This window comes from Schistocerca americana, chromosome 5, assembly GCF_021461395.2.
Source record: "Schistocerca americana isolate TAMUIC-IGC-003095 chromosome 5, iqSchAmer2.1, whole genome shotgun sequence".
In the NCBI taxonomy this organism is placed as follows: Eukaryota; Metazoa; Arthropoda; class Insecta; order Orthoptera; family Acrididae; genus Schistocerca; species Schistocerca americana.
Genome location: NC_060123.1, coordinates 401,161,926 through 401,306,104, shown reverse-complemented (window position 1 = coordinate 401,306,104; position 144,179 = coordinate 401,161,926). Strand labels below are relative to the sequence as shown.

The following is a 144,179-nucleotide window of genomic DNA, read 5'->3' as shown; positions in this document are numbered from 1 at the left end:
CTCTAAATAAATGCCAATCAAAAGACAGCTTGCTTCAAGATACTGCATCTAAGCTTCACGAAGATCTTGAGACAATAAGTATACTAGTATTTGAGTGCTCACTTTATAAGTGTCTGAAAAATACAAACCAAACAATAATGCAAGTTGCTATAATCATGCTTAATGATAATGTAATACATACTCTTACATGCTATCTCGTACAGCATATTTCTACAACATAAAGGTTATTTGTGAACTCGTGCTATCTATAAAAAACATCAAGAGAGTTAACCAAGTAATATCTAATATTCTGTAATGTTTGACTGGAAGACATATATTATTCCAGAGACTCGTGGTACTAACTAATGGAAAAATTGTATTGTTGTGGTGGTCTTTAGTCCAAAGACCAGTTTGATGCAACTCTGCAGCTAGTCTATCCTGTGTCAGTCTCTTCATTTCTGCATAATTACTGCAACCTAGATCCATTTAAATCTGCTTACTGTCATGTCGTAGTCTCCCTCTACAAATCTTATACCTCACCAAACTGATGATTCCTTAATGCCTTAGAACATGTCATATCAACAAACCCCTTCTTTCAGTCAAGTTTGTGCCATAATTATTTTTTTTTCCCACCAGTTCTGTTCAGTATCGTCTTATCAGTTATTTGATCTACCCATCTAATGTTCAGCCTTCTTCTGTAGCACCACATTTCAGCAACTTCTATTCTCCACTTGTATGAACCTTTTGCTTTTATACAAGGCTTCACTCCAGACAGATACCTTCAGAAAAACACAATTGTGCTTCAGAAAAGACTTCATGACACTTAAATTTGTATTTGACATTAACAAATTTCTGTTTTCAGAAGCACATCCCTTTCTACTGACAGCTTTTATGTGACATCATCTCTGCTTTGATCATCATCAGTTTTTTCCTGCCAAAATAACAAAAGTAATCTATTACTTCTAGTGGTTTATTTCCTAACTTAACTCATTCAGTAACACCTGATTTAATCCAGACGTATTCTGTTGTTCTTCTTTTACCTTAATTGGTATTCTTGTTATAACCTCTTTTCATGACACTACCCATGCTCCTCAACTGCTCTACCACATCCTTTACCATCTGACAGTATTTACATATCCATCCGCACATACACAGACACAAGCAGACATGTCAGGATGAAGCTGGCTAAGGTAATGAGGAAAGAGGTTTTAGGTAGGGTGGTAGGTGATCGGCATGAAAGGAAGTGCTCCATCGCAGCGAGGCCCTGGACATGTGGAATATTTGTGTATAAAGAACTGGCATCAATGGTTACAAGGACGGTTTCTGAGGGTAACAGACTGGGTAAGAAATGTCTGCTTGTGTCTGTGTATGTGCGGATGGATATGTGTGTGTGTGTGTGTGCGAGTGTATACCTGTCTTTTTTTTCCCCCTAAGGTAAGTCTTTCCGCTCCCGGGATTGGAATGACTCCTTACCCTCTCCCTTAAAACCCACATCCTTTCATCTTTCCCTCTCCTTCCCTCTTTCCTGACGAAGCAACCATTGGTTGCGAAAGCTAGAATTTTGTGTGTATGTATGTGTCTGTTTGTGTTTCTATCGACCTGCCAGCGCTTTCGTATGGTAAGTCACATCATCTTATTTTTTTTTTCTCCTTGGTTTCCTTCACAGATTTCTCAATAAAAAGACTGAATAACATCTGTCATAGGCTATAATCTGGTCTCACTCCCTTCTCAACAACTGCTTCCCTCTCATGTGTTTCAAATCTAACTGCTGTCTAGTTTCTGTACAAGTTGTTGATAATCTTTAGCTCATTTTATTTTATCCCTGATACCTCCAAAATTCAGAGTGTAGTCCATTCAACATTGCCAAAGTTGTCTTTGAACCTACAAATATTATAAATGTAGGCTTGCCTTTCTGTAACCTATGCTCTAAAGGTAAGCCACAGGGTCAGCAATACCTCAAGTATTCCTGCACATGGGATAGGCAAAATAATGTGAACACCTGTACTTATCTAAGAATGGTTTATTAATATGGGGTTGGACACCCATTTGCCCATAATACAGCTTGATTCTTCTTGGAATACTGGCATATAATGATTGTAGAGTCTCCAGTGTAATGTTATGCCTCTCTTCAAACATAACCTCTTTTAACTCCTGTAGTAACAAGGGAGGCATAAATCTGCTCTGGAGTCTGCACTCCAGTACCACCCACACGAGTTCGATAACGTTCAGGTCCAGGGACTGTGCTGGCCAGGGAAGATGCTGCAGTTCAGTTGCTTGCTCCTCATATCACAGTTGTCCTGTGTGGGTGTGTGAATTTGTGCATTATCGTTTTGAAATATGGCATCGGCATCACCGTTGGGGAACATTTGAATCATTGGGTGCATCTGATTACCTAAAATGTTCACATAATCGCTGGCTGTAACACGGCCTTTGAGAGTAATGATGGGATCAGCAGAATGCCATAATATGGCTGCCCACACCTTCACACTTCCACCTCCAGTTTAACCATTGTGGGCTCCTTTTGGTGTTCTCCAGGCATAAACCCGAACCGATGTTGAAAATAATGAAAACATTGACTTGTCGGACCATAGGGTGTGTTTCCACTGATCAACTGATCAGGATTTATGCTCCTGACACCATGTTTTACACTTCTTTGCATTGGTTGTCATCACTAATGGTTTTGGTTTAGCAGCTCGTCCATGAATATTCGCTTTATGGAGTTCTTGGTGGACAGTGTTGATACATTCGGAGTCTTGAAGATAGCTATTGAGCTCTGCAGTCACTTTAGCTGCCACAGTTGTGAGTTGTTTTGACACAATTCATGTTAGCATATGACGATCTCTGTCATTTAGTTTTCATTTTGCCCACTATTACATTTACATTATAATGTCTTTCCATGTTTTGTGTAGGCTGTCATGACTGTTGAAACATTTGCTCTTAAAACATTCAATTAGTTGGCGTTCTTGGTAACTGATGCTCCAGCTAATTGGGCCCCTACAATCTGTCCTCTTTGGAACACTGTTAGGTTTTTCATTGCACATTGACCTTGGCCTCTGAATGCAAATACGAAGTGTGCACCATTCGCAAAAAACCTCCACTGATGCCTAGTCCATACTGAACATGCAGAGTCCAGCGCCACATGTGCCTTACTTGTTATTGGCCATCAGACACAACCATACCATTACTCACATTATTTTGCCTATCCCCTGTACATTTTTCCAGAACTAAAACTTCCCTGAATTCAGCCTCTACCGGGCTTTCCATTCTTCTATAAATAATTCCTGTCAGTATTTTGCAACCATGACTTATTAAACTTATTGCGCAGTAATATTCAGACCTGTCAGCACCTGCCTTCTTCAGAACTAATTATTATATTCTTCTTGAAGTCTGAGAGTATTTCTCTCTCTTCCCCCCCCCCCCCCCTTCCATCTCATATCTTGTGCACCAGGTCTTCACTTGGGTCTTCCACTGCACTATCAGATTATATTTCTCATCTACTACTTCCTCCTCCCTGTCCAAGATACTGTATTCAAATTCATTTCCTTTGTTACGCCCTTCTACATTTCAGCCGTCTCATTTTTGCTTGGTACTGGCTTGCCACATGAGTTCTTACTATTAATGCAGTTGCTTCTCTTTTCTCCAAAGGTTTCTCTAATTTTCTTGCTGGAGGTATCTATCTTTCCCAAAGTCATGCATGCTTCAACAGCTTTGCATTCCTCCTTTACACATCACTGCTTTGCCATTCTGCTTTTCCTGTTGATCTCACTGTCTCACTTTTATATTAAATTCAATATTTCATGTGACATCCATAGATTTCAGCTAGGTCCTGTCATTTTGATCCTCTTCAGCCTTGTCTATTTTAACTCTTAAAGCTACCCATTTTTCTTCAATTGAATTCTTTTGCTCAGTTTCAGGTAATTGTTGCCTAATGCTTTCTTTTGAAACTCTCCATAACTAGAGTGTTTTTAATTTATCCAGGTCACATCTCTTATCTTCCCGCAATTTCTTCGGGTTAAATCTGCAGTTCATAATCAATAATAACTAGAACCTGCATCTGCACCTGTAAATGTTTTGTAGTTTAATATCTGGCTTTGAAATCTCTGTCTTTCCATAGTATAAGCTGAAGTCTACTGGTGTCTTCAGGTCTGTATCACATACTGTATAAACACCTTCTTGCACAATTCATAAACCAAATGTCAGCAACAATTAAACTATGGACTGTGCAGAATTCCAAAGTGGCTTCCTTCTCTTTCCTTTCCTCAGTCTATATTATTCTGCTATCAAATTTGTTTACCACATTGTCTTTTCCTTTAATGATGTGAATAATTTATTTTATCACCTCATATATTTTATCAGTCCCATCATTTGCACACCTAGTTATGCAAATAACTATGTACTATGGGTATTGATTCTGTTCTTATCTTGGCCGTGATAATGCATTTACTATGTTGTTCAAGTATATCAAGATACTGCATAACACTGTAATTTCCAGGAAATGAAAATTGTGTGTAGAGATCACATAGAGTAAATATTGAAGAAACATGTTTGCTCTACGTATTGGAGAGGCCCGTCTCTCTAATGACAGCTATAAAATCTGCCTAGACATTGCTGATCAGAGATGTATTACTTCTGTTTATACAATATAGTATCTCTGTTTCCAAGCAATGTAGACAAAGGGAGAATACTTCACTATGAGGCTCACATGAGTTTGTGTGTAAAGTCATTTACATAAAAGAGTTTGAGTGGGTGAGCCTCTACAATTTACCTGTCAATAGTATCACCATACATTTGTATCAAAATGTCTTTCTGGTAGCAAGAAGAGAGGACATCTGATAAATTGTTTCCATATTGTATTCCACCATTATTTTTACAAGCAGCAACACAAGACTTAAAATATCCAAAAGGATTTTGTATTGGCATCTTCCTAGGAGAACCTTCAATGTTTCAGTATACCAGATTTGTAAAAAGACTTGATATTCAGTCCGTGGGCATAACTTAACTGCAGAAGGAATCATATGAAGACAATGTTACAGAGGTGAGCAATATTAAAAGTGTGACTGTATTATTGGATAAAAAAGATGCGTTTATAACAACATTTCATACAGCACCTGTGTTTGAGCCATTAAGGCAGCCTCCCCCTAGTACTGGTCCCACTCAGTAAAGGAAACCACTCTTGCTCACATATAAAACATTCTCGGACTTCTTGCCACTTCAGTTCAGGGTGAAACCTTGAGCTTTTGACAGTTACCTCCATTGTCTTCGTAAGGAGCAATTGGTTGTCAAAGCTTCTGCTGTAGTGGCCTTATACAGCACATAGATGGCTTCTGATTGGTCGGTAATTACGAGGTGCTGTTGCAGAGGGTGTCAATGTCTGCACTGGTGGTGCCACTGCTCACGGTGTTGCACAAATATTGCAAAAAATATTTCTTTCCCATGCTACACTCACACAGAACCCCTTGAGTGTGAGGTCACAAAAGGCCAATGATGTTTATAGCATTTGACACTCCATATATTGTCTGCCATGCAACCACAGTATTGGCTGCTAATGGCAATAGGGAGTAGGACTGGAGCTATCCAGTAATGAGCACGGCATGGGGCTATGGAGCTTGGTTGAACTGCTTAGTTGACGAGAAACTCCAACAGTGCTAGTAGTGTTGATACAAAACAGGGCAATGGCAATGGCAATGGCAACGATAAACAAAGTAAATGTTGTATTACATCTATAACTACAGTTGCCGAAATTGATATTTTGTCAGAAAGGAACCAAAGGAATTTTGCAGTGTGCGAAAGAAGTGGCAGATGAAATATTAGTGTTTCTGCAAGATGAGTCAGTGGAATACGTGATGTCATATATGCTCAACTGTGTGGACAATGTACATGAAGAGTACAATGATGACAATACATGCTTAGCAAGTGAAAGGGATATTGTAACAGGGGTCGAGCCATGTAGTTCATCTTCCTTGTCAGGCAGAGAGCAGCAAATCCCATCTCCAATGAAATGTAGTGAAGGACAATCACTGTCCAAGGAGCGGGTACTAAACACGATTATATACATGGAAGATCATTCACAGCATAGAAAAGAAAATTATGAACAGATTTTGAATAAGTCAGCAGCAATACGTCTGTGTAGTGCATAAGAAAAACTATGGATGGTCAGGAAAGGACAAGGCACACTTGTTACAAAAACTGATGTTTATGCATTTCAAGGATGCTCAATACAATTTACAGGACGTGCATGAGAGTGACCTGCTATGTTATGCACATCAAATTGTGCACGACAGATTAAAGTGATTCAAAGGAAAGCAGTGGATGGTTGCATAACTTCAAACTGTGCTGCAGAATTGGAAGACGTAAAATAACCAAATTTCAAACAAAGTGTCAACTTGACAATGCACAGCAAACTGCGGAATCAGCCCAAAAATTTGTTGATGAGATAAACACTCTTATTCCATTGTTCAGTAAGGAATTTGTTTTCAACTCCAACCAATTGGGATTTGAAGAGAAAATGCATATGAAAGGAACCCTGGAAATTATAGGTACAACGAGAATTGTAGAAAGATCAACTAATATCATTGCCTTAATGCTTTCATATACAATTATGCTGACTGTTAATCTGGATGGTAAAATTGCTGGAAAGTTATTTACTGTGCTCCAAGAAGTTGGAGATGCTCTGCTCCCTACGATTCTTCCTTGTGTGTGCGATCTTGCAAAGGCAGTAGGGAATATTTATGTCACAGCAAGCAATAGTGGGAAAATGGGCATAAGAGAAGTACAACTATGGTATGGGTATCGCTTCTGGTCAATAGACTCTTGCTTTTGCTTAATTCCTGGTCTGCATGTAAAAATCATACTCACAAACTATCCCTCTTGAAAAGTGTGTGACATTGCAATTCACACCACCTAGAACCACTGGACAAATTCAGCCTCTGGATGTTTGTTTTTTTCGTGCCTATAAAAAATTATTGCAATATCTGAAGCTATGTCTTAAAGCATAGCCAATTTCACAATAGGCTTCATGACAGATTGTTTGGCATTTCGTTGCAAGTCATCATATTCCATTAGTTCTCATCTCCCCATTGCACCAATATGATTCTACATGCATTCTGTAAGAGTAGATACCCAGCTGAACGTCCTGCACAGTTTTTGACTCCCAAGGAGTTGACTTTGATCTTGATGGTATGAACCTTTTTGATCACTGGTGTGCCATTTTTCATTCAGTGTGGATGGTGCAAGTTAATGGTTTATTTTTAACATTTCTTGAATGTCGATGATGTCCATTTTGTGAAGTGTAATACATATATCCCAAAGAAGTTTGACCTCTGCATCTCACAGATATTCATTTTCTGTCGCCCTCCTAATGCACATGGTAAGTCTTTAGCAACTAATACTTCTTCCTGTCATAATTGTATAATTGTTGACACAACACTTTCAGATGAGTCTTCTTCAAAATTGAATTTGCAACCTCGCACTCAAGGCGTCCCTTGTAAGATTATATCTGCTGTCATGGTTGGTGTTCTTCTTGCACATTATTTCCACAGCCTTTTTAATTACAGAGTCCCACTACTTAGGAGCCTGGGATAAAACTTTTGTTTCATCAAACAATGCTTTATGTTTGTTTATGAGGATGTGCTCAGCAATTGCAGATTTCTCCAATTCTCGATTTTTAATGTACCATTGATATTCTGCACAGCTGTTGGAAACAGTACAGATGGACTGACATATGTAATTTTTTCAGCACTCACAAGGGATGTTACAAATCCCAGGGATCCTGAGGCCGAGACTGTCTGTAACAGGGCATAGCATCTCCTTTATCTTCTTGGGAGGTCGGAAAATAGATCTTATACTTCATCTTCCCAGGACTCTACCTATTTTGCTGGATGTAGTGGTGCAGAAAGGAAGGCATGCAATTGGTGGCTCATCAAATGAATGTTCAATATTTTGACATTCCCTTTTGTTGGCGAATGCAGTCTTCATATCACATGACCCACAGCCATTCTTTCAGAATTTTTTCCCTGGAATTTATGACATCCTTTGTGAGTGTAGAAACAATTACATATGTCAGTCCATCCACACCATTTCTGACTGCTATGCAGAAAGTCAATGGCATACTAAAAATCGAGAACTGGAGAAATCTGCAGTTGCTGATCACAGCCTCACCAACAAACAGAAAATATTATTTGACAAAACAAAAGTTTTGTCTCAGGCTCCAACATACTGGGATTCTGTAATTAAAGAGGCTGTAGAAATAAGAATGCAAGAAAAGAACCATGACTGCAGATATAATCTCAGTGGTACATGGAAGCAACCTCTCGATGCCAGAGATATTCGTCAAAATGTTAATGCTATGATGGGAGTGGTGGCACTATCAGCACAGAATTCCGACACCATCTGCAATGGCGCTGCATAATTACCAACCAATCAGAAGCTGTCTAAGGGCTATATAAGGCCACCATAGCAGCAGTTTTGACAGTTAGGTGCTCCTGATGAAGTTGGAAGCAATCATCAAAAGCATGAGATTTTTACCCTGAACTGATGTGGCAAGATGTCTATGAATGTTTTATGCAACAGAGCCATCGCAAAAGCTTCATTCTCACAGCACTAGCATCATTCATAAAACACCCTGTCCATTTATTATTATATGTGTGGCAATTGCATTTTGAATTCTGCAGCTGCCTTTTATTCTGTATTGTTTAGCTCCTCGTTTTAGATTATGTACACACTGCATACACTATATACACACCAGTGTACCAGTACAGTGCAGTACATGCCCATTGCTGACTTTTAACTGTGTAAATGCTGATAAAAAATCCTTGGAGCAGTGACTGAAATCAGTTTGATCATGGAAGGTCTCCATTTTCTTCCCGTCTATCACATGCACCTCGCACGTCAATGGTTCTTAAATCACAGTGTAAGACAATCCTATAGGTGGGTGGGAATGGTCTGGGATATACCAGAAATTTAAAATGGTTTATAATGCTGAATTCACAGTCTTCAGGATTGCTAAGCTGATTGGTGAATGTATAGATGATTTTTTATCCCTGAGGTTCGGGTAGACAGCAATGAAAAGTTGATGACATATAATATTAATCGAAAATAACTGTCTTAACTAGAAAGACAGAGCATGAATTTTACTAGATAACATTTATTGGCAATCATAACAGAAGGTTAGATTGCTATTCACCAAACAGCAGAGACATTGAGTTGCTGACAGGAACAAACAAACAAAACGTGCGTATGCACAAGCACACACATTACCACCCTCTGGCTTCAGTCTTGCACCTAACCACTCAGCTATGGAAATATCTCATTTTCTAAATTAATCCCCCCCCCCCCCCCCCCCCCTGCATCATCTGTTCTAATTCAACTAAATTCCACTGTCCTTGTTTTACATCTCATTCTGTTCATCTTACAATCTTTTTTCAAGACACTACCCATTCTGACTCATGAACAACACCAGCCATTCTTATCCTGTACCATTACTGGTGATGAGAAATGGTGCCTTTATGCTAACACCAGAAAAAGACAGGAATAGATGGGCCCAAACAAAGCAGCAATTCCCTGTACAAAGACATGCATGCAAATTCAGAAAACAATGTTATGCATCTGGTGGAACAGCAATGGTGTGGTGAACTAAGAATTGCTTTCCTGAGGTATAACAGTCACTGTTGTCAACAACTGAGATGTCTTGCAGACTCAGTTCAAGAATTAATGACCAGGAAGCCTGCATGAAGTGATGGTATTCCACGATAATGCTTGCCCGCATTCTGCTAAACTGACAAAAAAAAAAAACACTATACAAGAGTTGCGTTGGGAAGTCATTTCTCATCCACGTAATTCACTTTATTTTGTGTCGTCAGATTTTCAACTTTTCTATTCTCTATTGGGAAACCTTCGAGGATCTTCGTTACCAAATGAAAATGTGCTCCGCACATTGCTTGACAAGTTCTTCACATCAAAACCATGTGGTTTCCACAGTCGTAAAATTGAAAAGTTATTGCGCTGTTGGCAGACTGTTGTAAATAGTAAAGGAGAATATATTATTCATGACTAAAGTCTCTGTTATGTGTATCGGTTTTGTTTATCTAACTTGTGGAAAAACGCTACAAACTTATGCACCAATCCAATATCTTGCACACCAGGCGGAATAGTTTTACCCTAATTGGTTTTGTTTTTTTGGTTTTAGGGTGCAAAAGAACTCAAAAGTGACTACACGTGAGACCCAATCGGTGGAAGGAAAGCAAGCTAAGAACAAGGACTTACTCATGTAGAAAGGTCTACAAAATATGCTGTAGAGACAGTGGAGATCCTGAACCAAAAGATTAAATGTCCTTCACCATGTTGCTGCAATGGATAAAAAGTAGGACGACACTGACAGCATATGTGTTGTTCACTAAAACAACCATTAACTCAGGCAGAAAACATATATGAGAAATAAGTGGTTAAAAAAAAAGGAGTTTGGTCATGAAATGGTGAACCGTCCAAGATAGATGACAGTGAGCACAAAGTAGGGGGGGGGGGGGACCACCACTTAAATGGCAATGGCTAAAACAACAATACCCAATATGTAACCTTAGTAAAATGATCAGCCTCACGGCAAGAGGGCCGAGATGAGTTTGGGCGAGCTGCTGGGAGATGTTTAATTTCCCAGAGCTCATTCCCATGAAGAGAAGACCAGTGGCGATGCCAAAGTGACAAACTACCGACAGACGGCAACACGGAGATCTGAAGGGGTGGAAGAGCTAGTGGACTGAGGTAGGGCTGCAGCCCTGGCAGCAGCCTCATGTCCTGTCAGACTGACGTGGCCTCGAATCCACATGAACATAACAGTGGCTCCCTCAACAGCGAGCAAATGGAAGCTTTCTTGGATTCGTTGCACTAAGGGATGGACTGTGTATAGTGCACAGACGCTCTGAAGGGCACAGAGAGAACCAGAGCATACCTGTATGACACAGTTAAAATGCCTGTGTCACTCGATGTATTGGCCGGGCTGATAAGAGGGCAAAGAGCTTGCCTGTAAATACTGAACAGTGTTCTGTAAGCCAATACCAAAAATGTCAGTGCCAGTGATGAAGGCACACCCAACACCATGTTCAGTCTTAGAACCGTAAGTGTACATGTAAGTCCTCTCACTAAATTGTGTGCAAAAGTCGAGAAACTTACCGCGATAATTCAAATCTGGAATAGTTTCCTTAGCAAGTGAATGAACGTCAAGACAAACACAGACCACTGCACAAAGCCAAGTGACGGAGGGATCACACCCGTCAGGAACGTGGCAGGTAGCATGAAGTTAAGCTGCTGGAGTAGGAGCCAGAAGTGAACTCTAGGAGGTAACAGAGAAAAGGGACACGGCCCATACTGCCGGTCAAGGGAGTCATCGAAAAAGGATGCCTAGGATGGGTGGCTAGGCATAGCATACAAATGGCCTGCGTATCTGCTGAGGAGAACATCATGCTGGTACGACGGAAATAGTGCACCAGCTTATGCGTAGACACATTAACAGGGCTAGTGTAAAAGGTGCCAGTGGCCAAGTGGATTCCACGATGGTGGATTCTATTAAGATGGTGTAAAATGGATGGATGTGGAAATTGATAAATAGAACATCCATAGTCTAGGTTTGAACGGACAGGGGATTGGCACAAAAGGAGGAGGGTGGTCCGATCTACTCCCCAGGAAATACCGCTTAGAACACAAAGAACATTGAGAGACTGGGCACAGCATGCAGCCAGGTAAGACACTTGCTAGGGCCAAGAAAATCTTCTATCAACCATGAGTCCCAGTAATTTCATAGTTTCAGCAAATGGAAGATCAACAGGCCCAAGATGTAAATATGGTAGAAGAAACTGATTGCACTGTCAGAAATTCATAAAAATGCTTTTGTCAGTGGAAGAGCAAAGCCCAATATCGACACAAGCAAAGACGATCGAGACATTGCTGAAGAAGCTGCTCAAGGAGACAAGTGTGTGGAGAACTGCAGTAGATCGCAAAGTTATTGACGAAAGGGGAGATGGAGATGCTGGCAATAGACAGGAGATAATAGAGTTAATGGCTATAGCAAAGAGCATGACATCAGGACGGAGCTCTGAGGCACCCTGTCATCCTGGATGAAGATATCCCATAAGGCCAAACCCACACATACCTTGAAAATTTGGTCTTTTAAAAATTCCTGAAGGAAACAGGGCATGTTGCCCTGGTAGCCCCACATGTAGAGAGTATGGAGGATACTCATCCTCCAGCAGCTGTCCAAATTGGAAAACATGGCCACAGTCTGGAATTTCTGCAGGAAACCTTTCATGACATGGGTTGACAAGGTGATGAGTTCATGAACTGCAGAATGGTGCACTTGAAATCCACATTGCGAGATTCATGCCATCATACCAACCAGCCATGAATCATGCGTTCAATCACCTTGCAAACACAGCTGGTGAGAGAACTGGGGTGGTAGCTTTAAGGAAGGTGTTTGTCCTTACCAGGCTTAGGTATGGGCATGACAGTGGCTTCATGCCAGCATCTGGAAAACATGCCAACTGCCTAAATGTGATTGTTATATGAAGGAGAAAGTGCTTGGCCGTGTGAGAAAGGTGCTGCGACATCTGAATGTGACCATTGTCAGGCCGTGGGGCTGAAGGTCGGGATGAAGTGACGGCATGATCTAGTTCCCTCACTGCAAAGGTGGCATTGGCGCATTCATGATTCTGAGAGGAGAAGGGTACCACCTGATCCTCCTCTCCACTTGTTTTGCTTGAGCTTCCTCCATGCTCTTCTGAGGGAGGAAGGTGGGGTGATAATAGGCAGAGCTCAAAATCTCCACAACATGGCGGCCCAGGGTGCTGGAGATAGCTACAGGGTATGCAAGGATATCATCTGCTACAGTCAGGGCAGAAATCAGGGAATGGACCTTGGTCCAGAGAGCTGACTGAGGTTGCCCCACATGATGGAAGAGAGAGTGGAACTGCTCACAGAAGCAATAACGAAATCCATATAGCTAGTTTACTATCACAAAGAATGTGATAACACTGCACATGCAACTGTTTATAATGAATACAGTTTGCCATCGTATCATGATGGTTAAAAAGAAAGAGAGGAAATCTCTGCATGCAAATTGCATTGCAACGTGCCTCAATCTACTAGGGGACCAGGACACGACGTGGAACTTTTTGCAGCAGTAAGTATAACATTCAAGAGGTACTCTACCTGGTCATCACAACTGGGGAAAAGTTGTTTGTCAAAGGTTGCCATAGACGAATTTAGCCTCCAGTTGGTCTTGGAAAACTGCTAATTGGCTTTACATGTAGATGTGGTAGGAGTCAACAGACAGATACCACAACAGAAATGGTCACTTGATTACATATGAGAGAGAACAGACCACCGATAGGACAGGCAAGTGGGCAGTGCAGAATGAGAGGTCCAAATGGGAATAGTTGTGCATGGAGTCTGAAAGGAACATACGTGCTCCAGTGTTAAGACAAACGAGGTTGAGTTGATTGAGAAGGTCAGCCAAGAGGGCACTTCTCTGACAGGTTCTGGAAGAGCCCCCGAGGGGATGGTGTGCATTGAAGTCATCGAGCAGTGGAAAGTAGTGAGAGAGTTGACCAATAAGCTAGAGGAAGTCTGCCCTGGCAACACTGAATGATGGACGGTTGTAGACATTGCAAAGATGAAAGGTGAAGCAAGGAAGGATAATGCAGGCTGGAACAGCTTGCAACCAAGTGTTCACTGAGATGTCTTCACTTAAAACTTCCGGGTTGATAGGTCATGGTCAAAGCATAAAACTCTCCCAACATTTCGTCTCCGAGTGCGGGAGACATCCTCCGAGGTAAAGCGGCACACTGCAAAGAGAACTCGAGCAAGCGCTGATTATATAGGCAGTACTGAGGGCGCCACTGTCAGTCATTTGGCATCGGCTACAAGACTGTCTCTGGTAATGTCAACATTCTCGACTGAAAGTAATAGATCGTCACGCTTCTGGTGCAATGCTGACATCCAAATTTTATACAGTTTATCTTCCTCTTTTGTGTTAAAATTATTATGGTGTTTATCAATCTCGATAGCCTACCTACACTTGCATGCATAATAGTGCGAGGTTTTAGATATGACACTAATCTTGTTGAATTTTATTTCATGATTACTTTCCTGGTAAACATGTTCTGCTAAGGCCGATTTATCCGTGTGACCCAGGTGGCAATTACTCTTACATTCATCAAGATGGATGTTAACACTTCTCTTTGTGGTACCGATGTGAACCTGTGCACAACTACAAGAAATTTTATATACACCTGATGTAGCCAAAGGATGTCGTGCATCTTTTGCTGATCTTAAATATTCTTATATTTCCTGGTGGGTCTGAAAATAGTTTCCACTCCATACTTGCTTAACACATTCCCAATGCGATCTGTATCCTTACTAATCAGTGGAAGAAAAATCTTGCCGTTGAGGCTGTTGTTCATCGTTGCTCCTGATTCTCTGCCTAGATCAAAGTGCTCAATCGGTCTCCTTGCTAGAATAGCCATTCTTCACGAAAGTCGACCATAGATGTTCAGTCTCATCTTTTAAATGAACAGGTTCACAAATTTCATATGCCCAGTCTACCAAAGTTTTTGTTACACCTCTTTTGTCTAGGGTGGTGGTTAGAACTTTTACGCAGATAATGATCAGAATGTGTGGCCTTTCTATACACCTTATAGCCCAACATTCTATCCTGTCGTTTAGTCACAAACACATCCAGAAAATTCAGTTGCCCATTACTCTCTGTCTCCATAGTAAATTGGATTTTTGGATCAATGCTGTTTAGATGTATCAGGAAGGCATCCAACTCCTCTGTTCCACGTGTCCATATTACGAAAGTGTCATCAACATAGCAATACCATCTGGCTGGCCTCTTACTGTCAGTCTGCAATGCCCGTTGTTCAAAAGTCTCCATAAACAAGTTAGCCCCTGCAGGACTAAGAGGACTGTCCACAGCCACTCTGTCCATCTATTCATAAAAATCACTATTGTATTGAAAGTAGGTTGTGGTGAGGCAGTGTCAGAATATTGCCACAATATCAGTAGGAAAAATATCCTTTATGTACAAGATAGCCTTGTTTACTGGAATCATGGTATATAGCATCAAAACTAATGAGGATATCATCTGGGCCCACGCTCTTTCCTACCAACGTAAGGTTGCAGCAGTGAGGTAATGTGTCTAACTCATAGGTGGGACCACCTACAGTGCTGACAATTGACCTCAAAGGAACGTCAGGTTTATGCACTTTGTGTAATCCATAGAGTCTAGGTGGGTACGCTTCTGTTTTACAAAGCAGCTTCTTATCGTCAGAGAAGAATGAAGACACTCTCACCAGTAGATTCGTCATTTTTAAAATCTTCATAGTCTGATCCTTCTGAAGTACATAAAATTCCTTGTAGTCATGGACAGGTTTATATCGGCAACGTAAAGAGAAGTGTTCAACACCCATCTTGTTGGGTCACGCAGATAAATTGGCCATAGCAGAACATGTTTACCAGGAAGATAATCACGAAATAAAATTCAGTGAGACGAGCATCATATCTAAAACCTCGCATTATTATGCACGCATGTATAGAGAGGCTACGGAGATTGATAAACAGCATAATAATTTTAAGGTGAAAGGTGTTAAACTAGATAAAATTTGGATGTCTCCGTTGCACCGGAAGCATGGCAATCGATTACTTTTAATCGAGAACGATGGCACTACCAGAGAGAGTCTCTAGGCAACGTCACGCGATGGACAGTGGCGCCCTCTGTACTGCCTATATAATCAGCGCTTCCTTGAGTTCTCTTTACAGTTCGCTGCTTTACCTAGGAGGATGTCTTCTACAGTCAGAGACGACACATCAGGGGAGAGTTTTATACATTTACCACGGCCTATCAGCCTGGAAGTTTTAAATGAAGACAATACCAGTCATGAAAGCCTACATTGTGTGTTCATCGAGATGGTTTGCTTATGAATGTCATCTCAGATGAGTGGTGCGAGTCCCCCACAAGATGCAATGTCGTCCTTTGTGGAGGAAATATCAAAGCAGACTGGAAGGAAATGCGAGAGGTCGAAGTGGTTGCAAGAAGCCAATTTTGTTTCTTGGAGGCAGAAAACAAGTCGACACTGTGATTCCAAGAGCAGCCATAATTCCTCCATGTTAGATCTAAATGCTGCAAAGGAACATTCCAATGTAGGAGAGATGTAACTGGGAAAGGGGACAAATGAAAGGTTGTCATCTTGGTGGCTGCCGAGTGCTAGCCTTCAGACTCAGTTCTATAGGGTATGGAGGCTGGAAGATCCTGTTCCATGAGATCTACAGTCATTAGCATTCTCACTGGCTTGGCCTGCGGGTTCCACAGCAGATAAACAGTAGGTGGTATGCACTGGTGAAATGGAGGTCGGCCAGGTAAGGCTATAACACTGCGACTCTGTTGAAGAGAATCTCTTGAGTCGCGGAAGGCAAAAACCATTTGCCTTTAATTTCTTAAAGCCTTGGAAGTTGGCAGATGAAGACTCAGATGTTTATTGGCTGGATGAATGTAAAGTTTTCACAGGAGCATTCTTTTTGGCCTCTCTGGCCTGTCAGTTGTGTAGCAGGTGATTTTGCCACTGGAGGCTAAGATTTGATGGCTTGTTGCACAGCTGGAGGGGAAGGAGACAGGGATGCCACTGTTATACTCAGCGATTTTACAGCTGCAGTGCTAAATCTGAGGTCAAAAGTCTGCATGGTCATGACCTCCATGGAGCAAAGTGTAGAAAGAATGGTACTTTAAGTGCTAGACAGGAAAACGCAGGGCTTTTGACTAGCCAACAACTTGTGAGTGACAGGGTAAAGTACTTTTTCCTTCACCCAGATCTCCTGGACAGCTCGCTCATTGAAATACACAGGACATTCTCGGGATGAGGGTGCATTTTGCCATTGCAACTGATACGGGAAGGAGGCGGGCAATCGCCCTCTTGAGTATTCCTACCACAAGTAACTCATTTGCCCTTGTTTTGACAGGACATGGAAGTATGGTGGTAATGCTGACACTGGCAGCAAAGCAACGGGTATGGTCGGACCGTGATGACTTCATAGCCTGCTTCCATCTCCGATGGAAGGACTACTCTTCAAATGAGAGAAGAGAGTGCATGTAGGTACTAAGGCTCTATCAACCTTTTCAACTATCTGATGGACTGCAGTGATGACCTGATCAGAGAGCTAAGTTTGGATTTCTCCCTCTATTAGAACATCGAGCAACCTAGCGTAAATAATACCACATGAAGAATTCAGCGATAGATGGGCCTCAACGTGAAGAAGATAGCGGGCTTGAAAATCACAATTGGTCTCCAAAAGCGAAGTTCCATTATGTAAATAAGGGGAAGATTTCACAGGGCCTGCAACTGCATCAGCATCTTTCTGAATAATAAATGGATTAACCATAGTGAAGTACTAACCGCCTACAGTAATTGATACCATGAGGAACTGAGGTGCAGTTGGGAGATTCTTTGAATCTTTAGCCTCATTTTGTTTACATTTAGTAGACATAGACTGAGGTGGTGATTGGCTCAATGTGAGAAAATCCTCCACGATTGCCAGCATCTCTGATGGCACATCCTTCCAACTGTGGGGCTCCCTCATGCGGGAGGGGCACTCACGTGCTTTATTGTTCACACCTCCTGAACTCCTGACAGAGGGAACAATTGGCTCTGGCAATCACCCCTCCCTGGGTCTGGCCTGTACCAGAGGGTATGTGCGAACCCCATGTGTCAACCTGGGGCTGGGAATTACGCATAACCGTCACCTGTTGTGCATCAAATGCATGGGCCATCCTTCATGAGCACATAGGGGGGAGGAGGAGGAGGAGGAGGAGGAGGAGGAGGAGGAGGAAGAAAGAAAGAGGAGCCTCAAACATCAACAGAGGAAGGGTAGGAGATGGGGAATGAAGAAAGTAAGAAATAAAAAACAGTTGAGGGACTGTTCTGTAAGGCTATTAAAACTTCGGAACACATTCTCAAAAATATCCCAAGAATGTTCCCCAAAGGTGGGGAGAAAGAATAGCAGGAGTATAGGCACACAGCACAGAAAGGGAAAAGGTGCTGCAAAGGCTGGGTCCACTGTGCTAGCCAAGCATGAACTCGTGAGAAAGTGGTGAGTCCCCTGGGAGGGGGTCCCAATTGGCTCTACCGATTCTGAAAGAATGTCATCTACTCCAAGGGCTTTGTTTTGACTTAGGCCTTTCAGTGCTGTCAAATTCTTCTCACAATTTATCTCCCATCTCATCTAGTCTCTCTTCCCTTTCTATAATATAGCCCCCCAAGTTCATTTCCCTCCCATAGACCTTTCCCTTGTTTGCTTAATATTGGCTTGCCATATGGGCTCTTAAATATTCACACAGCTGCTTTTCTTTTTACTCCAATGGTTTCTTTAATTTTCTTGTAGGTAGTATCTACATTCACAAAGTCATGCATGGTTCAACAGCTTTCCACTTTTCCTCTAGCTATTCCTGCCAACCGTTTGGCACTTTGTCAGTCTCATTTTTCCTGCTTCACATGATGTACTGGGTGTTTCAAAAAGGACTTTACAACTTTGAAAATTCATAAAAATTAATTCATAGTACCTATAGAGTTAATTGTAGTCAATCTGTAGGGAAATACATCAAGTTTTGTCTCGCATAGTTCGCCAGTGCCAAATCGCACCATAAGGAGCACTAGTGGCAGTTGCATAAAAGATGACTGCCTTCACTGGACCCAAGTGTGCTAGCTGTGCATTTTGGTTTGAAGAATCTAAGTCAGCAACAGCAGTTCAGCATAATTTCTGTACCAAGTATGCTGAAGCTCCTCCTAGTAGGCGTACAGTTTATGAGTGGCATAAATGTTTTGTAGAAACAAGATGCTCGGTAAGACATGGGAAATCATCAGGTCATCCAAGCACATTTGATGACATTGTTGAGCAAATAAGACAATGCTTTGTCGACAGCCCTACTAAATCGACCCGGTGTGCATTTCGAAAACTGCAAATGCCACGTACGTCTGTTTGGCATGTGTTGATAAATTGTTTGCATTTGAAATTGTACACATTGATGATCATACAAGCAATAAAAGACACTGATAAAACTGCTCGCAAGAACTTCTGTGTAGATGTGTTAAATCAATGACATGAGGATGAACATTTCTTGGACAAAATCATCTTTTTTGACAAGTCCATTTTTCATTTAAGTGGCAAGGTTAACACACCAACTGCAGGATTCGGGGCAGTGAAAATGCACATCAAACATTGGAACATGTTCGTGATAGCCCTAAACTGAAATTTTTTGTGCATTGAGAGAGAGCAAAGTGTACAGTCTCTTTTTCTTCCATGAGAGAACCATCAACGGGATAGTGAACCTGGATATGTTACAACAATTTTTGACACCACAGCTCAATGAGGATGACCAAGAATGAAATGTTTACTTCATGCTAGATGGTGCACCAATCCCCAGACCTGACACCACTTTTAAGGGTAAATCAAAGATACTGTTCTTGTACCTCCTGTGCTGGCTTCTCTACCTGGACTTACAGCAAGAATTTATCAAAGCAACCCATTCCTCTTATTGCATTTCTGTCCCCAGGTTGTTTGTTTCTTTTAATGCATCCAGATTCCATCTCAATTTCTGAACTTTCTGCAATTTATTCAGTTTTAATCTAGTCCACGAACAATATATTACATTGAAAGATGGTATCTACTCCTGGAAATGTCTTACAGTTTACACCGCTTTTGAAACACTATTACCATCATGTAAGATATTTGAAACCTTCTGGTGCCTGCAGTTCTCTTCCACCTATACAATGTTCCTACATGACCCCTAATGCAATGGTTTAATTATGATGTGTGCAAGTTCTACCACACACTTCTTTCATTCCTTTCTGCCATTCCACATTCACTGTGTTTTCTTCTCTTGCTGCTGAATTACAGTCCATCACGGATTTTCACCTCTCGACTATCCAAAGAATTGCTTTCATCTCAATATATTCTTTCAATTTCTTCATCGGTGGAGCTAGTTGGCATATAATATTGCACTACTGTGGTGAGTGTTGTCTGAGCGATGATAACATTCCTATTTTCTTACTCATTAAACCTGTTCTTGCATTACCTCTACCTGATTTTGTATTTGTAACTTACCCACCTAACCAGAAATCCAGTTCTTCCTGCCATTGTACTTACCTAATTCCCACTACACCAAATTTCAAACTATCAATCTTCCTTTTCAAAATCTCTAGCTTAAGTACACAATTAAGGGCTCTAACATTTGACACTGATATGTAGTACTATTTTTCCCAATGACTTCCTGCATAATCTCTCCCACCCAGATATTAAAATGGGGGAATATTTTTCCCATATGCCCTCCCAAAATATAAACACTTGTAGTTTCCCATTGCATGGGAAGGCAATGTTGGTAAATGCAGTCAATTATCCAGCCTGTTGCTCCAGCAGCTACAGAAAATGTCTTGATGCCCATTGTCAGAGACCACAGGTCAGTCTGGCATCTCCACAGATAGCCCCTGTGCTATGGCTACCTGTGTCATTAAGAAATGCAAGCTACCACCTCCACAAAGTCCATGGTTGGAACTTTTTGGTATTGGCATAATACTTATCTTCTTGGGTATTTCATTACATACGGGTAAAAATCTCATGCTGAAAAGTAGTTTTCTTTTTTTCACTTGGAGGATAAGAAGCATATTGGCTATCATATTTACATGGGCATTCATTATGATACATGAAATACATACGCAGTTGCAAATATATATATAACCATCAGCTGTATAACAGACTGACAATGAAAATTTTGCTGGACCGGGATTCGAACCAGGCTTTCCCACTCTATGCGGATTGTTGCCTTAACTGGTTGTGAGTCGTGCTTGGGTAGCTCAGATGGTAGAGCACTTGCCTGCGAAAGACAAAGATCCCAAGTTCGAGTCTCGGTTCGGCACACAGTTTTAATCTGCCAGGAAGTTTCACTGGCACAATGCTTTTAATATGATCCAAGTGTGACACTTTTCTGTTTAATCAGCTTTCAGTACTGCATTACTAATATCAGGATTTTGCTCAGTACTATTTCAGCTTTTAGCACATGCACACTAAGTTTCCAGCTCAACTGCTTGGCTCATGGTGATACAATCAGTGAATGTGTTATGTATATATTGAGTCTAGGTATGTAATGAATAAACGTGTGCTGGTAACATTATGACAAAAGGGACAGGGTGAAACCAGATGCCAGCACACAACCTTCTCCTCTCTAACAGCATCATTGCTGTCCCCATTTGATGGATGACTCACTATCAAAAGTGCCACATGCTATCATTACATGCAACACTGGACAGGTTTGGAATTTATACAGGAGCACCACACCATCTCTCCTGCCATTTAAGTCAGAAAAGCTAATATAGTTTCCTATATTATTTGTATTTACTCGTAGCACTTAGAATTTTGTCCCCTGAAGGCAAACTGGAAGACACTGTCAATCTTTTCCTCATTCCGTGGGTAAGTACTACACTATAAATGTGCCTCATCATTATCCCAAGTTAATATTGGATTATAAATCATCTCTCTAAGGGCAACAATCAAGAAGTTCTAAACACTTATCAGCAGATCTTTCACTGCCAGGCCTCTGCATCAGGCATGTGGTTCTGCTGTAGCTTGTAGGGGCCTCTTGGCAGTCAGAAGTGTTAATCTAGTCTAGTAGATTAATTTCAGAATTTACAATGGTAGAAAATTTGACAGGAATGGAATCCGCCCCCCCCCCCCCCCCTCCTCCCCCGAATCATTTTTCAGTGATGCCAATCATTTGCCTACAGGAGTGCATTTGATTATACAGTTTTCTTTTTAACTTTTCAGTCAAGAAACTACACTCAAAACAAATGACATGCATTTTTGTGCAATGATGCAGCACACAGCTTTCACCAATTTACTCAACCATACTGTGAATAGAAAGCCAAGCATGAATAAAGCACTGCACTTGCTGCACCATAGAGCACAAAATTCATACTTCTTAGTCTTTGTGTAGCACACAAAGATGACTTAAGGAGCTTTCTTATCTTCTTAGAGATTCTCGAAAGAACTTTAAAAAGACATGTTCCAGCTTCACAACAAGCATGCATTCCAAACAGTACCATAGCACTAGAAAGAATTCAAGTGATTACAATGCCACTTTCCCATAGACAGTTGCATTTAAAGCTTAACACTAGAAAGGTAGATTTATGATTAATTAGGATTTATGAAGTATTTCTTTTCTTTGGTAATTTATTTGATACACCTAAGAACTGTTGAAGGAGTCAACTTTACAAAGCTGTAATCTCTCTTTTGAAAAATTGTAAGCAATTCAACAATGAAGTGGCAATGATCGGCTATTTTGCAGAGTTGTTGCATCTTGGCACTTGCACATTCCAATCTGCTATAGTATGTACGAAGGTAATCCCAAAAGTAAGGTCTCCTGCCTTTTTTTTCTATGTTATATATGGAAGTACAGAACTCTGTGTGGCAGTTGGTCACACTGTTATGAAGAGTGCTTCACACACTGTGTGTAAACATGCACACATCGCACTGAGGCACTGTCTTGACAGCTGTCCAGAATGGGGCTCCTGTTGGATGTTACCGCCAAGTGTGAATTGCACGCAGTTATTCGGTTTTTGAACACAAAGTGCGCTGCACCAATTGAAATCCATCACCAATTGACGGAAGTGTGTGACGAGTCCTGCATGGATGTCAAAAATGTTCGTAAGTGGTGTAGAGTGTTTGCAGCTGGTTGGACAGAAATTCACGACGAACAAAGGAGCAGGCGACCATCAGTTTCTGAGAAGACAGTGTTTAAGGTTGAGCAAAGCACGCGGGGAGATCGGCGGATCACCCTGGATGATCTCTGCACGTTGGTTCCTGAGGTTTCCCGAAGCACTGCTCACAGAATTTTAACGGAAACATTAAACACTGAACTACAGGAAGGTGTGCACAAGATGTGTGCCACACATGCTGACTCAGGACCACATGCGGCAACGAGTTGATGCTTCCCGCACATTTCACCACCACCTTGCAGCTGAACAGGACAACTTTCTGGACTCAATTGTCACGGGTAACGAAACCTGGGCATACCACTTTAAACATGAGACCAAGCAACAACCACGCCAGTGGCGGCATCCTCCTTCACCAAAGCCGCAGAAATTCAAAACAAACACATTGTGCCAGTAAAGTCAAGACAACCATTTTTTGGGATCAGAAAGGGGTATTGTTGACGACTATGCCCTCTGGGTATGCTGATAGGTACCGTGAGACTGAAAAAACTCAAACGGGCAATTCAGAACTGGAGAAGAGGAATGTTCAGCAAGGGCATATGATTTCTCCATGGCAACGCTTGCCCATACATCGCTCGGCAAACCGTTGCTCTCCAGCGACAGTTTCAGTGGAACATTATCACCCACCCACCCTATAGTCCTGACTTGGCACCCAGTGACTATCACCTGTTCCCTAAGTTAAAACAACATTTGGCCGGATAGCGATTCAGCTCCCATGACGAGGTGAAAGAAGAGGTTCATAACTTTCAAAACAGCATGGTGGCGAGCTGGTATGACATGAGAATACAAAAACTGCCACAGCATCTACAAAAATGCACCGACAGAAATGGAAGTTATGTCGAAAAATATCTAAATGTTCAAGCTATAAACTGATGTAAACCATTGTAGAAATAAACAGGTGTATGTACTTACAAGAAAATAGAATACCTTACTTTCGGGAATACCCTCGTACAGTGTAATTCAGGCAATATTGCCAGCAGGAAATTTTCACTCTGCTGTGGCACGTGCACTGATATGAAACAGTGTGCCAGACCAAAACAGTGTGCCAGACCAAAACTAATTTGGGACCTTTGCCTTTCAGAGGAAGTGGAACATAGGAGATGAGGTACTGGCAAAAGTAAAGCTGGGAGAACAGGTCGTGAATCCTCATTGGGTAGCTCTGTTGGTGCAGCACTTACGCACAAAAGGCAAAGGTCCCAAATTCGAGTCTTCGTTCAGCACGCACTTTTCACTTTTAATCTGCAAGATAATTGTGTGTGTGTGTGTGTGTGTGTGTGTGTGTGTGTGTGTGTGTGTGTGTGTGTTTTTAAGACTTCGAACATGTCTCGTCAACTTGGACTTTTTAATTATGTACCAGAGACAGTGGAAGATTTTATGACCAAGAAGGAATTAGTGAAGGATGATTCAGATGCTAATCTAAGTCAACCAAAAATTAATCTGAGCTGAACACCTGCCAGCCAACAACTGTCTCTTGACTCTAAAATTTGGAGAAGTTTATGGTATTTGTTCTTACTGGCCTGGAGAAAATATAACTGTAGACAAGTAAATATTACCATGTGAAACAAGATGATTCATTCAATTTATGCCCAGCAAGATTGACAAGTATTGACTCAAATACTGGATTTCTGCCAATGTGGTGACAAAGTAAACATGTGAGGCTTTCCCATACCTCAAAAAAGCACGCACACACAAACAAAGAGATGCAATCACCTAGTGCGTTGTTCTGCATCTTGTGGAGCATTTTCAAATCAAGGAAGAAATGTGAAGACCGACAACTATTTCACATCTCAACCTGCTAAGAAGCTCGAAGAACTTCTCTCCCAATGTCCCAGGAAAGGTAGAACTGACACCTAGGCACTATGCAGCGTGATGCATATGAGCCCAACAATATGCTGAATGGACTAGTCAGACTTGGCAGCAAGTTGTATTAACAGATGAGACCTGCATATGCCTTCAACCAGACAATCATCGAAGACATCTGTGGAGGCAGTTTAGTCAGCCTGAACGTCTTTAGTAGACACACTGTCCAGCATGGTCATGGTTCCTGATGTTTTGGGGTGGTATTATGTGGGGTAAACATGTCACTGGTGATCACTGAAAACAATCAAATGGCTATATGATACAGGGATGACATCATCCTACGTGTAGTGCAACCATATGGGCAGCATTTTCTAGAGGGATATGTCTTAATGCATGACAATTCGAGTGCACATTTTGTGAATATGTTCCTTCATGATAACTAAATCACTAGACTAAAATGGCCAGCATGTTCTCCACCCATGAACCCTGTCAAACATGCCTGGGGCTACTCATGAGATATCTACAACACACTGCCACTGATTGGGACAATCTGGACCAACAGTGCTTTTATGATCTAGGGACAGTATTCCACGATGAATACAAGCATTCATCAATGCAAGATGACATTTTATTGGGTACTGGAGGTACATGTGTATGCTGCAATCTGGAATACACTAAAAGTCTAGATTTATTATTGTACAACTTGCAATTTTTTGTTTTCATGAGCAATAAAGGGAGCTAGAGAGAGAGAGAGAGAGAGAGAGAGAGAGAGAGAGAGAGAGAGAGAGAGAGAGAGAGAGAGAGAGAGAGAGCACTATTCCTGCAAGGGCAACTTGTCCAAAAGCTTACACATTTACGATTCATTTTTCACTGTGCCTGTCTGACTCAACACCACACACTGTGGCAACCTACAATCTATATTCTTCATATTGTGATTACACTGTTCAATGTATGGCTGATGCACATCTATATGATCTTTTACATGGTGACAATAAATTTGTCTTATCTACAAAATAGCAATGAACAAGAAATGGAAAAGTTCATACATCAACTGGTGAAAGAACTCATGGGAACGGAAGAGTAGGAAGAACAGATGAAAGAGGATACAGGACAAAACTCATCTAAGCTGAAGTAGTGCCAAATCAGTTTTACAAAGGCAATAAAACCAGTGAGGAAAATGCCTGATGAACTGCAGAAGTAGTTCTTACAAATAAATAATATTTGATATTTTATTCCCTCAATTACTATGGATGTATAAACCCAATGCCATTTGTAATTACATACATCTTTTCCAGGGCTCAAACAGTTCCAGTTCCAACTGTAACAAGAGAGATTATGGTTTAATGTCACATCAATGGTGAGGTCATTAAACACAGTTGGTGCTGAGAATGAAACTGGCTGTCTTTTTCGAAGGAATGACATTTGCCTTTAGCACTGCACGGAAAATTGTCCTTCCAAGTAAGTCTGGTGACTTAACCACTACACCACCTCATTGAGCACAGTTGAGAACATTTTTCCAACCATTTAACTAAAACCATGTTAGATGTCTGTTAGACTTTTTTTTGGATAAAAGGGCAAGGACACTATAAACCTTTTTGCAACATCTGTAATAAAAAATTCAATAAATATTCTTAATGGCACCTTACATTATAGCACATTTTTGTACCAATCACATCAGGCTTTGTTATTTTCATGAATTCCAGTTTATTTCTTCAGTTTAATAACTAGTATGCAGATGCTTTAAAGTTTAATAAACAATTTCAATTTTAAGGCTTATGTCATATGAAAGCTTAAGAGGATCTAAATTGCCTCTAAACTTCAAGTGCACTTAGTAGTTTCATTGCTGAGTATAATGTTTGCTGACTTTATAATTTTAGTCCCACAACCACAACAAAGCTGGGCTCTGCCAGCATGATATTGACACCAGCTGTATATTTGCTGTGAAGTAAATCAACAACAACTTGCACACATATACCCAAGCATACACAAATTTACATGATCATGTTTTTAAGTAACCAGTTTATTTGTGTAACAATAGCATACAATATAAGTTAATAAATCTCCGATGTGGAATCTTCTGCATCTGAAAGGATTCACACAGCTTTAACAAAATGAGGTACAAGGGCACAAGCTGACCTTCCAACTGAGGAATCCAATAAGAAAGTGGATTACCAAATTCAGTAACCAACTTCTATCAACAACTATGAATCACACGAGCATAAAAGTTCTTTAAACACAAACAAAATCCCACAACAGTTTGAGGCTTGTTACCTGACCCCACACATATTGATAGCCCTTTATTTTGTAACAAAATAAAGTATCTTGACATTCACAAGAAATAAACACTTTTATAACACAATTTCACACTGTAGCTATATTAGTATCAATACTGTTCACCTATCCATGTATCATCACTTTAGATGTCATAGTTCATAATTTAGCTACCTGGAGATGCTTTAAAAAGCAAGCGAGTTTGTGAAATATGGTCCTCCTAAAATTTATATTATGTAATAAAGCTGGGAGTGTTCTAGTGTCAAGATCTACACTTACATGACCAATTTATTATATTCAAGTTTTAAGCAAAGGCAATGAGATGTCACTTTCCTTACTTCAGTTTCTCACTAACATTACAAAGATTTCTATAAGAAACCTAGCAATTCTACCAGAACTGCAATTTTTAAAATTTTCACACATCAGAATTTGGTTCAATAAAAACTTGCACACTTTAACAATGTTAGCAAATGCTCACTCTCCATGGGTACACCAGTCAGAATAGAAATTACTTCACTGTATAACCTATTGCTTTTAAATTCAGATCCCATCACATCTACAAAAAGCATGTACTATAATAAGATGAGACTGCTACATGAGGCACTAGGACAATGACAAGTAACTTGCCAAAATATCCTTCCTCCGATATTACGTGAACCTGAAATTTTAAGCAGTACCACTTGTAGGTGGCCAATATTATATGATCTCCAGGATTTATTACAGGAACTGCACCAAGTTCGCAGACTGACGTTCACAGCAATTATCACATTCCTGGTGAGATTAAAATATTTTATATCACATTATAACAAAAAATATTTACATATCATTAGGCTACATTAAATTGTGATTTGTATGACTATGGTTCCCAGTAATGAAACTGTTGAAGATGACTATATGTAAATATATATAAATAGCAGCAAACACTGCATTAATGACATCATAAAAAGTATTAACTAGTTAATTTAACTGTCTTTGTTCCACTCATCAATGAATATTTACAATATGTCCAGTCAAATATGGCAGTTAAACATGAGACCAACAAGGACAGTGCCACTTAAACAAGTGAAAGGCACAAATAAATTATGTACTGCATAGAAATATATATAATATATTTATATATATCAGCTTTCCTCATTCAGGAGGCCACAGCACATATGGGCACATATTTCAACAACTACATACAAACTGTTTCTTAAAATGCCATGTTATAAACTTTGTTGCTATCTACATTTGTTACTTAATGGAAGTATTCTTGTTGGCATCTTTTTGTAACCAATTTGAATGTGCATTGTATGGAGTCAACTGTAGCAGATTGCAGATATAAATGTCTGTATCAACATTTCTTACTTGAACAATCAGTAAACTACTTTACAGTTCCTGATTGTCCATAACAATAACCCATTACATAAAATATTAAAGAGTATAAAAGTGCAACACTGGAATTAAGTACAAACAATGTTGTGTTTTATGGTATATTATTTTGTGAATTTTTATGACTCAAATGAATGTTCTCTTTCTGAGTTCTATTCTTCAAACGGAGAACACACACTCAGGTCACCAAAACATTAATACATTGTTAAAAACTTTATTAAGAACAACAAAAAGGTAACAGTTATGCCTTCTGGCATTGTTCACTTTCTATGCCTGATTGAATCCTTCCCATGGTCAGGTGTGTTTTTCCTGCAACAAATGGAGAGAAATCAATATTGCATTTACCATGAATGAAACTATTTAGACACAAATATAAGTACCTTTTGATGAGAAGCAAACAGAGGAATTGATCTTCAACAGAACAACATATTTAAAGAGTTTTTCTAGCTACAAAAGTTGAATAACTTCCAGTCGAGAATAGTGAGCTCCAAATATGGTGCTTCCTTTTGTAATCTCCAGTGTAAGACATTACTACGAAACTTTTACATGGATATTAACTAGATCATTCAAGAAACTTTATGTAAAAATTACTGAACTTTCAACTCTACAGCAATAGCAATACTAGCAGTTTTGCAGTTTTAAATATAAGGTCAATTATTGTTTGTTTATGAACCAAGTAACAGTATCATCTTTTAAGCAACACCGACAAGCTTTTTGGGATCCCAAAGGAAGTCCTTTGTACATTGTGGATAGTATCCTACCTGTTCAAAGGAACCAAAAGACATGGCTTCACAGACCTACAGAGGCAAGTGCTGGGACCAAAGGCAAGGAATTTGTCAGTGGCTGCAGGTGGGCACAAAAGCCTGCCAGGTCCATGTCCTCTACTAACTATCCCACTATCAGCCTACAGTGTTCTTGACAAATTTGTAATGAGAGACCCAAAACCACAATGTAAGAACCACTGTCTTACATGATAAGACTAATTTAAGTTGTTTCTACAGATTCAACACACAATCCAATAACCCCATCGGCACACCATCTGCCCGTTCAAAATCCATTTCGTTTGGTGACAATCTGGTCAATCAATCTATGCACAAACTACTGGACTCAAAAAGATTGAATAAGATGCCTTTACATTATTTTGGAAATATGCCACAGAATAAATTTTTCAAACAGCATTTTTACTTACTGCTCTGGACTGTTATCTGTGTCACTTTCTTCAAGTTCCGCCTTGTTGCGCTTCTTCTCATAGATCAAGATAATGGCACACAGTACAAACACTTCAGCACATATGCCGAGGAATGGCCATAAAGCAGCAAGTTTGTCTAGAAACAGAAGCACTGTTTATTAGCACTATCACAATAGGAACATAACTTATTATTATAAAAATAATAAATAATGGAAAATCCAGGGCAGAATGTAACTGTCTGGCTTCACGTGTGTGTGTGTGTGTGTGTGTGTGTGTGTGTGTGTGTAAAACTAGTATTGCATTAAATTATACAAAATCCACACGACACTTCTGGTTTTAAATTTGGACTTTATACAGATATTTACAGTTGGGCACTTCTATGCTGATGGCACAGCCTATTCAATATGGTTCACATGGTGGTTCTGGAATTTGAACACCAGAAATTAAGTCTGGTAATACAATAATTATTCTTAAGACATAACTATGAATATATGCTGGTATCACTAACATTTTCCTTGTATCAACCAGAATTTTCTTCAATCACCCTTCAACTTCTGAAACAACTGTCAAATTCTACGAAATTTTCGAATTACCCAAGGTTCCAATCTCTTAAAACATTGTTGCTATACAATTTCTCATGCAACCACAAATTGCCAACTATTCCAGCCACAGCATCCAATTATAAATACATGTGCTTGTACCGGGAGTACACTACGTGAGGCATTTGAGCGTTAAGTAAAGATTGAAGGAAACTGAAAAGACGGCGGTACTGAGAAAAGGCGTGCCTATATGTGGTTTCCAATTGAAGCAGATGGTCGATATGAGACCTTCCCTCCTGAAAGCCATCCTGATAAGGAGATAAAAGGTCCCAAGATTTGGGGACCCAATAGAGCCAATTTAGTAACTTGAAGTGGACACTGGCCAGACTGACTGGCCAGTAGCTATCAAGAGATGACAGCATCAAACTTTAGGTCAGGCATCGCTATACTGCTAAACACCCGGAGGAGATATTGTCGTTGTGGAGGACTGAGGTGCTGAAGCAACTCATTACGAATGGAATCGGGACCTAGGGCTAAATCTTAAGAAGATAGAATCAGAATTAATTCTCATCCAGTAAAAGTTTTATTGTTGGATTCCACCTGACAAGGGGTAAAACAGGAGGAAAGCTTCAGCCCACTGTCTCTGGAGGAGGAAGGCAACTGGTTAGGAGGCTCACTGCTGCTGTTGCTGAATGAGTCACGATGTGTTCTGCAAGACCTGATGGATTGGTACAGATGCCACCTGGAAGAGCAAGGCCCGGCATGGATTGGTTTGTTTGTGGTATAAAGGAACCAAACTGCAAGGTCATCAGTCACTTTTTCCTGACAAGCAAGGCTCAAGGTACAAAAACACCCAACACCACACCTAAAAAGAAAACTAATGGAACAAACAAAAAATGGGGAAAACATACACCACAAAGAAAAGTAGAAGAACGTATTAAAACCAAAGAGCATGTGGTCTGGGCTGGCTGATGACAATAATAAAAGAAGATGAGCCAGACACACTGCAACACTAAAATGTCCACCCCAAAAAAGACATGGCGCGTTGAACATGTAGGGAAAAGATGACCATCAAGACAAACAAATGCAAAGAAAGTGTGAGACTTAAAATGCAGGGAGGGTGGCAACCTCAGAGAGAAGGCAAAAAGCCCACCCTTAGATGGTACGATAAAAAGCACCCTCACGGATAAAATTTAAAACTAAATCTGCTGTTGAGGCATTGTCGACCAACACCGAAAATAGGGTGCTGAGAAGGTTAAAAGTCCGCCACAGAGCGGCTGAAAGTGGGCAGTCCAGCAAGAGGTCGATGACCGTCACTCTGAGCCACAGCGACACAGAAGCGAGTCCTCACGACGGAGGAGGTAAATATGCGTTAGCCATGTATGGCCAATGTGGAGCCAGCAGAAGACAACTTACTCCCTGCGATAAGCTCGCATGGAAGACTTCCACACATTTGTAGTCTCCTTCATGAGAGACAGTTCGTTGCCATTCCATCTCCCAAAGCCAAAAAACCTTGCGGCATAAGACAGAACGCAGGTCAGGTTGAGAGAAGCCTATCTCCATAAGCAATATCCGTGCAGCCTGTCAGCAAGTTTGTTACCTGGGATTCCGACATGACCTGGAGTTCAGACAAACACCACTGAACAACTGGACAATTCCAGGTCATAGATGGACTCCCACACGGTCACTACCAAACGATGACGAGTGTAGCACTGGTTGATAGCTTGAAGGCTTCTCAAGGAGTCAGTACACAGGAGAAATGGCTCGCCTGGGCATGAACAGATGTGCTCAAGAACATGAGATATAGCCACCAGCTCGGCAGTGAAAACACTGCTGCCATTGGGCAAGGAATGCTGTTCAATACGTCCTCCATGGACAAACGCGAAGCCGACATTACCATCAGCCTTTGAGCCGTCGGTGTAAACCACTTCATAGCCTCGGTACATGTCAAGAATTGACAAGTAGGGGCAGCTGTGAACTGTGGGGTTAACTGAGTCCTTAGGGCCATGTGATAGGTCCAGGTGAAGCTACACACCATGTAGGTACACGCGAATGGACCTCAAGTATAGGTGGTAAAGGCCACGGAATCTAGTTCGGATAGAAGGGATGGAACGCTAACTGCAACTGTAAACCCTGACCTGGGCCACTGATGTGGGAGTGGAACTGCCGTGGGTGGGAAAAGGAGATGGTAATTTGGATGTGCAAGGGAACTACAAATGTGTGCAACGTACCTGGTGAGCCTAACCTTCAATGGAGGGACTCCAGCCTCCACCAGGACACAGGTCACTAGACTCGTCCTAAAAGCTCCCATCACTAGTCTAACACCACACTGGTGCACTGGGTGAAGTAACCGCAACGCAACGCTAAGGGTGCCACTGAATTATAAACTACACTCCCATAGTCAAGGCGGGATTGAAGGACGACTCTGTAGAGCAGCAGCAGCAGCAGCAGCAGCATAGAGTGATCTGCACCCCAAGTGGTGTTGCTCAGGCAGTGGAGAGTATTGAGGTGCTGCCAGCACTTCCACTTAAGCTGACAAAGGCGAGGAAGCCAAGTCAATCGGGTGTCAAAAGCCAGTCCTAAGAATCGATATGTCTCCACTAAAGAGAGTGGATCGTCATTAAGGTAAAGTTTGGTTCTGGATGAATGGTACTAGGCCAACAGAAGTGCATAACCCAAGACTTTACGGCTGAAAACGGGAAACCGTGGGCTGGAGCCCATGACTGTGCCTTGTGGATAGCTCCTTGTAGGCACTACTCAGCAACACCAGTACTGGTGGAGCAGTACGAAATTCTGAAGTCGTCTGCATACAGAGAAAGTGAGACCGATGGCCCTACAGCTGCTGCTGGACCATTAATGGCCACTAAAAATAGACATACACACAATACAGAGCCCTGCAGGATCCCATTCTTCTGAATATGGGGGGAACTATAGGAGGCACCAACTTGGACACAGAAAGTACGGAGCAACAGGAAGTTTTGGATCAAAATTGAGTGCGGGTCTCTGACACCCCACTTGTATAATGTGGCAACAATATGATGTTGCATGGTGGTGTCATAAGCTTCTCGTAAATTCTAGCAGCTCGCAAAGAACATTGATGAGGCTGATAGGCCGATAGCTATCCACATCAAGCAGGTTTTTGCCAGGTCTGAGCACTGGTATGATAGTGCTCTCCCACCACTGTTATGGAAAGACCCCATTGCACCAGATCCGGTTGAAGGTGACAAGGAAAAGTAACTTTTAGTCAGACGAGAGATGTTTAAGCATCTGACTATGGATCCAATCAGGCCCAAGAGCTGTGTTGGAGCAATGTGCAAGGCTACTGAGGAGCTCCAACTCTGTAAATGGGGGGTCATAGGGGTCACTGTGTCGTGTAGTGAATGAGAGGACTCTCTTCCATCCGCCTTTCGATAATGCGAAAGGCTGGCGGGGTAGTTCTCCGACGCAGATACTCTAGCATAGTCCTCAGCAAAGTGCTCGGCAATTGCATTTGCGTCGGTAGATAACAAGCCATCAACGATAATTCCAGGGACACCTGTTGGGGTCTGGTACCCAAAGTCTGATCATTCAGATATGGGAAGGTGACATATGGCACGCAATGGTTGAGACATTCCTCTCGCACCACTAATGATTCCATCTTCTGATAAGCTGGCAAACACAGGCACGGAGCCGTTTAAAGGCTATTAGGTGCTCTGCCATCCGTTACGAAAAGCTTATGACAGCACCTTGCAACATCATATTCTGCACTTATGTCGTGGTAGAGCTCGCCGACTGCTCTTTAATTGCCTCAGCGACTTCCAGCGACCACCTAGGTACAGACTTTCGCTGGGGCACCCCAAAGAATGATGGTTGGCATTTTCTGCTGCAGAAATTATTGTTGTAGTGACCTGCTCAATCACAACCTCGATGGCACCACGTGGGGAGATTCAACGGACACCGTGGCAGTGACAGGAAGATGGGGGAAGTGGTCACTACCGCACAGGTAGTCATGTGCTCTCCAGTGGATAGTTGGGGAAGTCCTGGGCTGCAAATTGATAAATCAATGGCAGAGTAACTACCATGAGCCACATTCAAATGTGTGGTGGCCCCAGTATTTAAGAGGCAGAGGTAGAGGTAGAGTTGGGACAGTAAATTTGCGAAATCTCTGCCACAGCCAGTAAGCATGGTGCTACCCCACAAGGGGTTATGGGCGTTAAAATCTCCCCAAAGTAGTAAAGGTTTAGGAAGTTGATCAATCAGTGCAGCCAATATGTTCAGGGGAAATGCACCATCTGGAGGGAGATATGCACAGCAGACAGTTATCTCCTGTGTCGTCTGTATCCTGACAGCCACAGCTTTAAAGAGGAGTTTGAAGGGGCACAGGTTCACTACATACCGAGTTCAGGACAAACGCAAACACCACCTGACACTACTATAGTTGCTACAGTTCTTGTAATATCCCACGTAGCCACGATGAGCAGGGGTCCACATTGCCGGGAACCAGGTTTCCTTGAGTGCAATGCAGAAAGCAGGTGTAAAGCTTAACAATTGCTGAAGCTCAGCCAGGTGGCGGAAAAAACCGCCGCCATTCCCCTGGAGAATGATGTGATCATGAGATGGCAAAGGCATGTAACACTCAATGAGGCAGTCTATGGCTCAAGGTCACCTGCTGCCCCCGGCATTGCCGAAACAGGCTATATCCATTGTGTCTGAGTGTCTGGCGAGATCTAGGTCCTCAGTGGATCGAGGAATCTCCACCCCATCCTCAGACGTAGAGCTTGTAGGTTTTGGGTGTTGTTTTTAGGGCATGAACCATCTAAGGTCATAAGCGCTCAGTAAAGACCCAGATAGTGCTGGGGCTGTGAAGGCAAATAATCGTTACAAGGTCCAACACAAAAGGGAAGAAAAAACAAATCTAAAACATCAAGACATCATCATGGAAGAGTATCTAAAAGACGTCAACAAGACATGGAGTCACCACGTAGAAATTAAATCTCTCTCGTCATATTACTGCTTTTAAAAAAACACAAAACGTGAGCCAGAGCTCGCATGTAATCTGCTAAAATGCCCGGCAAATCAGGTGGCAGCCCGACCCCGAGACGAAAGTGGCTAAAATAGGGGCAGAGGGTCAGGAAATGTCTGACTTAATGGCTGGCTTTAGAAAAGACAGCTGGGTGCAAAGTCGCCACTCAACAAGTGGCGGTGACTAAAGCAGCAGTTCCCTATTCGCAACCGAGCTAACATTACTTCCTCATGGCGAGACAGCCAGGAGGAAGTCTATCAACCTGTTGGGAGAGGTTTCACTTCTCTGAGTTTGTTCCCATGAAGGGAGCACCAATGGTCACATCAAAGTAACGTGATACACTGAGGGATAAAAGTACAAATATCTTATCAGAGAACAGAGTAAGAGGCAGGCCGACAGATGGACGGCGGCCTTGGCTGCAGCATCAGCAGCATCATTCCCAGGCAAACTAACATGGCCAGGAACCCATATGAACATCACTTGGGCTCCCCCATCTGGGAACAAATGGAGGCAGTCCTGGATCAAGATCATTTAGACTCTGAAGGACACTGAGTGAGTCAGAGCAGATCACACAGAGAGCGACCTGGTGCCTATGGATGTAGTGAGCAACCTGATAAGAGGGCAACAAGTTCTGCTATAAAAACTGTGCACTGGTCGAGAATCCAGTATTGAAACTTATCAGCCCCGACGACAAAAGTACAGTCAATGCCATGGGCGGACTTTGAAGCATCAGTGTAGAAGAGTATGCTATTGGCAATTTGTGAGCGAAGTTCGAGAAATATGTCAGCTCGGGAGTCAAATCCTTCGGGAATGACCTGAGGTCAAAACGAACACAAACCTGTGTACGAAGGCACGGTGGTAAGGGATCTCCCTCATTCGGAAAGTGGCAGGAAGTGTGAACTGCAGCTGCTGATGGAAGCGAACGCAAGGAGGCCGCAGAGAAGAAATTTACATCTAGTACTGATGGTCAAGAATGTAATCAAAAAAAGTGTCAAAGGTTGGGTGGCCTGGCATGGAAGGAAGCCGACACGCATACCTACTGAGCAGGATGACGCGGCCGTATAGAACTTCGTTGCATCCACGATCGGGAGAGCATTTTGGCCCGGGTGCAAGGACAGTGGAAGAAATGCCTTGTGCTGCCAGAAGTTGACACAAACGGATTTGGTAGCAGAAACCATTTGTGACACTCCCACAACACTCCCACAACACTCAATACAGAGCCCTGAGGCATCCCATTCTCCCGTGAAAAGGTGTGGTGTGAATAAGGAGGAACTCCACACGTACCCGGAAAACTCGTTCCGTTAAAAATTCCCAGATGAAAGTGGGAAGTCTACCGCGGAGGCCCTATGTGTGCATAGTATGTAGAATGCCTGTTCGCCAACATGGCTCCTAGGCTTTCTCCAAATCAAAGAAAATGGCCACTGTTTGTCAGTTCTGCAGAAAATTATTCATTATGAATGTCGGCAGGGTGCCGAGATGATCAACCGAGGAGCGGTGCTTTCGGATGCCACATTGATCATTAGTGAGAAGATGGTGCGACTCCAGCCACCACACTAATCTACCATTGGTCATGCGTTCCATCACCTTACAAATGCTGCTGGTAAGGAAAATTGGATGATAGCTGGAGGGAAGAGATTTATCTTTATCAGGCTTAGATAGGGGAACAATGGTAGCCTCACACCAAAGTGTGGGAAATACACCGTCAGTCCAAATACGATTTTAGGTGTCGAGGAGAAAGTGTTTTCCCACAGGAGGAAGATTCTGCAGCATGAGGAGAGAGCACACTCGAGCTCCCTCACAGTTAAAAAACAAAAAAAAAAAAACAGTATTGTAGCATTCTCGAATCAAGGAGAGAAAAGAAATTGCATGAGCCTCCTCCACCTGTTTCCGAGGAAGGAAGGAAGGAAGGAAGGCAGGATGGTAGTGGCTGGAGCTTGAAACCCTCTGCAAAGTACCAACCCAAAGGGTTGGAAGTATTGACAGTGTCGACTATGATGTTTCCCGCCACAGTCAATCCAAAAATCGGGGAGTGTGTGGTAGTTCCGGAACGCCGGTACAAGCCACCCCAAACGAGAGAGGACGAAATAAATCTGTTGAACGAGCTGGTGAAGGAAACCCAGCACGGGAGAGGAGGTGCGGGAGGGGACGGGTGACACCACCCACTCCGACACCACCCACTCCGACACCACCCACTCCGACACCACCCACTCCGACACCACCCACTCCGACACCACCCACTCCGACACCACCCACTCCGACACCACCCACTCCGACACCACCCACTCCGACACCACCCACTCCGACACCACCCACTCCGACACCACCCACTCCGACACCACCCACTCCGACACCACCCACTCCGACACCACCCACTCCGACACCACCCACTCCGACACCACCCACTCCGACACCACCCACTCCGACACCACCCACTCCGACACCACCCACTCCGACACCACCCACTCCGACACCACCCACTCCGACACCACCCACTCCGACACCACCCACTCCGACACCACCCACTCCGACACCACCCACTCCGACACCACCCACTCCGACACCACCCACTCCGACACCACCCACTCCGACACCACCCACTCCGACACCACCCACTCCGACACCACCCACTCCGACACCACCCACTCCGACACCACCCACTCCGACACCACCCACTCCGACACCACCCACTCCGACACCACCCACTCCGACACCACCCACTCCGACACCACCCACTCCGACACCACCCACTCCGACACCACCCACTCCGACACCACCCACTCCGACACCACCCACTCCGACACCACCCACTCCGACACCACCCACTCCGACACCACCCACTCCGACACCACCCACTCCGACACCACCCACTCCGACACCACCCACTCCGACACCACCCACTCCGACACCACCCACTCCGACACCACCCACTCCGACACCACCCACTCCGACACCACCCACTCCGACACCACCCACTCCGACACCACCCACTCCGACACCACCCACTCCGACATCACCCACTCCGACATCACCCACTCCGACATCACCCACTCCGACATCACCCACTCCGACATCACCCACTCCGACATCACCCACTCCGACATCACCCACTCCGACATCACCCACTCTGATTAGGGGCCCTCCCCACAGGTGCCACCCAGTCTCATCTAGGGCCACCTGGCGGGGTGGCCATTGCCAGGCGTCCCAATGCCCCTGGGAGATGGGTATCTACTCCATGGCATATGTAGGGAGTTTACGGCGCAGACATCAGCAGAGTGACCCCTGTGCATTCAGGAGGCTACAACCAACAGGGTACATGGCAGCCCCACCTCAATGGACTGGCTGATGTGCTGGATATGAGGTGCAAAGAATTCCATGGTCATCGATGGCGCACAAAATGACACTGCATAGCAGGTGGAGGAAAACGCACCAAGAAAGGTGTCCTCACTCAAGAGATGGACAATGAGCAGGACTGCAATGCCAAGACGAGAAAATGGGCTAAAGATTTCAATGCACGATGAACATGATGCACCACGTAAGGCACCCTTCCCCAATTGGCTCGTTCTTCGGGAAAATTTAGAAAAATGGAGGTCAAACCATACAGGGGACCATAACATAAAGGCCTAAAGGTGCGTGACTGCTTAGTCGCCTCTTACAACAGACAGGAATACTTCGGGCCTATTCTAATCCCCGGACCCGCAGGGGGAGCCCGGCATGTAAGACTCCTGCTGATGAACTTGGAGGGTGCTGAGTGTAGCCCTCGGCCATGACAAAGGGACAGAAGAACGTGGGAAGGGGAGGAAGCATTCTCAACATACCCATTTGCTCTGTTAAGTATTGGGCCTTGGTGCAAAGATGTTTAGGAGTAATAAGATGGGTGCTGCTTAAGATTAAATGGGAAGTAGTCTGTCACAGAAGAAGTAGTGTTGTGATCTGTGTAAGGAAGGAAGGAAGAAGGATAGGGGAGTAAGCAAAAAGATCAATGGCAGAGAAAGTGCCATAGGCAGCAGTAAAATGACACAGGAAACCATTGCTAAGAAGACACAGGTCTTGGTCCACAAGAAGTTGGTCACTAACGAGCCTCCAACTAGGCGAGGAAGCACTGCTGGATGGATGGATGGGCATGTGATCAATCGGAATACTGCACAAGTATTGTGTTGGTCACTAATTAACAAGCCACCAGCTGATAAGACAAGTGACTGATGCATTGTCTCAACTTCATTGTTGTCACGTATATAAAGACTGTACATTACAAAGCGGTCAGAGCAGTGTTGACTTTTACATACTCCTTTACATACCTGATCAAAATGTTCATGACACTAAGGACAGATTCTACTCTAAATGCGTAAAATAAATTCACTGGTTTAACAGCTGGTGGCTTCTTATTTAGTGGTCGATACACCAATCATGTAGTACTATTGATTAGCAACATAGTCACATTCTTCCTGCACGACTAAGCACATTCACAAATTTAACAACAAAGAGTGGTAGTCCTAAAGCTAGTATAGTCTACATCTACATGGAGAGGGTTCATCGAACCACCTTCACAATTCTCTATTATTCCAATCTCATACAGCTTGCAGAAAGAATGATCACCTATATCTTTCCGTACGACATCCGATTTCCCTTATTTTATCATAGTGATTGTTCCTCCCTATGTAGGTCAGTGTCAACAAAATATTTTCTCATTCGGAGGAGAAAGTTGGTGATTGCAATTTCGTGAGAAGATTCTGTCGCAAGGAGAAACGCTTCTTTTCATGATTCCCAGCTCAAATTCTGTATCATTTCTGTGACACTCTCTCCCTTATTTCGCGATAATACAAAACGAGCTGCTTTTCTTTGAACTTTTTCGATGTACTCCATCAGTCCTATCTGGTAAGGATTCCACACAGTGCAGCAGCATTCTAAAAGGATGGACAAGTGTAGTGTAGGCAGTCTCCTTAGTAGGTCTGTTACATTTTCTAAGTGTCCTGCAAATAAAATGCAGTCTTTGGTTCACCTTCCCCACAATATTTTCTGTGTTCCTTCCAATTTAAATTGTTCATAATTGTAATACTTAGTAATTTAGTTGAATTTACAGATTTTAGATTAGACTGATTTATCATTAACCAAAGTTTAACAACTTCCTTTTAGCACTAATGTGGGTGACCACACTTTTCATTATTTAGGGTCAACTGGCACTTTTGCATCATTCAGATATCTTTTCTAAATCGTTTTTCAGTTTGTTTTGATCTTCTGATGAGTTTATTAGTCGATAAACAACAGTGTCATTTGCAAACAACCGGAGAAGGCTGCTCAGATTGTCTCCAAACTCGTTTAATAGATAAGGAACAGCAAAGGGCCTATAACACCACCTTGGGGAACGACAAAAATCACTTCTGTTTTACTCTATGACTTTCCGTCAATTACTACGAACTGTGACCCCTCTTAACAGGAAATCGCAAATCCAGTCACATAACTGAGATGATATTCCATAAGCACGCCATTTTTACTATGAGCCGCTTGTGTGGTACAGTGTCAAAAGCCTTCTGGAAATCCAGGAATACAGAATATATCTGAAATCCTTTGTCAGTAGCACTCAGCACTTCATGTGAATAAAGAGCTAGTTGTGTTTCACAGGAACGATGTTTTCTAAACCCATGTTGACTGAGCGTCAATAGACCGTTTCCTTCAAGGTAATTCATAATGTTCGAACACAATATACGTTCTAAAATCCTGCTGCATATCAACATTAACGATATGGGCCTGTAATTTAGTGGATTACTCCTACCACCTTCCTTGAATATTTGTGTGACCTGTGCAACTTTCCCGTCTTTGGGTATGGATCTTTCGTCGAGTGAACGGTTGTATATGATTGTTAAAGATGGAGCTAATGCATCAGCATACTCCGAAAGGCACCTAATTGGTATACAGTCTGGAACAGAAGCCTTGCTTTTATTAAGTGATTTAAGTTGCTTCACTACATTACTCATGTTGGCAGCTGTTCTCGATTTGAATTCTGGAATATTTACTTCATCTTCTTTTGTGAAGGCATTGATAGTTTCTTGCTGCTAACATACTTCACATATGACCAGAATCTCTTTTCTTTGGATTTTTTGCCACGTTTCGAGACAAAATTTCATTGTGGAAACTGTTATAGGCATTTCATCTTTAAGTCCATGCTAAATTTCGAGCTTCTGTAAAATATCGCCCGTCTTTGGGATTTTGCAGCTGTTTAAATTTGGTATGTTTGTTTCATCGTTTCTGCAACAGTGTTCTAACCCGTTCTGTGTACCAAGGAGAGTCAGCTCCAGTATTTCGTATAAATCTCTCAATTTCTGCCAATACTATTTCTTTGAATTTAAGCCACATCTGGTCTACACTTATTAATTTGGAATGAGTGGAGATTGTCTCTTAGGAAGACGTCAAGTGAATTTTTATCTGCTTGTTTGAATAGGTATATTTTTCACTTATTTTGGACGATTTGGGGATTACAATATTCAATCTCGCTACAACTCTGTGTTCGCTAATCCCCGAATCAGTTTTGACGCTCGTTATTAACTCAGGATTATTTGTTGCTAAGTGGTCAAGTGTGTTTTCAAAATCTTTTACTATATGTGTGGGCTCATAAACTAACTGCTCGAATTAATTTTCACAGAATGCGTTTAGCACAAGTTCGGATGATATTTTATGCCTACCTCCGGAATTAAACATGTATTTTTACCAACATATCAAGGGTAAAAAAAGTCAACCTATTATAGTACAAGATGGGTACGTGTTTGAAATCAAACTCAAGTTTTCTTTGAACCTTTCAGCAACTATCATCTGATTTGGGAGGTCGGTAAAAGGATCCAATTATTTTATTCCGGTTGCCAACAATGACCACTGCCCATACCAACTCACAGGAAGTATCTACTTCAATTTCGTGACAAGATAAACTACTTCTGACAACAACAAACAGCCACCGCCAACGTTGTTTAGCCTATCCTTTCGGAACACCGTTAGGTCTTCGCAAAAATTTCGGCTGAGGTTATACCCGGCTTTAGCCTGCTTTCAGTGCCTATAACGATTTGAGCATCAGTGCTTTCTATTAGCACTTGGGCTCTGGTACTTTCCCAACACAGCTATGACAATTTACAACTGTTATACCAATGGTTCCTGCATCAGTGTTCTTCCTGTGTTCAGCCTGCACCCTTTGTGACTCAAGCCCTTCTTGTGTTTTCCTGATACCCTTTAACCCCCCCCCCCCCCCCAAAAAAAAGGGGCCAAGTCCACGCCACACAGCCCCTGCTACCCGTGTAGCCGCCTCCTGCGTATAGTGGACACCTGTCCTAATCAGCAGAACCCGAAACACAATCACCCTCTGGCACAAGTCGAGAAATCTGCTATCTACCAGTTCATTTTTATATACTATGCATCAAATACTTTCATACATGATTAGTATGTCACAAGCATTACTAATAACTGAATGACTGATCCAGTCAATTTCACATAACCTCCTTATCCTATACTATCTAATAATACTTCACAGATTTTACAGCTTTCAACAAAAATCTGACTTTAACAACTGCTCTTTTAGGAAGCTCTTCTCCCCTTTCTTGGTATCCTGTGTATTTTTAAAATGCCATTTCACAAAAATATAATATTACATTTACCTCTAGCATTTATGTGACAAGCTTGGTTTGGTTTTGGCCTTGTTTAGCTGTAGGGCACAAAAAAAAAAAAGTCACACATACACAAGTCGAAACTACAGAACATGAAGCCAGAGGCGTTGAAAAAACAATTATATGTCAGAAGACAGCTAAAAACAGGCATGTGGAAAAAGGGCTAAAAACAACACCATATACTGATACGAAGGCCCAAAACTAAAAATTAAATTGCTTTCGTAGATAAAAAGTAAAGCGCAGTCGACAGCCTGTGCGCCATTTGCTAAAACAGCCAATAACTCATATGGCAAACCCGAGCGGGACTTTTAAAAAATGGACATTCCATAAGAAAGTGGTGGACAGTAAAAACGTGGGTACAATGTGTACAAAGTGGTGGGGTAGCATCACTTAGCAAATGATGATGACTAAACAGGCAGTCCCCAATATGCAGCCTAGTTAAAATGACCACCTCTTGGCGGGAGGGCGAAGAGGTGGTCATCCAAGCCGCTGGGAGAGGCTTCACAATCCTGGCCTCATTCCCGTGAAGGGAGGACCATGGGTGATATCACACTGGCTCCAGCAAGAGTGAGCAAGTGACAGTTTTCCTGAACCTGCTGCACGAAGGGGTGGGCGGTGTACAGCGCACACAGACTTTGAATGGTGCTTAGTGCGTCTGAATGAGGACAATTGAAAAGGCTGTGTCGCCTGATATACTCCGTGGTACGATACAGGATGAAGAGCTCTGCTCTAAACACTGAGCAGTTTGCCAGTAGCTGAAATCTAAAGACACGACTGCCAATGACTAAGGCACACCCGACCCCACAATCAGTCAGAGCCATCAGTTTACACAAAGGTACTATCGTGAAGTTCCATGCGAAGGTCATGAAACTGAAGGCAATAGATCGAGGCTGGAGTAGTGTCCTCAGGAAGAGAATGAAGGCCGAGGTTAACATTGGCCGCTTCACGAAGCCAAGGTGGTGAAGGGTTCACACAGACCACAAAACCTGCAGGTAATGTGAAGTTAAGCTGCCGTAGCATGTGCCGAAAGCAAACTACAGGAGCTAACAGAGAAGAGGGACACACCCCATACACGCGATCAAAGGAATCATTGAAGGAGGCATAGGATGGGTGGCCATGCATGGCAGACGAACAGCACGCATACCTGCTGAGGAGACAGTCACGGTGGTAGGACAGTGGTAGTTCAGCAGCTTCAGCATACAGACACAACATACAAGGCACGCGTGGCCCAACAGATGCCACGATGCTGGCTAGTGTTGAGACGATGTAAGAGGGATGGACGTGCAGGAACACGAACAAAGCACCCGTAGTCAACTATTGAACATACAGGGGACCAGTACAAACAGGACAGTGGTTCAATAAGCACCCCAGGGAGTACCATTCAGGACACAGAGGACACTGGAACAGAGTACAGCAGGCGGCCTGGTAAGACACATGGGAGGTCCAAGAGTATTTCCTATGAAACAAGCCCCAGGAATTCTGTAGTTTCAACGAATGGTAGGGCAACAGGCCCAAAATGTAAAGATGGGAGAAGAAACCAATTGCACTGCCAGAAATTCACACGAACAGTTTTGTCAGTCCATAAAAAGAAAGCCATTGTCTATGTTCCATGAGTAAAGACAATTGAGACATCACTGAAGACGTCGCTCAATGAGACAGGTCCATGAGGAACTGCAATAGATGGCAAAATCTTCAATAAAAAGAGCCAGATATGCCCGGCGGGAGAAAGGCCATTATAGGATCAATGGCGATAGCTAAGAGGACGATACTCAGAACGTAACCCTGAGGGCACACTGTCTTCTTCGATAAAGGTGTGACAAGGCAGAACCCACAGACACCTTAAAAACACCTGAAGGAAAACAGGGCAAGTGGCCACTGAAGCCCCCACGTGTAAAGAGTACAGATGATTCCAGTTCTCTAACAGGTGTCTTAGGCCTTCTCCAAATCTAAATGCCCGGCCACAGCCTGGGATTTCAGCGGAAAACCATTCATGAAATGGGTGGGCAAAGTAATGAGATTGTCAACTGCAGAATGCCGCACTCTAAATCCACAATGTGCATTCGTCAGTAAATTGCGAGACTCTAGTGACCATATCAGCTGGGCATGAATCATATGTTTCATCACCTTGCAAACACAGCTGGTAAGAGAAATGGGGTGGTAGCTAGAAAGAAGGTTTTTGACCTTACCGGAATTGGTAAGGTATGATGGTGGCTTCATGCCAGTGTCTGGGAAATGTGCCTCTGCCTAGATGCGGCTGTACATGTTAAGCAGAAAGTGCTTGCCCGCAAGAGAAAGGTGCTGCAACATTAGAATGTGCATGGCATCTGGCCCTGGGGCGGAGTATCGAGATGAAATGAAAGCATGATCTAGCTCCTCATAGTAAAGGCAGTATTGTAGCACTCATGATTCAGAAGAGGGTATCGCCCAAGCCAGTTCCGCTCGTTTCCGATTGAGGAGGGCAGGGCGATAGTGGGAAGAGCTCTGAACTTGCGCAAAATGGCCACCTAAGGTTTTGGCAATAGCTGTAGGGTCCACGATAACCTCGTCTGCCTCTGTCAGGCCAGAAATTGGGGAATGGATCTTTGTCCCAGAGAGCCGTCCGAGGTTGGCCCACATGACTGAGAAAGGGGTGGAACTGTTAAAAGAACCAGTTAGTAAAATCCAGCTAGCTCGTTTGCTATCTCTAAGAACGTGACGACACTTTGCAACCAACTGTTTATAATGAATGCAATTTGCCATCATAGGATGGCAGTTAAAACTGTGGAGAGCACGTCTCCGTGCGGGAATTGTGTCGCAGCATGCCTCAGTCCACCAAGGGACTGGGACACGACATGATAAAAAGACAGTGGGGGGAATGGAACGTTCTGAAGCAGTAAGAATAATGTTTGCGAGATATTTCGCCTGGTCATCACAACTGTGGAAATCATCTTCAAAGACCGCCATGGAGGAGTAAAGCCACCAGTCGGCCTTAGTAAGCTGCCATTTGGGTGTGCACGCAGGTGGAGTAGGAGTCAGGAAAGGGATAGCACATGGGAAATTGTTGCTCTAGGTAGGTGTCGGAAAGAATGGACCACTCAAGACGAGGGGCAAGCTGGGCAGTGCACAAGGATAGGTCCAAATGGGAGTAGGTGTGCGAGGCGTCTGAAAGGAAAGTGGGTGCTCTGGTGTTAAGGCAGAAGAGGTTAAGTTGATTAAGAAGTATAATATTTTGAGGAATCAGCCCCAGTTGTTCAAATTTTCTGGTTTTTACCAGGTTTCGGCTAAATTAATCTAGCCTTCTTCATAAGCATAAAATTACTATAACATTCCAGAGTAAGGCACAGTCATCATTAAAATTAAAACCTATAGTACCGTGATACCATGCCGCTGACAACCGACCCCACGTGGTGAAGAGATGCCAGGGCTGGACTTAAGCTAAGTAGTTTTATTCAACATGGTACCACAGTACAATAGGTTTTTATTTTAATGTTGACTGTGCCTTACTCTGGCACGTTATAGTAATTTTATGCTTCTAAAGAAGGCTAGATTAATTTAGCTGAAACATGGTAAAGACCAGAGAATTTGTGCAACTGAGGCTGATTCCTCAAACTATTAGTCTATCACAGTTGCTGAAGGGGCTGCAATAGCCTAAAAATTCTTGATTAAGAAGGTTAGCCAGGAGGGCACCTTTGACATGTCCTGGGAGAACCCCAAAGGGGATGATGCGCATTGAAGTCACCGAGCAGCAAAAATGGCAGAGGTAGCTGCCCAATAAGCTGAAGGAAGTCTGCCCAGGTGACTGAATGACAGAGGTACATTAATGGTACAGAGGAAAAAAGTCAGGTGAGGAAGGAAAAGGCGAACTGCAACAGCTTAAAGATGGGTAGTGAGGGAGATGGGGTGACTATGAATGTTGTCCCGAATGAGGAGCAAGACACCCCCATTAGATGGAATTCCAACCTCAGGAGGAAGGTTGAAACGAATCGTTAAGAAATGTGAAAGCGCAAAGTGATTGTGAGGGTGCAATTTCGTTTCCTGAAGGCAGAGTACAAGGGGACACTGCGATGCTAAAAGGAGCTGTAAATCCTCTTTGTGGGACCGTCATGAGAGTCGTGATGAAGAGATGTAGGGGTGTCACCTTGGTGGCTGTCAGAGTGACAGCCAGGGAAGAGTCACTACTACAGGGCACAGAAGCAGGATGATCCTGCTCCATGGGGTCCACTGAAACATCAGCATGCTTGTGCAGTCGGTCTGTGGAGCCCAACGCCGAAAAATGGTTGCTGGTACACTCTGGTGACACGAAGGCCGGCTGGGCTACGGTATCACGTGGCAACACCGTTGATGAGGATCTTCGAGTTGGCTAAGGAGAAGACCATATGACTTTGGTTGACTTCTTCGAGCCTTTCCGGTTAGAGGACAATTTGGGGAGTTTGGCTGGAAGGATGTAGGATGTCTTCACGGGAGTACTCTTTCTGTCCTTTCCAGCCTACTGGTTGTGTAGCTGGCGGCTTGCCACCTTGAAGTGAGGGTTTGATGGCTTGTTGGACAGCTGGATGGGGGATAGTGATGCTAACTCGAAAATCGGCGATTTCACAACCTCAGATGTAATGGAGTTCGCATGTCTGTATGGCCATGTCCTTCCCCGAGTAAGGGGTAACAAAAACAGAACTATAGGTACCAGACGGGAGTTTGAACCAGGGTTTGCGACTAGCTGGTAACTTGCGAGCGACTGGGTAAGGCAGTTTTTCTTTTACCTAGATCTCTTTCACATCCTGCTCATCAAGATACATGGGGACCACCTCGAGAGGTGACGGCATGGCCACCATTGCAGTTGATACAGTGGGGAGACGGGTGTGGACCATCGCCCTCATGTGCATCCATACCACAGGTGACACATTTAGCAAGGTGTCGACAAGACGTTCTAGTGTGGTTGGAATGATGACACTGGTAGCAGTGCATTGGGTTCGGAATATACACCCGGAATGCGATTATTTTATAGCCTAGTTTGAGCTCTGACAGAAGCACCACTGTATCAAAGGTGAGAAAGAGTGAGTGGGCACTAAGGAGGAATCTACTTTTTTCATCACACGATGGATGGCAATGAGGCAGGATTCAGAGAGGCAGGATTGGAATTCGGTCTCAGACTGTCGAGCAGCTTGGTGTAATTATACCACAGGAAGAATTCAAAGTTCTATGGGCCTCAACACAAACAGGGTAACCGTGGAGAAGCAAAGCAGCAAACAGTAGTTGTGCTTGAGAATTAGAAGTGGTCTCCAAAAGCGAAGTGCCATTCTGTAGACGTGAGCAGGATTTCACAGGGCCGGCAACTGCAACAACACCTTTCTGAATAATAAAGGGATTTACTGTGGCAAAGGACTGACCGTCTGCAGTATGTGAGACCATGAGATACCGTGGTGCAGTGGGAAGGGTCTTTAAATCATTAGCCTCATTACGTTTACCTTTTGTAGATGTTGAGTGGGAAGATGCACTGTGAGGAAATCCCCATGATTGCCAGCGTCTCCAACAGCACACTCCTTCACAAGAGGGCACACCTGCCTTAAGTGATTGTTCACACCTCACAAACACCTGACAGAGGGACCAATCTGCAATTTAGGAAGGTTGCAGCTCAGGCAATCACCCCTCCCTGGGCCGGGCATTACCCAGTCACCTGTTGTGTATCAGACATATGGTTCGGCCTTCAGGAGCGCACAAGGAGGAAGAAGACAAAGAACTCAAAGGCCGAAGTGGAGGCACGAGAGAAGAGAAACAAAGTTATAAGGGAGCAAAAAACAAAGGTGACACTGTTCTTACGTCAGCAACAGAATGCAGAACATCCTAATAACACCCCAGACATCCTCCCAAAGGAGAGGAAAAAGAATAGCAAGAGGATAGACATGCAGCATGGAAGGGGAAAAAATGCAGAGTTCAGCACCCCGTTGTAGCCAAGCACGAACCCGCCAAAGTGTGGCAAGCTGTCTTGGGGGAGCGGGGGAGGCAGAAGGCTATGTGCTCACAGAATATCTAACTTCATGGACCTTAGTCTAATACCAGACAGTACCTGCACTTGGTAAGAGTACTCTCCTGTTGCACTACACAATAGAGATGTTGTAATGAAGTCAATCCTAATGGAAATTCTAAAATAATCCACTCTTTACATTGCTAAGTGGTAGTAAGAGTATCTCAATTTACACTCATAGATTAGCACCATGTATATTTAATGTACCTTTCTCAATTTCTCTATTACACAATGGACAGCTTCACGTGTGCCTGTTGCTCCCTAAGGGCACCCTGGATCCATCCTTTCAAGCTTGATTCCTACCTCAACCACTGCTCACAATTTACAGAATTCTTTGTTGTTGCCTTTTATTTTAATGCCTCAACCACCCTATCTATTTTGCCCACAGTGCCAAAATGTTACTGTTTTAATTGTGCTTTTACCTTTTTTATTCTCTCGTGTATTTTCTTATTCCATTTTAACCTCTATCCTATATCATTATTCAGTTTTTCCTTTCTTCTACCTATTAATCATCCTACTTATGAGATTTGTTGATTTGTCTCCCTAACACCTGTCTTGTGAAATACTGTTGCAACTTTAAATTTGAATTGTGTTCCAGCTTCATATAAATTTCTGTATGTGCATCCCAGATATTACTTTAAGCTTATTAAAACTCAAGAGGTAGGCACAAGAAAATGCTATCCCAACTTAGTGAGGCTTGTAGAAATGACATTTGTATGTCCTATAGCTACATACCATGCATCTTCCTTTGCATAACAAAGAATAATATTTATAAATAATGTATTCTGACAGTGCATGCAGCACATGTTATTAAGAATGTTGTACTGGGAAACTGTCCAACCAAAACCAGGCACACAACTAAAAATAATTTGTGCTGGTGCTTCACATGTTACAATAGGTCACGTCTATAATTTATTGAAGCTGTGGAACAAATCAACAAATACTACTAGCTCGGATCAGTTTCATCACACACTTGTGTTTCCGAATGCATTGCAAGCTTGTAGCAAGTAATTTCATTTTCACCGCTTGGAAGTTCTGTTGGTTATTTAAGTTGTTCTGCTACATTGTATTACTGTTCTTGTCTTTGGTTTATCCAGCATAAAATGCACTAACTCAAAATGATCCCTGGAAAAACATTTTCTTACAGCAGCCCAATTCACCACTGTTTGTACCTCTTCCCAGAGTCTTGTTAATGCACAGGGTGTATCAAAAAGAATCATCCGATTTGGCACATCTATATTTCTGAAACTAACACCAGTCCATCTTACAGTAATTCTTTGATTTAAAAAATGCCTGCACTTACAGATGTTACTGTGCCAGTGCCCCAATAAAGTCCTTCGAATCAGTCTTCAACTGTGAGAAAAGGAAGTTCAAGCATATTGAGATATGTGCTTCACGTAGTGTTCTCAGCAAAGAAAACTGGTTCATACACCTTTTCCAATGAAATTGCACAAAACCATTAAATTTTGGAGAGTCCCTCCCATGTTTTACACATTCACGTGGTTGTTCCGTACCCCATATTTTCACATAACGACTGTTCACCTTTCCATTTAAATGGAATGTTGTCTCTTCACTAAACAAGAAGCGTGGAAAAAAACAGTCATCCATCACCATGAACGAAATTACAGAGCTCCACACATTGTTGTTTGTCACCTTCAAGAAGAGCTTGCATTAGCAGAATTTCGTATGGTTTCATGTGTAAACATCAACTCGACACACGTCAGACGGACATCGGGCATGTTGAGCTGTAAAGCGAACGGCTTTCTGCGGACTGTGTGAAACTAAGGCAGCTGCTTTCAACATCTGTGTGTGTCAGCCACGCGGGGACTGGCCGTCAATTTGCCTTTACACAAACAACCTGTTTCTTGGAATTTTTCATGCCATAATCTAATGCTTTGTGCTGTAGTATGATCCACACCCTACCTAGTACGAAAGTCACACTGAACAGTTATTACTGACCCACATTGTGCAAAAAGTAGACCACAAAATGCTTTCTGTTTTCCTGACACCATTTTTACTAGAACTGAAGAGGGCACACGGCTGCTACCTAATGAGAACCATGTAAAACTTTGAGGTTTGCTCTTTCCAACAGTACGTTGTTCACACATGTATCTCAAATAACTTTTCACTTTTTTTAATACTGATGATTCTTTTTGATACATCCCATATTTAAAAATCAAGACCTATGGAGATTACACGTAATGAAAAAATTATTCTTTGAGCTTAAAACTTAATTACACAAGAAATTTTTGGAGGTTGTGAAATTTAATTCTGTACATATGAAGAACTTTAGTAAATACACAGCATAATTATTAACAGCATAGCAGTATAGTTAGTGAACTTAAAGGAGACAATTCACTTTCCACTTATCAAATATTCTACTAGAAATTAAATTGTTGTACAATAACTACAGTGCATTCATACTAACAGTAAGCTCACCAGGCTGTTTTAACAGTGAAGCAATAACAATGGAAGCTCCAGGTAGAAATATTAACATTGTACGAATAAGGACTGCTACTTACCATAAAGACACTAAGTTGCAGAAAGGCACATTTCAACAACACGTAAATAGAGCTTTCGGCCACAGCCTTCATCAGTAAAGATAGAGGCATCCACACATGACTGCCACTTCTAACATCTCTGGCATTCCGTCCTATGATGCTGGAGTTGGCCATCATGTATGCATGAGGAGGGGGTGTGTGTGTGTGTGTGTGTGTGTGTGTGTGTGTGTGTGTGTGTGTGTGTGTGTGTGTGGGGGGGGGGGGGGGTGTTTACTGATGAAGGCTGTGGCCAAAAGCTGTGTGTCTGCAACTTAATGTGTCTTCTTTATGACAAGTAGCAATCTGTCTTTTCCTATATTGTCAACGAAGCAGTAATTTATTGCTTACCTAAATTTAAAATAACTCCAAGAATTATGTAAATATACCGTTTCTATGTGCAATGTCTTATCTTAGCCATCCAAGCACTCTTCACACTAACTCAGAGCTTCAATGACGTCCAAGTGGAAACTAAGAAGTTACTGCAAAACTTAGCTTTGAGTCCAGTAGATGAGGCTTTGAGGCTCGATTCAGTGGCTCAGACAGATGGCAGTAATATTTGAAATGCAAAAATCTTTGCGCAAGTAACTGTCCTATAGGTGTTGGGAAACCTACCTTGTAAAGAAGTATAATAGAAATTTAATTGTACCTTTGGTAAAAGGTATGAACTACAGGTTCAAACATTAATTTAGTGGCAATTACATTAGCTATTACCAAGGGCAAAGCAGGCACTACTACTAGTAATCCCCATACACGATGATAAATTATTTTTTTCAAATGTGACTGTACACAGAACTAACCTTTTACGCGCACCATTGATTTTGCTGTCCCAGCCGTCGTCATATTATTATAATTTCCAATATTGGAAGCAATGCAATAGTAATTATTTCTATCGTCCATTGTAACTTCTTTTATGTACAGAATTGCATCAGCAATGTCACCTTTTGCTTTCAGCGTGATACGATCTGTACTTCCATTTAAAATTTCATTGCCTGAAATGAAGATTTTTACACATATGATTTTAAGGAAATCAAGAAACTTGAGAAGCACACTACATGTTTATCTTTAAAACTTGTGTTGTCCTTTTCTAAAAAGGATGTATTTTTTACACTTGCCTATTTTCCATTTAATTGTTGGAGTAGGGACACCACCAGTCTGGCATTCTAATGTCAAACTCTCACCCTCTATTACTATTGTGTTGTCAGGTAGGCGCGCAAATGGACGAGCTGTAAGAAAAACATTATATAGCAGATACAGTAATTATGAGTTATGCTTAAATATCACAACTGTTAAATACAACACTTAATTTTAATAAGTAATAAAGTATCTCAATACACTACAGCCAAATTTAGAACAGTATCAAATCACACACAACTTCTGTACTACTGCAATCTTTTTATTCACTTGTAATTGAGGTTCTTTACTGATTAACAAATAAAAAAATATTGGAGATAATTTACTATATTTTCAACAAAACAGTTTCCACTTTGAACAAACCAAGATTAGGATTAATATTTGAGTATACACAAATCAATCTTCCCCCACCAATTTATCCCTTTTAGTCATTTTTCATATTTATTCGAAGCACTGCAGCGGAGGTGTATATATCTCTAAAAACAAAGATGATGTGACTTACCAAACAAAAGCGCTGGCAGGTCGATAGACACACTAACACAAATATACACACAAAATTCTAGCTTTCGCAACCAACGGCTGCTTCGTCAGGAAATAGAGAAGGAGAGGGAAAGACGAAAGACTAAGGTAAGTCTTTCCGCCCCCGGGATTGGAATGACTCCTTACCGTCTCCCTTAAAACCCACATCCTTTCGTCTTTCCCTTTGCCACGAAGAAAAATGATCCTAATCCTACTCCTAATGATCCAACTCTCCAGGACACTATCCAAATTGAACCCTGCCTGGAACAGTTCCGTCCTCCGTCGCAGCGGGACCCACCTCCTCTTCCTCAAAATCACCCTCTCCAAACCTTCCAGGAATTTCTGACTTCCAGCCTTGCATCTCAATCCTTCTTAAAAAGCCTTAATCCTACTCACAACATCACCACTGCTGAAGCCCAGGCTATCCGTGATCTGAAGGCTGACCGATCCATCGTCATTCTTCCGGCGGACAAGGGTTCCACGACAGTGGTACTTGATCGTCGGGAGTATGTGGCTGAGGGACTGCGTCAGCTTTCAGACAACACCACATACAAAGTTTGCCAAGGTAATCCCATTCCCGATGTCCAGGCGGAGCTTCAAGGAATCCTCAGAACCTTAGGCCCCTTGCAAAACCTTTCACCTGACTCCATCAACCTCCTGACCCCACCGACACCCCGCACCCCTACCTTCTACCGTCTTCCTAAAATTCACAAACCCAATCATCCCGGTCGCCCCATTTTAGCTGGTTACCAAGCCCCCACAGAACGTATCTCTGCCTACGTAGATCAACACCTTCAACCCATTACATGCAGTCTCCCATCCTTCATCAAAGACACCAACCACTTTCTCAAACACCTGGAATCCTTACCCAATCTACCCCCGGAAACCATCCTTGTAACCATTGATGCCACTTCCTTATACACAAATATTCCGCACGTCCAGGGCCTCGCTGCGATGGAGCATTTCCTTTCACGCCGATCACCTGCCACCATACCTAAAACCTCTTTCCTCATTACCTTAGCCAGCTTCATCCTGACCCACAACTTCTTCACTTTTGAAGGCCAGACATGTTGTTGTTGTTGTGGTCTTCAGTCCTGAGACTGGTTTGATGCAGCTCTCCATGCTACTCTATCCTGTGCAAGCTTCTTCATCTCCCAGTACCTACTGCAACCTACATCCTTCTGAATCTGCTTAGTGTATTCATCCCTTGGTCTCCCTCTACGATTTTTACCCTCCACGCTGCCCTCCAATACTAAATTGGTGATCCCTTGATGCCTCAGAACATGTCCTACCAACCGATCCCTTCTTCTGGTCAAGTTGTGCCACAAACTTCTCTTCTCCCCAATCCTATTCAATACTTCCTCATTAGTTATGTGATCTACCCATCTAATCTTCAGCATTCTTCTGTAGCACCACATTTCGAAAGCTTCTATTCTCTTCTTGTCCAAACTATTTATCGTCCATGTTTCACTTCCATACATGGCTACACTCCATACGAATACTTTCAGAAATGACTTCCTGACACTTAAATCAATACTGGATGTTAACAAATTTCTCTTCTTCAGAAACGCTTTCCTTGCCATTGCCAGCCTACATTTTATATCCTCTCTACTTCGACCATCATCAGTTATTTTGCTCCCCAAATAGCAAAACTCCTTTACTACTTTAAGTGCCTCATTTCCTAATCTAATTCCCTCAGCATCACCCGACTTAATTAGACTACATTCCATTATCCTTGTTTTGCTTTTGTTGATGTTCATCTTATATCCTCCTTTCAAGACACTGTCCATTCCATTCAACTGCTCTTCCAAGTCCTTTGCTGTCTCTGACAGAATTACAATGTCATCGGCGAACCTCAAAGTTTTTATTTCTTCTCCATGAATTTTAATACCTACTCCGAATTTTTCTTTTGTTTCCTTTACTGCTTGCTCAATATACAGATTGAACAACATCGGGGAGAGGCTACAACCCTGTCTTACTCCCTTCCCAACCACTGCTTCCCTTTCATGTCCCTCGACTCTTATAACTGCCATCTGGTTTCTGTACAAATTGTAAATAGCCTTTCGCTCCCTGTATTTTACCCCTGCCACCTTTAGAATTTGAAAGAGAGTATTCCAGTCAACATTGTCAAAAGCTTTCTCTAAGTCTACAAATGCTAGAAACGTAGGTTTGCCTTTCCTTAATCTTTCTTCTAAGATAAGTCGTAAGGTCAGTATTGCCTCACGTGTTCCAGTGTTTCTGCAGAATCCAAACTGATCTTCCCCCAGGTTGCCTTCTACTAGTTTTTCCATTCGTCTGTAAAGAATTCGTGTTAGTATTTTGCAGCTGTGACTTATTAAGCTGATAGTTCGGTAATTTTCACATCTGTCAACACCTGCTTTCTTTGGGATTGGAATTATTATATTCTTCTTGAAGTCTGAGGGTATTTCGCCTGTTTCATACATCTTACTCACCAGATGGTAGAGTTTTGTCAGGACTGGCTCTCCCACGGCCGTCAGTAGTTCCAATGGAATATTGTCTACTCCAGGGGCCTTGTTTCGACTCAGGTCTTTCAGTGCTCTGTCAAACTCTTCACGCAGTATCATATCTCCCATTTCATCTTCATCTACATCCTCTTCCATTTCCATAATATTGTCCTCAAGTACATCGCCCTTGTATAGACCCTCTATATACTCCTTCCACCTTTCTGCTTTCCCTTCTTTGCTTAGAATTGGGTTTCCATCTGAGCTCTTGATATTCATACAAGGCGTTCTCTTATCTCCAAAGGTCTCTTTAATTTTCCTGTAGGCGGTATCTATCTTACCCCTAGTGAGATAGGCCTCTACATCCTTACATTTGTCCTCTAGCCATCCCTGCTTAGCCATTTTGCACTTCCTGTCGATCTCATTTTTGAGACGTTTGTATTCCTTTTTGCCTGTTTCACTTACTGCATTTTTATATTTTCTCCTTTCATCAATTAAATTCAATATTTCTTCTGTTACCCAAGGATTTCTACTAGCCCTCGTCTTTTTACCTACTTGATCCTCTGCTGCCTTCACTACTTCATCCCTCAAAGCTACCCATTCTTCTTCTACTGTATTTATTTCCCCCATTCCTGTCAATTGCTCCCTTATGCTCTCCCTGAATCTCTGTACAACCTCTGGTTCTTTTAGTTTATCCAGGTCCCATCTCCTTAAATTCCCACCTTTTTGCAGTTTCTTCAGTTTTAATCTACAGGTCATAACCAATAGATTGTGGTCAGAGTCCACATCTGCCCCTGGAAATGTCTTACAATTTAAAACCTGGTTCCTAAATCTCTGTCTTACCATTATATAATCTATCTGATACCTTTTAGTATCTCCAGGGTTCTTCCATGTATACAACCTTCTTTCATGATTCTTAAACCAAGTGTTAGTTATGATTATGTTGTGCTCCGTGCAAAATTCGACCAGGCGGCTTCCTCTTTCATTTCTGTCCCCCAATCCATATTCACCTACTATGTTTCCTTCTCTCCCTTTTCCTACACTCGAATTCCAGTCACCCATCACTATTAAATTTTCGTCTCCCTTCACTATCTGAATAATTTCTTTTATTTCATCATACATTTCTTCAATTTCTTCGTCATCTGCAGAGCTAGTTGGCATGTAAACTTGTACTACTGTAGTAGGCGTGGGCTTCGTATCTATCTTGGCCACAATAATGCGTTCACTATGCTGTTTGTAGTAGCTTACCCGCACTCCTATTTTCCTATTCATTATTAAACCTACTCCTGCATTACCCCTATTTGATTTTGTGTTTATAACCCTGTAGTCACCTGACCAGAAGTCTTGTTCCTCCTGCCACCGAACTTCACTAATTCCCACTATATCTAACTTCAACCTATCCATTTCCCTTTTTAAATTTTCTAACCTACCTGCCCGATTAAGGGATCTGACATTCCACGCTCCGATCCGTAGAATGCCAGTTTTCTTTCTCTTGATAACGACATCCTCTTGAGTAGTCCCCGCCCGGAGATCCGAATGGGGGACTATTTTACCTCCGGAATATTTTACCCAAGAGGACGCCATCATCATGTAATCATACAGTAAAGCTGCATGCCCTCGGGAAAAATTACGGCTGTAGTTTCCCCTTGCTTTCAGCCGTTCGCAGTACCAGCACAGCAAGGCCGTTTTGGTTATTGTTACAAGGCCAGATCAGTCAATCATCCAGACTGTTGCCCTTGCAACTACTGAAAAGGCTGCTGCCCCTCTTCAGGAACCACACGTTTGTCTGGCCTCTCAACAGATACCCCTCCGTTGTGGTTGCACCTACGGTACGGCTATCTGTATCGCTGAGGCACGCAAGCCTCCCCACCAACAGCAAGGTCCATGGTTCATGGGGGGGGAAGGCCAGACATACCAACAATTAAAGGGAACAGCCATGGGTATCAGGATGGCCCCCCTCGTACACCAACCTATTCATGGGTCGCCTAGAGGAAGCCTTCTTGGTTACCCAGGCCTGCCAACCCAAAGTTTGGTACAGATTTATTGATGACATCTTCATGATCTGGACTCACAGAGAAGAAGAACTCCAGAATTTCCTCTCCAGCCTCAACTCCTTTGGTTTCATCAGATTCACCTGGTCCTACTCCAAATCCCACGCCACTTTCCTTGACGTTGACCTCCATCTGTCCAATGGCCAGCTTCACACGTCCGTCCATATCAAACCCACCAACAAGCAACAGTACCTCCATTATGACAGCTGCCACCCATTCCACATCAAACAGTCCCTTCCCTACAGCCTAGGTCTTCGTGGCAAACGAATCTGCTCCAGTCCGGAATCCCTGAACCATTACACCAACAACCTGACAACAGCTTTCGCATCCCGTAACTACCCTCCCGACCTGGTACAGAAGCAAATAACCAGAGCCACTTCCTCATCCCCTCAAACCCACAACCTCCCACAGAAGAACCACAAAAGTGCCCCATTTGTGACATGATACTTTCCGGGACTGGACCAGACTCTGAATGTGGCTCTCCAGCAGGGATACGACTTCCTCAAATCGTGCCCTGAAACGAGATCCATCCTTCATGAAATCCTCCCCACTCCACCAAGAGTCTTTCCGCCGTCCACCTAACCTTCGTAACCTGTTAGTTTATCCCTATGAAAACCCCAAACCACCTTCCCTACCCTCTGGCTCCTATCCTTGTAACCGCCCCCGGTGTAAAACCTGTTCCATACACCCTCCCACCACCACCTACTCCAGTCCTGTAACCCAGAAGGTGTACACGATCAAAGGCAGAGCCACGTGTGAAAGCACCCACGTGATTTACCAACTGACCTGCCTACACTGTGATGCATTCTATGTGGGAATAACTAGCAACAAACTGTCCATTCGCATGAACGGACACAGGCAGACAGTGTTTGTTGGTAATGAGGATCACCCTGTGGCTAAACATGCCTTGGTGCACGGCCAGCACATCATGGCACAGTGATACACCGTCCGGGTTATCTGGATACTTCCCACCAACACCAACCTATCCGAACTCCGGAGATGGGAACTTGCTCTTCAATATATCCTCTCTTCCGGTTACCCACCAGGCCTCAATCTCCGCTAATTTCAAGTTGCCGCCACTCATACCTCACCTGTCATTCAACAACGTCTTTGCCTCTGCACTTCCACCTCGACTGACATCTCTGCCCAAACTGTCTTTAAATACGTCTGCTTGTGTCTGTATATGTATGGATGGATGTGTGTGTGCGCGCGCGAGTGTATACCCGTCCTTTTTCCCGCCTAAGGTAAGTCTTTCCATTCCCGGGATTGGAATGACTCCTTACCCTCTCCCTTAAAACCCACATCCTTTCGTCTTTCCCTCTCCTTCCCTCTTTCCTGATGAGGCAACAGTTTGTTGCGAAAGCTTGAATTTCGTGTGTATGTTTGTGTGTCTATCGACCTGCCAGCACTTTCGTTCGGTAAGTCACATATATGTGTGTCCAAACCATCTCTCCACAAAAAGGCTGGAAATGTAGGTAGTAGCAGTAACAGATGGAACAATGGCGTAAAATGTTTATGGCATTGACAGAAGTTAACTTTTGACTGATAATAAAGCAATGAACCACACTGACCATTTGGTCTAATATTTGTGGAGGGCATGTTTCACAGTAAAAAATATGAGTGCAAGAGTGAGTGGTCAGTACTTGCTTTTTTTGGGAGGGGGAGGGGGGGGGGGTGTGTATAATTTTTAATACTACTTGTATACATACAGGAAAGGACAAGAAACAATACTAGCTTTCAGAACTACTAGTTCCTGTCTCAGAGGCAAGAGGGATAGGTTGGGGAGGATTGCCAAAGACAGAAGGGTAAGTAATTCAGACTCCAGGATGAAAGAGACCCATCTCCTCTCAGGTTATAGGAAGGTTTGATAATGTAATAATACAATTTGTCTCCATACATTAAAGCAGAATGACCACTTCTTAAACCACTGATCAACTAACATTCTACACCAGCACATGATCTGCGATTTACAGGTTTATCAGGCGTAATAACAAAAATGCAAAGACATTACTGGCATGTTCATACCTGATCTCTTTCCAACAAAAAGTACTGATTCAAAATTTTACAATAGGAAATTTCATGTAACAAAAATATTTTTAGTTTCCTAGTTAGAAGTCAAAATATAAAAATTGACTTTCTGTAATTTTTTTACAGTGTACAATGAAACTTACAGATAACAATGAATGGAACACTTGCATTTGAAGCAAGATCAGTACAAGTGTAATTTCCAGTCTCATCGTCTGTTGGTTTCTCTATCACCAGAGAAGTTGGTTCAAGTTTGTATTTTTCACTTTCTTTGATTACTGTGTCTCCTTTGCGCCTGAAAACAAATTCAGTTCAGCATAGAGTGTACACATCTTTACATAAATTTCAGAGGTATAAAACTGAATTACACAGTGATAGTTAAGATAAACTACAATAAACTGCAACAAACTATCACCTACAACTGATATGCACATTTATTGTTGGAACATGTGTCTTATCCTAATAAATCCCCGTTACATATTTTCAAAACTATGACCAACTGAAATTTTCAGAAACACAAGAACTTCCTAAGTAGTATCAAGTCGCTTACCTGCTACCTTACAACAAATAAATAACTAAGCTCCACTGCACAGGTTTCATAAAATGTTACTATACAGTCTGTCTACACTGAAGAGTGAATCACTTGTGGTGAGGAAGTGGCACTTACCAAATAAGCACCTTACCTCCTCCACAGGATGAGTAAGAATTAAGTTTCCCATCTAGCAGTGGTGTGGCAGCATGCAGTGACTTACACACATTTTGTTGACATACATTAACAACATTATTATCAAAAGGATGGATTGCTACTCACCACTGTGGACTCTGCAGTCAGGCCACAGTGGCAATTCTGCACACACGGGCACCAAAAGGTGAAATGTTTAATAGCCTTTCCAGTCTGCAACTCAGCATCTCTATGTGGTAACAAATATTGCTGTTCCATTACTTTCCAATGTTTGGTACATATATATTAGCTATAAGCTACTAATTTGTTTATTCCATATACTGTTAATGCGTTTAGTAGACAAAACACACCCGAGTGAGGACTCATTGCAACTCATTTAAAAAAAGCACACTATGGTTGGTACACAGCCTGTAGGTGCTCCTTGTGATGTAGTTGGGATAGTGAATGGAAACTTCTCTGCTTGCTATTCAGTTTACTGACAGACTATAGTAACAGAACACACCTACACTGGAAAGTTAAGACAAACAAGTTTGCTTAATGTGACACACTTAACAACCAATCTCCCTCCCTAACACAACTGTTTACATCATAGAGACTGACAATGTATTGTTTTTCAAGAGATAGAGCTACAGTTCAGAATTTCATTCTTAAAAGTTTGAGAAATTAAGGTTTCCAGCAAGCTTACTGGAATTCAGTGTTAATCACGAAGCTCATGGCTACACACACAATTCCATCAGTAATTAAGATGAACTACAACAAAAGGCTGCGCTGCTTGCCCACGATGAACACTAAGGCCACCCATGATTCTTGCAAACATGTTCACAATTTTTTGAAAAATTGTATCTCGTGTGATTATTAATAAAATATATTCTGGTTTGGTTATTATTGCCACACAAAAGAAATTTTTCACACATTGCGCAGAAAACAAACATTGTTTAAATGCAACAAAAATTTATGGCAAGGGTATTCATGTACATGCAACACCTCATATCTATCGTGGACAGAAGCTGCAAATTAATTTGTAGTGTATCATGCAAATTATCTTAATTTATCTTTAAAGTCACTCACCGATATAAATTACTTACCACTCCAGTTTTGCAGTCGTACTGTTAGTACATTTCAGAACCAGTTTAAGCTGCCTCCATTCCATTACCTTGTAATTCTCAAAATCATACACAGGTTGAAGTTGTGGACCTGAAAAAATAATGCGTATTTTCAAGGAATTTGTGAGTAACTTTATCAGCACTTTATTGTGGGCAACTGGAAATTATACAGTCCTTAGCAACTACACTAATAGTTGCTTTCAACACATGAATATCCAATAAGAGAAGGAAGAAAAGAATTTTTTTATTATGAGCTACATATGAATACATAATTCCCCAATTTAAACTGTACCACATAAGTCAGCCTTTAAAAATTGTCCATTTCCATAGACAAGGTCACAAGTATATCAGAATAATGTAAAATGCCAATGTGTTGGTGTCGCAAGCAATCTTTTGTGTGAAAAAAGAGGGAAGTTTCATTACTATGATCACAAACTAGTAACAACAGTCCTTTGGTAAGTGCAAATACTCTCACAAATGATGTCTGTGATTTAGCATGGATGTTAATCCTTACACTTTCCCAGGCCTAAAACTTTACAGCACTCTAAGTGAACCCATCTCAACAATTCACAAATAACTTTAGTATACAATGAAATGAGAGTTCTCCGAGATTCTCAAATTTATGTTAGATTTTGCAATTGGGCACTACTTCGCACTAATGTATAACTGAAACACTCCCTCAAACTCATGGTTACCACTTGACCATGCACATGCAAGAAACCTTGTACAAAATACTCTAAGGCACCTAATGATTTCTTCACACAGTTTACAGTAAATAAAGAATTGTTCTTATGTATTTTGGAATAGTTTTAACACTTCATTTGTAGTGTAAATTTAGGACACGTCTAGTGAAAGTAGTCATGAACGCACGCACACGTGAGAGAGTGTGTGTGTGTGTGTGTGTGTGTGTGTGTGTGTGTGTGTGTGTGTGTGTGTGTGTGTGTGAGAGAGAGAGAGAGAGAGAGAGAGAGAGAGAGAGAGAGAGAGAGGGGGGGGGCAGCAAGTTTCAGTCAGGCCAACCCAGAGTGAAGGGGAATATACATTTTTTTTAATGAAGAAAGGAACAGCACATTTTAAAAATTACAACAGTATGCACCCATTACTCTAACAATTTAAGAATACAAAAGATATGTGATTCTTGTGGCTGATGTTGAAGGTAACTAGTTACTTCACATATCTGTTGCTATTTTAGCAGCACTTAACAACAGATTCACACTTTCTTCCATAATATAACAAATTTTGTGAAGTTGTATAGGAAGTAGTTTGCATATTTTTGTGTTACACTAATCATACTTCGATATTAATTCTCAAAAATTTACTTTAATAAAATGATCAGAATTTGCACTACACTACCAACATCTTAAATTACATTAGTTATTACAGCTGCAGAAATGTGATTAGTGATTAATATTACTGTCTTAACTGCTACAAACCAGATCATAACGGTTTTGTTATTCAACAGTAGTGTCCTGTTTTCCTCTCAACTGCACAAAGAACTCAGCAAAAACTGTCTAGAAACATGTTAAGTTGTGGAACAGCACTAAGGAAAAAATAGATTGTATAAACAGAAGGACCTAGAAATACCAGATGATTTCAGACCGATTATACAGGGTGGTCAGCGTCTGACGAGCTTGTAAGGGTGTTACAGGGTAGACTGTACTGAGAAGTAATTGTTAAGAAAAGTGTCTGTCAGCACTGACATTAGGATCTAACTGGCTAACTTAATCTGAAGTGGATCAATGTATGAAGTTTCTTTTGGACTTTTTTGGACTGTTTCTGATGATCCTGTATAATAAGGTATCAAAACCAGATTTTAACCCACAAAACATTTCCATGGACAGATGTGTACATAGACCATAATTTGTTGGTTATGAATTGCACATTAAAATTTTTGGCATTGCAAGAAAGGACATGGAGATTGGTTCTGGGTAAATTTAAAGCACCACTTAAATTCTCAAAGGGCCAAAAGCTAACAACAACCTGGAAAAAAGGGAGGGGGGGGGGGGAGGGGGGGGATCAGTTGATAAGAGACACTGAGGCATCAAGGAATTTTAATTTGTTAATGGGAGGAGTGCAGGCTGGGGCTGGGGGTATGGGTATACTGAGGAAAGGGGGAGGGTTAAATTGTCATTAGAGGGAAGGCTTGCACAGGGGTTAGTGTGGAGAGCTGCATCAACTCAATCTTCCAACTGAAGACCATCAGAAAACTTGTTATTTTGCTTGCTTCCTTAACACTGTTCATTTTGTGGGGGAGGGGGTGCTCTGGACATTCCCTCATTCTTCCCTAGTCCATTAGTGACAGCAGCTAGAAATTCAATCTAATTGTGATACTATGTAGGTGTGGTAAAAATCACAGCACCGAAAGCCATATTTATATCAGAGATGAAAAATCTAATTAGTAAAAAATATTCACAGGGCCAAAAAAGGCAGAGTTCATATTTTTCACAAGCTACATAGCTCATTCTCTTTCCATGCACTTTGAGTCCTAGGGTTCAAAGGTGCTCAGAGAAAAACCTATAGAGGTGACAACTGATGTAATGGTGGTGACAGTTCATATCTGTTATTAGTTTTAACATTTTTGGTTCACTGACAATTGCGCATTTCAAATGTTGTAACACACATCCTACAACCAAACAAGGCCACAATGGAATAAAGACTGCTTCCAATAATTCAGAAACATATTTATTATCTCTGTTACCCATTTCCTGTTTATGTACATATTTGTGACAGTTCTCTATAGTTTTTGATTTGTCATGATGCTGCAGTGATGGATTATTAAATTCCTGAGGCAATGATCTGACTACCAAATTTATTATTGTGAAGAATGAAAAGTTGATACTAAACATGACATACAACAGGGAACTGAACGAAATGCTTACTAGTCAATACCATCAATTTCTTCCATGAACTTTCTGACATTTTCCTTGAACTGACAGTATACTCTTGATATTGAGTCTTCTGAGCCCACCAGTTACAAAAGGGCTCAACCAGATTTAATCCCACTGACAAAGGCCAAAGCAGTTGCCTCCACTAAAAAGCTCCAAAAAACATTAAATCACTTCACAGGAGTGGATTCTCTTGGTTGAAGAGAAAGAATTCTATGACAATGAAAGAACATCTACAAGAAAGGAAGAATACTGGAGGAACTCTTTAGTATTGGGCCATCCAATTTCTCATATTTATTGGAAAATTTCTTTTTGAAAGCTAGTGCAAACTGACTGAAAAATTTCAAGAGAAATACCAAATATGACAAGCTATTAAATGCACTGGCAAAAACCAAAGAAGCAGAATTTGAGCCTGAAAGCAGTAGAAGGTGCAATTGCAAACTGACATTTTATAATTACAAACAGCAATTGTGATTACATACATTTTCTGGCATAATGAATGTGTGTGCACTTCACAGGTATGAAGCTGGATTCAATCATTCGGACGACAACATTTCGACAATCCAACTGGCCACCATCTTCAGGTAAGATTGCAGGTGTGCAATCACGCCGAAAGCAAGCAATGGCCAACATTAATTTTCTGATATGAACACATTTTCCTTAAACTGACAGTATAGTACTGAAGATCCCGTTGATGAAAAAGGTTTACCGAAAAATTTGTGGCTATCATTGACTAGTTCTGGCTTGACTGCACCTGCAATCTCACCTGAAAATGGCAGTCAGTTGGGCCATCCAAATACTGCGTCATCAGGACAAAGCCCAGCTGCATACCAATGAAGACTTAAATTTATTACTGTAAGTGACAAATGGGATGTATTTTTGATGCTAGGTAAGCTCACCAGATGTTCCAAGTCACATGTTCCAAGCAGGAAAAATTAATGGACCTGGCTAAAGAAAATTGCAGCACATGTTATGTGTCAACTTCGTTACTGGTTGACTCATGGAGCCATGTCTGATGAGATTTTTTGTAACAACTTTAGAACAGCTACATGCACAATCATCATACTCCAATGTTTAAATCTTGGTGATGTATATGCCCTTTGATGGGTCAAAAACTAATTGGCAGTGCACCTTGACCAAAGAAGTGAGCAATTTTTAAATGGAAGGATGCAATTAAAATTAGCCAACTGTTCATAGGTTTTAAGCATACCTATGTTTCATGGCACAATATGATTCAAAATTAACATAAAGGGGATTACAAATTATAGCACCAACAATGTGTCTCTTAGTCCTTTAGTGATGGCAAAAGGAGATGACAGGTTACCTTAGGGTCATCAGATTTCCAAAATCATAATATGGGACACAAATTACAAGTTGAAATGAATGGACATTTTATAGAAACTTTTGTTAATATGCCTACCTTATCTAGCAGATATGTTGCTTTATGCTACAATTGCATTTTTTGAATTACAACATACACAAAAATACTTTCCGTTAATAATCAAGTAATATTTCAATGCTGCGACATGCAAAAACAGTATATGACTTTCGTGTAACGAAGTCTTTAACTAGGGTAGTAAATGATTATTATTTACGTAGGGTACTAATTTTCCACTCTCAATTGAGCGCGCGAGTTTAACCGTGGTTACTTTCTGAAAAATGTTTTCGATATATTTTGCGTAAGTTGGATATTTTGAAACGGAACGTTAGAAAAATTATGTTAAGTATTCAGAAAAATCAATCTTGGTTATAAGCACTTCCTCAACGGTCTGCACGCTAAACCACCTCTTTTCAGCAGTTCATAAATCATTTGTCATCGAGAATACCCATTCTGCAGTAACATTAGTGCCAGGTATAGTATCACGAATGCAGAAAGAGAGCTACAATTTTTTTCTCATCTGTTCTCTTGAGATGAAGGAAGCTGAAAATGGTAGACAGTTCCGGTTGGTTTAGTCAAATAGTGTTATATTTATTCTTTGGGTATGACCACTTTTTTCTCCATCTGGTTATGCAACACATTATAGACAGGCTGTTGCAAAATACACGGGAAGGATAATGGAAAACGCGGACAATACACGGTCCTATTTATTTTGTCGGGGCAACGGGAAACAATAAGGGACGATCACGAAAAATACGGAACGTCGGGTCACCCTAGTTTAACTTCCTTTTGGGAAGTACAATTTCTGAACATTTGTTAACTACGCTTAAGAAGAAAAGAAAAAAAAACTGTCAGCTGTGAGCTAACAAGGTTCACTACCTACGCGAAGCACTAATGGCTGTAGAATTGCAAGATCAGAATCAAATAGAAGGCATGTAGGAACCAGATTAGTACAGATCGTCAACTTATTAGTCTGCTTTAAGTGACGCATAACCGAGCTTACGTGCGGCAAGAGATTACATCACTGTTAGTCTAGTAAACATGCGCCTTTGCGATAATTGCTGACGTTAACCTTATCAGTAAGCACACAGCAATTAATTACATTCTTAATTACCGCTACCTGAATGCCGTGGCATTGTCAGCAGATACCAGGTTCCACGAAAAAATCAATTCCTTCTATTACATGAACGAAGTGATGCTGTGGGAAAGTAGCCATTAATCTACACACCCCAGATAACAAGACTCGGCGCGGTAATAATGCTTTGCAGAACACCAGGCGCCATTTTAAAAAGGATGCATTATAATTCACAGTGACTCAAAATTGTTATACGAATGATCGACATTCACCTATCATACATCGATATTTAGTGGGGAAACATCAATATTTATATTTAACTTTTTGATCTAATAAAACTGTCCAGTACACTCTTTTGCACTTAACAGTCATTTTATCATTAATTTGCTTATTATATTATTTCTTGTTTCTTTTTTAAGTTATGATGTGAGGAAACTGCTTGAATCGCTTAAGAGTAAATACTCTTGTTTTGCGTCACAGCAAGGGCTTGTTTTCGGTGTACACGGCTTTCGATGCAGGTGAATTTAATGCTAAACGCCTTTTGTATTGCACGGTTATGAAATATTGCCTAAAACAGTTAATTTGTTTTATGCGGTGGTAAATAACTGTAGCGAATAATTTTTAATTTATTAGCTTTTAAAGATGCCATCGAAAAGTCGGGACTACTGAAGAACGGGATACAACCCGTCTGCTTTGCCCAATGACGTCAGAATTTGTTAGATGATTTATTACACAAATTTAACAGCAAAGACGTGTGTTCGTAAACAAAGGAACCCAGGAGAGAGAAAGATGGTAGACATACTTCACGTGCATTAAGATTTCGAACATAACGTTAAGGATATCGCTTGTTCGAGTCCTAGTTCTCGTGCAAAAAAGAAAAAACCGATTGAAGTAACGTTAGCATGGAATACCTACGTCAATATATGAGCTGTATCCTTAACTTCCGTCGATCTGTATGGATTAACTGCAGTACGGGATACAAATTTAACGCCTATCAATTGCAGTGCTGGCACTGCAAATTGTGCGTCATGCTTTACACGAAAGCAGACAAAAGGCTTGAAAGTAAAACTCGCCTTAAATGTTGTTCGTAAACGAAACTGAAATCGTCATGTACATTAAAATCTATAAATATAAAAATGAATGTATGTATGTTTGTCTACCATGCGCTCACAAACCATTCATCGGATAATTTTGCGTGCATCGCTACGTAATACTGGTTTCCATCTAACCGTAGGCATACCGGTAGGTGTTGTTGGCGACTCCCGAGATGGGCCAGCAACTGCCTCTTCGCTCATTTTGAAAATGTTTAGCACAACAGCACATAAAAACACGCAGAACAGCGCAAAACAATAACGAAGCAGACGACAATGGCTACCTTGTACAACACAGTCAACTACGTAATGTTGGCAGCAGTCTAAACTGCGTGCCTACCGAAGCCTCACGACGTTTACGAACTTCTACCGATTCAGGACTAGGGAGACGTCTACCATCTAAAAGTTTACACACTGTAGTCAATCCTTGCTCTACACATCCATATGAATAAATCTTGAGTACGACGAGCAGATACACTCATCAGGCGCATATGTTCGCCGCACTCACGATATCGTACGCAATCAGCAAGAAGACCAGACATTTGCAAAAATCGAATGGTTGCCATCATGTCCACGCCCAAAGCCTGCTTTAAGTCTTACATATTCATGGGAATAGATTAATCCATACCTACAAAAGAAAATAGACTAAAAATACTTCTAAATGAACTATTCTTCCAAATTATCTTCGAACTCACAAAGAATGTAATTAAGTACAGAATGAATTGGAAAGAACCAGTTATTTAAATCAATCCAAAAGAAAAAATCTTACGCAATGTCTAACTGAAGATCCGAATCGGCGAGTGATTTGTGATTGGGAAAGAAGGGATACACGCAGTGCCAGAAACCATTCTCTAACTCAACCCCACGCCCTAGTTGTCGAAACACGTCCGAATACGCTGATATGGGGTCACAAAGGATTCGGATGACTAACAGTATTTTGCACATGATTTGTAAGGTCTTACAACAATTTCAAATGTTAGAAAACGAAGGTTTTCTGAATTTAATTATAGTCGCTTGCCCATTACCCAAGATACCTTTACGATATACTAATGAACGAATGTTACAAAACAAGTGTGATACTGCAGAACACTATAAAGAAAAACTTCAGAAAATTAGTTTGACTATCATCAGACACTGGACGGACACGCGTTTGAGGGTGACTTGTTTTCTAATAAGGAACAAATGGCTCTGAGCACTATGGACTTAACTTCTAAGGTCATTAGTCCCCTAGAGCTTAGAACTAGTTAAACCTAACTAACCTAAGGACATTACACACATCCATGCCCGAGGCAGGATTCGAACCTGCGACCGTAGCGGCCTCGCGGTTCCAGACTGCAGCGCCTAATAAGGAACAATTAAAGTCTATAACGTTAGAGTTTATGATTTAACAATACCATACTGCCACTGCTACGCCCCAAGCTGAATTTGGCGGCACGAAAATCAGTTTAAAAAACGCGTAATTTTCCTGAATGAATAGCAGTAGTTAAAAGAATAGCAACGTGTTTCAAAACAATGTGTTGTCTCTAGTGACCAGTTAAAGCAAAACTCCGCTGCTAAGTTGATTCACGATGTTTCCACTTGTTGAAATGGAACATTTTAATATGACACAAAGATTTTTGTTAAAACCTACGCCTTGCAATCAATAAACTGCCACATCAGTACACCAGCAGAAACGTTCAATGCAAAACAAATACCTGATTTAACAAAAGTGTGAGATATTACATCAACTGAGATAATTACTCGCGAAGCTTGTGGTGAGAAGTTTGTAACCTATAACCACAGAAATTAAAAAAAGAATGCTACATGCTGAAAAAGTTAATCTCTTTGCTGTAGCCACTCTTGGATACTCTATTCAGGATCATAGATCTTTCAAGAGGCACTAACCTGTTCAAGAGCCATTAAGAATGTCACGGAGTTTATTTAGGAATTGAGGTGCACGAATGAAGCGAAAATTACATATTGTCTACGAATTCCACAACATAAGAAGCCACAATAGTCTGGAGTGAGCAATATAAACATATTAAGAAGAATGCAAGTTATTTAAAAAGTCCTAGGATCCATCTGTCCGCAGCTGAAGAAAGTATCTATCAAACACTTGTGCCGCACAGCTACTGACAGATTTTGAAAGACTTTCAAACGCTGGTCAACATCTGTATCAACGACTTGCAGGAAAACTTTGGTCAATGTCACTTTATTGCAGAGTGTACCGAAACTAGAGTTTTCCTCTTTCTCGCCTGTGTTGTACGTAACGAACATACACGTTGAACAATGAAACGACTGACAATGAAGTCTACTGGCAATGCAATATTTTTCCGACAGCCTGTAGCCAGGCCACAGACAGTTTGCAGACGGCCTTCTGCAGGGTTACTTCATACTAAATACCACGGGAACAACCCGAAACAACTGATTTCGCCACGCAGATCGATTTACTCGTATAGATCTGCGTAGCCGTTGTTTAACCTATTAGCATCCAGCGTTAACGGTACAGGCGACAAGATTAGGTATTTCCTGAATGTTGAACAATGAGCTCAATCTTGTAATGCATACTTAAGGAGTGTTAAACACTTGTTCTTTGGTTCCTCTGTTCGTTGCTGCGAGAAGCAGTCTTACTAGAGACAATTGGAAATTGAATTTATACGTGTTCCTACGGCTTTAATATCCTGAGTCATGACACCATGAATATAGAGGAGGTATAACAAATTTTTTTCGCAATTCAGGTTTAAGAACTGTAAATAGCTCCTTAATACAACAATCATATGCCGTTTATTTAAATTTACGCAACACTTGTACCACAGGGACACACTACAGTTTCAGCGTCACGTAAAAGTAATGCTAAGCACTAAAGACAGCACTTAATTTTTACGCCGGATTCTAGTATATCTATTGCTTTTTAATTTGCTGTCATTCTGGTGAACTGGAGCTGTGAGACAGTAGTTTCATCCAAAATTGCCCCTATCTGAACGTGGCAGAAGGTTGGAAGAGGTACTAATTTTGCCACACAAAAAGAAAATTATCTTTGTGTAAATGGTGAAATAATCTCAGTTCTTTCTGCATCATCAAAACTGGTTAGAATCTAGTGACTAATGTTGAATGATAGCCTCAGCAGTCAAGAAGACATGCTTAACTTTCCTGGACGCTTCATCCCTTTATTACAACAAGCACATGAATGGAACTTATCGAATGGCTATACATGTGAATCAGTACAGGATAAATATCTGTAACAGGCAAAGGTAATGGCCTCTTTCTAGCTGGTTATTAGACTAACTTTATACAATGCCTGGCTGCAACACCGCATAAATTTAAATTTTCGAAGAGAAATTATGCCGATTACCTGAGACCCCCCCCCCCCCCCCCGCGCGCACACACACACACACACACACACACACACACACCAGTCCATTGTACCAGATGAGCTCCACTTTCATGGAATGAAGCACCTAATTGTAAACTACAGGAACTCAAAAGAAGACATGGTATAAACTGTAAAACATCAAACACCCACTCCGTAATATGGGACTAAGTGTTAATTCCTCGCTGCTTAAACCAAATTATTTTGTATTTTTAGTCATGTTTCTTTCGGTAAAATATGTGTAACCTTTTCGAATAAATGTATTTCCCCCCCCCCCCCCCCCCCCTCAACGGTGCTTGGCGTTACATATATGGTACAGTCGATTACAACGAAACTAGAAAACTGGTTTTTCCCTTTACGTTTATTAGCTTCTCATTGATTACGTTGGAAAAACATTTAAAGATCAACAAAAAGTAACTGGGCACTATCCCGAAAATGCACTGTTACTGCAAGATAAGTTATGAAATTAGGTTCAGCGAGCCAGCTTTTTTACAGTGGTTTTTCTCCGAAGAGCGCTTATCTGGCACTCATTTCCGTTCCGCTCCCCTCCCCACTCCGGGAATACGGTGTACACAGTTTCTATTCATTGCAGAATCCTCATGCACTGATCACTCCCGTGATCCTGCTAAACCTCTCTTTTAGCAAATAGTGGCATTACGTCGCTGGTTGCAAGGAGTCAATATTACGGCGTCTCGCAACTCATTTATAAAGAAAACAATTCTTTTATTTCCCCTCCTGTAAAAATTTTTGCGGACACCATAGCCACGATCGTTACTCGATTCCATCATCCACACAAAGTTACAACAGTTCAGACGTAATACACTCCTGGAAATTGAAATAAGAACACCGTGAATTCATTGTCCCAGGAAGTGTAAACTTTATGGACACATTCCTGGGGTCAGATACATCACATGATCACACTGACAGAACCACAGATACATAGACACAGGCAACAGAGCATGCACAATGTCGGCACTAGTACAGTGTATATCCACCTTTCGCAGCAATGCAGGCTGCTATTCTCCCATGGAGACGATCGTAGAGATGCTGGATGTAGTCCTGTGGAACGGCTTGCCATGCCATTTCCACCTGGCGCCTCAGTTGGACCAGCGTTCGTGCTGGACGTGCAGACCACGTGAGACGACGCTTCATCCAGTCCCAAACATGCTCAATGGGGGACAGATCCGGAGATCTTGCTGGCCACGGTAGTTGACTTACACCTTCTAGAGCACGTTGGGTGGCACGGGATACATGCGGACGTGCATTGTCCTGTTGGAACAGCAAGTTCCCTTGCCGGTCTAGGAATGGTAGAACGATGGGTTCGATGACGGTTTGGATGTACCGTGCACTATTCAGTGTCCCCTCGACGATCACCAGTGGTGTACGGCCAGTGTAGGAGATCGCTCCCCACACCATGATGCCGGATGTTGGCCCTGTGTGCCTCGGTCGTATGCAGTCCTGATTGTGGCGCTCACCTGCACGGCGCCAAACACGCATACAACCATCATTGGCACCAAGGCAGAAGCGACTCTCATCGCTGAAGACGACACGTCCCCATTCGTCCCTCCATTCACGCCTGTCGCGACACCACTGGAGGCGGGCTGCACGATGTTGGGGCGTGAGCGGAAGATGGCCTAACGGTGTGTGGGACCGTAGCCCAGCTTCATGGAGGCGGTTGCGAATGGTCCTCGCCGATACCCCAGGAGCAACAGTGTCCCTAATTTGCTGGGAAGTGGCGGTGCGGTCCCCTACGGCACTGCGTAGGATCCTACGGTCTTGGCGTGCATCCGTGCGTCGCTGCGGTCCGGTCCCAGGTCGACGGGCACGTGCACCTTCCGCCGACCACTGGCGACAACATCGATGTACTGTGGAGACCTCACGCTCCACGTGTTGAGCAATTCGACGGTACGTCCACCCGGCCCCCGGTACGTCCACCCGGCCTCCCGCATGCCCACTGTACGCCCTCGCTCAAAGTCCGTCAACTGCACATACGGTTCACGTCCACGCTGTCGCGGCATGCTACCAGTGTTAAAGACTGCGATGGAGCTCCGTATGCCACGGCAAACTGGCTGACACTGACGGCGGCGGTGCACAAATGCTGCGCAGCTAGCGCCATTCGACGGCCAACACCGCGGTTCCTGGTGTGTCCGCTGTGCCGTGCGCGTGATCATTGCTTGTACAGCCCTCTCGCAGTGTCCGGAGCAAGTATGGTGGGTCTGACACACCGGTGTCAATGTGTTCTTTTTTCCATTTCCAGGAGTGTATATCAGATAAGCAGTCATTAGCACGGATATCATTTCATTTCTATGCGATTGTTGGTTGGTTTGTTTTGGGGTTTTGTGGGGGGGCTAAACATCGAGGTCATTAGTCCCCTGTTCCAAACAGACATACTTGTAAAAGGCCTATATAGTAAAAGCAAAACCTCTGCAACCAGAGGGAGGGAACACCAAGGGGTACAGAGCTAAAATGAACACCGCAATAACACAAAATAGAGGACACTTAAAAGGAGCAGAGCAAATAGTTCACTAGAGTGAAACAGACTACAGTGGTTGATGTATCAGGTAAAAGGTCAACCACTCAACTACAAACGAAGAACCTCCAGCTGGAAAGCGTTGATAGAGGTACCAACACAACTTGTTACCACAAGACACTATTTTGGTATCCACGTCACAATTAAAAGTCGCTGGAGTGGGTGTACCCAGAGAAATCATGCGAGAGCGCCCACACTAGAGCGAGTGATAAAACCCAGCTGCACGGATAAAACGTAAAACTGAGTCAGCTATAGAGGCATCGCCACCTAGAATTAAAGGAAGTGCAGCTGGCAAATTAAAGGACTGCCGCAAGGGGGCTAAAAGAGGGCAGTCCATCAGAAGATGGACCACTGTCAGCCCTGTATCACAGCGACACTTGGGCGGGTTCTCATGGCGAAGGAGATAGTAGTAGTTCTCTGCCGTCTCCGAATTGGACACACGCGGTTCACCCACAGCTGAGTCCCTACGCGTGCTTCCCAAGGACGAGTTCCATACGGCCGTGGACGACTTTACCATGCGGAGCTTATTTGGCGTGTTCAAGACCGACCATTCAGAGCTCCAGACATCGCGGACCTTGCGATGTAGGGCTGACCGGAGGTCTCTTCCCAGGAGACCAAGCTCCAGGGGTGGCGCAGAGGTGGCCTGCTTGGCCAACCGATCGACACGCTCGTTTCCTGGAATGCCGATGTGGCTCGGGGTCCATACAAACGTCGCTGAACGACCACATTCGGCGAGAGCAAAAACAGCATCTTGAATACCGCGCACCAAAGGGTCCCGAGAAAAACACTGGTCGAGTGCTTGCAATCCACTCGGAGTCACTGCATATGACAAATGACTCCCCAGGGCAGGAGGAGAGGTGAGCTAGTGCACGATAAAGAGCAACCAGCTCTGCAGTGAAAACACTGCTCCCACAATGCAAGGAATGCTGCTCAACGCAGTCGCCGTGGATGAAAGCAAACCCAGTGCGTCCATCGACCACAGAACCATCGGTGTATACTATACCTGCATCGCGAAACGAGGCAAGAAGAGCTATGAATTGTTGAAGACTGGCAGGTGGAACGGAGGACTTTAGAGTCGCAGGACAAATCCAAACAAAGCCGCAAGCGAGGGATGGTTGGTTGGTTGGTTGTTTGAGGTTAAAGGGACCAAACAGCAAGGTCATCAGTCCCTTGTTTCAAATAGACTCCATTCTGCTAACGGGACATCTCAGTATAGTCAGAAAAAATAAAACGGATAAAGGGGAAACGTAAAAGGGCAGTCACGTTGTCATTAGTAAAAACAAATGAGGGAAGTTGGCAAGAGAACGAACCCAACACTATGCTGAAACAGCATAGGCAAGACCACCTGTGACTTAAAAGGTACAACTGCTATAATGCAGAAAGTACGTATGGGAATAGAAAAACTAACCAAGCCTTAAAAAGAAGGGGTAAAAACAGAGTAAAAGGGAAAGAAAAGAGGATTCCGGTCAGGGAGGTGAATCGGGAATCTCTGAACACTGCCTACAGTGGGAGACACCCAAACACTCACCGCCCTGCCCCAACACCAGAGGGAGATTAAAAACTTTAAAACTGAGAATAAAAACCACTCTCCCGGAGGAAACCTAGAACCAGAGAGACCATCCGGGAATCGTCAGCCAACATCAAAGGTAAAGTGTGCAAGCGAGGGAGGGACCAAGGAGGGGTAGAAGAAGAGGGCCGGAAGGATGGAGGAAGGGGAAAGGACTCTAGTGACGAGAGAAGGGAACGAACGCGGACCGCGGTCGGGAGACCCGACCTAGGCCGACGTCGTGGGGAGGGGAGTGCAGATGATGTTTTAAGGAGCCTGCGGTTTGGGTGGTCGGGCGAGGCATGGAAGCGGGCGATGTATGACGTAAGCAACTGTTTTCTTCTATGCGATGGGCATGGAGAAACTGGGCAACGTTTAAATTTTTCGTGCATTCCGCTCTGAATAAATGTGCGTTCCGGAAGCAACACAGCTACTGCGAAGAATTTCGTGCCTAGAAAACCAGCCATTTATGCCATTATTTAAAACGTTACTCGCAAGTTGCTGTAGCTTCAAGAGTAATACATACTACAAAAGACCAAGCTTCAAGATTACAGTTCTCTGACGGATTACAAATTTTAAAATAACGCCATGTTGTAATAATTATCCTTCCGAAAAAAATCGAGGTAAATTACTAAGCAATTTATTCCTCTTGAGCTTCCAAAATTTCTTGATCAGTCAACAAACGACAAGTATTTGTAGCGAAACTACGGCAAACTGCGAAACCTATTGAGTACACACACGAAATTACGCCAACGCAATCACACATTCAAGAGTAGCTTCACATATCTGTAAAAATGAAGTACTAACAAAATGTCAGTTTGGTTTCCAGAAAGGTTTTTCAACAGAAAATGCCATATATGCTTTCACCAGTCAAATTTTGAATGATCTGAATAACCGAACACCACCCATTGGGATTTTTTGTGATCTCTCAAAGGCTTTTGATTGTGTAAATCATGAAATTCTGCTAGACAAGCTCAAGTATTGTGGCATGAGTGGGACAGTGCACAAATGGTTTAATTCGTACCTAACTGGAAGAGTGCAGAAAGTTGAAATAAGTAGTTCTCGTAACATGCAAAGATCAGCACATTCCTCAAACTGGGGAACTATCAAGAATAGGGTTCCACAAGGGTCAGTCTTGGGTCCTTTGTTGTTCTTATTGTATATTAATGACTTGCCATTCTATATTCATGAAGAGGCAAAGTTAGTTCTCTTCGCTGATGATACAAGTATAGTAATCACACCTGAGAAACAAGAATTAACTGATGAAATTGTCAATACTGTCTTTCAGAAAATTACTAAGTGGTTCCTTGTAAACGGACTCTCACTGAATTTTGATAAGACACAGTACATACAGTTCCGTACAGTGAATGGTATGACGCCATTAATAAATATAGACCTTAATCAGAAGCATATAGCTAAGGTAGAATATTCCAAATTTTTAGGTATGTCCATTGATGAGAGATTAAATTGGAAGAAACACATTGATGATCTGCTGAAACGTTTGAGTTCAGCTACTTATGCAATAAGGGTCATTGCAAATTTTGGTGATAAACATCTTAGTAAATTAGCTTACTACGCCTATTTTCACTCATTGCTTTCATATGGCATCATATTTTGGGGTAATTCATCACTGAGGAATAAAGTATTTATTGCACAGAAGCGTGTAATCAGAATAATACCCCTGGAGTCCACCCAAGATCATCCTGCAGACATTTATTTAAGGATCTAGGGATATTCACAGTAGCTTCTCAGTATATATACTCTCTTATGAAATTTGTTATTAACAACCAAACCCAATTCAAAAGTAATAGCAGTGTGCATAACTACAATACTAGGAGAAAGGACGATCTTCACTATTCAAGATTAAATCTAACTTTGGCACAGAAAGGGGTGAATTATACTGGCACTAAAGTCTTTGGTCACTTACCAAATAGTATCAAAAGTCTGACAGATAACCAACAAGTATTTAAGAAGAAATTAAAAGAATTTCTGAATGACAACTCCTCCTACTCCATAGAGGAATTTTTAGATAAAAATTAAGAAAAAAAAGAAAAAAAAAACAAAAATGTTAAATAAAAATAAAAAAAATAAAATAAAATAAAAAAAATAAAAATAAAAAATAAAGAAAAAAACACAAAAAAATAAAGTTGTTATATTAACTTAAGTATGTTGTTAAATTTACCTAATTATGTCATGTATTGGAAAATTCGACTCGTTCCACATCATTACGAAATATCGTATTCATGATCCATGGAACCAGTATTAATCTAATCTAATCTAATCTAATCTAATCTAACATGGGCTGAGCCATTCGTAAAAGCTGCTGTTACGTGCTCTAATGATTTCTTCGAAATACTTCTGGAAATTTAAACAGAAGGCAGAACCTGTTAAACGACAGGTACCAAGACGTCCGTACATTCTCATGCGAAATAAGTTCAGTTTTCGAGCGGTAAGGTGGCTCGCGCATCGATGGATGGGGCCAGTGGTTTGCGCGACAACAAGGTCTTTAGCCCGGACAAGAGTAGACACGAGTTGCACCAAAATACACAAAGTACAGCACAGCAACAGAAATTAAAAGTAACAAAATCGTGCCAAACCTTGTGTGCACCCACACAATCACCAAAAGAAGGTATCATGTCAAGATTAAAAGAAATAGGAGAAAGTAGGAGAAATTAAACCAACATTGCAGATCGCCGGAGGCCGATCACAGGAAGAGCAAGGATGAGCCAGCCAATCTGCCAGACAACATGTCTAGACTGAGTCTAGACATCACAACACTTTAAAACATGGGGCACACCTAATCAGCTAAAATAGAGGGGAGATTTCCACCGAAATTCACTTCAAATATGGTGTACAGCGATTTGCAAGACACTTGCATCACAGAATGGGTCATCCTCGCACCAGAGTAAGAAGCTACGTATAAAGCTCTGTATAAAGGGACAGTGCCCGATTCAGAGGCGTGTAAGGGAGCACGTGGGTGGGGTAGGATTCAGCAATCTGATAGCACACGGTAAATGATCGCTTGTGTACATGTCAGAACGGACCACTCGAGATGATGGGCAAGTTGGGCAGTGCAGAAGGATAGGTTCAAATGGGAACAGGTGTGAGCAGAGTCTGAAAGGAACGTGGGTGCTCCTGTGTTAAGGGAGACGAGATTACAGTGATTGAGAAGGTCAGCCAAGAGGGCATCTCTGGCAGGTTCTGGGAGAATCCCAAAGGGGATGATGTGCGTTGACGTCATGAAGCAGCAGAAACAGGTGAGGGAGTTGCCCAATAAGGTGGAACAACTCTCTACCATTTACATCCTTCCATTTTATGCCACAAGCGCAAAGGGAAAATGCAGTGTGGAAGGAAAATGCGGACAGGAACAGCTTGAAGCTGGGTAGTCAGGGAGATGGCTTAACTCATGATGAGTAGTAAGACTTCCTCATGAGATGGATTGGCGACATCAGGGGAAGAAATGCAAGGGCTCGAAGCTGTTATTAGGACGCAATTTTGTTCCCTGGGGCAGAGAACAAGCTGATAGAGCAATTCTAAGAGAAGCCGTAAGACCTCTTTGTTGGATCAAAGGCTAGGAAAGCTCCACTGGAGGAGAGTCGTGACGAGAAAAGGGGAGGAGGGAAAAAATGAAGGGGTGTCCACTTGGCAGCTGCCGAATGCCAGCCTTCGAAGACTAGACTCACTGTTACACAGTGCAGAGATTGGAGGATCCTGCTCCAAGAGGTCTACAGAAGCATGAGCATTCTGCTCCTATCAGTCTGCAGAGTCAAGGGCAGAAAAGCAGTTGGCAGTGCCCAACAGTTACATGGAGGTCGGCCGCGTGAGAGTATCACATGGCGACAAAGTCGAAGAGTATCTCCAAGTCGGCAAAGGAGAAGACTGTTTGTCTTCTCTGAGCCTTTCCAGTTGGTGGAGGAAGACTCATTTGTTGGCTGGAGAGATGTTGGCAGACTTCCTGGAGTACTCCTGTCCATTCCGGCCTGCCAGTTGTGTAAAATATGACTGGCCCAAGAGGCGAAAATTTGGTGGCTTGTTGCACAGCTGGAGGAGGAGACAGGAATGCTACCATGACCCCAGGTGACTTCACAACCATGGTACTGAATTTGAGGCCACATGTATGCATGGCCATGTCCCTCATGGAGCAAGGTGCAGCACGAATAATACTGTATCAGATGGTAGAACTCAGAGTTTCCTAGTATCCAACAACTTGTGAGCCACTGGGTAAGGCACTTTCTCCTTCACCCATATATCCTGCAAAGCCTGCTCATCGAGATACACAGGACACTCAGAAGGTGGCAGCATGGTCACTATTTTAGTAGACACAGCAGGGAGACTTAGGTGGTTGGTTGGGTTGGGGGATTAAAGGGACCAGACTGCCATGGTCATCGGTCCCTTTTTCCAAAGACAAAGAACACCCACAGAGAATAAAAACAAGGAACAGAAGAGATCACAGACGATACAGAACAAGAGATACTGAGACAAAGACAAGACAAAACAAACTAAAACCACACAGAGTGTGACGGTGGTTGGCCGACCATAGACATAAAAAAGGAAAGGCCAACCACGTAGAAACACATTAAAAAATCAGCGTAAAACCATAGACCAAAGGCCAGAATCAATACAAAACAATAAAATAAAACATAAACACTCAGAGTAAATGATAAATTCCCCCTGCCCGAAGAAAACGTAAAACTAAGTCAGCCATAGTGGAGTCGTCTGTTAAAAGGGCAGGGAGCGTAGCAGGCAGCGCAAATGTCTGCCTGACCACAGCTAAAAGGGGGCAGGCCAGTAAAATGTGGGCCACTGTCAAAGCTGCCCCACAGCGACATAGAGGAGGGTCTTCCCGGCGCAGTAAATAACTGTGTGTTAGCCGGGAGTGCCCAATGCGGAGCCGACAAAGGACGACGGAGTCCCTGCGGTTGGCTCGCATGGATGACCGCCACACAGCCATCGTCTCCTTGACAGCACGGAGTTTATTGGACATTGTCAGTTCGCGCCATTCATCGTCCCATAGCGCCAAGATTTTGCGGCGGAAGACTGCCCGCAAATCAGTCTCTGGGAGGCCAAGGTCCAGAGATGGCTTGCTGGTGGCCTCTTTCGCCAGGCGGTCAACATGTTCGTTACCCGGGATACCGACATGACCGGGGGTCCACACAAAGACCACAGAGCGGCCGCAACAGGCAAGAGTATGCAGAGACTCGTGGATAGCCATCACCAGACGAGAGCGAGGGAAACACTGGTCGAGAGCTCGTAAACCGCTCAGGGAACCGCTACAGATAACGAAGGACTCACCTGAGCAGGAGCGGATATACTCTAGGGCACGAAAGATGGCGACCAATTCAGCAGTGTAAACGCTGCAGCCATCCTGCAAGGAACGTTGTTCGGAACGGTCCCCTAGAGTGAGCGCATACCCGACACGACCAGCAACCATCGAACCGTCAGTGTAGACAATACCAGAGCCCTGATACGTGGCCAGGATAGAATAAAAGCGGCGGCGGAAGGCCTCTGGAGGGACTGAGTCCTTCAGGCCCTGTGCCAGGTCCAGCCGAAGGCAAGGGCGACGAACACACCATGGGGGTGTATGCAAAGTAGCCCGGAAAGTAGGTGGAACAGTGAAAACCTGAAGCCCAGAGAGAAGCTCTTTGACGCGGACCGCTATTGTACAACCAGACCGGGGCCGACGATCTGGCAGATGGACGACCGATCGCGGGAACAGGAGACGATAATTTGGATGCCCGGGCGAGCTGAGAACATGGGCAGCATAAGCGGCCAGCAAACGTTGGCGTCGGAACCGCAGGGGAGGGACACCTGCCTCCACGAGTAAGCTGTCCACAGGGCTGGTGCGGAAAGCACCAGTGGCAAGGCGTATCCCGCTGTGGAGAATTGGGTCCAGCACCCGCAACGCAGACGGGGATGCTGAGCCATATGCCAGGCACCCATAATCCAGACGGGACTGGATTAACGCCTGGTAGAGCCGCAACAGTGTAGAGCGGTCGGCGCCCCAGTGGGTGTTGCTCAAGCATCGCGGAGCGTTTAGATGCCGCCAACACGTCTGTTTCAGCTGCCGGATATGAGGCAGCCAAGTCAACCGGGCATCGAAAACCACCCCCAAAAACCTGTGGGTCTCCACCACAGCAAGGAGTTCGTCGGCAAGATAAAGCCGCGGCTCAGGATGGACTGTTCGGCACCGGCAGAAATGCATAACGCAGGTCTTGGCTGCTGAAAACAAACCCATGCGCTACAGCCCAAGACTGCGCCTTACGGATAGCGCCCTGTAGCTGACGTTCAACAGCTGCAATGCCAGTAGAGCTGTAATAAAGGCAGAAGTCGTCAGCATACAGGGAAGCGGAGACAGAACTTCCCACGGCCGCAGCAAGCCCGTTAATGGCTATTAAAAACAGACAGACACTTAAAACAGAGCCCTGTGGCACACCGTTCTCCTGGACGTGGGAGGAACTATACGAGGCCGCGACTTGCACGCGGAAGGTACGACACGACAGAAAATTGCGGATAAAAATCGGCAGAGGACCCCGAAGACCCCATCCATGGAGCGTAGAAAGAATGTGATGACGCCACGTCGTATCGTACGCCTTCCGCATGTCGAAAAAGACAGCGACCAGGTGCTGACGGCGGGAAAAGGCAGTACGGATGGCCGACTCCAGGCTCACCAGATTGTCGGTGGCGGAGCGGCCTTTACGGAACCCACCCTGAGACGGAGCCAGAAGGCCCCGAGACTCCAGTACCCAATGCAAGCGCCGGCTCACCATCCGTTCAAGCAACTTGCAAAGAACGTTGGTGAGGCTAATGGGACGGTAGCTGTCCACCTCCAGAGGGTTCTTTCCAGGTTTCAAAACGGGGATGACAATGCCTTCCCGCCATTGCGACGGAAACTCCCCCTCGACCCAAAGACGGTTGTAAAGATCGAGAAGGCGCCGCTGGCAGTCCACTGAAAGGTGTTTCAGCATCTGACAGTGGATGCCATCTGGCCCAGGAGCGGTATCAGGGCAAGCAGCGAGGGCACTGCGAAATTCCCACTCACTAAATGGAGCATTGTAAGATTCTGGGTGGTTGGTGCGAAACGAAAGGCTCCGACGTTCCATCCGCTCTTTAATGGAGCGGAAGGCCTGGGGGTAATTCGCAGAAGCGGAACTCATAGCAAAATGCTCTGCTAAGCGATTTGCAATGACGTCGGAGTCAGTACAAACCGCTCCATTCAGTGAGAGCGCAGGGACGCTGACAGGTGGCCGATAGCCGTAGACGCGTCGAATCTTGGCCCAGACCTGCGAGGGAGTGACATGGAGGCCAATGGTGGACACATACCGCTCCCAGCACTCCTTCTTGCCTTGGCGGATAAGGAGGCGGGCCCGCGCACGCAGCCGTTTGAAGGCGATAAGGTGGTCGAGGGAGGGGTGTCGCTTGTGACGCTGGAGCGCCCGCCGGCGATCTTTAATCGCTTCAGCGATCTCCGGCGACCACCAAGGCACAGCCTTCCGCCGAGGGGACCCACAGGAATGGGGAATGGCAGATTCGGCGGCAGTAACGATGCCGGTGGTGACCGATTGAACCACCGCATCAATGTCATCGGTAGAGAGAGGCTCAAAAGCGGCAGTGGAGGAGAACAAGTCCCAGTCAGCCTTATTCATAGCCCATCTGCTAGGGCGCCCAGAAGAGTGGCGCTGTGGTAGTGACAAAAAGATCGGAAAATGGTCACTACCACACAGGTCGTCATGCACACTCCATTGGACAGACGGTAAGAGGCTATGGCTACAGATTGAAAGGTCAATGGCGGAGTAGGTGCCATGCGCCACACTGAAGTGTGTGAAGGCACCATCATTTAACAGCGAGAGATCGAGCTGCGACAATAAATGCTCAATGATGGCCCCTCGACCTGTTGCCACTGACCCACCCCACAGAGGGTTATGAGCGTTGAAGTCGCCCAATAGCAAGAAAGGTGGCGGCAATTGGGCGACCAGTGCACCCAGGACAGGCTGCGAGACATCACCATCCAGTGGAATGTAAAGACTGCAGACGGTAACAGCCTGTGGCGTCCACACGCGTACAGCGACAGCCTCTAAAGGCGTCTGGAGAGGGACAGACTCGCTGTGCAGAGTGTGAAGGACATAAATGCAGACGCCACCAGACACCCTTTCATAAGCTGCTCGGTTCTTGTAATAACCCCGATAGCCACGGAGGGCGGGGGTTCGCATCGCCGGAAACCAAGTTTCCTGGAGAGCAATGCAGAAGAAAGGGCGAAGGCTGAGAAGTTGGCGGAGCTCAGCTAAATGGTGGAAAAAACCGCCGCAGTTCCACTGGAGGATGGTATTGTCCATGGCTGAGAAAGGCGTGAAAGGACTGGGAAGGCAATTTACGCCGCTTGTTCACTCACTGCCACCGATTCAGTACCCGGACGAGAGGCATCCATGGCGTCTGAGGGACCAGCGAGATCAAGGTCCTCAGCGGACGCTAGAATCTCTACTTCATCCTCAGACGTAGAGCGCGAAAGGTGCGGTGGGGTTGGTGCCACCGCAAGTTCTTTAGCCTTAGAGGTCTTTCTCTTGGACTTCTCTCGCTGAACCTTGGGTTTCACCGGCTGGGAACGCTTCACCGATTCAGTCTCCGGGACAGAGGAGGATCGTGAAGCCCTACGCCCGGCTGCTGGTGAGGACTTATGCCACTGGTGGCCGTCATCCTTCCCGCTGGGGGAACCCTGGGAAGGGAGCATCCCAAGGGAACTCTTACGGGCGAGAGTAGCCGAAGAAGTTAGGCGCTTCTCCGGCTGAGAAGCGGGGACGGACGTCCCCGACGGGTGGGAGGAGGTTGCTCCTGAGGTAGGAGGTGCAGGAGCAACCGGTTGGGGAGAGCCCCCCACGGGCAAGGGGGCAGAAGGAGTCGTACTGCTTATCGAGCTGGCTGGAAGTCTCGCAACTGATGGAGCTAGCACAGTTGTTGTAGCAGCTGCATACGAAGATGTCATTCTCACAGGATGGAGTCTGTCATATTTCCGTTTGGCCTCAGTATAGGTCAGCCGGTCCAGGGTCTTATATTCCATGATTTTGCGCTCTTTCTGAAAGACTGTGCAGTCAGGCGAGCAAGGTGAATGGTGCTCCCCGCAGTTGACGCAGATGGGAGGCGGGGCACATGGAGTATCGGGATGAGACGGGCGTCCGCAATCTCGACATGTGAGGCTGGAAGTGCAGCGGGAAGACATATGGCCGAACTTCCAGCACTTGAAGCACCGCATCGGGGGAGGGATATAGGGCTTGACGTCACATTGGTAGACCATCACCTTGACCTTTTCCGGTAACGTATCACCCTCGAAGGCCAAGATGAAGGCACCGGTAGCAACCTGATTGTCCCTCGGACCCCGATGAACGCGCCGGACGAAATGAACACCTCTACGTTCTAAGTTGGCGCGCAGCTCGTCATCAGACTGCAAAAGGAGATCCCTATGGAAAATAACACCCTGGACCATATTTAAACTCTTATGTGGCGTAATAGAAACGTTAACATCCCCCAACTTGTCACAAGCAAGTAACCTGCGGGACTGGGCGGAGGATGCCGTTTGTATCAGTACTGACCCAGAGCGCATTTTAGACAAGCCCTCCACCTCCCCAAACTTGTCCTCTAAATGCTCTACAAAGAACTGAGGCTTCACGGACATAAAAGATTCCCCGTCAGCTCTGGTACAGACGAGATACCGGGGCGAGTATCTTTCGCTCTCATTCATAGCCCTTCGTTCCTCCCATGGTGTGGCCAGGGAGGGGAACGATTTGGGGTCATACACATTAGCCTTGAATTGAGCCTTGGAACGCTTAGAGACTGCTGACGGCTGGCCGCCAGCAAGAGATGATGTACCACGCTTCATTGCGGGTCATCCGCCCTGATGCCACCTACTCCGACCAAGGGCCCTCCCCACGGGCGCCACCCAGCCACAGCAAAGGCCACCTGGCAGGATGGCCATTGCCGGGAGTCCCGATGCCCCAGGGAGATGGGCATCTACTCCTTGGCATACGTGGGGAGTGAACGGCGCAGGCATCAGTAGAGCGATCCCTGTGTTGTCAGGGGGCTACAACCAAGAGGGTACATGGCGACCCCACCACAACGGACTGGCTACCGTGCTGGATCTTAGGTGCAAAAATGGCCAAGGTCGTCGTCACAGTTAAAAGAAACACTGCAGAGTGCAGCGTGGTAATCGCCCATGAGATCGAAAACGAGCGGGACACCATCGCAACGACGAGAAAGACGGCAATAGGTCTAATTGCACGAAGGATACAGTGCACCATGTAAGGTGCCCTTCCCCAATTGGCTCGCTCTTCGGAATAATTTGGATAGATGGAGGTCAAACCCGAGAGGGGACCATCACATAAGGCCGAAACGTTTGAGACTCCTTTTAGTCGCCTCTTACGACAGGCAGGAATACCGCGGGCCTATTCTAACCCCCGAACCCGCAGGGGGAGGAGACTTAGGTGGACAATCGCCTTTGTGAGCATCCCTACCACAGGTTACACATTCGGCCAGGTGGCAACAAGACATTCGAGTGTGGTAATAATGAAACTGGTAGCAGCACATCAGGTTCAGAATGTATGGTCGGACTTTGATAAGTTCATACCTCGCTTTGATCTTTGACGGAAGCACCACTATCAGAAGTGACAAGAAGAGTGTGTGGGGACACTAAGGATGCAACTACCTTTTTCATCGCCCAATGGACCGGAGTGACAGTGATCAGCGAGGTATGTTTGGATGTCTGCCTCAGTCAGACCATCAACCAGCCTAGTGTAAATATCACCGTGAAAAGAATACAGTGTTTGATGAGCCTCAACACGAACAGGATAGCCGTGGAGGAGCAAAGCTGCAAGCAGTAGTTTGCTTTTTGAGACTACTACTGATTCTCAAGCACAAGTACCATTCTGTAAAAGAGCAGAACTTCACAGGGGCAGCAGTTGCTACAACACCTTTCTCAATAATAAACAGATTTACCATAGCAAAGATCTGACCACCTTCAGTACATGAAACCATGAGGAACCATGGTACAGCTGGGAGGGTCTTAATCGTTAGCCTCATTCCCTTTACGTTTCGTAGATGTTGACTGAAGATAATTGGGTCATTGCGAGAAAATCCCTCATGAATGCCAGCACCCTTGATAGCATGTTCCTTCCAACTGTGGGCCACCCCTCAGAAGGAGTACACACCTTAAGTGTTTGTCCACCCTCTAGTCAAACATCCCGAACACATGACCGAGGGACCAATCCGCAATTTGGGAAGGTAGCAGCTCAGGCAATCACTCCTCCCTGGGCCTGGCCTGTACCTGGGAGTGTGTGTGAATGCTACCTGTCACTTGTTATGTGTCAGACATGTGGGCTGGCCCACAAGAAGAGCACACGGGGAGGAAGAAGAGAGACACCTCGAACGCCAAAGTGGAGGCGGACAGGAGAAGGAAGAAAGGGACAAAAAACTGTGGAGGTTGTTCTGATATTGGCTACTGAATATTCAGAACATTTCCAAAAACATCCCAGACATATTCCCGAGGGAGGGTAAAAATAGTAAGAGGATAGACATGCAGCACAGAAGGGAAAAGATCCTGCAAAGGCTGGTGCCCTGTGGCAGCCATGCAGAAAACCGCCAACGAGCAGAGAAACCCCCCCCCCCCCCCCCCCTGGACGCAATCATCCCGATGTTCACCCATACATGGTCTTTGTGGAATGGGTAATGTTTGTCAGGAATTGTTACCACTCTTTTTGCTCTCTCTCTAGTAACTTGGCGACATTTAGCCCCTGACACACTCAAGGCAGTGAGGTTCTCCGCATCGGCTGGCACTTTAACCTACACAGAGCCATCTGCCTAATACTGATTGCACAGCAGCAGTAGACACTCCAAGGGACAGGCAGCTTTTCACTTGTCCAGAAAACTGCAGAATGATCCACCCCGACAGTTACATGATGTTCAAACTCAGAATGGCTACTGTCAAGTAGTCTTCTGTTTGGAACCACAATAGATGAAAGGTGAATCCAGATGTGAAAATTATCACCACCATGCAAATCATCATCAACTACTTCCAACTGAAAAGTGTGGGCAAGAGCTGGACAGCAAAGTGGCAGACTGATAGCAAAGAACAACCCTGTTGCAGTGCAGAAGTGCTTACCTGGCATATTTAAAATTTAGCAAATATGCACATAAAGACAAGTGCAGTCTCACAATGGTTCTACTGCTTGGACAGGTAGTTGCAGGTCCCCAAACCATTAAAATTAGGCATGGGGGAGCTGAGTAAGAAGGCGACACAGCCATTTCGTAAAATGCGTTGTGGGTGCAGGTGGAGGGAACATAGTGTCAACTGATTACACATGTGCACAGACACTGCTTCTGTGGGGACAGGGAAGTGTGGTAGGCGATGTTGACGAAAATCTCTACTCCTTTAGCTCACTCTAACATCGTCCTTTTTGTGGGTAACAGGCACATAGCACAGAGGCATCTGAAGATTTGAAATGAGTCTCCTGAGGACATGAGGTACGTGAGAAAAATAATGAGACTGACAACACTGTTGTAAGAGTTTCAGCTCCATACAGCCGCCACATGTATGTAACGGCAACATTAGTAAAGTTGTATTTTTGTTGTGCATTACAAAAATGGAGTAGCATGATTTAAAACACTATGCCATAAAGTTCAGAGCTGAACTTGGGGAATCCACATGTGTCACCTTTGAAAGTTGAAAACACCTATGGGGACACTCCTTATCAAGAGCAAAGTTTTTCATGGGAACAAATCATTTTTGGAAGGCTGAGAACATCTTTAAGATGATCACTCAGGGATGCCTTCTACTTCAAAAACCAATGAAAATGGCGAAAGTATGTGTGTTGTTGTGAGATCAGACTGATGTTTAACAATAAGGATGATGGGAGACTAGTTTAACATACTCACTGTAGAACAAATATTGACTGAAGATGTTTATGTTGCAGGTAAGTGGATGCTGTATCCTGACACCCAATGTCACACAGCCAGTTTCATCAGGGAATTTTTTTTACCTCAAAAGGCACTCCCATTGTTCCACAGCACCCCTATTCATCTTATCTGAGTCAGATTTTTGTATTGCCAAAGCTGAAAAATGTCTTCAAAAGACATTTCAGACTCTTGAATGCAGTCAAAAGAATTTGACCAACATGTTAAAGGCCCTACCAGTTGAAGCCTTTCACTACCATTACCAATACGGAACAACAACACTGGTGTATAGCTGCTTAAGGGAACTTCTTCAAATGTTACAATACTGTTGCTAAAAGAATTTGGCAGATTAAAAAATCTGTGTCATTACTTTTGTGTGTGTGTTTGAGGTTTACGGTCGCTAAACAGCGTGGTCATCAGCGCCCAGTCATCACTTTTCTCAGACCTCGTATACACATTGGTTCACCCTGAGCCAGCAGATGTAGTTCCTCTAAAGGCATCTTGAACCCGTATTAAGTTCCAATGAAGTACAGAAGCAGCATTACGATGGTGACGTATGCTCAAGCCATTCCTCCATTACACCCCCAAGGTAAGGAAATTGCAGAAGGGGGTTGGGTGGTTCACTTTAGGGACTCACTGGTTCCCTGAGGCAAACACTAACATACATACTGTCAATGTTATGGTCGTCTGATCCACTGGACAGGAACAAGGTTGCATGGTCCAATTTTCTTTAGTGAAGATAGCACAGTCCCTGCTCCAAACTGGATGGGCCCGGAAGCAATTAAAACACATGGGCAATCAGGATGTTGAAAACGCATTTCGTGGGTCATAGTGCCACGTCTTCCACATGTAGCCCAACTGTTAGAACCCTTCATGGTGTGACTTAAGTGTAGACAACAGTACATTGGTGGAGAAAGCCTGCTGAAATATACTCTTACAACTTTGGTAGATATTGTCAGGGTAAGATGCTGATTTTTGAGGCTCACCATCGACCATTTCCATAACACTGTAGACTTCTGTCACCTATGTTCCTGTTGCACCTCATTTGTATTTGTACCCGTAATGTGCCAACATGTTTAAATTTTATTTTAATCCAGCGTGCAGCTCATTGTTTATGGGCTCCAAGTAGCTTGGTATTCACAGCTTGTTTGCTTGTGGAGACTTCAGCCTCAAGCAAGAGGACTTGTGTACCCTCTTTATGGATTTGAGATGCCCTACAAATGTCCCCCCAGAACTTTACCAATAAAGAAGGGTGACAATTTTTCAAAAGAAGGGCATGCACACATTTCATCACAAAGAAACGTGGTAAGTCACTGTTAATACTTTCTGTAACATTCAGAGATGACCCATGTGGCCCAGCTATGTGAGACCTCAGACTGGGTGTTAATACCACCCAATGGACACCTGACCACTGGGAGTAGAAATGTAAGGTCTGCACTTCTTGCGGATCCTGTGATGAGTTAGGGAAGGAAATCCACCCAGAGCCCCACTTGCCTGGATAAGCCTTATACAACTGAGGTGTTTAAGGTCTCCCACAGATTGCACACTGCCGCCCGTTGCTCCACAAAAGTCACACAGTGCAGCATGAGGAGCTTTTTATAGAGGTTTTTCCATCCTTGCAACTCCAGCAGTTAAGCCAAGATTACTGGTCTCTGTGAAACACCATTGCACCGCTGTGCCACACAGTGGTCACTAAGCATGCCAAGAGCTTATGGTGACAGGACTGGCAGCACTTACTAGTCGCAAGGTCAGGAATCCTGTTGTCACCAAGCACTTACTCAGAAAACTAATGCTGACCCTGTGGGCTCACACTTCAAGAAAATCTTGCCCCAAGTTGTACTTCAGTGCTGTCTTTTGGAAACAGCATTGCGCACAAAGTTCTACTCCAACTTGGCTGCCACAATGTTAAGGACATGAAAGGCCCCACCTAATTTGATAATAGAAGTTTGAGAAAATAAGGTGGTTGCGCCAGAACTGCATACAGGCTGTATTAGAAGAAATTTGAGTGTCTAAAGAGCTATGTGCAACAACAGTTTCCACTGTTGTGTGTTAGCAAAAGATATTTCTGAGGTTCCACAAAAAGTCTGACCCTGTACTCAAACATCATAGTGGCTCCATAAACAGTGAGCAAGTGAAAGTTTTCCTGGACCCACTGCACAAAGGTATGGATGGTATATAGCAAACAGAGGCTTTGATGGGTTCTGAGAGAATCTGAGCAGATGACAATTGAAACGCCTGTGTTGCCAGATGTACTGCACGGCCTGATACAGGGTGCTCTGCTGCAAATACTGAGCAGTGCGCCAGAAGCCAATTTAAACAAACAAACAAACAAACAAACAAACAAACATCGGCACCAACGACGAAGGCACACCCATCACCACGGTCAGCCCAAAGTTCCATGCAAAGGCAGTGAAACTGAAGGCAACACAGCGAGGCTGATGTAGCGTCCTTAAAAAGCGAATGAAGGCGAAGGTGAACACTGGCCACCACAGAAAGCCAAAATGGTGAAGGGTTCACACCCACTGGGAAAAGTTGAAGGGAGTGTGAAGCTAATCTGCCAGAGCAAGAGCCACAAGCAAACTCTAGAAGGTAACAGAAGAGGGACGTGCTTCATACTGATGATAGAGGAGGAGTTGAAGGAGGAATTGATTGATGGTCACGCATGGCAAACAGACAGCATGCATATCTGATGATGAGAAAGTCATGGCATTAGGACAGCAGTAGTTCAGCAGCTTCTGCCTACAGACTCTCCACCAGGCTGGTGTGAAAGGCATCAGTGGCCAAATGGATGTCACGATGGTGGATGGTATAGAGATGATTTAAGGAGGACAGATATGCTGATGCATGAACATAGCATTCATAGTCTACTTTTGAACAGGCAAGAGAACGGGTCAAATGGAGGAGGGTGGTCTGATCCACAAAGCAGGAAGTACTATTGAGGACACGTAGGACATATGAGGGACCATTTATTTGGTTTGGTTTTGGTTTTTTGTTTTTGCTTTAGGGCACTGACAACTGGGATCATGCGTGCCCAAGTCAAAATTATAGAACACAAAGACAGAGAGAAATTTAAAACGACTACACATCAGTCCCGTGCAACATACTGATGATCAAAGGAATCATCAAAGGAGGCATAAAACAGGTGGCCACACATGGCAGACAAATTGCATGCATACCTACTGAGGAGAAAGTCATGGCAGTAGGACAGTGAGTTCAGCAGCTTCAGCGCACAGACACAATGGGACTAGTGTAAAAGGAGCCCACGGTCAAATGGATGCCACAATGGTGGCTAGTACTGAGGCAGCATAAGAGATGGACGTGCAGATGCATAAACAAAGCACCCATAGTAGAGTCTTCTACAGACAAGAGACTAGTACAAACAGAGGGTGTTCAATCAGCACCCCAGGAAGTACCATTCAGGACACAGACATTGAGGGACTATATACAGCAGGCTGCCAGGTAAGACACGTGGGAGGACCAAGAAAGTTTCTTATCGAGCAGGAATCTCAGGTATTTCGTAGTTTCAATGAACGGAAGAGCAACAGGTCCAAGATGTAAAGATAGTGGGGGAAACCAATTGCACCACCAGAAATTCATACAAACAGTTTTGTCAGTGGAAAAAAGAAAGCCACTGTATGTTCCACGAGTAAAGACAATCAAGACATCGCTGAAAATGCTACCCAACGAGACAGGTCTATAAGGAACTGCAACAGATGGCAAAATAATCAACAAAAAGGGAGCTGGAGATGCCAGGCAGGGATAGGCATTATAGGATTAATGGCGATAGCAAAGATGACGAAACTCAGGACGGAACCCTGAAGGCACACTGTTTTCTTGGGTAAAGGTGTCCAACAAGGCAGAACCCCCCCCCCCCCCCCCCCCACACACACACACCTTGAAAACTGTCTTAAAATGCCTGAAGGAAACAGGGCAGGCAGCCACAGAACCCCACTTGTAAAGAGTACAGAGGATACCAGTTCAACAGGTGTCTTAGGCCTTCTCTAAATTGGAAAACACAGCCAGTCTGATTTCTGTGGAAAACCATTCATGACATGGGTTGACAAAGTAAGGAGATGGTCAACTGCAGAACACCACATTAAATCCATTCGTCAGTAAATTGCGAGACTCTAGTGACCATACCAGCTGGGCATGAATCATATGTTTCATCACCTTGCAAATGCAGCTAGTAAGAGATGGGGTGGTAGCTAGAAAGAAAGTTTTTGACCTTACCGGACTTAGTATGGGTATGATGGTGGCTTCATGCCAATGTCTGGGAAATGTGCCCACTGCCCAGATGCAGTTGTACGTATTAAGCAGAAAGTGCTTGCCCACAAGAGAAAGTTGCTGCAACATCTTAATATTAACAGCATCTGGCCCTAGGGTGGTAGATCAGGCTGAAGTGAGAGTATGATCTAGCTTCTTCATAGTGAAGACAGCATTGTATCAATTCTGCGAAGAGAAGGGTATCGCCTAAACCACCTCCACTCGTCTCTGATGGAGGAAGGTAGGTTGACAATGGGAGTAGCTCAAAATTTCTGCAGACAATCGGGTCCACAATAACCGTCTGCTACTAGCAGGCCAGATATTGGGGAATGGAACTTGGTCCCAGAGAGCTGTCGGAAGTTGGTCCACAAGAATGAAGAGGGAGTGGAATTGTTAAAACAACTAGTGAATAATATCCAGCTAGCTTATTTGCTATCCTGAAGAATGCGATTACACTGTGCACCCATTTGTTTATAATGAATGCAGTTTGCCATCGTAGGATGACAGTTAAAAATGCTGAGAACATGTCCTTGGGTGCGAACTGCATTGAGGCATGCTTCAGTCCACCAAGGTACCGGGATATGATGTGGTAAGGATGAAGGTCAAGGAAGGGAACATTTTGCAGCAGTAAGAATAATGTTTGTAAGATAGTCCATCTCATCATCACACCTGGGGAAATCCTGTTCTCCGAAGGTCACCAGGGAGGAGTATAGCCTCCAGTTGGTCTTAGTAAGCTGCCATTTGGGTGTGCACACAGATGGGGTAGGAGTCAGGAAACTGATAGCACACGGGAAATGGTTGCTCAAGTAGGTGTTAGAATGGACCACTAGAGAGGATGGGCAAGTTGGGTAGTGCACAAGGATAGGTCCAAATGGGAATAGGTGTGCAGAGAGCCTGGAAGGATCGTGGGTGCTCCCGTATTAAGGCAGAAGAGGTTTAGGTGATTAAGAAGGTCAGGGCACCTCTGAAAGGTTCTGGGAAAACCCCAAATGGGATGGTGCACGTTAAAGTCACCGAGCAGCAAGAATAGGTGAGATAGCTACCCAATAAGCTGGAGGAAGTCAGCCCTGGTGACAATGGAGGGATGTGAATGGTGAAAAGGCCAAATGAGGGAGGGAAAGGAACTTCAAAAACTTGAAGATGGGTGGTCAGGGAGATGGTTTTACTATTAATGTCATCCCGTATGAGCAGCATGACTCCCCAGGAGATGGAATGCTGACCTCAGGCAGGAGGTCAAAAGAGACTAGGGAGAAATGCAAAAGCTCAAAGCGGCCGTAAAGATGCAGTTTTGTTTCCTGAAGGAAGAGTACAAGTGGACACTGTGATTCTAAAAGCAGCCATAAATCCTCTGTTTCATCTACGGCTGTGAACGTTCCATTGGAGGAGAGTAATGACAAAAAAATGAAAGGGGGTGTCCCCTCAGCGGCTGCAGAGTGCCAGCCTTCGAAGACTTGCTGCAGCAGAACAGGGACAGCAGCATCCTGCTAATGAGGTCTGCAGAAGCATCTGCTTCCTTCTGTTGTCAGCCTGAGGAGCCCAACACAAAAATGGTTAGTGGTGCGCACCAGTGACACGGAGGCCAGCCAGGCGTAGGTAACTTGTGGCAACACCATCAAAGAGGATCTTCGAGTTTGTGCAGGAGATCTTTGAGCCTCTCCTGTTAGCAGAGGAAGACTCAGGTGTTGGTTGGCTGGAGAGATTTAGGAAGTCTTCACAGGAGTATTCCCTCTGTTCTTTCCGGCCTGCCAGTTGTATAGCTGGTGACTGTCTTGTGAGGACCAAGTGTGATGGTTTGCTGCACAGCTGGAGGGGGCACCAGGGATGCTACCTTGACACTGGGTGATTTCAGAACCTCAAATCTGAATTTGAGGTTGCATGTCTGCGTGGAAATGTTCTTCACGGAGTGAGATGTAGCAAGAAAAGTGCTGCAAGCGCCAGACTAGAACACAGGGTCTGCGGCTGGGCAGTAACTTGCGAGCGAACAGGTAAGGAACTTTTTCCTTTACCCACATCACCTGGACATCCCGCTCAAGATACACAGGACACATACAAGATGAGGGAGCATGGTCACCATTGCAATTGATACACTGTGGAGAAGGAAGCGGACAATCGCCCTCGTGCGCATCCCTGCCACAAATTACACAGTTGGCTGTGTGTCAACAGGACATTCAAGAGTGGTTGTAACAATGACACTGGTAGCAGTGAATCTGGTTCGGAACGTACAATCTGACTGCCATAACTTCATAATCTGCTTTGATATTTGACAGCATCACTACTATCAAACGTGAGAAAAATTGTGCGGGTGGGCACTAAGGAGGCATCTGTGTTGCTCATCACCTGATACACAACAATGAGACTGATCAGAGAGGTATGTTTGGATTTCAGTCTGTCAGACCGTCGAGCAGCCTAATGTAATTAACACTATGGGAAGAATTTAGAGTTCTATGGGCTTTAACACATACAGGTTAGCCGTGAGGAAACAAAGCGGCAAGCAGTAGTTGTGCTTGAGAATCAGAAATAGTCTCCAAAAGCAAAGTGCCATTCCATGAATGCGCACAGTATTTCACAGGGCCAGCAATTTCATCACCTTTCTGAATAATAAACTGATTTACCATTGCGAAGGACTGACCTTTTTCAGTATGGGAAACCACGATGAACCGTGGTGCAGCTGGGAGGGTCTTTGAATCATTAGTCTCATTCCGTTTAAGTTTTGTGGAGACGGATTTTGAAGACGATTGGCTCATTGTGAGAAAATTCCCGTGATTACCAGTGTCTCCAATGGCATGCTCCTTCCAACTGGGGGGGGACCTCCTTCACAAGGAGAGGCTCCCGCCTTATGTGATTGTTCAAGTTCGCACCTTTGAACACCTGACAGATGGACCAATCGGCAATTTGGGAATGTAGCAACTCAGGCTATCACCCCTCCCTGAACCTGGCCTGCTGTACCAGGGGACAAGTGTGAGCCCTACCTGTCAACCAGGGCTGGGAATTACATTACCTAGTCATCTATTACACATCAGACAGGAGGGCCAGCCTTCAAGAGTGCAGAAGGAGGAAGAAAAGGAGAAGCCTCAAATGCCAAAGTGGAGGAAGGATAGGAGAAGATGAACAAAGAAGGGGAAAAAGAAATGAAACAGTGGTGAGACACAAAAAGTCAGCTACAGACAGTGCCGAACGTTCCCAGAAACACAATGTATGTTCCCAAGATGGGGAAAGAAAATAGCAAGAGCATGGAAGGGATAAGATGCTGCAAAGGATGGAGCCATGTGGTAGCCAAGCACAAACCTGCCAAAGATCATCGAGTGCCCTGGAAGGGAATGGGGGGGGGGGGGGGGGGGGCGGAGACCAGGACAGTGGATTCTCTGCAAGGAGTGTGTGAAGGGAAGACTGCCATGTGGTCGTCGTCACCTTTATGGCCCTCTTTTGGGTGAGTCCAAGGTGAACAAATCTGATTTCCAGACCAACAATTGATGGTATAGAGCTGACTGAAGGTCCCATTTGTGGACCTGCATTTCCAAAATCAGCATTCAGGTAGCCAACTTTGCCCACCGGTTAGCATGTTCATTCCCTGAGGACCCAACATGTCCAGGGTTCCACACAAATGGCCAGTCATCCAGCTTGGAGGTCAGGAAGATCCTGGATGGTCATGACTAATGGATGGTGAGAGTAGAATTGGTCTGTAGCCTGAAGGCTGCTCAGAGGAACAGCTGGTGAAAGAACAAGCATGGCTAAGGGCTCATTAGATGACCACCAATTCAGCTGTGAAGACACTGCATCCGTTTGCCACTTAGCTTAGATCACTGCACCTTACACGTGTGTATGCAAAACCGGTTCGTCCACTGACTGTGGCGTTAGTGTATACTACTTCCGAACCCAGAAGCATCGAGAACAGCCAGGAACAGGTGGCAAAAAACGACATGGTAAACTGAATCCTTTGGTCCAATAAACAGACATCTGAGGTCAGGGTACATGCCATGGGGGCACACAGGATTGCTCCCTGACAAGGTGACATGGAGAACTTTGAGCTCAGAAATGACCCACTGTAGCCCAAGTGCAGTTGTGACCCAGTTCTGGATCTGTAGTAGTAGGGCAGCTCGAAAGGCTCCTGTTGCATGTTGGACTCCAAAGTGGTATATCTTCTCCAGTAACCATGATGGGAGGTAGCATTGCTCACGTCCGTAGGTTTAACCTTAAAATACCCTACACGTGCCTCCTGGGTGGTGCTAATTGAGCAACAGTGATTACAGGCAGCCAGACTATCCATAGGATCTCCTGACAATGACATATCAACTAAATAGCAGAAACAGTTCTTTTCAGAGCTCATTAACAAGAAACATTGGACCAACTATCAGACTCCAACTGAATATCGAAAGCATTAGCAGGGCAAAGTGTGACTACCTGTCAAAATTTTTGCTGGACAACAATATCGATGTCGTCGCCATTCAAGAAACTCGTGTTTCCAGCGAAGAAATATTCCGAAGCCGAGGTCGAGGTCGAATTCCTGGATATTCTGCACTTGGTGTAACTTACCATGAGGTGTATGGAATTGCTACGTATGTCCGTAACAACATAAACGAAGCTTCGCTGATTTCTGTAAGTGTGAAGGCAGATATACATACAGTTGTCATACAATTGCACGGCATTACTATTACAAATGTTTGCAAACCACCCAAAACAACATGGCCTGATTTTGTCCTACACACAGCAGAACATCCTGCAATTTACATAGGAGACTTCAATAGTCACCATGAACTTTGGAAGTACTCTCAAAATGATGAAAATGGGAGCATGCTTGCAGAATGGATCGAAGAGAATAATCTTCATCTAGTGTTTGATGCCAAAGATCAAGGCACTTTCAGGTCAGCTGCTTGGGACACGGATTCAAATCCTGACTTACGCTTTGTTAGCTGAAACGAAACTGGCTTTCCCATCAATACCACAAGGAAAGTGATAGATGCCTTTCCTCACAGCCAACACAGACCTGTAATAATACAAATTGGCTGCACTGTTCCTGTCATACGATCAACTCCGCATGCTCGATGGAATTTCCAGAAAGCCGACTGGATGAAGTTTTCAACGGAACTGGATAAGACCATTCGATGGATACCTCCATCACATAATAACTATCAACGCTTCATTGGTGCAGTAACAGCAACAGCTAAAAAGTGTATGCCAAGAGGATACCGAAAAGAATATATTCCAGGATGGAATGAGGAAAGTGAAACACTGTACCAATACTTCCAGCAAAGTGGTGACCCAGAGATAGCTACGGAACTATTGTCCAGCTTGGACATGTCTCGGAGGCAGAAATGGGCAGAAACAGTCAAAACTATGGACTTTACCCACTCGAGCAGGAAAGCATGGAGTCTTCTGAGAAAACTGGGAGGAAGTGCACCAGCATGCAGAAAAAATTCCGAAGTAACACCAGACCAAATTGCTTCCCACGTCATTACCACCTCAAGAGTACCTCCTGACAAGAAACATACAAGACATATCAGACGACAGCTTCGTGACCTTAAAAAGAAGGCATCTCCCTCATCCGAGTATACCCATCCCTTCACAGTTTCAGACATTGACTCTGGACTGAAGGACCTCAAACCTCTTAAGGCACCTGGATTCGATGGTATCCACCCAGAATTCCTGATCCATATGGGAGGAAAAGCTAAGATATGGCTGGCAGAATTCTTCACTGTCATCCTGCTGACTGGTCAACTTCCATCTGAGTTTAAAAAGGTGAAGATAATATCTGTTCTGAAACCTGGCAAACCCAGCAACAGGGTAGAAAACTATCGCCCCATTTCCCTACTCAGCTGCTGCTACAAGCTTTTTGAAAGGCTAATATATAACAGAATAAGTAGCGCTATCTTAGAGAACGTTCCAGTTGATCAGGCAGGCTTCAGACCAGGGCGTAGCTGCTGCGACCAAGTATTGTCTCTCACATCCTTCATAGAGTCAGGATACCAAATGAAGCAGAAAACATCTGTGGCATTTGTTGATCTAACTGCCGCCTTCGACACTGTGTGGAGGGAAGGCCTTATCTACAAATTTCTCCGCATCATACCCTGCAGAACAATGGCTCGACTGATTAACAGCATGCTAAGTGATCGGAAGTTCCAGGTAATCACTGGAAGCAACATAAGTAAGGAGAGGAAGCTGAACAACGGATTGCCTCAAGGATCAGTTCTCTCACCCTTACTGTTCAACCTATATCTATCTGATCTACCTGACACTTCGTCCAGAAAATACTGCTATGCCGATGACCTGGCTGTAGCCGTCAAACACCAGGAAATGAAGACAACAGAAGAGATTTTAGCCAATGACCTGTCTGCATTAGACAATTACTTCAAAATCTGGAGACTCCAACCCAGTGTGAGTAAAACAGAAGTGTGTTGCTTCCATCTGAATAACCAGTTGGCGAACGTAAAACTGGAGGTAAGTTTCAGAGGCAGAATTCTTCATCACAACTGGAACCCAAAATATCTTGGTGTCATCCTGGATCGTACACTATGCTTCAAACAACACCTTAACTTAGCTCAAAAGCTGAGGACTTGAAACAACATCCTCCATAAGCTATGCGGAACTACCTGGGGACCTTCAGCAACCACCCTGCGAACTTCAGCTCTGGGCTTGGCATACTCAAGTGCTGAGTATTGTGCACCTGTTTGGATGAATAGTCATCATACAAGGCTTGTTGATACCCAGCTGAATACGACAATGCGCATAATATCTGGCACAATCAGATCTACTCCAGTTTATTGGCTTCCACTGTTAACCGGTATAATGCCTCCTGATCTACGCAGATGTACTGCCCTTATGAGAGAATTCCACAAGATCTCCAGGAATTCTAACCTACCCGTGCATAGCGACCTGCCACTTTTAAATCGCAAGAGACTGAAATCACGTCATCCAACTCTGTGCGATGCTGCTGACATGGTTGCTAAGAATTTCAAACCTCTTGAAGAATGGAAAGGTCGGTGGGAAGCAGTGACAGATGTGCACCTGCATAACATCTTCTCAGGTGCTAAACTTCCAAGTGGATTTGACTTACCACGCAAGACGTGGTCTACTCTCAACAGAATCCGTACCAGCCATGGGCGATGCAGGGATGCTCTCTCTAAGTGGAACAAGCTGCCTGATCCAGCTTGTGACTGCGGGGCTCCATACCAGACTGTTCACCACATTGTCAGTGAATGCAGGATTCGAGCCTATCACGGCACCAAAGAGGACTTCCTGCTAGCAACTCCAGATGCAGTGCGCTGGATTGAAGGACTGGATATTCAGTTGTAAAGACAAACTTAAGTTTCTTGTGTGTCAATATGTACATATGTATATGTAATTTCATGATATGTCTGTATTAGCCATATGCTAAATAATAATAAAATAAGTAACCATGATGCTGGGAGTGATGCTGAAACATATGCCAGACTCCCATAATCAAGATGGGAAAGAATCTGGGCTTTGTAAAGCTGCAGAAAGGTAGTGCAGTCTATGTCCCGGCTGCTGTTACTGAGGCAGTGAAGTGTATTAAGGTGTTGTCAGCACCATTGCTCAATATGGGTAAGCCACATCAGCTGGGCATCGAAGACCATTCCCCAAAATGTAAGTGCAGCACATGGAGTAATTGGTTGTTGAGATAAAGTTCTAGGTGTGGTTAAACAGCACAATGTCAACAGAAGTGTGTGACTTGAGTCATAATGGCTGGAAGCTTAAAGTCATGCATGAGAGTCCACATTTCGAACAGGACCCTGCAGTTTGCGTTCAACACCAGCACTAGAGGAGCAATAGTAAAAGCAACAATCAGTGTACAAGAACGGTGATACTGAAGATCCCACAGCTGCTGCTAGGCCATTGATGGCCACTAGGAAAGAGAGGGACACTTAATACAGAGCCCTGTGAGACCCCATTCTCTTTTATATTGGGACAGGGTACTATAGGAAGCACAAACTTTAACCCAGAAAATATGGTGCAACAAGACATTCTGGACAAATGTTGGGAGTGGACCCTGGAGACCCCACTCGCATTAAGTAGCAAGTATGCGGTGTGATCTAGTGGTGTCTGCCTTTTGTAGGCCGAAGAAGACAGCAATAAGGAGTTGACGTCATTCAAAAGCTGTCCATATGGCAGACTCAAAGCAAATCAAATCATCAGTAGTGGAATGGCATTGGCAAATACTGCCCTGGCATGAAGCCAGAAAGACCTGAAACTCAAGGAGCCAAAAGGGTTGCTGGCTCACCATGCATCTGAGCAACTTATTGATAACATTAGAGATACTAATTGATAACATTGGCGATACTAATTGGACAATAGCTGTCCATCTCTAGGGGATGCTTACCTGTTTCAGTACTGGGATGCTGTCTCACCATTCAGACAGGAACATATTCTCACTCCAGATGTGGTTGGAGGTAGATGACACTGACAATCCACTGATAGGTGTTTGAGTAGTTTGTTGTGGTCCCTAAGGCTGGATCACGGCAAAGGGCTAGAGCCTCAAAAAATTCCCACTCACTGATTCTTGTTTACAGGGCTCCAGGTGGCATGTAGTGAGATTAGAGCACTCATTCCATCCACAAAAGGCACACACAGTTCACACATGTTTGAGCATAATGGAGAGCAAAATGTTCAGAGACAGCATATGGGTCAGTGGAAACAGCATCATTCAAGTAAATACCAGCTACACCTACAGATGACTGGTACCTGTAGAGGCAGCTAACCTTTGCCCAAACCTGTAAAGGAAGTGTACATGGTCAAATGGTTGAAACGCACTGTACTCAGCAGCTTTGCTTCCTTCAATTTATTAAGTGGCAGACCCAGTCAAGGAGCCATTTAAAGGCAATGGGTACTCTAGCGATATCTAAGAGCCCCACCTGCAATCTCTAATGGCCTCAGCAATTTCTAAGGTCCACCAAGGTACTATTTTCTGAGAGGAAGGGGGGGGGGGGGGGGGGGGGGGAGAAACCCTGAAGAACAGCGGATCACTAAGTCAGCTGGAATGGCTGCACTCTGGATTGCCAAATCAAAGCCTGCATGTAGCAGGGAGCTGAAACCAACTGTGGAGGTGAAAGCATCTTGTACCAAGAGGCACAAATTCGCTATATACAGAGTCCAGAACATGTGAAAACAACAAACACCTTATCATAGTGCAGTTCTTAAAATATCAATGGTAGCCACAAAGGGTGGGGTCTGCATTGCTGGAAACCAAGTTTCCTGAACGACAATGCTGAAAGCAAGTGATGAGCTCCAGATGTTGGTTGGTTGGTTCGTTTAAAGGCAGGGAAATGGACGAAACTACGAAGTCACTGGTCCCTTGTTCCTAATAAAACAATGCCACAAGTGAGAGAATAATACGGATGAAAAATAACAAAATGGAAAGAAAGGAAAAGCCACAAGAACAAAGGGCAGGCTATGACCACTAAAAGGAACAAAACAGGACAAGAAAACAACAGACACTAGAAACAGAAGAGAGTAAAAGATGAAAGATTACAGTGGCTGGCCCCACGAGAATAAAAAGAGAAAGCCAACCACTCTGCAACACATTAAAACCTCCACCCTAAAAGCACTATGGTGGAGGACACAGAGGGACAAACAACATGCACTAAAACCTACATAGAGGTATAAAACCCACTCTCAGATAAAACAAACCTAAGGCTGCTGTGGAGGCATTGTCAACCAACACCTAAGGCAGAGTGCTGGGAAAGTTAAAAAGACTGCCGCAGAGCGGCTAAAAGTGGGCAGTCCAGCAAGAGGTGGACAACTGTCATTTGGGAGCAACACTGAGGTGGGTCCTCGTGTTTGAGTAGGTAACAATGCCTTAGCCATGTATGGCCAATGAGGATCCGGCAGAGGCCAACTGATTCCCTGCGAGAGGCCTGCATGGAAGACTTCCACACATTCATAGTCTATTAATGACACGCAGTTTGTTGTGCGTGCTGTTCTGCCATTCCGTACCCCAAAGCTGGAAAACCCTGCGGTGTAAGACAGAACACAGGACAGCTTCGGAGATGCCTATCTCCAGAAGCTGTTACCGCATCGCTTGTTTGGCCAGCCTGTCGGCAAGTTCATTGCCTGGGATTCCGATGTGTCCTGGGGTCCAGACAAAAACACTACTGAATGACTGGGCCATTCCAGGGCATAGGAGGACTCCTGGTTGGTCACTACCAAAGGATGAGGAGGGCAGCACAGGTAGATAGCATGTAGGCTGATCAAGGAGTCTGTACACAGGAGAAATGACTTGTCTGGGCATCAGCGGATGTGCTCAAGAGCAGAAGATATGGCTGCCAGCTCTGCAGTGAAAACACTGCAGCCATCTGGCAAGGAGTGCTGTTCTATGTGCCCTCCATGAACATAGGCAAAGCCAACGTGACCATCAGCCATTGAGACATCTGTGTAAACCACTTCATAGCCCCAGTACATGTCAAGAGGAAGAGACAGAGGAAAGTCGCAGGGTTAAATGAGTCTTTAGGCCATGTGAAAGGTCAAGACGAAGCCGTGGCCTAGGTGTGCAGCATGGAGGTGTACATGAATGAACCTGAAGTATAGGTGGTAAAGGCAAGGATTCCAGTTCAGAGAGAAGGGATCGCACACGAACTGCAATTGTAAGTTCTGACCTGGCCCGCCAAAGTGGGAGATGAACCACTTTGGGTGGGAAAAGAAGACTGTAATTCAGATGCGCAGGAGAACTACGAACATGTGCAACGTAACTGGAGAGCAATTGTGGATGCCTAATCTGCAATGGAGGGACTCCAGCCTCCACCAGGACACTGGTCACCAGACTCGCCCTAAAAGCTCCCGTCGCTAGACAAACACCACAATGAGGCACTGGGTCGATTAAACGCAACACTGAGTGTGCTGCCGAACCATAAACCAGACTCCCATAGTCAAGGCAGGATGGAACAAGGGCTCTGTAGAGCTGCAGCAGTGTATAGCAATCTGCACCCCAGTTAGTGTTGGTCAGGTAGTGGAGGGCACTGAGGTGCTGCCAGCACTTCTGTTTAAGCTGATGAAGGTGAGGGAGCCAAGTCAATTGGAAGTCAAAAACCAGTCGTAAGAATAAATATGTCTCCACAACACTGAGTGGATCGTCATTAAGGTAAAGTTCTGGTTCCGCATGAACGGTATGACACCGACTGAAGTGTATGACATGACTGTGCGGCTGAAAACTGGAAGCCGTGGGCTGGAGCCCATGACTGTGTGCCTTGTGGATGGCTCCCTGGAGCAGCAGTACGAAATTCAGAAGTCATCTGCATACAGAGAAGATGAGGCAGAGAGCTCGACAGCTGCTGCTAGATCGTTAATGACCACTAAAAACAGAAAGACAGAACTGTGGGACTCCATTCTCCTGGATATGGATGGAACTATGGCAGTCACCAACTTGGACACAGAAAGTACGGAGCAACAGGAAGTATTGGATAAAATTAGGGAGTGGTCCACAGAGACCCCACTCATACAATGTAGCAAGGATGTGTCATCAAGTTGAGTCGTACGCTTTATGCAAGTCAAAAAAGACGGCAATCAGATGTTGCCATCTGGAAAAGGCTATTTGGATGGCAGACTCAATGGACACAAAATCATCAGTGGCAGAGCAACTGTGGTGGAAGCTGCCCTGACATTGAGCCGGCAAGCCACGTGACTCCAGGACCCAACCCAACTGCTGACATACCATACGTTTCAGCAGCTTACAAGGAATGTTGGTGAGGCTAATGGGCCGAAAGCTATCTACATCAAGCGGGTTTTTACTGGGTTTGAGCACCGTAATGATGGTGCTATCCAACCATTGTGATGGAAAGATTCCATCACACCAGATCAGGTTGAAGATGACGAGAAGATGTCGTTTGTAGTCAGATGAGAGATGTTTAATCATCTGGTTGTGGATGCAATCAGGCCCAGAAGCTGTGTCTGAGCATTGTGCAAGAGCACTGAGGAGCTCTCACTCTGTAAATGGGGTGTTACACGATTCACTGCAGCATGTAGTGAATGAGAGGACATTTCCTTCCAGGCGACGTTTGAGTGTGCAAAAGGCTGGGTGGTAATTCTCCTACGCAGAGGCTCGAGCAAAGTGCTCGGCAATCGCATATGCATCGGTATATAATTCACCATTTATGGTAACACCAGGGACAACTGTTGGGGCCTGGTTCCCGAAAAGACACTTGATCTTTGCCCAGACTTGGGAAGGTGACGAGTGGCACCCAACTGTGGAGAAGTATGTCTCCCATCACTCCTAGGTAGCAAACACGGGCACGGAGCCATTTAAAGGCTATGAGGTGTTCCAGGGAAGGGTGCCACTTATGTCACTGTAGAGCTCGCCCACACTCAATTGCTTCAGCGACTTCTGGCGACCACCAAGTGACTGCCTGATGCCTCGGGCACCCTAAAGAGCATGGGATCGCGTTTTCTGCTGCTAGTCACCTGCTCAACCATAACATTGATGTTACCATAAAGGGGAGATTCAGCAGTGACAAGCAGAGGTGTAAGTTACCAGTCCGCCTTGTTCAAAGCCCATCTGGGCAGGCGTCAATGTGCCTGATGCTGGGGAAGCGGTCACTACCACACAGGTAGTCATGTGGTCTCCAGTGGATAGATGGGAGTAAATCAATGGCCGAGTAACTACAATGAGCCACACTCAAATGTGTGGCAGCCCCAGTATTTAAGAGGTAGAGTTGGTACAGTAAATATGCGAAATCTCTGCCACTGCCAGTAAGCATGGTGCTACCCCACAAGGGGTTATGGTGTTAAAATCTCCCCATAGTAGGAAAGGTTTAGGGAGTTCATCAATCAGTGCAGCCAATGTGTTCAGGGATACCACATCATCTGGAGGGAGATATTCCCTGCAGACAGTTATCTCCTGTGTTGTCTGTATCCTGACAGCCACAGCTTTAAGAGGAGTTTGAAAGGGCACAAGTTCACTACATACCGAGTTCAGGACAAACACAAACTCCACCTGACACTACTATAGTTGTTACAGTTCTTGTAATATCCCTTGTAGCTGCGAAGGGTAGGAGTCTGCATTGCCAGGAACCAGGTTTCCTGGAATGCAATGCAGAAAGCAGGTGTAAAGCTTCAACACTTGCCATAGCTCAGACAGGCAGCAAAAACAAATTGCCACAGTTCCACTGGAGGATGACACGAGACTGGGAAGGCTTGGAACATTAAATGAGGCTGTTTACGCCTCAGTTACCTGCTGCCACCGATTTATTGCCTGAGCAGTCTATATCCATTGTGTCTGAGGGTCTGGCGAGATACAGGTCCTCAGCGGACACCACATTCTCTACTCCATCCTCAGCCACAGAGCTTGTAGGTTGCAGTGGTGTGGGTGCCACTGCAGTTTCCTTGGTCTTAGGGGGTTTTCTTTTTGGATTTCTCTAGCTGTTCCTTGGGTTTCCCTGGCTGGGAGGACTTCACTGGCTCAGTCTCTGGGACTGAAGATGAGCGTGAAGCCCTATGACCAGATGCTTTTGGGCTCTTCAGCCACTGGCAGTTGTCTTTCCCACTAGAAGAAACCTGGTAAGGGAGTGACCCAAGGGACCCCTTCCTAGCGATAGAAGCCGAAGAAGACTTAGCCTTCTCCGGCTTAGAAGTGGGGAAGGACGTCCCCGATGGTTGGAGGGGTGTTGCTCCTGAAGTAGGTGGTGCAGGAGCAACAGGGAGGGAAATGCCCCCTGCCATCAAGAGGGCAGGTGTAGTCTTCCAGCTGTGAGAGGTGACCTAGGTTGGCAGAGCTGATGGTGCCACAACTGTTGTAGCGGCGGCTTAAGAATGTCATACGCACAGGATGGAGGCATTCAAATTTTCTCAGCCTCAGTGTAGGTCAGTCCGTCCAGGGTCTTGTGCTGCCCGATTTTCCTTTCTTTCTGGATAATACTGCAGTCACGAGAGCAAGGCAAATGGTGCTCTCTGCAGTTGACACAGATGGGAGGCGGAGCACACTGAGTACTGGGATGTGATGGGCATCTGCAATCTCAGCGTATGACACTGGAAGTACAGCGGGAAGACATATAGCTGAACTACCAGCATTCAAAACAACGCATTGAGGGAGGGATATAGGGCTTTACATCACAGCAGTGGACCATCACCTTGACCTTCTTGGGCAATGTATCACCCTCAAAGGCCAAGATGAAGGCACTGGTGGCAACTTTATTATCCTTCAGACCTGGTGGACACACCGGACGAAATGTACACCTCGCCGCTTTAAATTGGCACACAGCTCATCTTCGGACTGTAAAAGGTCTCTGTGAAATATGATACCCTGAAACATGCTTAAGCTCTTAAGGGGTGTGATGGTTACAGAAACACCCCCAGCTTGTCACAAGCAAGTAACTCCCGTGACTGGGCAGAGGATGCTGTTTTGATCAAGACTGACCCGGATCTCATTTTGGACAAGCCCTCCATGTCCCCGAACTTGTCCTCTAAATGCTCAACAGAAAACTCAGGCTTCATCGTCAAGAAAGATTCACCATCAGTTCTGTAACATACAAGGTACCGGGGCAAATAAAATCCGCTGCCATCCTTAGCCTGATGTTCCTCCCATGGTGTGGCCAAGAAGGGGAACGATTTGGGGTTGTACTTCTGTGCGTTAAATTGAACTCGTGATCGCTTAGAGACTGCTGGTGTTTCACCACCAGCAAGAAATGATTGACTATGCTTCATCACGTGTCATCCGTCCTGATGCCACCCACTCCGACCAGGGGCCCTCCCCACGGGTACAACACAGCTGCAGCAAAGGCCACCTGGCAGGATGGCCATTGCTGGGAGTCCCAATACCCCAGGGGGATGGGCATCTACCCCTTGGCATATGTGGGGAGTTCATGGCACAGGCTTCAGCAGAGTGATCCCTGTGCGGCCAGGGGGCTACAACCAACAGGGTACATGGCAGACCCACCACAATGGACTGGGTACGGTGCTGGATATCAGGTGCAAAGAAGTTCATTGTCATTGTCTGCACAGGAATCGACCCTGCATAGTGCATGGTGTAAAATGCACCCAGGAAGGTGTCCTCACCCAAGAGATGGAGAATGGGCAGGACTGCAATGTGACGATAAAGTGGGCTAAAGATCTCAATGCACAATTGAAATGATGCACCTTGTAAGACGCCCTTCCTGTACTTCACTGTCCTGGACTGCATGTGCTTGTCACTTTACATGTAGGTCCTACATGAACATTGAGTATTAGAGATGATTTGCATAAATGCATTAAATGTAAGAATTTAGTTGTAAGAGAAACATTACAATAATGTTTGTAGACAGTATTATCTCATCAATGACTAGTGACATAAGCCTATATCACAAACCTATTCAGACAACCTCATACTGCTCATATTTCTATTTTTTAGAAATCTAATTGCTGTTTACAGCAGGATGGTCTGCTTGCTTAATTCAGTGTTGTCTGCAATCAGAGGAAGATTTAACTTCTCTTCTCCTCCCTGGGTATCATTTTACTTAAAGATGGACTACCGTATTGCAAATATTTCACTTATTTGAGGATATTCAATAAACAGTGGACAGGAAAGTACTATAAAGGACTGTTATTGGACAGATGGGGCAAAAGGGTAATCTGAGTTCTGAAAGTTGCACATTTGTATGTCCAAAGCAAATGAAGAAAATGGTATGCCTAACATTACCATGCAAAACAAAACAGTATTTTAGTTGGAAAATAGACAACCGATCGCTGTTGCCTCAAGTTCACAAGAGGAAAATGATCAAATGAGTAAAAAGATTTCATTGCAAGAAAATACAAACTTTCACAAAAAATTTCAAGACTGAAGCTGGCCCAGTATACCATACTATATCGTACTACCATCACAGGAAGCAAATCGTTCTGGTCAATAATGATGTGGCCTTTGGAGGCTAGGATGCTACTGTAAGACCCAGCAGTGATTAATAAATGAGAATGATAAAATGACTAAACTTCATTTCGGGAGAGAGATAGTTTTGACATACCATGCACTACTCTAAACAGAACTTGTGTAAAATATGTAGGCCTAACAGCACTTTCCCTGAAGATCAATATTTTTGGATGGCATAAGTTATGATCCAACTTCTTGTATCTTAGATACTGAATATATGATTACTTGTTACAAATAAGTTTTGAATCCAGATCCACAAAAACTTACTTTACACTTTTTTAGGGTTAATGGTGTGCTGCATGACATACAGGTAAAATATCTATATAGACAAAACATGAACTGGAATGAGCAATGTCAATGGGCAAGAAGACGAGACTATGGTTTATTCTTAGCATATTTAGGTTACCTTTATGGGCCTTTTCACATTGGAGGCTGACCATGCAGCTGGGTAGAGCTGAAGTGATTTGCTTTGAATTAAACACTGTGTCCTCTCATGAAAGGCAGAGAGCTTCGTCTGTCTCACTGCAGCTGGTCCAGCTTATAGCAGCTACTCGACACAGATCTTTCAGATGGGGTGCAATGAGCTGTTTGCCATCTCTTGTTTGTCACCTCTTATAGCACTTCACACACAGTTTCAGTAAACACTGTCAAGTTAGCAGCTCTACATTTCTGCCCACTGTTTACCATTTCCAGGTTGGCAACTTGCCTGAAAAATCTTTAAACTCTGGAATTTTCAGGGAAATTGAATTTACTGAAAATCCAGGAAAATATATGGGAATTCTTAAGTGTCTCCAGGGAGATTTTTAATGTTTGTTGTAACTTGTTCTGAGTCATGCTTGAAAAACAATCTGTTGTTAAGAGGATACAAGCATGCAAGAAGTAAGCTTCTGAGCAGCATGGCAACATTGTCTTACTTTTGAGGCATATAGAACACCTTGACAATAATACAATTTGGAAAACTTTAGAATTAGGTACTATTACATTAACTGACCCATATTTATAACAACTTTACAGTTTAATGTCTTCCATGTATTTCAAATGACAAATGATTTTGTTCTTGCCTGTCAGAGCTATACAGCCTCAATCACATATCTGTTTGCCATGTAAAAAGTGTGCAGCAAAAATTGCCTTATGCACCTCAATTACACCCGATAAAACACTAAGGAAGAAAGTGGAACTTTGCAGCATTCTAAGAGGTAATATGAAGCATCAATCTGATTATTTTACATCAATTCCTCATGTTCCTTCCAAGTTTTAAATTAAGCTGACTCAAATTTATTTCTGGCGGCCACTAAATGAGTGATTTCAAGATTGTACACCATTCTTAAAATGAGGTCAATAACATACACTGATTAGCCAGATCATCGTGACCATCTACGTAATAGCCAATATGTCCACCTCTGGCATGGATAACAGCAGCAATGCATCATGGCATGGAAGCAAACAGGCCTTGGTAGGTCACTGGAGGGAGTTTAAATCGTCTGCACAACCAAGGCACAAGGAGGGGCGATGAGCTCTGATTCGGCGTTCCATCACATCCGAGGTCTGATCATGTTGAGATCTGGCCAATTGGGGCAGCCAGCACATCAATTAACTCTCCATTGTGTTCCTTGAACCATTCCAATACACTCCTAACCTTGTGACATGGTGCATTACCTTGCTGAAAAATGCCACTGTTGTCAGGAAACATGTTCGTCATGACCATCACGATGCCTTGCACGAGCTCTGACAGACCCATGGATGCCTATGTGCATGTCCCCACAGCATAATGGAGCTGCTGCCAGCCTGTCTCCACCTCCCATCAGCATGTTTAAGGTATAGTGATTCATCAGACGATGCAACACACTGCCAACCAAACAGTAAGGTCATCGTTCCCTTGTTCACAGCTAAATAATTTCACAAGGGAAAGAAAAAAAGGAGATATACAGCACAATAACAGGAGAAAGGAACAACCAGAAGAATGACGGAAGAACAACCAACACTACAATGGACAAAACAGGAAACAAAAGGCACAGAGAGAAGCAAGAAACAGATACAGGGTGTCTACGTGGACAAGGAAACAAAATCCCAGATTTTTCCCATATTTCCCGGTTAAAAATACACTTTTTCCGTGTTAAGTGATACTATTCCTTGGCACTGTAAAACTCATCAATCCTTTGAATGTTTATGGTTTTATATACCGACGTAGAATTCCCCGCCACTTTAGAGAAAAAAACTCAGGGGGAACAAAAGCACGTTTTTAAACACCTTTGATGTGCAGCAATATGTACGCTGCATATTTTCGTATTACAGAGGTATAAATTCGAATTCCACCAAATACCGCATGTTACTTTCTGAAGCATTGAAATCGAGATTGCGATGCGCTTTTGTAAGCTACTCATCACTCATGTCACGTGATCTCGCCAGCTGATAACATAGGGCACGTGATGTAGTCAGCCAATAGCAAGATCACTCCTAAGTAGTGCGAAAGCACAAATAAGAAAAGTTAATGGTTTAAATTAATATACATAGCATTCACATATAATATTGGTCTCCAGGATTAATAAGCTGGAAGAGAAGCTAAGCTTCCACATATGTTTATCTTTTCTGCCCGTGATACACTTTAAGATACATCACACAAATGTGCCAGTAAAATTTTTAATAACGACGTTAATGTGTGCTGATCTGAGTTCGAAATTCTTCTAAATGGCCGTCCTCAAGGAGTTGATTTTTAAATCAGAGTCAAACACTTTGTTATTTACGAAATTCATCGTACATTCTCGCACATAGTTTATCTTGTTTTTAATGTATGTAACACTTTTCAAACCACCGTTCGCAATATTTTCCTGCTACCTGTTAGAAATAGGTTCGTTTCAGTAGTTGCAAGAGCGCCAGATAACAGTCGCCACCGCACGATGACGCAGGAAGGCCATATGTTCGTACGTGTAAAATAGTAAAAGTTCTTACATTAGGTCATAAAACAAACAAGGCATCAAAGGATACTTCAAGAGCATCAGAATTTCGTGAACCGTACTAAAATGCATAATTCGGCTTAAAATGCACATTCGTATGTCCAGATTCGGATGTAAATTTTCTTGGAGTACTAGTATTGTATTATCTCATGTTTGGTTCTTTATTATGGCATAATGTCATACGTGCACTTGAAATCAGCGAACAGTTTAAACCTGCCAACAGTGTGAAACTGAACAGTTCGTTTCAAATAAACTGACTGCCTCAGCAGAAAAGATTAATAAAAGCCAAATCTCTTCAGCAAACCGACGAAGATAACTTCATTGTTCTGCAAGGCGATTAATGCTTGACTGTCACAAAGGTGGAAATAAAATTTGAAACTAATGACATATTTTAGCCATCTGTAATTATGCGAACGTATTCAATTCATTTGATATCTCCTGGTCACAAAAATCAGTTTTATCATTTAACGTGAGAGCAATAAATGTAGAGGAAACAAAATCGCTGAACATAAACGCAGGTCAGGTGAAGACGACCCACCTCCCCACCGCTACTCAGACTGCTCTGTGCATCAGGCCCGGATTTACTATATTTCTGAACCGGGGCAATATTAGGTAGTGGCGCCAAGCCACACTTCTGTAACAAGAAGCGGGAGAAGGTACTACTCATACGCGACAACTACGCATGCCGAAGAGCCCGCCCGCAACTGCTCAAAGGAATCTAATTTGAACAGTTGTCACATCCCGCTCATCGGAGGTAATTTGTTATGAAGCATTGCATAGTCTTCCAAAAGTCTGACACATTTTGCTGTTGGCAGACGCTTGTATGAGCACTGTGTTTTGCTGTTGTATACGGCGCATTTCCTTTGCAACGTAAGTTTATTTTACATTCTTTTTTCTTTTCGTTCATGTTTCGTTGCAGCTGTGTTATTCTGCAGCAGCGGGGTACAGTAATATCTTGTTAGAGTATCGGTTCTTACCACTCAAAATCACAAAAATTTAACTGAAAGCTAAAACAATGAAAAATTCACGGGTTTTTCCTGGTTTTCTCCCGGATGAAAAAATTCCTGGGTTTTTCCCGGATCTCCCGATTGTCCCGGGTCGTATACACCCTGAGATAGAAGAGGAAAAAGAAGACAGCACATGACTGTGACTGACCGACCACAATAATAAAAAGGAAAGGCCAGCCTCTCGGCGACACATTAAAACATCCACCATAAAAGCATTAGCATGGAGAACACAAAGGGACAAAGGACTTGCACTAAAACATATCTGATAAACCCACCGTCACATATAAAACATAAAACTAAATTAGCCGATGAGGCGTTGCCAGCTACAATTAATGGCAACGAGTCCAGTAACTGAAAAGTCCGTCACAGGGCAGCCAAAGGACAGCTCACCAAGATATGGGCCACTGTCGGCCAGGCACCGCACTAACATTAAGGTGGGTCATCACGGTGCAGGAGGTAGCTGTGTGTCACCAAAGTGTGGCCAATGCGGAGCCAGCATAGGACCACAGAGTCTCTGCCAGTGGCCTGCATGGAGATCTGCCACACATTCGTAGTCTCCTTGTTGTGCGTGCTGAGGTTATACCATTTCATCTCCCAAAGCCACAAAACCTTGTGGCATAGTACTGAATGCAGGTCAGTTGCAGAGCAGCCAATCTCCATAAGCAGTTTCTGTGCGCGCCTGAAGGCCGACCCACGCGTTCGCACGCGTAGCCGGTGACGGGGTAACGCGTAATTCCCCGCCCAGGGTAGACATTTAAGGCACGCACGTACCCCCTGGTAAAGGCCAGGCCCAGGGAGGGGTGATTGCCTGAGCTGATACCTTCTGAACATGCCGATTGGTCCCTCCGTCTGTTTCTCGGGAGGTGTGACCTGAGATGTAAACATTCACCTCAGGCGGGAGTGCCCTCTGAGAGGGTCCCCACAAGGAAGGAGCGCTCCATCGGAGACGCTGGCAATCATGGGTGATTCCTCCGCAATGGATTTCACTCCATCTCTCTCGACTTCTGCCCAAAAACGGAAACTTGACCAGCCACCAGTGACAAAAGTACTACCGCCTGCCCCACAGTTCCTCGTCGTTTCTCGATCTGAGGACGGAAAGGATTTTTCCTCTGTCAACCCTTTCGTTATCCAGAAGGGCGTAGATGCCATAGCCGGATCTATCAAATCTTGTACCAGGTTGCGTAACGGTACCTTATTACTAGAAACAGAGCGCCTTGCTGGCACAAAAACTGCTTCGGGCCACACTCCTGTACACGTTCCCTGTCTGGGTGGAGGCTCACCGAACTTTGAATTCGTCTCGTGGTGTGGTCTATACTAGATCCCTCGACGGATTGACTGACGAGGAGATTCAATCTTTCCTCGCTGAGCAGGGCGTGACGGCTGTCCATAGGGTCATGAAAAAGGGCAACAATGACCTTGTACTGACCCGGACACTTTTCTTGACCTTTGATAGTGTTAAGCTGCCATCGCGCATCAAGGCGGGCTACGAGGTTATTTCTGTTCGCCCCTATGTCCCGACACCTACGCGCTGCTACCAGTGTCAGCGTTTCAATCACACTCGACAGTCTTGTTCTAATGCGGCTAAATGTGTCACTTGTGGCAGGGATGCCCATGAGGGTGACTGTCCACCTCCGTCTCCTCGTTGTGTGAACTGTCAGGGTGACTATGCCGCATCCTCCCGCGACTGTCCTGTCTATAAGGAAGAACGCTGTATCCAAGAAATTCGGGTCAAAGAGAAAGTGTCCACCTCGGCTGCTCGCAAGCTATTGGCTAGTAGGAAGCCCACGCTGCTCCCAGCGGGGAAATACAGTACTGTCCTCGCCTCTCCTCGGGCTACCAGGGAGGTGGCAACCCAGACATGCAATCTGACCTTCAGCACAACGGTCGTCCGTTTGGCCAGTGCTAAGATCGCGCGGTCGACGTCTCCTCTTCCTCCCATCACCCCACAGACACCAGCCCCTTCATCAGCTTCTGCTAAGACGAAGACCCAGAAGTCAGATGCACAGGCCTTCAAGAAGGAACCGTCCCGTGCAGACTTCCTACGTACCTCGACCTCCCAGCCATCGACTGGTACTTCCACCAAACGACCTTCCAAGAAGGCTCATAGGAAGCACAGTTCTCCTTCTCCGCCACGGCGCATTTCTTCTCCTGCGCCACCCAGCGGTTGCCGCCCCAGGCCGTCATCCGTTTCGCCCGGCCGCACTGCTGGTAGCCGAACATCTGGCCGTTCACCGGCGGAGGAAGCTCCCCCTCCCGGCCATCTTACCAAGATGGCCGATGAACCTATAGAACCAATGGACGATGACTGTCCACCTACTGATAGCGGCGGCAGTGCTCGCTCGAAGCCAGGCCCTCAGCGGCCTTCGAGGTGACCCCTTCTTTCATCTTCCTTTTCTTCTTACGATGGCACTTATTCACTGGAATATTTGCAGCATTCGCTCCAACCGAGAGGACTTGAAGTTGCTGCTCCGCTTGCACCGTCCACTCGTCGTAGCCCTCCAGGAAACGAAGCTACGCCCATGCGATCAAATTGCCTTGGCACACTACACCTCTGTGCGTTTTGACCTACCCCCTGTGGTGGTATCCCAGCTCATGGAGGGGTTATGTTGCTGGTCCGGGATGATATTTACTACGATCCCATCACGTTGCACACCGGCCTGCAGGCAGTTGCCATCCGCATTACTCTCCCCACTTTTACATTTTCCATTTGTACCATTTACACTCCATCGTCGTCTGCCATTACCAGGGCAGACATGATGCAACTTATTGCTCAGATACCTGCACCATTTTTGTTAACTGGAGACTTCAATGCCCACCATACCCTTTGGGGCTCTCCAGCATCCTGCCCGAGGGGCTCCCTGTTAGCAGACCTTTTCAACCAGCTCAATCTTGTCTGCCTCAATACTGGCGCCCCCACTTTTCTTTCGGACACATCTCACACCTATTCCCATTTAGACCTCTCTATATGTGCTCCCCAACTTGCAAGCCGGTTTGAGTGGTATGCACTTTCTGATACATATTCGAGCAACCACTTCCCGTGTGTTATCCATCTCCTGCAGCATACCCACTCTCCGTGCTCATCTAGTTGGACCATCTCCAAAGCAGACTGGGGGCTCTTCTCTTCCAGGGCGACCTTTCAGGATCAAACCTTCACAAGCTGCGATCGTCGGGTCGCACACCTCACGGAAGCCATTCTCAGTACTGCTGAATATTCCATCCCTCACCCTACTTCTTCTCCATGTCACGTACCGGTCCCCTGGTGGACCGCAGCATGTAGAGACGCTTTACGTGCTCGTCGATGTGCTTTACGCACCTTTAAACGCCACCCTACAGTGGCGAATTGTATCAATTATAAACGATTACGTGCACACTGTCGTCGTATTATTAAAGAAAGCAAGAAAGCCAGCTGGGCTGCTTTCACAAGCACCTTCAACAGTTTTACTCCTTCTGTTGTCTGGGGTAGCCTGCGCCGGCTATTTGGCACTAAGGTCCACTCACCAGTTTCTGGCTTGACGGTCGCGAATGACGTCCTTGTGGCCCCTGAGGCTGTCTCCAATGCCTTCGGCCGCTTTTTTGCAGAGGTTTCGGGCTCCGCTCATTACTATCCTGCCTTCCTCCCCCGCAAACAGGCAGAGGAGGCTAGGCCACCTAACTTCCGCTCCTCGAATCGTGAAAGTTATAATGCCCCATTCACCATGCGGGAACTCGAAAACGCACTTGGCCGATCACGGTCCTCCGCTCCAGGGCCTGATTCTATTCATATTCAGATGCTGAAGAACCTTTCTCCTGCGGGTAAAGGTTTTCTTCTTTGTACTTACAATCGCATCTGGATTGAGGGACATGTTCCCGCATGGTGGCGCGAGTCTTGTTGTCCCGATCCCCAAGCCGGGGAAGGACAAGCACTTGCATTCCAGTTATCGACCCATCTCGCTTACCAGCTGTGTCCATAAAGTGATGGAGCGAATGGTTAACTCCCATTTGGTTTGGCTGCTCGAATCTCGACGCCTACTTACCAATGTACAATGTGGATTTCGTAGGCGCCACTCTGCTGTTGACCATCTGGTTACTTTGCCGACCTTCATTATAAAGAACTTCTTGCGGAAGCCCCCGACCGCGGCTGTGTTCTTTGATTTGAAGAAGGCTTACGACACCTGTTGGAGGGCGGGCATTCTTCGCACCATGCATACATGGGGCCTTCGCGGTCGCCTCCCTCTTTTTATTCGTTCCTTTTTAATGGATCGACAGCTCAGGGTACGTGTGGGTTCTGTCCTGTCAGACACCTTTCGCCAGGAGAATGGGGTGCCACAGGGCTCAGTTTTGAGCATCGCTCTCTTCGCCATAGCGATCAATCCAATAATGGATTGCCTCCCAGCTGATGTATCAGGCTCCCTTTTCGTGGACGATTTTACCATCTATTGCAGTGCGCAGCGTACGTGTTTCCTGGAGCGCTGTCTTCAGCGTTCTCTTGACCGTCTTTACTCCTGGAGTGTCGCCAATGGCTTTCGTTTTTCTGCCGAGAAGACGGTCTGTATTAACTTCTGGCGCTACAAAGAGTTTCTCCCACCGTCCTTACGACTCGGTTCCGTTGCTCTCCCATTTGTGGAGACAACAAAATTTTTAGGTCTTACATTTGACAGGAAACTTAGCTGGTCTCCACATGTGTCATATTTGGCTGCCCGTTGTACCCGTTCTCTAAATGTCCTTCGTGTTCTCAGTGGTATGTCGTGGGGAGCGGATCGAACCGTCCTACTTTGCCTATATCGGTCGATCGTCCGCTCCAAGCTGGATTATGGGAGCTTCGTATACTCCTCTGCACGGCCGTCCATCTTACGCTGCCTCAACTCGATACAACATCGGGGTTTACGACTTGCGATCAGAGCGTTTTATACTAGTCCCGTCAAGAGTCTTCATGCTGACGCTGGTGAATTGCCACTCACCTACCGGCGCGATATACTGCTTTGTCGGTATGCCTGTCGGCTACTGGCAATGCCCAACCACCCGTCTTATCGTTCCTTTTTTGATGACTCTCTCGACCGTCAATACGGGTTGTATGTCTCTGCCCTGCTACCCCCTGGAGTTCGCTTTCGTCGCCTCCTTCAACACCTTAATTTTTCACTCCCTGCAACCTTTCGAGTGGGCGAAAGCCACCTTGGCTCCAGGCTCAGGTTCGCGTCCACCTTGACCTCTGCTCCCTCCCAAAGGAGGTTACCCCCAGTTCAGTCTACCACTCCCGTTTTCTTCGAACTTCGTTCGAAGTTCATTAATATGACCTTCATTAATACAGATGGCTCTAAGACCAATGACGGGGTCGGGTGTTCTTTTATTGTCGGGGCACAAAGTTTCAAATATCGGCTCCATAGCCATTGTTCGGTCTTCACAGCCGAGCTCTTTGCCCTCTACCAGGCTGTTCTTTACATCTGCCGCCACCGACATTCTGCATATGTCATCTGCTCAGATTCCCTGAGCGCCATCCAGAGCCTCAGTGATCCGTACCCGGTTCACCCTTTCATGCACCGGATCTAACGCTCTCTTCAGCAGCTGGTGGACGTCGGTTCTCCTGTTAGCTTTATGTGGGTTCCTGGCCGTGTCGGTATCCCTGGGAACGAAGCTGCAGATGCCGCGGCCAAGGCTGCGGTCCTCCAGCCTCGGACAGCTTCTTGTTGTGTCCCTTCGTCAGATTGTAGCAGGGTCATTTGTCGGCGCATTTTATCGCTGTGGCATGCCGATTGGGCTGCACTTACAGACAACAAGCTTCGGGCTTTGAAACCTCTTCCTGCGGCTTGGACGTCCTCCTCACGCCTTTCTCGGCGGGAGGAGGTAGTTTTGGCCCGGTTACGAATTGGACACTGCCGGTTCAGCCATCGCCATCTGCTGACGGCTGTGCCGGCGCCGTTCTGCCCATGTGGGCAATTGCTGACGGTCCGCCACATTTTAACGTCCTGTCCGGATTTTAACACACTGCGTCTTGATCTTGGCCTGCCATGTACTCTAGATGCCATTTTAGCGGATGACCCACGAGCAGCTGCTCGCGTTCTTCATTTTATCAACTTGACAACCCTCTCTAAGGACATTTGATTATGCTATTTTTTTTAATCCTGTGCCTGTCCGTCTGTCTTTTATCGTGTTTTCCGTTCCGTTGCTGTTTTAAACTCGACTCGCGGTGCATTCCTAACGTAGTCTGGGCGCTAATGACCGTTGAAGTTGTGCGCCCTAAAACCACAAAAAAAACACGGGCATCGGGACTCCTGGCAATGGCCGTCCTGCCTGGTGGCATCCTGAGGCTGAGTGGTGCCTGTGGGGAGGTCGCCTGGTCAAAGTGAGTGGCACCATGAAGTGTAATATGTCATCTCTTGCTGATGGTCTGTCGCCAGCAGTCTGTAAGTGGGCAAAGTTTAACTTCACTGCTAAGAAATATGACCCCAAATTGTTCCCCTCCCTGGCCACACCATGGGAGTAACACCAGGCTGAGGATGGCAGAGAATCTTATTTGCCATGGTACTTCGTATGTTTGCAAGTTGATGGGGAATCTTTCATGTCCATGAAATCTGTTTTCATGGAGCAAGGGCAGTCCCTTGGTTGTCACTGGAAGTTACTGAAGCAATTAAGGAGCGTTGGTGAGCTTTACAGCTGTATAGGTGGCACCTTTTCCTGGAGCACGTCATACCCTTTAAACAGCTCTGTGCCCACATTTGCCAACTTACCAAATGACAGAAGCAGGAGTGTTGGGAGAGCTGTCTCGACCATTGGGTGCCATATGTCACCTTCCCAATTCTGGGGAAAGATCAAACATGTCTTCAGGTACCAGAGTACCAGACCCCAACAGGTGTTCCCCCCCCCCCCCAAAGCACTCTCAAACGGCGGCTGTAAGGGAAAGTTCTCTCGTTCACTAGATGCCACAGTGAATCCTATAACACCCCATTTACAGAGTGGGAGCTCCTCAGTGCCCTTGCACATTGCCCCGACACTGCTCCTGGGCGATATCGGATCCACAGTCAGATGATTAAACATCTCTCATCTGACTACAAGTGCCATCTCCTCTTCATCTTCAACCAGATCTTTTGCGATGGCATGTCTCCAGTGGAATGGCGGGAAGACACCATCATTCCGGTGCTCAAACCCGGTAAAAACCTGCTTGATGTGGATAGCTATCGGCCAACATTCTTTGTAAGCTGCTGGAATGTATGTGTCAATGGTTGAGTTGGGTCCTGGAGTCACGTGGCCTACTGGCTTCATGTCAGGGCGGCTTCCACGAGGGTTGCTCTACCACTGATAATCTCGTGTCCCTCGAGTCTGCCATCCGAACAGCTTTTTCGAGATGCCAACATCTTGATTTACGAAAAGCTTGTGACACCACCTGCCGACATCATATCCATGCCACATTATACGAGTTGGGTCTGAGACCCACTCCAGATTTTTATCCAAACTTTCTTGTTGCTTCTTACTTTCTGTGTCCAAGTTGGTGCTTCCCATAATTTCCCCCTGTATCCAAGAGAATGGGGTCCCACAGGGCTCTGTATTCTCTTTCAGTGGCCATTAATGGTGTAGCAGCAGCTGTAGGGCCATCCGTCTCGCCCTCTCTGTATGCAGACGACTTAAGCATTTCGTATTGTTCCACCAATACTGGTGTTGCTGAGTGGCGCCTACAGGGATCCGTCCAAAATGCGGTCATGGGCTCTAGCCCATGATTTCCAGTTTTTGTCCGCAAAGTCGTGTGTTATGTGCTTCTGTCGGTGTTTTACCATTCATCTGGAACCAGAACTTTACCTCAGTGACGATCCACTCACTGTAGTGAAGACATATTTATTCTTACGACTGGTTTTAGATGCTTGATTGACTTGGCTTTGTCAGCTCCAGTGGATGTGCTGGCAGCACTTCAGTGCCCTCCGCTGCCTGGGCATCACCAACTCGGGTGCATATCACTCAGCAGCAGCAGCAGCAGCTGTACAGAGTCCTTGTTCAATCTTGCCTTGACTATGGGGGCATGTGGTTTATGGTTCAGTAGTGCCCTCAGTGTTGGATTTACTTGACCCATTGCACCACTGGCATTTCCCTAGTGACAGGACCTTTTAGGATGAGTGTGGTGACCATTGTCTTAGTGGAGGCTGGAGTCCCTCCATTGAAGGTTAGGTGTGCACACCTGCTCACCAGTTACGTTGCACACATTTTTAGTTCTCCTGCTCATCCAAATTAGTCTCGTTTTCCCACCCACGGCAGTTGATCTCCCACATCAGCGGACCAGATCAGGGCTTAAAATTGCAGTTCTCATCCGATCACTTTTATCTAAACTGGAGTCCTTGCCTTTACCACCTAAACCTGAGGTCCATTCACGTAAACCTCCATGGTGTACACCTTGGCTACAGCTTCACCTGGACCTTTCCCATGGCCCTAAGGACAGTTAACCCCACTGCTCTCCATTGCCACTTCATCTAGATTCTTGACTTGTACTGAGACCATGAAGTGGTTTACATTGACGGCTCGATGGCTGAAGGTCACATCAGCTTCGCGTATGTCCATGGAAGACACATTGAACAGCATTCCTTGCTTGATAGCTGCAGTGTTTTCACTGCAGAGCTGGAGGCTGTATCTTGTGCTCTTCAGCACATCTGTTCATACCAACCCCTTTCTGTAGTGGATGTTTAAGTCTTCCTTCTGCTTTTAGTTTCTCCAATTTTATGACTTTCGTTCCCATTGCTGCTTGTTTCCATTTTCGGTTTTTTACTGTTTCCTAAGTCACGGACTGGGCACTAATGACCATAGCAGTTTTGTGCCCTAAAACCAAAACAAAAACAAAAAACATCTGTTCATACCCTGGGGAGTCGTTTCTTCTGTGTACTGATGCCTGAGCAGCCTACGAGCTATTGACCAGTGCTGCCCTCGTCATCCTTTGGTAGTGACCATCCAGGAGTCCATCTATGCCCTGGAACAGTCCAGTTGTTCAGTGGTGTTTGTCTGGACCCCAGGTCACTTTGGAATCCCAGGCAATGAACTTGCAGACAGGCTGGCCAAACAGGCTATGTGGAAAGAGAGAGAGAGAGAGGGGGAGAGAGAGAGAGAGAGAGAGAGAGAGGGGGGAGAGAGAGAGAGAGAGAGAGAGAGAGAGAGAGAGAGAGAGAGAGAGAGAGAGAGAGAGAGAGAGGACAGACTGTCTCAAACGCCGAGGCGGAGACCAGTGAAGGCAAGGAGAAGAAGGCAATGAGAAGGCAAGGAGAAGAAGACAAGGGAAAGAGTAAGGAAGACAGTGAGATGGAGAAGAGCAAAGAAAGGAACCAACCAAAGGAAGGAAGAAACGAGAAGTGAAAAAGCAAAATGACCGCAAATAGAAGTTGTGGAACCGTCCGTCTCCGGATGCAGGCGCTAACTACCCCCTTGAGGGGGAGGGACGCCTTTTAGTTGCCTCTTACGACAGGCAGGAATACCTCGGGCCTATTCTAATCCCCGGACCCGCAGGGGGGCCGATGCCCCTGTGAGATGGACTCCATCGCATGTGTGAGGAGTTAATGGTGCAGGCATCAGCAGAGTTATCCCTGTGTTGTCAGGGGGCTACAAGCAACACGGTACATGGCAGCCCCACCACAACGGACTGGCTGCCGTGCTGGCTATGAGATGCAAAGAATTCCACGGTCATCGTTGGCACACAAAACGACAGTGCATAGTGGGTGGAGGAAAACGCACCCATGAAGGTGTCCTTGTCCCAGAGATGGAGAGTTAGCGGGACTCCAATGCGACGACGAGAAAGTGGGCTAAAGATCTCAATGCCTGATGGACCCGATGCACCATGTAAGGCACCCTTCCGCAGTTTGTTCACTCTTCAGGGAAATTTATAAAGATTGAGGTCAAACCTGACAGGCGACCATCACAAAGGCCGAAACGTGTTTGACTCCTTTTAGCCGCCTCTTACAACAGGCAGGAATTGCTCGGGCCTATTCTAATCCCTAGACCTGCAGGGGGACCATCTATTTTTTAGCTGTGCAAGCAGTAATCCCAGGACAGGAGAATGCAATAATCCAGCTGGAGACTAAAAATCGCATGTGTGACCAGCTCTAGAATACTGCTTAAAGTTGTGGGACCCATACCAGACAGATCTAATGGGGGATACTGAACATGTATGGAGAAGGGCAGCATGAATTGTCACAAGTTTGTTTAATCCACGGGAGAGTGTCAAAGGGATCCTGAAGGAAGCGAACTGGAAGACTATGAAGACATATGGAAACTATGCCGAGTAAGTCTATTAATAAATTTTCAAGATACAGTTTGAAATGATTACTTTAGGAATACACTAGAAGCCCATACATATCACTCACATACGACTCAAAAATAAGATTGAAGTAACTACTGCACACATGGAAGGATCTAACAATAATTGTTCACATGCTCCATATGTCAGTGGAATAGGAAGAAACCCCAATAACTGGTACAATGGGACATACCCTCTGCCATGCACTTCATAGTGGTTTGCAGAGTGTAGATGCAGAAGTGGGTGCTTTTGTGCACAAAGTTACAGTCACCTGAAGTTTTGATAGTCGTGGAATGTTTTATTGCCATGATGTAACAACAACACATGAATAACTGGATAACACTACAGGGATGTTCCAAAAACTTTGCAAGCCTATGTCAGCTTGACCACATCTGTGGAAGTCTGGATGCTGAATCATGATAATGCATACCCACGTACTGCAAATGTTCAGTAAAAACAGTTTGTAAACAATGTGAAAATTATCCCTCACCCTCCCAATAGACTGGATTTTGGCCTGTGTGAATTTTCTATTCCCTAACCTAAATGAACACCCTTGTGGGAGGCATTTTCATTCATCAGAAGCAGTAATCCAAGCAGCAGAGGAAATTCTGAAGGACCTTTCAGAAAGTAGTTTCCTGCACATCTTTGCCAACTCGCAGAAACATTGGAACAACTGCACTGGATCAAAAGGAACCTTTTTGAGAAGGACCATCAAACTAAGATTTTCTATTTTTTACTTGTGAAAAGTAACAATGAAAGTGCACTGGTCTGGAGGAGAGCTCAACCATTTTCCTGAATGGTTAATAGGCTTTTCGAAGATAATGGAGTTATCTATAATCAAATATTACGACAGAAGCTGTGTAAATATTCAGTCAGATCTTGATAAGATTTCAAAGTGGTGCAGAGGTTGGTAACTTCCTTTGAATGTTGAGATGTGTAAACTTTTAGTCTTTACAAAATAAAAAGCAGTACCCCATGACTATAATATCAATGAGTAATTGAATTGGCCAACGCCAAATACTTGAGTAACACTTTGTAGGGATATGAAATGGAATGATCCCATAGGTTCAGTAGTTGGTAAAGCAGAAGACAGACTTTGGTTTTGGTAAAATACTGGCAAAGTCCAATCAGTCTACAAAGTAGATTGCTTACAAATCACTTGTGCGACCAGTTCCAGAGTACTGCTCCAATGTTTAGAACCTGTACCAGATAGGGCTAAATGGATGTTTAACACAGAAAGAAGAGCAGCACGAATCGTCACAGGTTTGTTAAATCTGTGCAAATGTCACAAAGATACATGAGGAATGAAACAGACTAAGATAGACATGCACTATCATGAGAAAGTCTTGAAAATTTCAAGAACCAGTTATAAATTATGACTGTAAGAATATATTATCCTCTATGTATCCCTCACATACAGATTGTGAGGGTAAGATTTACACACACACACACACACACACACACACACACACACACAGGCATTCAAACAATCATTCTTCCCACATGCCAGACGAACTAAACAGGAAGGAACCCTTGTAACTGGTACAATTGGACATACCCTCTGCCATACACCTTACAGTGGTTTACAGAGTACATACCGGGTGATCAAAAAGTCAGTATAAATTTGAAAACTTAATAAACCACGAATAATGTAGGTAGAGAGGTAAAAACTGACGAAAATTAGAACAAAAAAAGTTCACAAAATGTCAGACAGATGGCGCTGGACAGCAAATCATCAGTGACTGCGCATGACAATCTTGTATAAAAGGAGCTGTAATGAGAGAGAGAGAGAGAGAGAGAGAGAGAGAGAGAGAGAGAGAATCAGATGCACCAGCAGTCGCAGTATGTTGACGTTACCTGATAAGGCGCTTTTAGTGAAGCTGTATTGTCAGAATGGGGAATGTGCTAGTTCAGCGTTACGATCCTATGGCATGGGAAGGGGATTCGAACAGGTAAAGGTCCGTTGACAAATGCAGCTGTGGCAAGAATGATTTCGAAGTTCGAAGCTACGGGTTGTTTAGACGACAGACCCCGTAGTGGCCGACCGAGCCCAAGGCGTAATGCTGCTGAGACAGTTCAGGAAGAAATGGAAACTGTAGCGGGTTTGTCTATGCACGGGGAAGTCTTCGCTCGTGCACTCTCACATCGCACCGGCATTCCATACACTACTGTTTGGTTGGCACTGAGGCGTACCCTCCGATGCTGTCCGTGCAAAATCCATTGGCATCATGAACTGTTACCTGGCGATTTAGTGAAGCGGAGGGCATTTGCCGTGTGGGCGTTTCAAAGGATGGCAGAAGATGACGATTGGTTGAGTTACGTGTTGTGGACCGACGAAGCTCATTTCACGCTCCGAGGGTCTGTCAACGCCCACAACTGCAGAATTTGGGCTATCGAAAATCCTAGAACTGTCGAAACTCCATTGCACGACGGGAAAGTCACGATATGGGTTGGATTTACCACATCTACCGTTATCGGGCCTTTATTCTTCGAGGAAATGCGTGATTCGTTAAAATTAAAAATTGTGCACCTGCCGAGTATTGAATCCTGCACTTCCTGCATGCAAAGCTGTTGTGCTATCCAATAGACCACGCAACAGGACTTTTTTGAATACGTGTCACGAAATTCCGAATTTTTTCGTTTCGTCTATTACTCGTAAATGAGAGCTCACAAGGATGAATGGCTGCAGTGTACGATATATTGGATCTTAACCTACCTCACCATACAGATAGTTTCAAAACGTGAGTCATACCGTTGACGACTTCTTCTAAGTCATACTGACGTGCAATATGAAACTAATTTGTCATTCTGGAATAAATGACGGTAATGTAATCAGTAGAAAATTGCTACATAGTCATGCTCCCAAACTTGAGTGGACGGCATCCTCTTAACCATAAGGGAATGGATACTGGTAATTTATAAGAAAACCAACGCCAAACGTTAATCTAATGCTCGTGAGTTTAGCCTCTTAACCAAGTTCTGTTTAAGGCCACTCACAAGAATAATCCAAGTAGAAATGACATGAAAACCAATACGAAGTTATCAAACACCCAAGAAAACATTTGTCGAGCTTTAATACGAAAAAAATACTATACAGTAGTTTACCAATTCTTTCAAATAGCTAAGATTTCAGAAATAGGCGTGCACTCGCTAACTTGCTATTTGTTTCGATTCTCTCGTCACTCAAAATCGGTCACAAATTATCAACGAGCGCAAAATTTCTTAAATCTTACTATCTAGATTCCCCAAACTCTTTCCAAAAAGGGAATGCTCTATAGGAATATTTCTCCGTGTTTCTACTTAACTAGGCAGCTGTACATGAACTGCGGTCCACGACTGGCGAATAAAACATTACTCCACAAACATTCAGCATTTTATTTTTCATTTTGGTAAAGTTCACAAGTTACCCCGAACGATTTTTATTAGTCCACAGACCATTTCACAATGCACGGATTTATAATCACATTTCTTACACTGATTAACATCGTATTTTGCATCTATGTTGGTAGAGCTTGTAGGAACGCATAACTGCTTTGACAGGCAATAAATTTCACAAAGTGTTAAGGTTTGGGGGATATGCATACTTTCAGTCACTTGCGAGGAGAATTAGATGTTTGCTTCAACCTGCTGAGATGTCACCAGAGTGTGATTATCCACAGTAAATTTTAAACACAGATGACGCAATCAAGCATTTTGCAAGTATTTTTACTATGGTAGTTGGATTGTTGTTCATCGGTGAAACTGTAATAACAAATACACTGACACGTGCTGGCGTTATGTTGAGTTTGACAAATTGGGTCACTCCGTAGTTAATACTTTTGTGATAAAAGTTCTTACCGTGATCAGATCCACGTAAGCAAAGAGATCTAAAAGTTGTCACCAAACAGTACTGACTTGAGGGGAAAAAAATACTTCGACACTTGCACAATACAACTATGTACCCATTTTCCGACAATTTTCACCATAAATGATCTGAATGATCCTAATGAATGTCACAAATCACCTTCACAGCAAGGATGGTTGAGAGATCTGTTGATAATCTAATTCCATTTTACGTAGCAGAGTTCGGCGAAATCCACTGACCGTGGAGAGTCACTGTTCGAAATTCAGCTGAAGGCTACATTTTACGAGTACTGTTAAAGGTAGTTGACTTAACATGGGCATCCATTATAATGTTAGGAAATGACAGTTCAGTCCATGCAGAGTTTGTGACGCACATGCAAATGCCTTTAAGTTTAGATTCCGTCAACTCAAGCCAAATTCCTGTTAAGATTGGTAAAAACCGGTAGCATCCAGCTGACTCTTCGCGCCGGCGCAGTACGATCAATTTAATCTTTTCGTTACGTGCCACAAAACAATATCTCGGTAACAGACACGAGAATACTGTATTTTTAAGCTGAACGCGCACTGCGTAGGTAACACGTAACAGAACCTTTCACTCCAGCTGCATTATTAATCCACTAGCATAAGTTTCCTCCCACAAACCGCACTTTTGACACATTTGTTGTGTTCTCTACTGCCGCAACGCCTCTGCTACGCGACAACCCACTGTAGAAGTGGATACGCACTACTTAAGAACATTACAAAGCATCTATACCACAATGTTGCTAGCGTAGTGTAAGTGGGTGGGTATAACCTCTTTAATTTCAACCGTCATGATTGCACTTTTATTGGGAAATGTCCGGGGAACCTAGAAGGTTACAGCGATAAATGAAATTATTTTTAATGCTAAAATGACACAAACATGCAGTTAACTGGCACTAGCAAAACAGTCAATAATTAGTTTCGTTTTAAGCTGAATGAAGAGTTCAAAAGGTACATGTTCAATACAAACGTTAAACTGTGGCAAGTCCGATTAATTTGTTAAGGCACTGCAAAGTGGAAATCTTGGATTCAAAAGTCTTACCACTCAAAACAGTGAGGTTGTGAGAATTATTATGAAAAGTACTGCATCTGTAAGTTCCAGAGTGAAATGCACGTGCATGCGTTACATTAAGGTGAAAGAAAATCCTTCCATTTGCTTCTTTTTTGTACATAGTGTAATTCTTGTCCGAATCGATGATGACTTTCACACCATTGACCGTAGATACATGGTCAAATTTGATAGTGTAGCCATCTTTTTGCCATTTTATTGCATCAAATACTGAAGCTTCACACACTATCGTGAATGGGCAGCCTTCAAAGACGTGATGATTACCCTGATATTTAACTGGTGGGTAGCCTGAATAAAACATTAACAAACTGTAACTGCAAACAGTTACACGAATATCAAATGTTCATTATCAGGACTTTATATCGAAAGCACGATTCTTAGAAAATCGCAGGATTACAGTAATTTATCAAACAATTTCATACTTGAAAATACCACAAACATAACTGCATTCACAAAGCCTTACGATTTTGCAATCCAAAACCGATTACTTACACACAAACAGTTGCATCTCTCTGGTGAAAAGGGCTCCCCATGTTTTAGTAATAGGGAAAAGTTATCGAAAAAACTGCAGCCTTGTTTGTATTATATACACAATGAAATTTTCATTTAATTCAGGATTTTCATACGAACATTAGACCAATAATTTTCACAAAAAATATTCAAAAATTGCACAGCTTTAATGTGAAAACCAAATCGGAAACTTAGCACTACTCTGAACCATGAGAATCAAATTACCATTTAAATTTAATCACAATTCCTTCACGGTCTTTAATTCGGGAACTGACACCAAGCATTCAACGACAGAAGACCATACTGTGTGTTCTGAAACTAGTCTCTTAGTGTTCGGTGTCAGTCTATTAGAAACTGAATTGAACACTGAATTAATCATACAAAAGGGAATTGGGACAGACGCCTGTATCTCTGCATATCAGACTAAGGCATCCAAATTAAGCAGGCAACTAACACATGCCACAAACGAAAAAGTATATTCAAATGTAAAAATCTTTACCATTATAAGTGTTTACCTCAGATTACAAACCCTACGTGAAACAGTTTAGCATTGATATTTTCATAACTCCCACTGTGTCTAACGAACTTCAGGAGCTACATTCTAACGACACCAGACAGTGAAATCTGTATGTGTCAAGAATAGGCTACTTTCTTGGCACCGACACCCAAATGGTAGCTAATCAATCCACTGCAGAGAAAGTTGTCATAGTGGCTGATCCTATCATTAAAATCGTAAGTTCTCGACCGAGTTTGCGCTTAACATTAGGGTGATGGAAGGAAGGGACGAGAAGGGAATTCTCTGCCATATTATGGTAATGAGAACTGACTCACGTAACACTTAAAAATAACCTTCAAATCGAGGACGACTACGCGTAGAGACTGCTCCTCACAACAGAGCTGTCACAGTCTACTTTTAACACTGTACTATCACCACATACAATTAAAACATTTAAAAACACATTTATTAATATTAACCCATTACACTTAAAAGAGTATCAAAAGACTTACCTGCTGCTCTTGTAGACACTATATTGGATACAAAAATTAACAGAAGGCTTAGGAAACTGTACCTAAGTATACAGTTCCTGTACTTTAACGTTAATATCATGATAATATTGCTATAACTAACTCCAACGTGCCTACACTTCACAAACCCAGCCCACAACAATTTTACACTCTACCGCAAGATGGCGTTGAGAGACACTAACTATCTAATCGGGCACAGAGTACAAGGCAAAAATAGACCAAAACCAGAGATTTTATAACACAGCAATACTGTCAAAGATATCGCATACAGTATCAAAGACGCCACACGGCCTCAGTAGTTTATTGTTTGGAAGTAGTGATGGGCTAAACTGCGATTTTCCGATATCAGTGATTTCTGTGAATGCTACTTTTCAGTATCTGTTATTCTTAACTGTGATTTGTCGCAGTTAAGAGTCGCAGTTAAGGAACCTAAGTCGCGTATCCCTCCGCCACTGCTATTTCTGCTACTTCCGCGATTTCCGCGACTTCTGCTACTTCTGCGATTTCTGTGACTTCTGCGATTTCTGTGACTCCTGCGATTTCTGCGACGTACCACCGTATGAAAAAGTTACATCTGTCCACACAGAAAATTGGATCTCAACAAACCTGTCATTGGTAAGTATGTTTTATGTTTATTCTTCCGTTGGCTTTAATTTTGTATTAAAGAAACAACAGTGAAAATATTAATAGTGTAATTAATATGTAAGTAGCCGCACAGTACCGTAATAGTTCGTGTTTAGAAAATGAATTCTAACATATTGTTATGTTCATAGGTACCTGAACTACATTTCAGCCACTCAGTAAAGTGATAATTCAAAATATCATTGTCAACAGATCTGAAGAAATTGCCAGTCTTTAGACCGTTTTCGTCAGACGAGAGGTTAGTTTCTAAGCGTTTTGATGGACTTAATTACTTCATTGAGATCGTTCTTGCGAATGTGATATAGCAAATATTAGCAATCTACTCTGTCAATTATATTGCTAGTAAAGTGACAGCAAAAATTGTTTAATAATCCTTGTGTTTTTGCAGACGCAGTTCTGACTGATTACTGGTTGCTGTACATATCTATCCACATCAAGGCTGTTGAGAGAGACTCGTGAAGATTCAAGACAGCTCTTAGAGGATTTGCAGTTTAAAAGTGAAATAATTATGAAATAAGTGTGTGACTGATTAAAGTGTTTTATTGAAGTTGTTGTGCGATTTTAAAGGAATAATAAATGTTAAATACATTGAGTGAATAATAAAAATCTCATTTTCCACATGTTAAGCCGTCCTATACCCGTAATTTTCCGCCACTTATTTATTGGTAAACACTTGTTGGATACCGAGGTGCCGCCCCCCCCCCCCCCCCCTTTCTCCACAATCTTGGTGTGACACTGACCTGTAACATATCCCGTAGTCTACAATATGCATTTTGAGGCTGTTGATATGAAAGTGGGAAGTACAGATCTTCCAGTTAAATAAGGAATAGCGTAAGTGCATTACTTGAAAGTGCCACAGGAAAAGCTTACTTATGTAGGTGGTAGTAGTGTCGGCAAAAAGTTCTTGTGTGTGAAGTTGCCATGTAGAACACCAGGTGTAAAACTTTTCTCCCGAGTCTTGAACTGTGTCGGAACAAAAGTGAGGCATTCATATGACTGTTTCCATTTCTCTACAGTCATACAGATGTCTGAGTTCTGCTGTGTTAACATTGCAAAGTCCTGTAGGCATGTGGAGTATTAACCAAAACTGTCATATTGGAAGCAAAATCAAACACATTTGTTACGTTACTTGATATTTTCAGGAGAAAAAGGCAATGTTGCTTCTTATTAATATAATACATTCAGAGTCACAGCAGTATTTGACCAACCATAACTGATGCTGAATGTGCATGTCGTCATATAATATGAAGGGCTTATTTCAATAGTGGTACAAGTCCATTACCTACACTTTTCTGTCTATAATGCTTCTGAAATTAGTGATCCAAACAAACATAAATAAAGATTCATCTCTACCAAGAAGCCATATGCTTGAATATTTCTGGTATCTCTATTGCAGACTTTTCAGCACTCCTTTAACTTTACGACTCTATATCTCAAAATTAACAAAAATGAACTTGTACCACTATTGAAATAAGCCCTTCATATGCACACACAGCACAACGATCTCGTGAGGCACAAGGCTCTCATAACGAAGTACGTACGTCGGTCACCAGATGACACTAGGAAAAGTATGTTAACTGCGCTTTTTAGTTGCTACTTGCGACTCTTAGTTGCGATTTGTCACAGAAATCGCAGTTTGACTCGGTAGCGAATAGCGTAGTATGAACTTTGCTCAACAGATGGCAGTGCTAACTGCGCTTTTTAGTTGCTACTTGCGACTCTTAGTTGCGACTTGTCACGGAAATCGCAGTTAGACTCCATAGCGTACTGCAGAGATGGGCGTAGTACGAACTTTGACCCACAGATGGCACTGTTAACCGCGCTTTCTAGTTGCTACCTGCGACTCTTAGTTGCGACTTGTCACGGAAATCGCAGTTAGACTCCATAGCGTACCGCAGAGATGGACGTAGTACGAACTTTGGCCAACAGATGCCACTGTTAACCGCGCTTTTTAGTTGCTACTTGCGACTCTTAGTTGCGACTTGTCACTGATATCGCAGAAAGCAGTGCTAAATTCGACCAATAGATGGCTCACGTCTTTGAATGTGAAATACTACTTGCGACTGCTAACTGTGACTGAAATCGCAGTTAGATTCTGTAAAGTTGCTACTGTGATATCTGTGACTTCTCAGTCACTGCGATTTCTAACAGATACGCGATTTCCTGCCCACCACTATTTGGAAGGATGATAGTTATTACTTATTAGTTAAGTTCTTGAGTTGTTGGATGTTGTGAAAGATGAGTTTATCTTTTAACGGATACGTATTTTTTTTGCATTGTACAGTCGTTGTATTCGGTGAACGCAAAACGAATATGTGGAATGGTTCAATTCTTTTTTAAGTATGGAAACTGGTCAATTATAGTATTGTGATGTAGATAGCTCCAGCGGATGTCTACACAAGGCCACTGTATTGTACTCCAGAGTTTGAGATTGTTGACCAACAGAAATTAAGTGAGCATTTAGATTTTCGTGGTGAAGCAGCGAGGCTCGAGATATACTCAAGTTATGTACGTCGAACGTTATGAGATATGTAGTTACATTAAAACTGAATCATGGAAATATACAGGAAGGGATATGAGTGTAAGTATTGGGACAGCTTTTTAACAGTAGCGTCGTTAACAATCTACAGGCTTATTATTATCGCTCTATAGGCAGTGTTACACTTTTTTTTAACTTTTGCTATAAAATATGGCAGGTAGATGGTGTGGTAACATGTGTAAAGTCTATCTTAAAAAGTATTTGTTGCAGTACATGCAAATAAATTAATAATTGTTAGTCTCATGTAGGCTATGTGCACACATTGAAATGGTTTTGCCACAAGTACCAAATAAATAAATGATTCACCCCTTAATTTCTGATATTCAGAACTATGGCCGTTTTGCTTAGCAAATTAAAACTGCTAAAATTTATGCTTCCTGATAACAAGACCTACAGTGAATGAAGCCAAGGATAAGAATGAAATACACGAGGCTTATATTTCTGCAAGTGATAGTAAAACATCGTTACAATAGATTTCTACTGCACAACGCAAAGTGATTGACAACTTAGTGTGGAAAGGGGGAATATTGTCAGTTTGCAGCAGCAGCAGAACAGTTCCATACTGATAACATTCATACGTACCCCACTAACCTGTAATATTGAGTTCTCTTTGCAGGCTCATAATAGTCTTACTGTTTTCCTGTGGAGTTTCGCACATTCTCTAAAAGAAACATATCAATAGAGCAACAAAGCATATAGTTACAGGCCACAGTTGTCATTCAGGTAGAAGAGTGACATGATAACTGTGTACAGGACAGAAAGAGCGACCAAACACGTACGTTTATTAGTTGAAGCTTTCTGACAGATTGAAACTGTGTGCCGGATCGAGACTCTGACTCGGGACCTTTGCCTTTCACGGGCAAGTGCTCTACCAACTGAGCTACCCAAGCTCGACTCATGATCCGTCCTCACAGCTTCATTTCTGTCAGTATCTCGTCTCCTACCTTCCAAACTTCACAGAAATTCTTTTGCAATTGCAGAACTAGCACTCCTGGAAGAAAGGATATTGCAGAGACATGGCTCAGCCACGACCTAGGGGATGTTTCCAGAATGAGATTTTCACTCTGCAGCGGAGTGTGCACTGATATGAAACTTCATGACAGATTAAAACTGTGTGTTGCAATGTTCTTTCTTCCACGAGTGCTAGTTCTGCAAGGTTTGCAGAAGAGCTTCTGTGAAGTTAGGAAGGTAGGAGACTAGGTACTGGCAGAATTGAAGCTGTGAGGATGAGTCATGCTTGGGTAGCTCAGTTGGTAGAGCACTTGCCCACGAAAGGCAAAGGTCCTGAGTTCGAGTCTTGGTCTGGCACACAGTTTTAATCTGTCAGGAAGTTTCATATCAGCACACACCCTCTGCAGAGTGAAAATCTCATTCCGCTTATTAGTTGTTGCTAAAGCAGCTGCCCTGTAAGTAAACAGATGTGAATGGCTTTGTATTCTGACTCTGTTCTAATATTTTCTTTTTAAGTTTGTTTATAAATGCAATTTTAAAGGAAACGTAATATTATTTGAATAACTGTATTCACAGACTTGATCTCAAGCATGGGAGTGAAATGGACTGGGACTATGTTTAGTGCTATAAGAAATTCTTAATTCAAACTCATTTGCTTGGGTATGGAAGATTACTGTAAGTTATGATTATCCAATCATTTTACTACCTTGTGCACCGGTTTGTTTGTATAAAATTTTTTTAAAAAAGTCTCCATGGTTTGAGAATTGGTAATATGCTTTTGATCTCACATTCAGATATACTGACATTAAAATAGCATGTTGAAAAACAATCTTGATATATCCCAGTAGTTTGAGAAAAGCAGTGGACTGATCAAAATTTCATGCAACTACATTCTCCCTCGACAAACCACTATGAAGTGCAAGCAGAAGATACTTCCCATTGCACGAGTTAGTAGGGCTTCATCCACTTACGTTCAAATATGGAGCATGGGAAGAATAACTGTTTAAATGCCTCAGCATTCTGTAATTAGTGTAATCTTGTCTGTGCGATCCCCTTTCTTAGGGTTGTTTGCATCTATCTAAAAGTGTATAACAGTTCAGTTTCTTCAGCGTCTCTGTTGGCACTTCCGAACAGATCAGACAAATTTGTGTATACACTCAGTGTCCCCCATTAGTTGTGTTTGGTAATTTTTCCGTTTGAATTCTCAGGATAACGGAAGTGTCTGATTCCAACCGTTGGCTTTAACCTGTGACGTAAGGCTGTTGTTGTTTGACGTCACAACATCGCGGAGTTTAGTTTGTGAGAGTGGCATGTTTTTAGGTATCGTGTGATGTTATTGGTTTGCTGTTTCTCCACGGTAAGTCATTTAATTCAATTTGTGACTTCTAAGTTTAATAGTGCACATCTGCAGGCTGAAATGGGGAACGACATGTTGTCTGTCATTCAGTTTCTGCAACTTTTTTGGGCTTGTTACGGAGATAATGAAATGCGGTGTATATGCAATTTGGGAGTTAGTGTGTAGTGCCGGAGCTTTTTTTATGGTAAGTAGCCTAGTCATTTTACTTTGGTCTATTGTTCGTGTGTTATGATGTCCAGTGTGGTTTTTGTGTGTTATTCGGTCGGTGTTATTTACTGCATGTGGTTTATGTTTTAGTATTGGCACTTGTGGTTGATTTATGTATCTTAGAGGGAAGTACTTGATTTCAATTTTTTTGGTATCGTCAGTTGTATTTGAGCTGCGTAGGTCATGAGAAGTAACCAATTGCCATTTGTCGTCGTAGCTGTGTGTGTTTTGGTATCTTGAGTTGCTGTTTACCTATATAGGTCAAGGGAAGTGTATGATTCCAATGTGTCATATCTCTGTGTTCTGGTATCATGAGTTGCTGATGACCTATAGTCAAGGGAACTGTCCGATACCCATGTGTAGGGTCAACCGAAGCGTCCGATCCCACCCGTCGGCTTTGATCCGTGACGTAAGGCTGTTGTGGCGTTTGACCTCACTACGGCACGGAATTTAGTTTGTGAGAGTGGCATGTTTGTAGGTGTCGTTTTGATGCGATCGGTGATGCTCTCTGGTGGTGTAGTAGGTGATGTTTTTGGTTTAGTTTGCGAGTGTGGCGTCGTGTGTGAATTTTGGTAAATTGCTTTTTTTATGTCTTTGGTAGGTATGGATATGACTGACAGGGTCAACAGTTTTCGGTTGTCGGCTATGATGAGGAACAGTGCGTTGTCTCTAATAAAATTTCTTCAACTATTCGGATTTTTGGATGAAGTCGTGAAGTGTTAAGTATGCTGTGAAGAAATGAGGCTTACTTAAAGTTCCGGCGTCTCGGACCAGGGACAGCTGTATGTGGAGATGTTGTGAGGATAACAGGTCAAGGGAAGTGTTCGATCCCAATGTGTGGCTGTGAATGTTGGTTTTGGTATCGGGAGATGTTTTTGAGCTATGTAGGTCAAGGAAAGTGTTAGGTCCTAATTTATGGGATCGGGAGCTGCTGTTGAGCTATATAGGTCAAGGGAAGTGTCCGATTCCAGATGATATTGTGTGGTGTTTGGGGAGCATAGTGATGTCGGCTTTTTTCGTCGTTTTGCATGGTTTCGTATGGGGGTGGGTGTCTTAATTTGTTTATATTTAGTTTGTCCCCACCCAAAAACTCCCTATTTCCCGCGCTTGTCCCGTTAGTGTCATTAGGCTTTTTGCGGAACGTGTGTATGTTTGTTTTTCAATGTATTTTCGTCCTCATAATGTGTACGTAACGACTATATATGCGCCATATTGGAATCATGGTTTATGGTTGTTTCCGCCATATTTGTGACGTCATGAGTCAAAGCAGACGAGCGGGATAGGACGCTTCCGTATTTCCCATGTGTATCATTGTAGCTTTGTGTCTTTGGTATCGTGAGCTGCTGTTGACCTGTATAGATAGATCAAGGGAAGTGTCCGATTCCAATTTTTGTTGTTTTGGGTGTTGGTTTTGTGGTATCGATAGTTGCAGTGTATAATTTTTGGGGTAGTTGGTTTTTATTTTGTGGTATCGACAATTGCGGTTGAGCTATGTAGTTGAAGGGAAGTGACCGATTCCTGTATATATTGTAAGTGTAGCGGAACTTAGGAATTTTGTGGTGTGTTTATGTCGTCATTTTGTGTGGTTTGTGATCATGGTAAGTGTCTGTATGTGTTTATATTCAGTTTGTCCCCACCCAAAAACCCCCAATTTCCCGCACTGGTCCCGTTAGTTTGATTATATTTTTGGAGAGGTGTGTGTGTGTGTGTGTGTGTGTGTGTGTGTGTGTGTGTGTTTTATATGTATTTTCTGTTTGTTGTCGTTTATGGAATGTCGTTAATGACGTCATAGGCACCATATTGGAGACATTGAGAATGGTCATTTCCGCCATATTGGTCACGCCATGCAGACGAGTTAAATCGTAAGCTTTTGTATTCCTGAATTCTCCGAAGTATGCTGTTGGCTGTACCTACAATTGAGCCTATTTGATCATTCCATTTCATAACCCTACCTAGGTATATGCACAAGTTGACAGATTCCAAATCTGACTCACTGTTACTGTAGTCGAGTGATATTGGTACTGTGTGTTTTTCATTTCGTGAAACGCGCAGTTTTACATATTTGAACATTTAATGCAAGTTGCCAATGTTTGCACCACTTTGAAAGCTTATCATGATCTAACTGAATGTTTGTGCAGCTTTGTTCAGACAGTACTTAATTACAGATAACTGCATTGCCCATGAGAAGTCTGAGATTACTATTAATATTGTTTGCAAGGTCATTAATATACAACATGCACAAGAATGATGTCAAAACACTTCCCTGGGGCACACTCTTTTATACCTGTTGACGATGCTTCATCCACAATAACGTGCTGCTTCCTCCTCGACAAAAAATCCAAAGTCCAGTCTCAAATTGTGCTTGATACCCCATATGATTCTACTTTTGTTTAAGAAGCACAGATGTGCTACTAACAAGGGAACCTCCCCATCGCTCCCCCCTCAGATTTAGTTATAATTTGGCACAGTGGGTAGGCCTTGAAAAACTGAACACAGATCAGTCGAGAAAACAGGAAGAAGTTGTATGGAACTACGAAAAAAATAAGCAAAATATACAAACTGAGTACTCCATGGGCAACATATGCAACATCAAGGATCATGTGGGCACAGGAGCGCCGTGGTCCCGTGGTTAGCATGAGCAGCTGCGGAGCGAGAGGTCCTCGGTTCAAGTCTACCCTCGAGTGAAAAGTTTACTTACTTTATTTTTGCAAAGTTATGATCTGTCCGTTCGTTCATTGATGTCTCTGTTCCCTGTAATAAGTTTAGTGTCTGTGTTTTGCGACCGCACCGCAAAACCGTGCAACTAGTAGACGAAAGGACGTGCCTCTCCAATGGGAACCGAAAACATTTGATCCAGGAAAACACGTCTGATATATTCTATACGACACTGGTGACGGCATGTGCGTCACATGACAGCAATATGTTGTCGACCCACCTAACTTGCACACTTGGCGAATGGGTAAAAAGATTCTTCTACCTTGCCCGATTTAGGTTTTCTTGTGGATGTGATAATCACTCCCAAAAAAGTGATGAAAACATAAGAGTGTGTCACATAAACTGCAACAAATGAATGCAATAGTTTCACAGTCGCACAGTTTTCTCTGTGCTCTGTCAAAACATATATTTTTAACGTTTTCAAATTTTTCCTTGTGTAGACCGTCAAGTCTGAAGCAAATCCAAGCAAATCTGAACATGTCCTGAAATTTTGGAGAGCAAAATTGATTATGTGTGAGTGCCTGAATTCTGATAGTTGTCTGAAAATAAATATTTTAACTTTTCACCGGAGGGAAGACTTGAACCAAGGACCTCTTGCTTCGCAGCTGCTCACGCTAACCACGGCACTCCTGTGCCGAGATCATCCTTGATGTTGCCTATGTTGCCCATGGACTACTCAGTTTGTATATTTTGCTTTTTTTTTTTTTTTCGTAGTTCCACACAACTTCTTCTTGTTTTCTCTATTGAGCTGTGTACAGTTTTTCAAGGCCTATCCACTGTGCCAAATTATAACTAAATCTGAGGGGGGTGCGATGGGGAGATTCCCTTGTAAGTGAAATGTTTTTGTAAATTGAGAAATATTGCATCTTTTTGACTGCCTTAATTAAAAACAACTTTTGGATGTGAGGAAAGTGAGAGATGAGTTTCATATGACCATTGTTTTCAGAAACCATGCAGGTTGGCATGCAGATGGTTATTGTGTTAGAGATACCTCATTAAGTTTGAGCTCAGAGTATGTTCTAAGATTGTACAACAAAAAGGTAAAGGTATCAAACTTCAATTACTATTCATTAATACTGATACTTCTATAGCTTCACTAAAGCTTCCAGGCATATTGGTGCTTCTGATTTCTACAAGGAAAATATGGCTCAGAATTTGCATTGTAGCTATTGTAATTTGTGGCATGGTTTTGTGACTATACTATGACTGTATGATGTTGAACGATCATTATTTATTTAAAAAAAAAATAAAAAAAACACCATACTGATACTCATAATTTAGATGATCCTTCCAAAAATAGTATATTTTTGATGCAATGCACTTGTTGTCCCAGAGTTTCTACCTGTTTGCAAAGACGTCCAGGAAACCATTTTTTTAAAAGTCCTTCAGAATTTCCTTTGCAGCTTTGACTACTGCTTCTGATGAATGAAAATGCCTCCCACAGAGGTGTTTATTCAGATTAGGGAATAGAGAAAAGTCACACAGGCCACAATCCGGACTATTGGGAGGGTGAGGGTGATTTTCACATTGATTTTTGCAAGATCTTCAATAAGAACATTTGCAGTACGCGGCTGTGCATTATCATTGTTCAGCATCCAGACTGTTTCACTCATACATGGTCTTTTGCATCTGACGTGGGCTTGCGAAGTTTTTGGAACATTCCTGTAGTTTTGTCCAGTTATTCATGTGTTTGCCGCTACAACGTGGCAATAAAATATTTCATGACTATCAAAACTTGAGATGACCATAACTTTTTGGGTAAAAACACTCACTTCTACATATACATTCTGCAAACCACTCTGAAGTGAAGTGCATGACAGAAGGCACGTTCCATTGTACCAGTTATCAGGGTTTCTTCCTGTTCCACTGACATATGCAGCATGGGAACAATTATTGTTTGATCGCACCATGCGTGCAATAGCTATTCCAGTCTTATTTTTATGAGCCCTATGTGAGTGATGTGTAGTAAAGTAATCATTTCAAGACGGTTCTTGAAACTTTATTGATAGGCTATCTCGGGGTAGTTTACATCTGTCTTCAAGAGTCTTCCAGTTTGGTTCCTTCAGGAGGTCTGTGACTCTCTCCCATGGATTAACCAAACCTGTATCCATTCATGTTGCCCTTCTCTGTACATATTCAGCATCCCCCTGTTAGGTCTATGTGGTACAGATCCCACACACTTGAGCAATATTCTACAGCCGGTCACGAAAGTGTTTTGTACACAGTCTCCTTTGTACAATGATTGCACTTCCACAGTATTCTACGAGTAAACCAAAGTGTACCACCTGCTTTACCCATGACTAAGCCTATATGATCATTCCATTTCATATCCATATAAAGTGTTACACCTAGGTATTCGTATGAGTTGGCCGATTCCAACAGTGACTCATTGATAGTATAGTCATAGGATACGATGTTTTTTTTTTTTTTTTTGAAGTGCAAAATTTTATATTTCTGAACATTTAAAGCATGTTCTCAATCTCTGCACCACTTTAAAATCTTATTAAGAACTGACTGAATATTTATGCTGCTGCTTTCAGATAATACTTCATTCTAGATAACTGGATCATCTGCAAAAATCTTGAGTTTACTATTAATGTTGTGTGCTAGGTCATTAATATAAATGGACAGCAAGGGTCCCAACACACTTCCGTGGGGCACACCCGAATTTACTTTTACATCTGACAATGACTCTCCATCCAAGATAACATGGTGCGTCCTCCCTGCTAAAGACTATTCAATCAAGTCACAAAAGTGCGAATTCGGTTTCACATGATCGATGTTTTCAAAATTTTTGCTGTTTGGCATTGAGGAGGTCATTCTGTTCAAGATACTCATTATGTGTGAGTTCAAAATATGTTCTGAGATTTTACAACAAATCAATGTCCAGAATACTGGACAGAAGTTTGTGGATCGCTTCTTCTACCCGTCCTATAGATGGGTTGACCTGTGCCTTTTTCCAAGAACCGGGCCCCTCCCATTATGAACTGTTCTACTGGGTACATATCTATCCAGTGGATGGTCAACCATTCATTTAAGCTTGTACCAGACTTCCTCCTGCCCTGTGTTGAAGTTCCTTGTTGAGAAATGGCACTATTGATCTTTTATCTAGTTTACTGAACCTATATATCTTTCTGCTAGTTTTAGTTGTCCTTTGCACTTTGGTGATCATTGTTACCACAACTGTGTCATGGTCACTGGTGCCAGTTTCGATTTAGGTGTCCTCAAAGAGGTTAGGTCTATTTATTGCCATTAGATCCAGTATATTTCCATTGTGATTGGGGTTCCTAACCATATATTCTAGGTATTTTTCAGAGGAGGCGTTTAGTAAAGTTTCAGAGGATGTCTGATCACACCCACAACTAACAGAACTGTAATTTTCTCAGTTAATTGTTGGATGATTAAAGTCTCCACTGATGGTTACAGTATGATTGGGAAACCTGCATAATAGTGAATTGAGGTTTACTATAAAGTTTTCGGTTGCATTAGGAGACAAGTCTGGTGAGCAATAGAAGGATCCAATTATCGTTTTATGCCCACCCTTGATACTGAGTTATGCCCAAACAATCTCGCGTACAGCTTCAATTTCTATCTCGGTTGATTTGAATTTTTAGTCTGCTGCAACAAATATGCCACCTCCATTACCCATTTTCCTAGCCTTTCAATAAACACTTAAATTTTTTCCCAAAAATCTCACTGCTATCAATTTCGGGTTTCAACAGACTTTTTGTACCTAGTATTATGTGAGCACTATTTAGGATTTAATACTGGGAGGCATTTGTTTCGATTTTACACTTATACTTCTCGGTTTCGTATAGCTATTGTTACTGGATTTGATGGAGAGTTGCGTAATCTAAAAAACCTTTGTGAGCCACTCATGCACAGACAACTACCTGAGTAGGAGCCTCTGATGTGCACACCTGAGCCATTTAGAGGAACTCTAAACACTTAGGTTTCCTGGGGAGGGGGGGATATTTCCAGGTTTCATCAGCCATGTGATTACCTTTGAAAGAATCTTCAAATTCCCCTCTGACATCAACTCCAGTTGCATGCAGACCTGCAGGCAAATGTTCTTTGGTCAGGAATGAGCAGCCTTGGAAGCCACCAAGCACAGATTTATCTTATGTTTAAATTTTCAGTCACCCAACTTGTGGCTGGCACCAAAAGAAATTTTCAATATTTCAAAAAGTGTTCAAATGGTTATTTGTCGATCCGCTGTCACAGTAACAGCAGTGGCGTTGATATTTTCTTCCATAAGAGCAGTAACTGGAGCACGTGGTCCACCTTCCTTAAAAATAGTCAGGCACCTCTCTTTAAACAATGTAAACCATCTTTGAACTGTGCTTTGTGGAAGAACAGACTCTCCATAGGCCTCCTGTAATGTTCCATAGGCCACAGCTGAAGATTTGTTGAGGTGAAAGCAGAATTAAAGAGTCGCATATTGTTCATCATGTATTACCTTGATTGCTGCGGAAGTAACTTGCCCTACTCTCATAAGTGGCAACTAGTTTTGTCAACTATGAAACTAATACGGGATGTTACATCATTAAGCTAACAGAATATCATGAGTTTAAATTCTAGCCCAAGAAATTGATAGTAATAAGATTATGGTCATTTTTTTATTGAACAGACTCTGTAAAAAGCAAATTTGTTGGGAATTATCCTCCCTCTTTACTTGTAAGTTAGGCTATAAGCCCCAGGTCATATAGTTGAGACATGAAATTGTCTAGGAGACAGACGACCATCATTATATTATGAGGCCTGTTCAAAAAATTCCAGAAGTTTGTCCACAATATTGTGTTAAGCTTTCCTTTTACTTATTGTGCTTGGTCTCTTTCGAAATACTCTCCTCCGCAATTGATACACTGCTCCCAATGCCGTCCCACTTCGAAAAGCAGTCTTGGTGCACTTCTTCCTGGATCGCACAAAGCACCATCTACGAATTTTATTTTGTCTTGTCTGTCATTGCAAATCTGTCCTTTCGAGGAGGTTTTCAACTTCGGAAATAAAAAAAGAGTCCTCAGGGGCCGGATCTGAAGAGTACGGAGGATGAGACAGCACAGTGACTTCATTTTTGTGGAGTAGTCATGCACCAACAGGGATGAATGTGTGGATGCATTATTGTGATGCAAGAGCCACGAATTGTCTCACCACATTTCAGACTGTTTGCTTTTCACATTCTCTCGCAGGTGTCGCAACACTTCCCAGTAGTACCATCAGTTAGCAGTTTGTTCTTGTGGTGCAAATTCATGATGAACTAATCCTTCAAAATCAAGTAAAAATATTTGCATGGATTTGACATTTGGCCTGATCTGACAAGGTTTTTTTTGTCTTGGATAAACTTTTCCTGACCCATTGCTAAGATTGAACCTTGCTCTCAACATCATAACTATAGCTCCACATCTTGTCACCAGTTATGATTCTCTTAAGGAACATTTTGTTCTCATTTGCACGATCCAAAAGTTCATGACAGATTTCAAGTTGAAGGTCTTTCTGATCTGGCTCGTGAGCCTGTGAGGTAACGGATGAGTCGTGGCGCCCTGGAAATATTCGAAGTTTGGAGTTGATGTGGGCGCACGGGGGCTTCTCGGATGGCCGCGGCCCGGCAGCAACCACGTGGTGTCGAACGTTAGGTGAGCATGAGGGATAGGCCCAGCATATGGTCCAGCCGCGTGGCTGGGAATTCCACGGTGACGTTGTGTCGATGAAGGAGACACGCCGGGAGTGCCAAAGATGGTGGACTTTGTGAAACCTTAATGGCATTTCGTATAGAAATTAATAGTAGCTAGATGAATCACGATACCTCAAAAATAACATGTACATTACCATTATTTGCACGATGATTCTGATGGTGTAATCGGATTTTCAATATCTTTATTAGTTTAAAGTTGAGTATCTGACTGTAAATTATGCAAGTAACACTCAGAAACAAATTTCCAAAACCTAAATGGTACATCCAATTGTGTCAATTGACGTGTCTTTAGAAAGCTATTAGTGTAAACCTAAATTGGTATAAATTACAGGTATGTAACTTGAATAGTACATGAGTTATTGGAGGTCAAAGTGGCAGATTACTATTGATCGTGTTAGGCCATAAGTACTCCACAGTTACACAAAAAAAACGGTAGCAGCATGCTTATAAATATATTTATTCATCTGTGTCTTTGTTTATATCCAATATATACTATTCAAGAAGAAATTGGCCAAATATTTACTGTGTTTTAGAAAGCACAGAGACTTTTGCCTGCTATTCCTTTGATATATGTTTATTTAATTTATTTATGTATTTAATAATGTATGTTAGAGCGTGTCTGTGGTCCAGCCGTAAGAATATTTATTTAAATTCAAGTTATTTAAATGTAAATCCAGTATTTCGAATGTGTTTCATTATGTTTGTGAATGTGCGTTGGCTTGAAGACATGGTGGGAGCGCTCTAGCCAGTCACAGCGCTCGTGAATGGGGAGACTGGATGGAAAGGGGAGGACAGTATGGGAGAGGACACTACGGGTCCGGGAGAGACTGAGAGTGTGGAGTGGTTTGCATGTGGTCACGAGAGATAGAAATACTTCGGAGTGCGGACTTGTGAACTTGTGAGATTTCCGAGGTTTGTACAGTGAAGATGTAGTATGCGTTTAGAAGTGAATATCTCGGAAGCTATGTTGTCGTTCATAACTAATTACATGAAGTAGGAATCTATTGTTTCCCTGTTATTCAACTTAGATTTTATTTAATTGCTGGAATGTCGATACCAGTAAGTGTTTTGCATGAATATACCACATTCTCAAAAGTGGTTCTACTATCGTACTCATCATTTAAAGTTGTTAAAATAGTACCTGCAGATTTTATTTATTGCAATCTTTTATTTATAAATTTCTATGTTACATTCGCGATTGCTGAGTGATAGGAACCTTCGACCATTCGATTCATGTTGTATACTGTAGACTCGGCATTATTTGGCTTGTAATGCAGCAACTATGTATCCCAGCTCCTAGTCAACGAAACTAACCAAAACTTTTAATATTAAAACTTTGAGTCTGAGGATATGTAGTTGAGGGCCACCATGTCACATCCTTTCATCATTTTATTTGAAAGCCCGCAAGCCATGGGACGAACTTGGAGACAGCATGATGCAT

At 43.6% G+C, this 144,179-nt stretch overlaps 1 protein-coding gene across 1 annotated transcript; it reads right to left on the bottom strand.

Moving 5' to 3' along the window:
- Positions 1–26,571: 26,571 nt before the first annotated feature.
- Positions 26,572–128,826, bottom strand: LOC124615520 (basigin). Its single transcript, XM_047143481.1, has 7 exons — positions 128,618–128,826; positions 61,075–61,183; positions 59,454–59,602; positions 52,232–52,342; positions 51,917–52,108; positions 29,404–29,539; positions 26,572–28,523 (listed from the first exon to the last, which is right to left on the bottom strand). The coding sequence occupies exons 1-7, from the start codon at positions 128,715–128,717 to the stop codon at positions 28,475–28,477; spliced, it is 846 nt and encodes a 281-aa protein (XP_046999437.1). The 5' UTR covers positions 128,718–128,826; the 3' UTR covers positions 26,572–28,474.
- Positions 128,827–144,179: the final 15,353 nt, after the last annotated feature.

What these genes read in the sequence shown, in the direction of transcription:
- LOC124615520 (XM_047143481.1), bottom strand. Translation starts at nt 128,717, where the DNA reads ATGATATTAACGTTAAAGTACAGGAACTGTATACTTAGGTACAGTTTC. An exon ending in AACAATTAAATGGAAAATAG is followed by an intron (nt 52,109 to 52,231) that starts GCAAGTGTAAAA and finishes TCTTCATTTCAG; the next exon opens with GCAATGAAATTTTAAATGGA. An exon ending in ATCAATGGTGCGCGTAAAAG is followed by an intron (nt 29,540 to 51,916) that starts GTTAGTTCTGTG and finishes TTCTGTTTCTAG; the next exon opens with ACAAACTTGCTGCTTTATGG.